The 119,686-nt window shown below is 40.1% G+C and overlaps 1 protein-coding gene across 10 annotated transcripts; it reads left to right on the top strand.

The window, feature by feature from the left end:
* The first annotated feature begins 6,351 nt into the window (after positions 1-6,351).
* Positions 6,352-118,789, top strand: TNRC6A (trinucleotide repeat containing adaptor 6A). 10 transcript variants are annotated; one of them, XM_036991984.2, is made up of 27 exons: positions 6,360-7,099; positions 7,480-7,527; positions 10,840-10,899; positions 33,053-33,140; positions 47,725-47,746; positions 61,943-62,020; positions 66,617-67,027; positions 76,038-78,617; positions 79,965-80,141; positions 81,045-81,220; positions 82,385-82,417; positions 83,970-84,050; positions 84,396-84,447; positions 95,410-95,552; positions 95,964-96,110; positions 96,275-96,412; positions 96,870-96,998; positions 97,422-97,499; positions 97,754-97,964; positions 100,363-100,494; positions 108,864-109,022; positions 109,675-109,815; positions 111,229-111,336; positions 112,494-112,715; positions 114,552-114,622; positions 115,365-115,504; positions 116,005-118,789. In XM_036991984.2, exons 4-27 carry the CDS (start codon positions 33,081-33,083, stop codon positions 116,378-116,380), a joined length of 5,865 nt encoding a protein of 1,954 aa, XP_036847879.2. In that variant the 5' UTR covers positions 6,360-7,099; positions 7,480-7,527; positions 10,840-10,899; positions 33,053-33,080; the 3' UTR covers positions 116,381-118,789. The 10 variants fall into 10 exon arrangements, 9 of the variants coding, with proteins under 9 accessions (XP_036847879.2, XP_036847877.2, XP_073071498.1 ...); XR_005054131.2 differs by lacking the exons at positions 10,840-10,899; positions 116,005-118,789 and adding an exon at positions 115,043-115,170 and having other exon boundaries at positions 6,352-7,099; positions 115,365-115,497; XM_036991982.2 differs by lacking the exon at positions 10,840-10,899 and having other exon boundaries at positions 6,380-7,099.
* Positions 118,790-119,686: the final 897 nt, after the last annotated feature.

The raw sequence follows: 119,686 nt of genomic DNA, 5'->3' as shown, positions 1-119,686 counted from the left end.
GTTTGTTAGGTGGACATAATAGGAGAGGTGTTCTGCTCAGAGGAAATAACATGTTCAAGTCATAGAGTCATTGAAAAACAATACCACTTGAACACAAAATAAGGATTTGAATATATTGGGCAGTTTAGGTGGTAAGAGTTCTTGAAGAGCCTTTTATGCTAGGCACAGGGTTTCAGATTGTATTCTATAGACCACAGAGAACCAAGCAAGAATTTTAAGCAGCTGCAAGAAAGACCTGACCAGATTTACTTGCTAGAAAAACATTTGGTAGCAATGTATATATTTGGGTAGAGGGGGTGAGAAAAGCATGGAAAAATGATTTGTTCATTGAATAAGTGTAAGTAAGGGCTTAATATATATGAGGCATTTCACTAGATGCTAAAGATATAGTGAAATAGAGTGAGAGCAAAGCAAACGTGGTCCTTGCTCTCCTGGAGTTTACAGAGAATTTGGAGAATCAAACATTAAACAAATAATGACAGAAATATTCCCTTACCAATGTGATGGTGCTATGAAGAGGTGAAGGACACCTTTAGAATATGTAATTGGGGACCTACTAGAATCAAGGTAGGTGGTGGTCAGAAAAGTCTTTCTTAAAGAAGTGACATGGTGGTTGAGAGCTGAAAGATGGGGATGAGCAGGCAGGGACAAGGAGCAGGATGAAAGAAGAGCCCTTACATAACCTGGAGCTTGTGAGCAAGGGGGAGTGACTGGAGATAACACTGACAGGACACTGAAGTCCATGTTAAAGGTAATTGGGCTTTGAATCAAAGCCCTGGAAAGCCTTCGAATTATTTTAAGCTGGGAAGTAAGATGATCAAGCTTTCATTTTAAGAAAAACCACTAAAGCTGCCATATGGAGAATGATTTCAAGAAGCGAGGGAACATATGCAATGCTGGTGAGGATGTGGAGGAACTAGAACTCTTTCTGGGATTGGAGATTAGCTGGGTGTCACCACTTCAGAAACCTGCCATAGCTTCTTATACAGCTAAATATATAAATACTCTGTGACTTAATAGTTCTATTCTGAGATAGGGATCTAAGAGAAAAAAGCGTATGTCTACTGTCCGTAAATAAGGACTTTACAAGAATGTTCATAGAAGCTTTATTCATCATAACCCCAAACTGTAAATAACCCAGATGTCAATCAGCAGGAGGATGGCCAACAAACTGCAGCACGTTCGTTGAATAGAACACTTCTCAGTCATAGAAGAATGAACTTCTGACACACGCAGCTATATGAGTGACTTGCACAGACCTTATGCTCAGCAAGAGAAGCCAGGCACAAAAGATGAAACGTACGGCTCTGTGTATATGAAGTTCCAGAGCAGACAGTGCTAATTTATAGTGATATAAATAAGAAAAGTGGCTTCCTGGTGTCAGGTGTATTTGTTGGGGGAACAGACAAGTGACTGAAAGGGGGTACAAGGGCATTTTCTGGGGCAAAGGATGTATTCTATTTACTGATTGTGGTAGTGGTGACATAGGTATATTTGTCAAAACTCAAGGAATTTTTCACTTCAAGTGTGTGCATTTTATTTTATGTGAACTATACCAAAACAACAAGTAAAAAAAGAGAGAGAGGAAGAAAACAGAGAATCTGTGGAGTCTCCAGGTTGTACTGGGGGTGGAAGTGGAGGAGTTGGGAGACAGATGACTTATTGATGCACTGGAGGAGGGGAAGGGAAGAGTCAGGAGGGACTCAGGTTTCTGGCTGGGGCAGCTCAGTGACAGGTGGTGTTATTACTGACCTGGTGTCATCTGTCCCTTTAGGTACACGTTTGTGTGTAGGGAGGGGGAGCAGAGAAGGAATAAGAAGGCTAAATTTTGACATGTCAGCCTGAGATGCCTGGGAGGCAACATCCGGTCCCATTATACTTCCTTGACCCTGTTTCCCTCTTACCTTGCTAGTTTCTTCACTGGAGTATCAGACTCCTCACCACCCATTTCTCCACTCTTCTCACTCCAAAGCGATAGTTCTCCACCGAGTAATGCCTCACCTCTGTTCCTGAGAGGGTTTGGGAAACCAATGAAGTGTTTTGGATTGTTCCAAAGAGGTGGGGAGTGTGCTACTGGCGATTCAGCAGATAGGCTGCCAGGCAGGATAGGAGATCCCCTCTCCCTGGACATTCACATAGGTGAAAGTCTTGTTTATAATGATCTGGGGACCTAGGTCCTTACTTTTGCAGTTTTAATATAGCCTAAAATTTACAGTAATGCAATTACCATGTAGATTAAAGGAGACTTCTTCTTTAGTTGTTCAGAACTTGACTGAGAGTTGTTCTCTCCTCCAGAAATGTTCCATCTCCAACATCATTGCGCTTCCTGGTGTGTGAGTAATGAATTCAACACTGCTACTGCCACTCTGCATTTGTAGTAGTGGTTCTACGCACAAGTGCCAGCATCTGTCTACTTAACTGAGGCTCCAGTGTAGACCTTTCCCAAGCATTTACTTAGTGAAAGGCATTTTATCTTATTACACTTACTTTTCTCTTATGTCTCCTTTGTATCAGAGATAAGTCATTATACAGGCATACATATATATATACACACATATATACATATGTACATATACATGTATATACATACGTATGTATATATAAATTATGTTTTAGGTAGATTATGTTATCTATGATTTTTACTATTTTGGGATAGTAAGGAGGGCATTACAAGATATTTATCATCAACAGGGGCTGCAGAGTGTAATACGGTTGAGAAAAACAGATCTACAATGTAGTAAGACCTGGGCTCAGAAATCAAATTGCTTCCTTTTACTGCTTTTATGTGACTTTGGGCAAGCTAATTATCTTCCCATGTAAAATGGGAATAACATTCCTATCTCATAGGCCTGTGTGAGGAAAACAATGAATAATTAGTTAATATTTATAGAGCACCTAGAGCAGTGCATGATTGGCACACATTAAGTACCAAATAAATTTTAATTAAATAAAATAAATATACCCTCCTCAGGAAATCTTATTTGTGTTAGTGACTTCAGTCTCCATTTATCCATTATTGTGGAAAATTTTCTGAATTTACAAATATTTTGAGTGACATTTACCTACAGGATATATATATATATATATATATATATATATATATATATATATATATATCTCCTGATGGTATTTATTAAGGCCTTGGGAGAAAAAATAATCATTTCCCTTCAAGTACATAATTTTCTAAGTATTAGGTTTGTCATTTGCTGCTCTTAGTAAGGTAAGGAAGAAAGCATTTACTTAGTGACTTATTGCTGCTCTTAGTAAGGTAAGGAAGAAAGGGTTGGAGAACATTTATGTTCTGGTAAGCTCAGAAGTCAAAGTAGCAAAGAACCCCAGCAAGAAAGACAAATGGAGAAAAGGTCTTATTTAAATTTAAATGCGTACAGTCTCTGTTTCTTACTATGTTCACTAAGAAGAAGCAGGACACTTCTGGAGAGAGTTACAGGTGCTGTCTGAGCCATCTCATTGAAAAATATAGTTGGAAAGGCATTTAATATTATATACAAATTCTCAAGCTGCAAACTTCAACCATGAGTCATGCAAAATACTCTCATACTCATTTGATCTAGGGAGGATGCTTGTTGTAGGAAATGGCATTTGCTTACTTAAAGGAGCAATGTTAATGAAGCCCATTACTCTAGACAGGTCCTTGTTCATGGTTTTGGTCTTAATTAATTATGCAAGTAAAATACATTTGGTAGCCTCAGTATAAAAGCCTAATGCAATAAAAAGCCTGTTTTCGTTCACAATGAGGACCCACAAATGTAAATCTGCAGCCTGAGACCTTTCCTCTGCTGTTCCTGGGTCCCAGGTTGGCTGCCCTTCAGCTTTCGGCTCTCAGGTGAAGCTTACCTTTTCTCTGAAATGTTCTTAACCACACAATCTATGCTGTTTCCTTTGTTAGACTTTCGGAGACATTAGACTTTGTTAGACTTTTCTGTAACAACATTCCTTTCCTTCTGTGTGCTTGTCATAGTTTGTAATCATACTTTATAGTTTGCTTTAAAAAACCCATCTACCCCATTAGACTTAGTACCCCAGAGTAGCTCCTCACGTGCCAGAGAACTAGGCCCTAACAGTACCTAGCACAGAGGAGGTGCTCAATAAATATTTGTTGTCTGAGTGAACAGCCATTTTGGCATTGTGGAGTGCACAGGTGAATATGGGTCAAAAATATGAATTTGGGAGTCATCTGCATTTAAATAGTATTTGAAAGTCAAGAGAATGAATGAGATCACCCACCCCAAGGAGAAAGTGGAGAGATAGTAAAAGGTCCAGGATGGAGTTTTAGGGCTCTCCATATTTATTTGGTATAGAGCAGGAGATGCTGCCAAAGGATACAGAAAAGGAATGGCTACAGAGGTAAAAAGAAATGCAATTCAGGAGAATATGCTGCCAAGACAGCCAAGAGTTTCTCTTAGGAAGGTGGGAGTGGTCAGTTGTGGCAAGTACAGCTGAGAAAGTAAACCCAAATCAGGACAGGAATGTTACCACAAAGTTTGGCAGCTTTTAGGTCATCTGTGACCTTGATAAGAGTGTAAGGGGAGGAGTAGGGATGTCAGGTTAGAGTGGGCTGAGAAAAGAGGTGAGCAACTGGAAGCAACTTGTACACACTTTCTCCAGAAGCTTTGCTGGGAAGGAGAGCAGGAAAATGAACTGGAGAGGAATGATGCACCAACAGAGATGTTTTTTGTTTTGTTTGTTTTATTTTTAGTAGAAGTTACTAGAATACGTTTGTTTGGTGATGGGAATATTCAACAGAAAGGGAGATGAATTACTTAATAGAGAGAAAGGATAAGAGAAGGAGATCCTTCAGTATGTTCCTGATAAGGAATCAGTGCTAATCTTACGTTGTCGTTCTTTGACCTACCCCTATGCACCAAGTAAAGTAAGAGAGAATTAAAAGGTAATTAGCCTGACTTCATAATGCAGCCCTGCAGGCATCATGTGGGACCTGTCAAATCACTCTGGAAAGATCTTCAAGAACTTCTATCTTCTCAGCTTCCCTGGGGCTGTGAACAAGGTCCAGGGTTTCTCAACCTTTGGCACTACTGGCATTTGGTTCCGACACGCTTGGTTTGTAGGTGGCTGTTCTATGCCTTGTTGTTGTTTGCCAGCAGCCGATTCTACCCACTAGATACCAGTAGTATCCAGTTATGATAACCCAACACTACACATTGTTCCATGTGTCCTGTGGGGAGGGGGGAAAAATTGCCCCAGTTGAGAACATTGAGTTATTCAAACCTCAGAAAGTCTAGTTAAAAAAAAAAAAATCATCTAATCTTAACAGCTGTGTCAGTGTTGATGAATATGACTATTTTCACTGCCTTATGCTGTTGTGGAAAGTTACTCATAAACCTGGCATGAAAGCATACGGTGCTATATATCCATGTTCATATTTTTATTTATATTTTATATATAATATTTAACATTTTAAGTAGAAAGAACCATACTAGAAAACCAAACCAAATGTATGTTTGGATGAATTGACCTTAGCAATGGTGGCAGGGAAAGGAAACTCACTAGCATTTATTTGGTGCCCTCTACATTTCATATTTCGTAAACCTGATTTTAAAAAATTTTGTGTAAGCACCGTATAAACATGAAATCAAAACAAGAAACCAAAACCAAAAAAAACAGATACATTAAGAGGAGAAAAGTAAAAACCGCATATCATCAGTTAACATTTTTGTACATATACTCTAGGACTTTCAGAGTATTCATTCATTTATTCATGAACTTATTACCCACCTCCCTCCGAGAGGATAGGAACTAGGCAGTTAAGGGAGGTCTTGTTTCTTTCTAATGGGAGAGATTTGGGCATGTTTTAAAGTCTGTGGGAGGACCCAGTTTAGAAAGAGGAAAATGGGACCAGTGAGGTGTCTGAAAAGAAATGGATTCAAAGCACAGAGGAATCATCTTCAGATTAGAGAAGAAAACAAAAGCCTTGTGAGAGGATGGAAAGAATACATACATACACACGAATCTATGCATGTATGTATATTGGCTGTAATACCAGTAAGTATATACTATCTTGTACCTACATATAGGTACATATTTTCACTTTATCTACATGTATGTATCTTACGGTTTCTTACCGTGTGAGCTACTTTGGAACCTGCTTTTCCACTTATTCTACCGTACCCATTTCCCCCATGCCATTACCCTACCTCCCCGTCACTTTTACACCATCCTAACGCATGCCAGTAGTTTTTAAAGCCATCTCGCAATGTTGGACTTTTAGCCGTTACAGTTTTTCACCATCATCAATGCCAGGACTTAATATCTTTAAGGTGAAATATTTGTAGATACCCAAGATTCTTTCCTGAACAGAAATTGTGCAGGCGAAATTGCTGAGTCAAATGGTCTGCAAAATTAGGTGGATAAAAATCGCTTTTAAACCTGGCAGCTCACCTCAGGTATGCATTCTTTACCAGAGAACGAAACAGAAAAGCAGAGCAATTAAGTAACTGACCCAAGGTAAAAAAATATTTAGAAGTGACGGATTTCAAAAGCTGCGCGGGCTGCTCTTGCCGCGGCCGGGGTAGAATTTGCAGTTTAGGATTTTTTTTTTTTTTTTTTTTGTGGGGCTTTTTTGGTGTGTTCTGGTGGGGGGAGGGCCGGGCGGCACGGAAGGAAACGTGTGTCGCAGCAGAGGAGAGGAACTCAAGAGATCAGAACCGGCCGAGGGTAGAAGGCAGCGCTTGGGGCTCGGTGAGGCGCCGGCCGCTCTGCTGGGCGCCTCGAAGGCTGTGACCTCCCAGGCGGGCCCCGCTGGGGACTGCGCGCCGCACCGGGACGGTTGCCAAGGGCCTGCCCCGTCTGCGGGTCCAGTTGCTAGGGCCTCCATCTTGAGGTCGCTGGCCGCGGCGCCCCCGGAAGGGGTTGCCGAGCAGGGCATTCGCTTCCGGTCCGGGGCCTGCGGTGGCGGCGGCGGCGGCGGCGGCGGCGGTAGCGGCGGCGGCGGCAGCGGGTCGGTGTAGAAAATGGCGCTGGTGCAGCGGCTCGGGCCTCTCCCCGCGGCGCTGCGGAGGGCTTGAGGCTCGCGAGCCTTACTCGCCGCACCCCACTCGCTCGTGCACTTTACACATATGAGGTGAGCGGGGCGGGGGGCGGGGGCCTCCCTCCGGGCGGGAGGAGCCTCGGGCGCTGCCGCAGGGCCCGAGACAGTGAGTGGTGGCGGCGGCGGCTCCGGGTGTCCCCGAGACCTCGGCCTCGGCGTGGGGGGCCGGGCGGGGCGCGGGCTGCGCTGCTGCGGGGGCCGGGCGGGGTCAGGCTGCGCCCTGGGGTCGGGCGGGGGGCTGCGGCTTGCCGCGCCGCCTGCTCGCAGTCCGGGCTGCAGCTCCGCAGGTTTGTGAGCACCCCGGGCTCCCACCCCTCCGCTCCCGCATCGGGCCCCGGTGCCAGTCTCTGCAGCAGCAGCTCCGTTTTCACGCGCATCTGTCTCTCTCTTTTTTTTTTTTTTTTCTGTTCCAGAGAATTGGAAGCTAAAGCTACCAAAGACGTAGAAAGGAATCTTAGCAGGTAAGATGGGCGATCTTTCTGTCTCTCGCCCATTAATCGTGTATTTCCACTCTTGGTTTGCCCTTTCTGGGTTTAGAAATTCCCCCGTGTCATTTTCTTTCGCACGCAGGCAATAGACGTTCGGGAATAGAGGCCGGAGGGAGTATTGACTGCAGGGATTGCGGGGAGCTGCGTAATTAACGCGTGTGTTGCTTTTTTTGGAAAAGAAAAAACAGCGAAAAGCAATTCTTGTAAACTTAGTTAAAGCATTCTCACCCTTCTAGAATTTAATTAGGGGACTTGTGCATTAATTACTATTGTCAATGGTTGCAGGCATTGTGTGACTCATGATTGAGGCGGCCCTTCCGGCGGGCTGTCAAACTGTTTTGGTTTCCCCGTTATTACTTTGTAACTCAAATTGTCTCTATAAAAAGATACTGTGTTCACATCCCCCCCCCCACCCCGCTCCCCCCCACCCCCGGACCAATACATTGTAGTCTGGAAGATTCCCTTGGACTGGAAATAGATTTGCCCTTGAACTTTACCAAACATAAAATCCGATTTGTTTTCTTTTGAAGTTACATTTATGTCCAAGTTAGGTGTTTTTAATCTTTTTATCAGCTGCTAAAATTATTAAAATGTGTTGCCAATAAGGGTTACATTCCTGTTAGGGCCTGAGTGCGCACTGGTAACTTGAATCATTATGACAAAGGGAGTTTTTTTGTTTTTGAAGAGATGCCTTTATGGAAATATTTAACTTTATTGAGGTGTAATCGCTTAAGCATCAGACATTACACTGTATTTAACTCTTCTGCACATTTTCTCTCTCAGTCTTGTCCTTTTTTGCCGATTTCTTTTGCATCATATTAGGACACCCAGAAACTTCTAGATGAACAGAATCAGTGAGCAGTTTTCTTTCACTTGGACAGAAATAAAATTTATCTCAGGTCTTAACATAGTTTGTCCTTGGTGATTGTAAGTTTTAGGTTTATGTTGAGGTTATTAACACTATACAATTGAGATCATCTGAATATTTTTCACCTTATAGACTCATTCCAAATTGCGGGTCTTCTGAGTTTTTTAGATATTAGTCCGTTAAGGCAATCATTTAAGAATCTGCTCAGTTGCTGGAAGATGGGCATGGTTGGTTTACCAAATAAGAGATTATCTGTTATTCAGAATAATTATGGGATAATTTAAGGGAAATTAAGCCTGACATCACTGACTAAATAACTGTTCCTTAGCTGTTTAAATGTTTTGTTGACTGACGCTATGAAAGAAATGTTAAGATATGAAACCATTAAAAGAACAGGTTGAGTTAGTTTTTAGGGTGTAATTTCAGCAGCAGAAAGGAGCTTGAAGTTTGGGTCTCTCCAATTTTTGCTTTGTCAGGTAGCTGTATTAGTATAATTTCTGTGGAGATTTTCTGTGACTTGATTAAAAATTGTCTTTACCACGGGTATAATTTGCATTGGTATTGCAGTTGGGTAAAACTTGGGAGTCTCTCTCAGCTATGTATCAGAGTTTGAATGCTGGTTTGCCACTTACAATATGACCTTGACTCAACATATCACTTAGCTTCTCTGATCTACAAAACGAGAGGGACCAGCCACTTGCTAAGGTCTTTCAGCCCTGTGGGCTATATTAAAGGGGTTCAGTGTTGTCCCTAGCCACAGAGAGCATGTACAATCTAGTAGGAAGACTGTAGTAAGTACATAGCTAATACAAGGTAAATGATGATGCTATCTCATTCACATGCTTGAGCATCTTCAGTTGGTTAGAAGGGACAAAAAGAAAAAACAGGTATCGAGGTTAAAAGGCAGTGTGTACTAAGTAAGGACTGTGAAGGGGAAGAATTACTAAAGGTTCAAAGTATTCTGAGGTGGGAGAGGTGAGATTAGGTGGGCAAGTGCTGCCTTTCCGTTCCACCTCTAGGTCTGTTTGCCTTTTCCCAAATAAGGAGAGTGTATCTGTCTTCAACCATTGGTGCTCTCCCAGGAAGTCAAGGAATTATTTTATATCCATCAAGTAAACATTTCTTGGGCATCTTCCTTATCCCAAATGCAAGGCTAAGCACTAAGGAGGAGGAGAATGGAAGTAGCTAGACTTAGCAAATGTCACTGTGTCTCTGGCACACTTTCCTGAAGACTACATGGGCTCCCACCTGAGCTCTGGGGCACTCTTTGAGGTAGGAACTGTTACTATCGCTGTTTTACAGATGACGACTTCAGGACACACATAAGTGACTTTCAGGAGGTTACACCCTGGTAAATTGGAGGAGCTGTCAGAGTTCCAATTCTATCATCTCTTACTAGAGGCATGTTTCTTCACCCATGAAAAATTTGAAAATACCTTTGGGGAGGCAGAACTGACAGATTCCTGCAGTACTTGTAGTTGAGAGTTTTTCAGCCTGGGCACTGTTGACGTTTTGGGCTGGGTAATTTTTTGTTGTGGTATGTGTCCTGTGCAGTATGGGATGTTCAGCAGCAGCTGCCAGTAGAGCTCCCTACCCAGTGTGACAATCAGAAATGTCTTCAGACATTGCTAAATGTCCCCTGGGGGCAAACTCACCCCCCCAGGTGAGAACCATTGTGTTAGAACTTGATATTTCCTGGAGATAGTCAAACATTTAGATTCTTTTATGATAAATCTTTACGTGTTAAATTAATTTCAACATTTTTTAATACTGTGGAAGTCTAATTCCTATTTAATGTGGACTTCTGGTTTGGACTCTACTCTCTGAACGTCAAGTCATGTTGTCATTTTCCTTTTCCTCTGCTAAGGTGCAAATCCTCAAGACAGTGGGCCAGGTAGCCAAAACTGGACCAAGAGTTAAATTTAGTTTACCACCTTAGGTGAACTATCTTTCTTATTTCACTGTTGACCCTTAAAATTGTCAATGTCAGTATCTTGTGCATTCAGAAGAGGGAACTAGCATGTTTCGTTGAGGGTGACTACCATTGGAATTTAAAAAATGGCATTGGTTTTGAAAGGCCGAGTGAAAGGCAGTGTAAGGACAATGGTAAAAATCAAGGCACAAAATGCAGAGAGTACAGGGAATTCTGAAATAACAGTCAGTAGTTCAGTTAGATTGGCGTGTTAGGATGGGGGCAGATGGAGAGGTTTGCAAATGTCACTTTTCACATACATCTTTAGATGGCAGGGAGCTATCACTGTCTTTGATAGATAATGATAACTAGTGTCTTGGCGAAAGGTGATAAAAACCTGAATTAGAGTGGTCGAAAAAAAAAAGTGAGAGGATGAGGTACTAAGGAAGTGGATTTTAGGGTTAGTTGTGAGAGGAATCTGAATACACAGGGGTCTCTGTCTTAGGTGAATCTTCACCTGGAGAGAATAGAAGTCAGGACAGAAACAGGAGTTTGGGAACAGAAGGTAAGTTACCTTTTCCAGTTGTAAAAAAAACCTCTTCTAACTTAACTGGTCTAATTAAAAAATACATTTTGGAGGCCAAAGCCATAGAATCAGTGAGTATTTAGAGCTCTGGACCATGACATCAGATAGAGGCCAGCCAGATTCTGATCCTTTCATTTTACAAATGAGAAAACTTTGGTGGAGACAGATCCAGTAACTTAGTCAAGAAACTTGTCTCTAACAAGTTTCAGAGCTGGGATTCAAAAGGGCCTTTTGACTCAACTGTAGGGTTCTTTCAACCATGCAGCATTTTATTTTGCACAGAAGAAAAAATGTAATTTTGACTTTTCTTCTTTCTGAAAATATAAGAATTATTCCATGTATTTTGTTCCCATTCTAGTAATGAATTTATTGTGATGTAGGGTGTATTGTCCAAAGTAGCTGTTACATGCTGCTCATAGGCTGATTTTTTTTTTTCTAAGCCTACTGTTAAATGCCATCCTACACGAAGAGTTGTAAGATGCTGTAATATATAATGTAGCATCTAAACTGGGACCTTTCTATCTGAGACACTTTTGCCTCGGACAAATGCTAAATAAAAGACTAGGGACAGCAGGAGTAAACCAGGCCATTAGGTCTCCATAGAAAAGGTGGGCCCTGCTTTTGTAATTCCTCAACCTTTATCTCGGGGGGGGGGTTGGGGGGGAGTCATCTTCTGATTTGGTTAAGCTTTTCTGTTGCTTTCCTATGAAATGGTTTATAGGCCAGCAGTTCATGTTGGTAGGTCTCTTTCTAGCTGAATTTGGCAGCTGTGTGGTAAATCAGTGATAAAATAAATGATCACAAAATGTAAGATTGATTTAAAAATGTAACAACCCTCTCTGGAAAATTTAAATATAAATCATTAAAAGTCTGAGTACCATTCTGTAACCTCTTGAGAATTTTGGCATCTGAAGTCAGTCTGCAAGTATAAATTAAAGTCCTTTACCATTAGTTCTGTTTTATGGCAACCACAGAAGTATTTCTCACTATTAGAAAGACTAAAATAGGTATGTGCTGTATGTGTCTGCTCAGACTGATTTATGACAAGTCTCATTCAAAATCAAGAAAGTGTCCTCCCTTTTAAATTTTTTAAATTACTCTGTCAGCAAAGTAGCAAGAGTAATGTATTGAGCACCTGGATCTCTGTCTAGGTTCACTGAATATTAATTTTTTTTTGCCATATTTGTTTTATCATGCTACATAAAATAAATAAAACAATACTTAACTCACAAGAATGAGAGCACTGTATAAAACAATCAGATAATCGCACATAAGGAAGTTTAACTGGGCTACTATTTAGTCTATACCCAAATTTTCCCAGTTGTTGCAGTAACATCTTTTTAAATATGTTTGTTCTTTTCCCTTAATCCCTCTATCCATGGTTATATTTGGTTGTCTCGATTCCTTACATCAGGAGCAGTTCTTTACCCTTTCCTTCCCTTTTCATGACATTGTCATTTTGGCATAGTCCAGACCAGTTGTTTTTGCGGCTTTCAATTTGGATTTGTCTGAATGTTTCTGTCTAATCAGTTTCAGGGTGAACCTTGTGGGCAGAAATATCCTAAAGGTGATGTCTGTGTTCTCCACACAGCTCCTCAAGCTCCCTTCTCCTCCATTTTAAAGTTTACCCAGTACTTTCACCTTTACACTAACTCAGTGTTGAAATCTTGTGGATATGTCAATTAACTTAAATTGAGATACTATTTTAAATAGTTGAGATTACAGTAACTACAGGCCTTCATGTTTAAATGGATCAGTTGTGATGATTGCAACTTTTTTGAAGGTCATTCTGAAGGTGGCTCCCTTATTGTTGGACATGAAAGTTGTTTGTTTTCAGCTTTCACTGGTGATATGCTGATAGCCCTGGTCTGTGAGACGTAAGGCCTAGGCTTGTGATATGCATTCTGAATCCCATTGAAGGTAGAGTGGCATTGTGCCACCAAAATGGGTTCATATCCTGGATTGATACCCCAAATGGTATGAGGTAGTTGAAAAATTGTGTGCTTAGCATTTATAAGATTTCAAAAAGTCATAGCTCCCCAAACATTAAGAAACACTGTGTTATAGGAAGGATGTCAGAGGTACTGAGTAGTAACAATAAAAGGAAGATTTTGAGATTCACAAAACGGGAAAGTAATATTTGACTAAGGTGTAAAGTTCTTTAAAAAAAATACAGTTTAAATTTCCTATGAAGGTGCTCTTATTTTTAAAATGATTTGCATACTCTATGTGTGAGAGTTGGCTGTGAAGCAGAAATCCTAGCATTTCTACTCTTGTGTCTAGGGAAAAGCATTTTGAATTTTCAGCAGCAGTATGTTATGTGACAATGACTCAGCTGGCTTCCCATTTTAAATGGAATGTTCAAAACAGATTGAAACCTGGTGAAGGAATTTTATACTTTGAACCTTACAAGATATTTTCTGCAAACAGCAATTGATTGGATTTTGTATAATGACAAACAAGATTAAACCAAGTCACTTGTTTGGCTGTTCTTGCTAGTGGTTTTGAGTCAGCCCATACTTACTGAGCAGCTTGCTGCAGTGAGATAGAATATTTTCATGATTTTGACATCTGTGCTTTGTTGAGTATGGTCCCCTATTCCTATTATTCTGTTGAAGTATTTCTCTACAACACAAGGGCACAGTACTATTTGGGGCTTAAATATACACTTATTTTTTATTTTTTAAATTTTTTTAAATTTTTAAATTTTTTTATTTTGTTATCATTAATCTACAGTTACATGAAGAACATTGTGTTTACTAGGCTCCTCCCTTCACCAAGTCCCCCCACAAACCCCATTACAGTCACTGCCATCAGTGTAGTAAGATGTTGTAGAATCACTACTTGTGTTCTCTGTTGTACAGCCCTCCTCATGCCCCCCTCCTCACATTATACATGCTAATCATAATGCCTCCTTTCTTTTTCCCTGCCCTTATCCCTCCCTTCCCACCCATTCTCCTCAGTCCTTTTCCCTTTGGTAACTGTTAGTCCATTCTTGGGTTCTGTGATTCTGCTGCTGTTTTGTTCCTTCAGTTTTTCTTTGTTCTTATACTCCACATATGAGTGAAATCATTTGGTACTTGTCTTTCTCCGCCTGGCTTATTTCACTGAGCATAATGCCCTCTAGCTCCATCCATGTTGTTGCAAATGGTAGGATTTGTTTTCTTCTTATGGCTGAATAATATTCCGTTGCATCTTCTTTATCCGTTCATCTACTGATGGACACTTAGGTTGCTTCCATTTCTTGGCTATTGAAATATACACTGATTTTAAATGTATTTTTTAGGTATTGATGTTTGACCATAGGAAGGATGTCAGAGAAATATGTTTTACTTAATATACTACTTGTGAATCTCTGGGTAATGTGAGGCATATAAGTGAAAATCTTACCATGTAAAGATAGAAAGGGACAGAAAGTGTGCATTCTCTACACTGCTACGAGTTCTTCATTGTCAAGCCACAGTTCTGAGCTTGCCACTCATTATTTCTTAGAAACCTGTGCTGGAATTTAAGCCCATACTCTTGTCTGTGCTCAGCTTATCTATTTACCTTTATCCCTTCTGTTACTGCACTATCCTCAACTCCCCTCTGACCCCTTCAATTTCTCCGTCAATTTTAATAATAACCTTATTGAGAAAAAATTCACATACCATAAAATTCACCCTTTTAAGGTATGTGAATCACTGGTTTTTAGTCTAGAGTTGTGCAGTCATCACAACTACCTAATTTCAGAATATTTTTATCATCCCTCACCAAGAACCCAATACCTATAATAATCATTTCCCATTCAACCCTACTCCCATCCCTGGCTACCACTAGTCTACACTCTACTTTCATGGAGTTGCCTGTTGTGGACACTCCATTTTTGGCTCTGTATGTCTTGCTTGTTTCACCTTGCATGTTTTCAGGGTTCACCCATGCTATAGCACATATCAGCACAGTTGGCCCTTGAACATAATGGGTTTGAACTGTGTGGATCCACCCGTAGATTTTTTTCCAATAAGTATATTGGAAAAGTTTTGTAGATTTGCAGCAATTTGAAAAACATGTTTTTTTTTCTGTAACTTACTTTATTGTAAGAAAACAGTATGTAACACATACACAAAATATGTTTTAATTGGCTGTTTATGTTACTGGTAACACTTCCAGTGAACAGCTGTTAGGTAAAGTTTTTGGAAGTCAGAAGTTACACGCAGATTTTTGACTGTGTCGGGGGGATCAGTACCCCTAACCCCTCTCCCAATGCTGTCCAAGGGTCAACTGTACTTCATTTTTAATGTGGGTGAAAAATACTTCCATTCTATAGCCATACCACATTTTATTCATTAATCAGTTGATGAGCATTAGGGTTGTTTTCACTTTTGAGCTAATATGAGTAATAATGCCATGAACATTCATGTACAAGTTTCTGAGTGCACATACGTTTTCGTTTCTTTGGGTATTTACTTAGGAGTGGAATTGCTGGAGCATATGGTGATTCTGTGTAACTTTAAAAAAAAATTTTGGTATCATTAATCTACAATTACATAAAGAACATTATGTTTACTAGGCTCCCCCCTTCACCAAGTTCCCCCCACAAACCCCATTACAGTCACTGTCCATCAGCCTAGAGATACTATAGAATCACTACTGGTCTTCTCTGTGTTGCACAGCCCTCCCCGTGCCCCACCTCACATTATACATGCTAACCTTAATGCCCCCTTTCTTTTTCCCCACCCTTATCCCTCCCTTCCCACCCATCCTCCCCAGTCCCTTTCCCTTTGGTAACTGTTAGTCCATTCTTGGGTTCTGTGATTCTGCTGCTGTTTTGTTCCTTCAGTTTTTCTTTGTTCTTATACTCCACATATGAGTGAAATCATTTGGTACTTGTCTTTCTCCGCCTGGCTTATTTCACTGAGCATAATACCCTCTAGCTCTATCCATGTTGTTGCAAATGGTAGGATTTGTTTTCTTCTTATGGTTGAATAATATTCCATTATGTATATATACCACATCTTCTTTATCCATTCATCTACTGATGGACACTTAGGTTGCTTCCATTTCTTGGCTATTGTAAATAGTGCTGCGATAAACATAGTGGTGCATCTGTCTTTTTCATACTGGGCTGCTGCATTCTTAGGGTAAATTCCTAGATGTGGAATTCCTGGGTCTAATGATATTTCTGTTTTGAGATTTTTGAGGAACCTGCATATTGCTTTCCACAATGATTGAACTAATTTACATTCCCACCAGCAGTGTAGGAGGGTTCCCCTTTCTGCACAACCTCGCCAACATTTGTTGTTTGTCTTTTGGGTGGTGGCAATCCTTACTGATGTGAGGTGATATCTCATTGTGGTTTTAATTTGCATTTCTCTGATGACTAGTGATATGGAGCATCTTTTCATGTGCCTGTTGGCCATCTGAATTTCTTCTTTAGAGAACTGTCTTTTCAGCTCCTCTGCCCATTTTTTAATTGGATTATTTGCTTTTTGTTTGTTGAGGTGCGTGAGCTCTTTATATATTTTGGATGTCAACCCTTTATCAGTATGTCACTTACGAATATATTCTACCATACTGTAGTATGCCTTTTTGTTGTATTGATGGTGTGCTTTGCTGTACAGAAGCTTTTCAGCTTGATATAGTCCCACTTGCTCGTTTTTGCTTTTGTTTCCCTTGCCTGGGGAGGTATGTTCATGAAAAAGTCGCTCATGTTTATGTCCACGATATTTTTGCCTATGTTTTTTTCTAAGAGTTTTATGGTTTCATGACTTACATTCAGGTCTTCGATCCATTTCAAATTTACTTTTGTGTATAGGGTTAGACAGTGATCCAGTTTCATTCTCTTACATGTAGCTGTCCTCTGTGTAACTCTTTAGGAACTGCCAGACTATTTCCAAAGCAGCTCACTGCATTTTACATTTCCACCAGGAATGTATGAGGGTTCCAGTTTCTCCACATCCTTACCTGTTCTTCTTAACTGTTCTTTTTGATATTAGTCATCTTGGTGTGAAGTGGTATGTCATAGTGGTTTTGATCTGTTTTTCTGGCTAATGTTGAGTATCTTTAAATGTGCTTATTGGCTATTTGTGTATCTGATTTGAGGAAATGTCTATTCAAATCTGTGTCCATTTTTAAATTTGATTTTTTTTATTGTTGAGTTTTAAGGGTTCTTCATATATTCTAGAAAAGAGTATTAAAAATACTTTTTCTCATTCTGTGGGTTGCCTTTTTCATTTTCTTAATGTTGTCCCTTGAAGCCCAAAAGTTTTAAATTTTGGTATGTCCAGTTTACCTTCTTACCCATTTTTGAGTGTACATTTCAGTGATGTTAAGCACATTGACAGTGTTGTGCAACTATTACCACTACCCATCTCAACTCTTTATCTTGCATATTAAACAGTAACTCCCCATTCTCCCCTTCCCTCAGCCCCTGGAAACCACCATTCAGCTTTCCATGTCTATGAATTTGTTCTAGGTACATCATGTATATAGGTGGAATCATTTAGATTTGTCCTTTTGTGACTGGCTTATTTCAGTTAACATAATATCCTCAGTGTTCATTGTTGTTGTAGCACATCAGTCAGTTGATTTTTGTATGTTGAGCATGTATCCTACAGCTGTTCTGAACTTGTTTATTATTTCTAATTTGTGTGTGTGTGTGTGTGTGTGTGTGTGTGTGTGCATGTGTTGTGGTAGGAGGGATTCCTTAGGACTTTCTATATATAAAATCATGTTATCTTGTGAACAAAGTATAACTTCTTTTCTGATCTTGGTGCCTTTTATTTATTTATCTTGCCTGATTTTTCTGACTAGAACCTATAGTACAGTGCTGAATAGAAGTGACAAGAGTGGATGTTCTTTTCTTGATTCTAATCTTAGCAGAAAAGCATTCAACCTTAGCTATTATGGAAGATGAGCTGTGAGCTTTTTGTAGATGGCCTTTATCAGGTGAAGAAAGTTCTCTTCTACTCCTAGTTTGAGTGTTCCTGTCTTTCATGAAAGAGTTTTGAGTTTCTTTAAATGCTTTTCTGTGTCTATTGCATTGTTGTCTGTGTAGGTGTTGTCCTTCATTCTGTTAATACATTAGATCGATTGATTTTCATGGTAAGCCAACCTTGCATTCCTGGGGTGAATTCCTGCATGGGCCTTGTGATAAGTCCTCCTTTTTATATGTTGCTATATTTGATTTGTTAGTCTTCTGTTGAAGATTTTTGTGTCTGTGCTCATAGAGTTATGATCTGTAGTTTTCTCTTGTGATATCTCTGATTTGGACTGGTTTGGAATCTGGGGTCTCGAGCTGTTGGTTTGGCATTTAAGTCATTGTGCATTGTGCTGCAGTAATGGTTTTTATATAGTCAGTTCTATTTTCATTTTTTATTTAAAAAGTTTTCCCCCAGCTTTGTTAAGATTGACAAAATCAATTCCGTTTCTACACTTACTTCCCTATGCCCCACCCCCATGGTACTCTACAGCCCTTGGGTGTGGTGTGTGTGTGGGTGTGTCTTAAGATACTGAAATCCAGCTTTATAATTTAAGGTGTATAACTTGTTGATTTGATACACTTATATACTGCAATGTGATTACCACTGAAGTGTTGGGTAATACTTTTTCCATGCCACATACTCATTTTTTGTGGTGAGAACATTTAAAATATAGTCTCTTAGCAACTTTGAAATACATAATACAGTATTGTTGACTGTGCATTAGATTTCCAGAATTTATTCCTGTGCTAGTTGCAAGTTTATACCCTTTAACAACTCCCCAGTACCCCCAGTTCCCCAGTGCCTAATAAACACCATTCCACCATGTACTGTTTCTACAAGTTTTACTTTTTTGATTCCACATATAAATGATACCATATAGTATTTTTTTTCTGTCTGACTCGTTTCACTAAGCTTAATGCCCTCAAGGCCCATCCATGTTATCAAAAATGGCAGAATTTCCTTTCTATGGCCAAATAATATTCCATTGTATGCATATATATGTACCATATCTTCTTCATCCATTGACAGATGCTTAGGTTGTCTCCATATCTTGGCTATTGTGACTTAACACTGCAGTAAACGTGGGAGTGCAGATATCTTTTTCATATCCTGTGTTCATTTCCTTTGAATATATACCCAGAAGTGGGATTGCTGGGTCATTGGTAGTTGTATGTTTAATTTTTTGAGGACCTTCCCTACTGTTTCCATAGTAGGAGAACCAATTTATACTCTCACCAACAGTGCTCTAGGGTTCCCTTCTCTGCATGTCCTCTCACCACTTGGCTATCTCCTCTCTTTTTTTGATGATGGCTATTCTGAAAGGTGTGTCAATTCCCTTTTATACTGTCTGTCCTTCCTTCTTTGGTTGCAGCCTTTATACCCTAACCGTAGTCTAGCGCAGTGATTTTGTACCTTGTATCTTGTAGCTAACATTTAGTGTATGCTTACTTGGATCTGTTAAGCACTTCCTCTGTATTAGTTTACCTAATCTTCACTATTGTTTGAGGGAGTTACACAATTTTTTTTTTGAGAGGGCATCTCTCATATTTATTGATCAAATGGTTGTTAACAACAATAAAATTCTGTATAGGGGACTCAATGCTCAATGTACAATCATTAATCCACCCCAAGCCTAATTCTCGTCAGTCTCCAATCTTTTTAAGCATAACGAACAAGTTCTTACATGGTGAACAAGTTCTTACATTGTGTATAAGTTCTTACATGGTGAACAGTACAAGGGCATTCATCACAGAAACTTTCAGTTTTGATCACATATTATGAACTATAAACAATCAGGTCAAATATGAATATTCGTTTGATTTTTATACTTGATTTATATGTGAATCCCACATTTCTCCCTTATTATTATTATTATTATTATTATTATTATTATTATTATTATTATTAATAAAATGCTGAAGTGGTAGGTAGATGCAAGATAAAGGTAGAAAACATAGTTTAGTGCTGTAAGAGAGCAAATTTAGATGATCAGGTGTGTGCCTGTAGACTAAGTGTTAATCCAAGCTAGACAAGGGCAGTAAAACATCCACGGATGGAGAAGATTTCTCTCAAAACAGGGGGGGTGAGGTTCTAAGCCTCACCTGTGTTGATCCCCAATTTCTCACCTGATGGCCCCCTTGTGACTGTGCCTGTCTTAGGTTGTTCCTTCCTTGAGGAATCTTACCCGTCTCTGGCTAACCAGTCATCTTCCGGGGCCATACAGGGAAATGTAAAGTTGGTAAGTGAGAGAGAGGCAATATTGTTTGAAAAGGCTAGCTTTTTACTTCGTTGCAGATTTATGTCCTGTGGCTTTTATGCCCAGTATTTGTCTTGAGGTATCTTTACCACTTGGAAGAATTATGATACTAGGTAAATTCGATATGAGGCACGAATTCTATTTAAGGGTTGTAATTAGGAAGGAAGAAGAAAAGCTATAGGAGTAGCAGACGGAAGATAACATGAGCAGATTGATTATTTCTTTGACATATCTTCTTGTAGAGTAACTTAAGCATGTATAGGTTTTGAACTACTAATTAAATTGCGTACACACATTAACATAATAGGAATACAGTTACATAACCAAAGCAGACCTATAATTACCAGCCATCTCCAGTGAAACCAAGAAAACCAGTTAGGCACCCTAGGCATTTTTGAAAACTTATTTTTGATATGGTGGATATTGTCCAACTGATCTTGAACAGTCTGAGAGAAATCAGACAAATTAAAACAACCCATTCCTGGGGACTGTTCACATCCCATATGTTCTTTTAACAGTAGATAGTCTGTAGTCCTAAGATTTTGGAGCGCTACAACTTGCACTTCTCCTAATTCTTGGTTGAGTTCCAACAGTATAGATCCAGTCAACTTTGTTGTTTTACTGTATGTACAGGCCAGCTTAGATATCTCCTTCTTCATTCCAATGGCAAGTCCAGGAACCAGTGGGATGAATGCAGCTACAGCTGTAGCAGCACCTGGATCTTTGTTGAGGTTTTTTGATGATCATCTACTGGTATGACTCTTCCAGAGAGTGCTGATGTTGGAAGTTCTTCTTCATATCGTATCTTAGTTCATTTTCTGGGTAGCCAAATTAGGCTTTGATCCTCTGTATAAACACAAACACACCCTTTGCCTACACTTTTATATGCCCTTTATACCATTGTGTAGAACTCATTGGAGGTCACCACACAGGAACTGTTTTGTTTTTTTTAAGAGAAAGGAATATTATCAGAAAACTGTACCTCCGTACCTGATCATCTGACACCCTTTAAGTGATCAAAATTAAGGATATTTAAAGCATGCATTAATCATTGATTTACAGTTAATTTTTTCCTATCAGGGAGTAATCCCCCTTCTCTTTCTTTTTTTTTTTGTTATCTTTAATCTACACTTAAATGAAGAATATTATGTTTACTAGGCTCTCCCCTATACCAGGTCCCCCCTATAAACCACTTTACAGTCACTGTCCATCAGCATAGCAAAATGTTGTAGAATCACTACTTGTCTTCTCTGTGTTATACAGCCCTCCCCTTTCTCCCACCCCCATTATGCATGCTAATCTTAATACCCCCATTCTACTTCCCCCCTTATGCCTCCCCACCCACCCATCCTCCCCAGTCCCTTTCCCTTTGGTACCTGTTAGTTCATTCTTGGGTTCTGTGATTCCGCTGCTTTTTGTTCCTTCAGTTTTTCCTTTGTTCTTATACTCCACAGATGAGTGAAATCATTTGGTATTTCTCTTTCTCCGTTTGGCTTATTTCATTGAGCATAATACCCTCCAGGTCCATCCATGTTGCTGCGAATGGTAGGATTTGCCCTCTTCTTACGGCTGAGTAGTGTTCCATTGTGTATATGTACCACATCTTCTTTATCCATTCATCTACCGATGGACATTTTGGTTGCTTCCAATTCTTGGCTATTGTAAATAGTGCTGCGATAAACATAGGGGTGCATCTGTCTTTCTCAAACTTGATTGCTGCATTCTTAGGGTAAATTCCTAGGAGTGGAATTCCTGGGTCAAATGGTAAGTCTGTTTTGAGCATTTTGATGAACCTCCATACTGCTTTCCACAATGGTTGAACTAATTTACATTCCCACCAGCAGTGTAGGAGGGTTCCCCTTTCTCCACAGCCTCGCCAACATTTGTTGTGGTTTGTCTTGGATGGCAGCCATCCTTTACTGGTGTCAGGTGATACCTCATTGTAGTTTTAATTTGCATTTCTCTGATAATTAGCGATGTGGAGCATCTCTTCATGTGTCTGCTGGCCATCTGTATTTCCTTTTTGGAGAACTGTCTGTTCAGTTCCTCTGCCCATTTTTTAATTGGGTTATTTGTTTTTTGTTTGTTGAGGCATGTGAGCTCTTTATATATTTTGGACATCAAGCCTTTATTGAATCTGTCATTTACAAATATATTCTCCCATACTGTAGGGTTCCTTTTTGTTCTATTGATGGTGTCTTTTGCTGTACAGAACCTTTTCAGCTTGATATAGTCCCACTTGTTCATTTTTGCTGTTGCTTTCCTTGCCCGGGGAGATATGTTCAAGAAGAGGTCACTCGTGTCTATGTCTAAAAGGTTTTTGCCTATGTTTTTTTCCAAGAGTTTTATGGTTTCATGACTTTCATTCAGGTCTTTGATCCATTTTGAATTTACTTTTGTGTATGGGGTTAGACAATGGTCTAGTTTCATTCTCCTACATGTAGCTGTCCAGTTTTGCCAGAACTATCTGTTGAAGAGACTGTCATTTCACCATTGTATGTCTATGGCTCCTTTATCAAATATTAATGGACCATATATGTTTGGGTTAATGTCTGGAGTCTCTATTCTGTTCCGCTGGTCTGTGGCTCTGTTCTTGTGCCAGTACCAAATTGTTTTGATTACTGTGGCTTTGTAGTAGAGCTTGAAGTTGGGGAGTGAGATCCCCCTACTTTATTCTTCTTTCTCAGGATTGCTTTGGCTATTCGGGGTCTTTGGTGTTTCCATATGAATTTTTGAATTATTTGTTCCAGTTCATTGAAGAATGTTGCTGGTAATTTGATAGGGATTGCATCAAATCTGTATATTGCTTTGGGCAGGATGGCCATTTTGATGATATTAATTCTTCCTAGCCATGAGCATGGGATGAGTTTCCATTTGTTACTGTCCCCTTTAATTTCTCTTAAGAGTGATTTGTAGTTTTCAGGGTATAGGTCTTTCACTTCTTTGGTTAGGTTTATTCCTAGGTATTTTATTCTTTTTGATGCAATTGTGAATGGAATTGTTTTCCTGATTTCTCTTTCTATTGGTTCATTGTTAGTGTATAGGAAAGCTACAGATTTCTGTGTGTTAATTTTGTATCCTGCAACTTTGCTGTATTCTGATATCAGTTCTAGTAGTTTTGGAGTGGAGTCTTTAGGGTTTTTTATGTACAATATCATATCATCTGCAAATAGTGACAGTTTAACTTCTTCTTTACCAATCTGGATTCCTTGTATTTCTTTGTTTTGTCTGATTGCCATGGCTAGGACCTCCAGTACTATGTTAAATAACAGTGGGGAGAGTGGGCATCCATGTCTAGTTCCCGATCTCAGAGGAAAAGCTTTCAGCTTCTCGCTGTTCAGTGTAATGTTGGCTGTGGGTTTATCATAAATGGCCTTTATTATGTTGAGGTACTTGCCCTCTATTCCCATTTTGTTGAGAGTTTTTATCATGAATGGATGTTGAATTTTGTCAAATGCTTTTTCAGAATCTATGGAGATGATCATGTGGTTTTTTTCTTTCTTTTTGTTGATGTGGTGGATGATGTTGATGGATTTTCAAATGTTGTACCATCCTTGCATCCCTAGGATGAATCCCACTTGGTCATGGTGTATGATCCTTTTGATATACTGTTGAATTCTGTTTGCTAATATTTTATTGAGTATTTTTGCATCTACATTCATCAGGGATATTGGTCTGTAGTTTTCTTTTTTGGTGGGGTCTTTTCCTGGTTTTGGTATTAGGGTGATGTTGGTTTCATAGAATGAGTTTGGGAGTATTCCCTCCTCTTCTATTTTTTGGAAAGCTTTAAGGAGAATGGGTATTATGTCTTCTCTGTGTGTCTGATAAAATTCCGAGGTAAATCCATCTGGCCAGGGGGTTTTGTTCTTGGGTAGTTTTTTGATTGTCATTTCAATTTCTTTGCTCGTAATTGGTTTGTTTAACTTTTGTGTTTCTTCCTTGGTCAGTCTTGGGATGTTGTATTTTTCTAGGAAATTGTCCATTTCTTCTAGGTTTTCCAGCTTGTTGGCATATAGGTTTTTATAGTAGTCTTTAATAATAATTATTTGTATTTCTGTGGAGTCTGTCGTGATTTTTCCATTCTCACTTCTGATTCTCTTGATTTGTGTTGATACTCTTTTTCTCTTAATAAGTTTGGCTAGAGGCTTATCTATTTTGTTTATTTTCTCAGAGAACCATGGTGCTCTTGGTTTCATTGATTTTTGCTATTGTTTTATTCTTCTCAATTTTGTTTATTTCTTCTCTAATCTTTATTATGTCCCTCCTTCTGTTGACTTTAGGCCTCATTTGTTCTTCTTTTTCCAGTTTTGATAATTGTGATGTTAGACTATTCATTTGGGATTGTTCTTCCTTCTTCAAGTTTGCCTGGATCGCTATATACTTTCCTCTCTCTTAAGACTGCTTTTGCTGTGTCCCACAGAAGTTGGGGGTTTGTGTTGTTGTTGTCATTTGTTTCTATATATTCCTTGATCTCTATTTTGATTTGTTCATTGATCCATTGATTATTTAGAAGCATGTTGTTAAGCCTCCATGTGTTTGTGAGCCTTTTTGTTTTCTTTATAGAATTTATTTCTAGTTTTATACCTTTGTGGTTCGAAAAATTGATTGTTAGAATTTCAATATTTTGGAATTTACTGAGGCTCTTTTTGTGGCCTAGTATGTGGTCTATTCTGGAGAATGTTCCATGTGCACTTGAGAAGAATGTATATCCTGTTGCTTTTGGATGTAGAGTTCTATAGATGTCTATTAGGTCCATCTGTTCTAGTGTGTTGTTCAGTGCCTCCGTGTCCTTACTTATTTTCTGCCTGGTGGATCTATCCTTTGGGGTGAGTGGTGTGTTGAAGTCTCCTAAAATGAATGCATTGCAGTCTGTTTCCCCCTTTAGTTCTGTTAGTATTTGTTTCACATATGCTGGTGCTCCTATGTTGGGTACATATATATTGAGAATGGTTATATCCTTTTGTTGGACTGAGCCCTTTATCATTATGTAGTGGCCTTCTTTGTCTCTTGTTACTTTCTTTGTTTTAAAGTCTATTTTGTCTGATATTAGTACTGCAACCCCTGCTTTCTTCTTGCTGTTGTTTGCCTGAAATATGTTTTTCCATCCCTTGACTTTTAGTCTGTGCATGTCTTTGGGTTTGAGGTGAGTTTCTTGTAAGCAGCATATAGATGGGTCTTGCTTTTTTATCCATTCTATTACTCTGTGTCTTTTGATTTGTGCATTCAGTCCATTTACATTTAGGGTGACTATTGAGAGATATGTACTTATTGCCATTGCAGGCTTTAAATTCGTGGTTACCAAAGGTTCAAGGTTAGCTTCTTTAGGATCTTACTGCCTACTTAGCTCGCTTATTGAGCTGTTATATACACTGTCTGGAGATTCTTTTCTTCTCTCCCTTCTTATTCCTCCTCCTTCTTTCTTCATATGTTGGGTGTTTTGTTCTGTGCTCTTTTTAGGAGTGTTCCCATCTAGAGCAGTGCCTGTAAGATGCCCTGTAGAGGTGGTTTGTGGGAAGCAAATTCCCTCAGCTTTTGCTTGTCTGGGAATTGTTTAATACCTCCATCATATTTAAATGATAGTCATGCTGGATACAGTATCCTTGGTTCAAGGCCCTTCTGTTTCATTGTATTAAATATATCATGCCATTCTCTTCTGGCCTGTAGGGTTTCTGTTGAGAAGTCTGGTGATAGCCTGATGGGTTTTCCTTTATAGGTGACCTTTTTCTCTCTAGCTGCCTTTAAAACTCTTTCCTTTTCCTTGATCCTTGCCATTTTAATTATTATGTGTCTTGGTGTTGTCCTCCTTGAATCCTTTCTGTTGGGGGTTCTGTGTATTTCTGTGGTCTGTTCTATTATATCCTCCCCCAGTTTGGGGAAGTTTTCAGCAATCATTTCTTCAAAGACACTTTCTATCCCTTTTTCTCTCTCTTCTTCTGCTGGTACCCCTATAAGACGGATATTGTTCCTTTTGGATTGGTCACACAGTTCTCTTAGTACTGTTTCATTCCTGGAGATCCTTTTATCTCTCTCTGTTAGCTTCTATATGTTCCTGTTCTCTGGTTTCTATTCCTTCAATGGCCTCTTGCATCTTACCCATTCTGCTTATAAATCCTTCCAGGGTTTGTTTCACTTCTGTAATCTCCTTCCTGGCATCTGTGATCTCCCTCCAGACTTCATCCCATTGCTCTTGCATTTTTGTCTGCATCTCCGTCAGCATGTTCATGATTTTTATTTTGCATTCTTTTTCAGGAAGACTGGTTAGGTCTATCTCCTTCTCAGGTGTTGACTCTGTGATCTTTGTCTGCCTGTAGTTTTGCCTTTTCATGGTGATAGAGATAGTTTGCAGAGCTGGTACGAGTGACGGCTGGAAGAGCTTTCCTTCTTATTGGTTTGTGGCCTTCCTCTCCCCGTTCGTGAGGCGCTGGGTTCTTGCAGGTGTGGATGTGGTCTGGATGTTGTCCTGTGTCCTCTGGTCTCTATTTGAGGAAGAGTTGTCTTTGTTATATTTTCAGATATATGTGGTTTTGGGAGGAGATTTCCGCTGCTCTACTCACGCCGCCATCTTGACTCCACCCCTCGGGAGTTACAATATGAGACCTCATAAATGAGAAAATGGATGCTTCAGAGCAATTAAACAAGTTCCTTACCCTAGTAGGTAATGGAGTTGAGATTTAAGCCCACTTGTCTATGGCATCAGAGGCAGAGCTCTTAACTGTATGCTATACTGCCCAGGAAATGCTTGTTTAAATAGATTGGATTTAAACTGTCCCTTAAAGAAGTAGAGTTGGGTAGAATAAGAGTGAAAAAGGTGCACATTTGGTGGTGGTAATGAGGTGAGAATGGTAGTTAAAGAAAGAAGCAGGAATTGGCACTTAATTCCTGCTCAATTGGTGCTCAATGCTGGGGGTGTTAGCAGAACTGGTTTTTGTCTCCAGAGCAGTGATTAGTCTGATTGGAAGAGTGACGTTAACATCTGAAATAAATAGAAAATGAGCATTGTTCAATTAGAGGTCAAGGGTGAGGTTTGTATGAGTTGGAAAGAATCATGAAGGAACAAGTTATTAAGCCTCAAAAGAGGAGTAGAATTTTTAGGAGGGTAGTTCATAAACCAGATTTTGGGTCTGGCTTACCACTGCCCTGCACCATACAAGTCACTTACTTAGGTGTTCTAATCCTTGGTTTCTTTAACTGTGAAATGGGAATACCACCAGTTTCTGTTTCAAGGTTGTGGATTCAGAATGGATACTCTTAGAGCACTTTGTAAATCAGAGTGTTTCTTTTGTGGTGGGGTATCTTATATTTCTGATCTTACCAGCTCCTCAACTTGAGCAAATAATTTTAAGATATAGGGAATTTTGCAAGAATAGAGCAAAGAATTCCTGAATATTCTTCACGTATATGCCACAAATGTTAACATTTAACCTCATTTGTTGTATCACTCTTTTTACATATGTATTGTTTTTTCCTGAACCATGTGAGAATAACTTGGAAACATGATGTTCCTTTATTTTACCCCAGGAAACTTGAATATTTATTTCCTAAAATCAAAGACATTTTCTTAGTAAGTACAATATCATTTTAAAAGTTGATAAAGTAATACTGGTACAGTCTTAATAGTGAATCTACAGATCTTAAGCAAATTTTGCCAGTTCAATAATGCCTTTAGAGTATGAGTTAGCTGTTTGATTGATTGTCCCTCAGCCTGTATTTTTCTTTTGATTTCCTCTTGAGTAGATTCAGGCTATGCATTCTGGGCAGGAATGGCAGAGAACTAATGTGTTTCGCTTAGTGCATCATACCAGAAGGTGCATGATGTCCGTTTATCCCGTTGCTGGTGATGGTAACTTGTTTAAGGTGACACATATCAGGCTTTGCCTCTGTAAAGTTAGTATTTTTCCCTTTGTAATTAATAATTAGAGTTGATGGGTTTGAACTTCGTGGGTCCACTTATCATGGATTTTTTCAAAAAATATATTGAAAATATTTTTGGAGATTTGTGACAATTTGACAAAATTTTCTTTTCTATACCTCTGTTGTAAGAATACAGTACATAATACATGTAACAAAAAATGTGTTAATTGACAGTTTATGTTACCAGTAGGGCTTCTAGTCAATACAAGGCTATTATTAGTAGTTAAGTTTTTTGAGGGGGCCAAAAGTTATATGTGGTTTTTTGACTGTACAGGGGGTTGATGCCCCTAACCCCTTGTTGTTCAAGGGCCAACTGTATGTTGTTGGGAGAACTTTGAGGCTATGTAAGTATCTTTTTTCTCATCAGTATTCTTGTCTGAATCAATGGATTGCCAAATAGTGATTTTCTAAGTCCATTCTTTCTGTATTAGTTGACATTCTGTAAGATCTACCCCTTTACCCTATTCATTCATGTATGCATGCATGCATGCATACAGGCATTGTTTTACTATCACTAAGGACTCAGGGATCATCCATTTCATTTAATTGGTGGTTGGAATCCTTAACAAGTATTATTGTTCAGGTTATGGGGCCAGTGGAAGCTCCCTTCAAGCTCAGCTTCCTACTATTTGAAGAGAACCAGACTGTATCATCTGGATGCTCACTGCTCGCTCTTCATGCCCTACTTTCTCTTCATTCTTAACAGGAAGATATGCTGACTCCTAACTTCCACCTGTGCCTCCAAGCTTTCTGCCTGTGTTTCATGGTTCAAAATCAAATGCTATCTAGGAAAATGCAGTATTGCTGCTATCCTGTCTCTTGTCCTCTTTTCTCCCCATATTCCTGTCACATAATAGATATTTTAATTAGTTTGTGTGTTTCCAGACTTTCTTTATACAAATACAAGCACATGAGGATATATATAGTTCTCTCTCCACCTTCTAACATAAAAGATAGTATACTAAGCCTTAGTTTTCCCCCCAACCCCAAATAACTGCACAACTTCCAGATCCTTTCATCAGAACATGGAGGCCTTCTTTATTTGCTTTATAAATGCATAGTATTTCACTTTATGACTGTATCAGTTTTATTTAACTACATTAGTATTTGTGGATATTAAACTACCTGTGGCTGTAAACTAGCCCCTCTTGTGCTATTCCATCTATCATCACCTTCTCTGAATCTTTATTCTTTAACCCCCTTTCTACTTACAAATAAGTACTAGTCTTCCTTATTTTAAAAATAATTTAAAAGACTTCATTTTTATCCTGTTCTCTTCATATCACTGCCAGAATTTTTGAAAAACTGACCAAATCCTGATTTTACTCTTACCTATGTTTGCTGCATTTGGGTTTCCATCTCTACTATCTGATGATACTACAGTTTTGAAGGCTACTAGTGACTTCTTACCATTAGTGGTAGGTCAGCTTTGGTGATTAATTTAAGTGTAGGAGGACAAGAAGGAGAAGAAAAGAAGGGGGTGTATGGGTTGACTAACAGAAAAAGGAGAAACAGGAAGGGTGGGAGAAAAAAGAATAAAGAATAAGAGGAAAAGTAGGAGACCAATGTTTTTTGGCAGAAGATGTGAAATGTATTTTCATAACTAACTTGTACTGCTGGCTTCTGTGTGAAGATAAGCTGACTTATGGTAAGTTGCTGATTGATTGGCCTTTTGGGCCCTCTGGAAAGTTGGCCTCTATTTTCTCTATCATAAAGCAAGATAAAAACATCTAACCCTTTGTCCCCATGATTGTCATTTCTGACATCAGAGCCTTCAGCTTAAAATTTTTGCTTTCTAAAGTCTATAGTTGTCCTTAATGTATCTCTATTTTGTCATTCTTACTAATATTGTCAATTGTTCTCATTTCTTATTTTTATCTTGTATTTATTCTTTGCTTTTTATCCCCACTCCCATCATTGTGGTTCAGGACATGACAGATTTACTTGGATTACTGCAACAATCTTCTCACCCTACTTAGCAATTTAATTTCCAGAGTCTGGGGAACAGATATATTTTAAGTCAGAAGATCTGTTACTTAATTTATGTAAAGAAAAGGATTTATTCTCTGTGGTGTCTGAAGAGAATAGGTATCATGGTGTAGGTGAGAGGAAAGACCATAACTTTGAGAACCTACATTTGAATCCTGACTCCTTCCACCCTGTACTAGCTACATGATGTTGGACAGCTCACTAGCCCTTCTCAGCTTCTGTTTAGTCATCTATAAAAGGAAATACCTTTACCTATCATTTTTTTTTAAGTGACAGTTAAATGGGAAAATGTACATCAAGTACCCATCATAGTCACTAACATTTTAATCACTCAGAGGTTTGTTCTCTCATTTCTAGGTCTAGAACTTAAGAGATTTGAGTATCCACTGACCTTCAGGGGATGAATGATTGCTGACTGGAGTGTTGTCTTTGTGGAGTGTGTTTCAAATATGATGGACCACTAGGACCTGTCAGATCCATCAGCCCTTATTCCTTTTGATAGATATGGTAAATGATAAACTCAACATCTTAATGAATCTCTATTAGCATTTAAATCCTGAAAACAAGTGTTTGGAGCCAGGAGGCATATTTATATATTTTTTCCAGTTGGTTTTCTGAAGTAGATGTGAGAAAAATGTGGTTAGTTGAATGTGAGGACAGTGCTAAAGATCAGAACTTTTTTTCTTTATGCTTAACAGCTTTGGCTAATACTGTAATACTTCCCTGACAGCAAATGTGGTATGTCTTACATCTTTTAAGTACCAGAGAGACCATTTTAGGCCAGGAAAGCAGTGCTAACCTCATCAAAAAGTCTTCAAAATGAAGTTTGAGTAGGGAGAAGAAATTCCAGGAAAATAGTAAGGGATCCCTTGGGGTAAAATCATAGTGACAAAGAACAAGGTTAGAAAAGGATGTGTCTGTAGTTCACAGAATACAAAGAACAGATACTGAAGATTCCCGATGTTTTTGCATGTTCTGTGTAAGTGCCCGTTGCGTGTTGAGAAGAGTCAGAGGGGATGCAGTCTCTCTGGTGCCCCTGAGCGTCGGTGAGGCGGGTACATGACTGGACATCGGAGCGCTTACTAGAGGCACTGTTGTGAAGAAAGCACGCATTTAATCCTTATAAAATGATAAGTAGATGTATGCAGTAATTTATCCCCAATTCTAATGAAGAAACTGGGGCTAAAGAAGGTTAAATATTCAGAGCTAGTGCTCTTTCTTAAGGGTAGCATGACAATGATGTAACTTTATCACCTTTATTTACTTATTCTACTCTTCCTCTCGTAAGCTGTGGCTGTCTTGATCCTCAACTTGTCTGGCATCATGGTGTGAGCGAGCATCTGGCTTACTCTCTTTGCCTCCCTCACACAGAATGTGTGAAAGGCAGTGAGTCAAGGTTGCAGTTGGCAAAAATCTGTTTTGTTGTTCTATTAGCTACAGACAGTTGTACTCAGAACAAAATGATAATGAAATATGGCCACAGTATCATACTCTTCTTCTAACTGCTAAGTGATGTAAGCAGTCACATACTTATAACTTTACAAAATTGCCATCAGTCGTACATGTCATTTGTTCTGTTTTTCACTGTCTACCTGCATGTCCTCTCAGTTTCTTCTATTAGCAAAGCCAGTTGTGGCACACCTACAGCACTGGAAGTTTCTTATGTATTTGCCTTTCTCGTTTTATCTTCTCTATCCCCACTACTGTATGCATATCTGATGATGTTTGGTTGTCTGTTGATACTCTGAAGGAAGGTTTAGTTCTAGACTCCAGGGTCATTAATGTATGGTAGCTTGCTCTAACTATGTAGATTTCAAATTACCCAGTAGTCTCCTACCTGGAATAGGAGGGCTGATGGCTGAGCTCTGTATGTGCGAAGGGTGTTGATTGGCAGGCTTCATTTGAGGATGTGGTGGAGGGGGCAGTAGTTTCCAATAAGAAAGTCTTTGATCTGGGACACCAAACCCGTTGTAGGAGCCTTACCTGCTTACTGCCAAAAGTTAATTTCTTGAGAGTGTTTCTTTGGTTTTAGGCTGATTTCAAATGTAGCTGCTTCCTGTGGCCCTGTAAGCATAGGGATGAAAAGTGGTGGGAGGGTTGAGTGGCCATGGCCTTTCTGTTCCTTTGGCAGTTGTTTTACTCCCGGCCTGTTTCTGCTCTGCCAGATGTGATCTCTGAACCTCTCTAGAGCTCCACCAGGGATGACACATAAGATCCATTTAAGATTTCTCTTGTGTTTATTCTTGGGTTGTAGCTTCCTTTGCTCTTGTTTTTTCTTCAGCTCTGACTCGAATTATCACCTCACTTCTTGTCATTTCAGTAAGGTAGAGTGGAAAGGCAGAGGCAGACATTTGCCCAGTCTGTCATTTTGAAATCCTGAGCCAGAGGTTCTGTTGACCACTTTGGGTGTCTGGGATTTTAAGAATTAAAATAAACTTATACAATGAGTGCATTATTGACTGTTTCCCAAGCATTGATAGAACAGTTTGGAATATTTATAGAATGCAGAATTATTGTAATGCTGAAATACATCATCTATTTATGAATAATCTGTGTTATAAAAATACCTGTAAAACTTTTTAGAGCAAGGAACGAGAAAGGTAGCTCAGATACCTGGGCAGTAGAGGACTGTAGGAGGTTCCAGGCACTGCCCTTAGCTGCCAATTGATAATTGGCCCCAGAAGCAAGGTGACTCTGGCTCACGGGATATTGTTTACATTCTGTAATTGGAGGGAGTAGCTTGTTTCCCAGTGTAAAATTTGCTAATTTTATGTTGTCTTCCTTGACATGACATTAAGATAATTAAAGCTCTACTACTTGTGACTGACTTAAAGGAAAGTGCCATATAGTGGCTGTGTAGTTAGATTTAGGTTGCAAGTTGTGTTTTATTTCAATGAATGATAAAAGGATAATTTTTCATGTCTCCTAATAAGAGTGAAAATGAATCTGTATGCAACATTATTTTTATTTCTTAATACATTTTGGGAAAGTTAATTGCAACTGTGTGGTTCAGGGATTTAGTGCAAGAAGAAGAACAGTTGATGGAAGAAAAGAAAAAGAAAAAAGACGACAAGAAAAAGAAGGAAGCTGCTCAAAAGAAGGTAGTATTTGTATAAACTAATTTTATATTAAGCAGTTTAAACATAGATTTAAAAAGAAACTCTTAACCGATTTTTAAAAGCATTTCATTTAATGTTTTAACTTCAGTGGAGATTCATTTTAATATTAAATGTTTTTGAATGTGCATATATAGTTACTTGCCAAGTGGGTACAATTTAATGCATAGTTAATCATGTGTAGTTTTTCAAAGGTAAGTGCTTTATATAGGTCTTTATATTTCATTAGCTGTTCCTAGATTTTTCATAAGCATCATTTTGTGAGTGAGAAGAGTGTGGAATTTATAGCTGCATGGAGAGGGTTTGAAATTTGGCTTTCCCACATACCATGCAGAACAGTGTGGCCTTAAACTTTATTTAGCTCCTCTGGGCTTTAGTTTCCTCATGTTTTGTAAAATGTGATAATGTAATATATACACATAACAGGAAATAAAGTAATATAGTGGTAGAGTAATAGAGGGAATAGGAAATAAAGTGTCGATTTCCTTTTCACTTTTTATTTAGTACCTGGGCTGATTAAAAAAAATTTTCAGTTTACATTAGGATATTTGTAAGTAAGCCTAAGACATAATTTGCTGCAAAGGATCTCTGGCCAGTACATTGTCAGAAATAGTAACCAAAGCAATCCAAATTGTAGAAAAATAAAAAATTCTGTCCATAGTTATAAAAATTTTTATAATTTATAGTTTTTATAAAGGCTCATGGCAGATAACTCAGCTGGGTGCTGTCCTACTATATCAAGGTTTCAAGGACCTCAAAAATGTTATGAAAGAACCAGTGAAATTGCTCCTCCATTTCTGTATTCTAATGAAAAACTGTGACTTTAATTTTTAATGTATACCTGTTCTGTGCCAGGAACTGGATATTGACTGCAGCATCATACTTACCTCCACATTATTTAATATGAAAAAATGTAGGGAACTGTTGGAGCAGAGAGAGAAGTGCTAACAGTCTGAGATGGGGCAGAGGGACAGGGAGGTGTTCTTAGAATAGAAATGAGCCAAGTGAGTAGGGAAAAGCAGAATAGAAAAGGATTCCAAGCAGAGTAAATTCAGATGTGAGCACCCATAGTCTGCGTGTACAGGTTTGGTCAGCCAGGCCTTGGGAGTCAAGCAGGGAGGAATGTCAGGGTGAGCCTGGAGAACTTGGGGCAGCTGCCTGCCCTTCTCAGGGTTTTGGCCATTGGAGTTGGGGAAGATACCAGAGATGTTATAGTAGAGTGGCATGAAAGTTTGTATTTTAGAATGTTTTACCTTGGCAAATTGTGGGGTTGGGTTGGAAGGGCTAGAAACCAGAGCCTGAGATACAGGTGAAGGCACTATTAAAAGAACCCACAGAATTCATTGAAAGGATATGAAGGGAGAGTAACCAAGATTGACTCTCAAGATTTAGTGACTAAGTACATTTTGGGAGCAACTAACCAGGCTAGGGAATACAAAGAAAGGGAAAAAAATAGAATTCCTTTCTGGACATGCTGAGTTTTGGGTGTGAGCAGCAAGTACTGGGGAAGGGCAGAGTGCAGAGCACTGGGGAGGATGAAGAGTGATGGGGGGGGGGCGAGGCATCAGCCTTTTGGTTGTTCTCAAGAGTGACTGGAAGAGGTGCCTCTGTGATTGTCATAGGGTTTGGAATAGGTTTCTAGTATTTGTTTTCACATTGACTTAGCCTTAGGTTTCTGTCAGAGGCATGTTTGATGTATGTTGCTCAATTGTTGCTCAGGATTTGTTATGAAAAAGTTGTATCCTCTGTAAGTCTATAAGGTTGGGGAAAGGCTTACCAGACTTTTGTTTCATGGTGTGAAGGCTATTTGCTTAAAAAAGAAAGCTGCTAAGGAAGAGATGTGGGGAGAAAGATGCCTGGGTATACTTTATGTGGAATCAGTAGTATGGCAAGCATCCGAGTGTTGCATTAAAGCCCGCTGATCCCTGCTTTGGAGGAATTGAAGATTTAGCTGCTAAGTCAGGGCGTATGTGAAGTGGCTAGAGGAGAGGCCTAAGGAGTATGTAATGAAGTATGTTTATTTGGAATTTACCCTTTTTACTGTGGAAATTGTAAGAAAGGAAGATCAGTCACTGGAATGATTTCTTTAAATGTGTTTTTAAAATGGTCAACACAAGTATAAAATTTAAGTTGTTATGGTTTTTATTGTTAAAGTTCATCTTTATATTCTTTTATAACCATTTTCTAAATCACCAAGTCAGTGTCTTTAACACGTGAATAATGATTTTTGTGCCATTTGGCTTTTCACCAAATCTGAAGTGACAGCATTTCATATTCTTTCCCACTCATCCCTGCCTCACCCCACGGTTCCAGGCTCTCACCCACATCTCCTTGAACCCACATCATCAGAGGCTTAGTGGTAATGGGGCTTATCTTCCTTTGCCAGGTCGTTAACCTTGATAGGGTATTCCTGGGTGTCCCATAGACACAGTGATATTTAGTCATTGAACATAATATAAAGGAAAGAATAATAAACTCTAATAAACACTATGTTTAGTAGGCTAAACTGCCACTGTAAATAAGACTGCTTAAATTCCAAGTAACCAGCTTATATCTGAATTTGAATACAACTCATTGGTGAAGTGAGGACAGTTGGTATGTTTACAAGCTGTTACCAAATACCTTTTAAAAAACAAAAAACAAACTCCCAGATTTGCACTATTAAAGCCCATATGAAAGATTTTGAGTCAAGGGAGTTTTCAAGGCAATTTTCCTCAAGACTGTTGTTTTGTCTGGAGGTTGGAGGTAGGTGTATGCACGTATGTGACAGGCATCAATGTTAAGTCAGTTTATGCAGGTCCATTTATGTAAATGTTGGAACATAAACTCATTATGGTAAGAACAGTCTACCTGTTTTATGTAATCTATGTACACTTGGAAAAAACTATTTTTATTTCCTAAAAAGACTTCAGATACTATCTGTTCTAATCCATTCATTTTGTATATAAGGAGCCCAAGCATTAAAATGAATTAAGTGACTAATTGTGGTTTCATCAAGGTGACATAACTGAAGGGTCCCCACCAGTAAGATGGCAAACTTCCGGCTTCTCTTCAGGGTCCTCAGTTCCCGCCAGCACCACCTGAAGCCCAATCACCTCTCGCCCCCCTCCCAATCCCAGCACCTAGCCAACAGCCACCAGCCCCGTAGAAGTGACACCTCAATCAATTCATGCCCCTTCCTATATAACCCAGCACCTTTCCCTAATAAAGCGGAACTCTCCGGTGAATTGCTGCTATGTGTCGCTCCTTTCCTTTCATTGGTGCCGAAACCCGGGAGAAGGGGACACCCCAACTGGGCCCCGTCTTCCCCCCGACAACAGCAGCAGCTTGCCCTCGTCCTCTTTTTACGGCGCTGGCTCATCACACTCACCACTCCTCTCTGGCCTTTAGGTAAGTTTTCCCCCCGGAGTGGGCCACTCTTCCCCGAGCTATCACAGTGCCATTGACCGTGATCGTCCGGCAAGGCCCTGATGCTCGGGGATGAGGAGGGAACTCTCCCCGCCTCAGGCCTTCACGGCTGCGGCGGACCCTCAGACCCCTCCTCCAACAGCCATAAATCCCCGCCTCAAGCCTTTACGGCTGCAGCGGACCCTCAGGCCCCTCCTCCAACAGTCATAAACGCATTCACCGTCCCTTCCATCAGTGCTGAAACTTTTTAAGCAAAATTTTCCCGGGGTGGGCCACTCTTCTCCGAGCTATCGCAGTGCCATTGACCGTGATCGTCCGGCAAGGCCCTGACGCTCGGGGATGAGGAGGGAACTCTCCCCGCCTCAGGCCTTCATGGCTGTGGCAGACCCTCAGGCCCCTCCTCCGACAGCCATAAATCCCCGCCTCAGGCCTTCACAGCTGCGGCAGACTCTCAGGCGCCCCCCTCCAACAGCCATAAACGAGGTGACTCCTTTGCGGATGAGAACGCTCCCTTTCCCCGCCCCCTCCTCCTTCTGCTCTGTCCGCCGAAATCTGTTCTGTCTGCCGAAAACGCCTAGCGCTAGGTACCTCGTGACTCCGGCACTCTGCCTTCTTAGGGAAGTCTGGGTGACGATCCACACTTGCTAAGAAATTCCGACTCGTATACGAGTTTCCGCAGACCACCAAGGATCATCGGGGACGCCCTTTGTCTCCTTGCGGTCTGCTTCCAGTCTGAGGATCTCCGTTCGTCTTCCCCTGTTTGTCTCCTTCTCTGTCCTTTAGCCATGGGGGCCTCCTCATCCGTCCCTGAAAGTTCACCTCTTGAATGCCTGCTTAAGCATCTGGCTACCCTCTCCCTGACACCTAATATAAAACCAAAACTTCTCCGTAAATATTGCTCCCAAGATTGGCCGACATACCCCCTAGACAATAACAACCAATGGCCCGCAGGGGGAACTCTTGATTCTAACATCACTCACAATCTTTTTAACTACTGCCAGCGCCTGAAAAAATGGAAGGAGATTCCCTATATGGAAGCTTTCCGCCTCCTCCACCCCCCCTCTGCCCCCTCCCAAGTTCTCCTAGCCTACAAGCCGCCGCCCCCGCAGAAGCCTCCCGTTCACTCCCTTTCCCTTCTTCTCCTACAACAGCCCTTCTGGCTTCCTCCCCCACCATCTCCTCCCCCATCTCACCTCCTCCGCCTTCCTCCCCGCAGATTAAGCCTGAGCCTTTCAGCCCCCCTTTAACTAGGTCCTGGGAGCCTCCTCCGTCTTTGCCCTCATCACCTGTTTCTCCCCTGTTGGGGACCACCTTTGTCTTCTCACATGTTTGTAGAGAGAATGGGAAAGCACCTTCCCCCATGTCTGAACGCAGCATGGGAAAGCACAAGCTAAAGAACAACCGGTGCAGTCCTTGGAAGTTATCTGTCCACAAAAACATATCTTGTCCTCGAAGATGAGCCAAGACTCCTCACTCTGAAAATAGGGAGACCTTGAAGATGTGTAGAAACACCACCCCTTCTTCGAAATATGCCCTTCCCCCACTTGCCAATGTGGCAAGAATAGAGAACAAAGACATTCCATAAGCAATTAACTGGAGCCCTGCTGTAGCGTAGTTAGTAGAGCATGGGACTCTTAACCTCAGAGTCATGAGTTCAAGCCGAACTAAAGCAGCAGAGGCAAGCAGCTGAGCTGCAGGCTGGCAACACGTGGGTCTGATTCTATCTTTCTTTCTTTTCTTTGCCCCCCTTCCGCACTTCAGTTCAAGCCCAACTAAAGCAGCAGAGGCAAGCAGCTGGGCTGCAGGCTGGCAACACGTGGGTCTGATTCTATCTTTCTTTTCTTTGCCCCCCTTCCGCACTTCAGGACCTGCTTGAATAAGTGCAGCTAGACCACGTCACTCCCCCACAGACTGAGCCAGAACCCTTCAGTCCCCCTCAGACTTAGTCCCGAGAGCCTGCCAAAATTATCGCCCCCCTCCTGGAGGTAGCAAGATCCAAAGGCATTTAAGAGATTTAGCCCAACTAGAGAAATGCCTAGGTTCCTTTTCCACTGATCCCACGACATACATCAGGGAGTTTCAATGGACCCTCCAGTCTTACAGCCTCACGCATCATGACATTTTCATGCTCCTGGCCAATACTCTCCTCCCTGAAGAGCGTAGACGAGTTTGTGACTTCGCCCAAACGCACGCTACCGAAACCCACAGGACTGACCCCACCTATCCCCCTAGCCCCACTGCTGTCCCCGAACAAGACCCACACTGGAATTATAACACCGCCATAGGTCTCTGCTCTCGAGATATTTTTGCCTCCTGCTTAATAGCAGGTCTGAAAAAGGCAGCTCATAAAGTAGTCAATTTTCAAAAGCTCCAAGACATAATTCAAAAGAGTGATGAAACGCCCTCTGAGGTCTTAGACAGACTCACTCAAGCCCTGTTACAGTATACCAGCCTAGACCCAGAAACACCTGAAAGAAAACATGTCCTTATGACATACTTCCTAGCTCAAAGCTACCCTGACATTAAAGCTAAACTCAAAAAGTTAGAACAGGGTCCCGCTACCCCACAGACTGAGATCCTAACAGTGGCCTTTAAAGTCTTCCATAACCGGGAGGAGGAAAAAGAACGCTGTAAATAAAAGGCTGATCAGGCCAATTTCCAGATGTTGGCCCAGCTGATAAAACCACAACCTGGGCGCCCCTCTACAAACAAGCCCCCCCCCCCCCCCCGGAGCTTGTTTCAAGTGCAGAAAAGAGGGACATTGGTCAAGGGCATGCCCCTCCCCCAGATCTCCTACCACCCCATGCCCCAGATGCCACAAAAAGGGCCACTGGGGGTCTGATTGCCCAACCACCCGAAGGGGAGGTTGGACGAACAACCCCCATCCTAAGCCCGCCGTAGTGGGGCTGGCAGAAGAAGATTGACGGGGCCCGGGGGCTTCTCGCCCAACCATTTCCATCACCAAACAGGAGCCCAGGGTTACTCTAACAGTAGACGGTCACCCCAGCTCCTTCCTCCTAGATACAGGAGCCACCTTCTCAGTCTTGCGAGAATACTGGGGCCCTACCACGCCAGCCATTACTCCTATAGTCGGGGTAGGAGGTAAACAGATTTTCCCATTCAAACCCCCCCCCTTTTATGCACAATCCTAGACAATCCCGTACCTTTCTCCCACTCCTTCCTGGTTATGCCCCAGTGTCCCATCCCTTTACTAGGACGAGACATCCTTTCCCTCCTCCACGTTTCCATAACTATATCCACTCCCACAGCCCCCAGTACTCCCTTTCTGATGGCCCTCATAGCTGACGACCCCCCTCTACCCAATGAAAGCTCCGGTTCCGCCCTCATACACCCTGTAAATCTCAAAGTTTAGGACATTACAAGCCCCTCCTTAGCCCTATGTCCCCCTGCCTCTATCAAATTATGTGACCCCTCTCAGTATATCTGTCAGGCCCAATACCCCCTAACCACTTCAACCCTCATAGGCCTCCAACCCATCATTCAAGATCTCTTAAACAAAAATTACCTCAGACCCACTCACTCCCCATTTAATACCCCCATATTAGCTGTTAAAAAAACCAACAGATCTTTCCGCCTTGTCCAAGACCTTCACCTCATCAACATAGCCGTTGTCCCTATCCATCCCTTAGTTCCAAATCCATACAGCCTTTTATCGCAGATCCCTGCCTCGGCTTCCCATTTCTCAGTCCTAGATCTCAAGGACCCATTTTTCTATCCCTCTAGACCCCTGCTCCCAAGATTTTTTCATCTTCACCTGGACGGACCCATACACAAGACATTCTGAACAACTCACTTGGACAGTTTTGCCACAAAGCTTCCGAGATAGTCCCCATATTGTTAGACAGGTCCTAGCTCAGGACCTCAAACAGTTTCATCATGATCACTCCAAGTCCACCTTATTACAATACATAGACAATCTTCTACTCTGCAGTCTCTCGTGGGAACAGTCTCAACTTGACAATGCCTCCCTACTTAACCTTCTAGCTTCCAGAAGTTACCGAGTATCCCCCGTCAAAGCTCAAATCTCTTCCCCTCCTGTAACTTACCTCAGATTCCTTTTATCTCAACAAAGAAAGTCCATTACCTTAGACTGAAAATGGCTCCTCTCTGACCTGCCCATTCCCAAAACCAAGACAGAAATCCTTTCCTTTCTAGGCCTGGCTAGATATTTTAGAGCGTAGATCCCTAACTTCTCCCTGCACCCTGTTGGCAAGACCCCTATACGACCTCAGCAAGAGCCCCCCTAAAAAACCATTATCCTCCTCACCCCGACACTCCTTCATTAAGCTCCGTCAAGCCCTTGTGGAAGCTCCAGCTCCCCATCTCCCTGATTTGTTGAAACCCTTCTCATTATACATTCATGAGAGGTCCAGTCAAGCTCTAGGAGTCCTAAGCCAATATTATGGCCCATCCTTTGCCCCAGTAGCTTATCTCTCCAAGCAATTAGACCCCACAGTTCAGAGATGGGCCCCCTGCCTACGAGCATTAGCCACTAGACAGCTCTTGCAGAAAGAAGCTCATAAACTGACATTCAGGGCACCCCTTACCATTCTGTCCCCACATCACCTAAAAGAGCTCTTAACCTACAGAAGTTTACAGACTCTCCCTCCCTCCAGGCTCCTGACCTTACTGTCCTCTTTCCTCCAAAATCCCATTCACCCCCTTTGCCATCCATACCCGAATCATGACTTTTTCCTCCTTTACTGCGCTCTCGCTTTTTTTCCCCTCATTCCTATTGTCTTCCCCACCACCCCAGCCTCCTTTGTATGGCGATTCAAAGTCAGACAGACTTACACACAGCATCAAACAGAAGTTACTGCCCTCATTGCCACACCAGACTGCCCTCTGAAAAGCTGCTCTGAGCCTTTATACCTCCACTTTCCTCCCTCCACTGAAGTGTTCACTAGCAGCTACCCTTATTCTCCCTACCTCTGCTTCCTCTATGACCAAAAACAAGCCTATTGCAGGTGATGGCCAGACACCTACAGGAGATGTCCCTACTGGTCTTGTGCCATTCACTACATGGGTAACTTCCAGTACCCACAGTATTACTCCTCCAACCATTTCATGAAATATCCCAATGGCTCATTTTCCTTATTAATCCCAGATCCCTGGGACTCTCGATGAGCTGCCAGAGTCACAGCCTCAGTTTACTATGGGGGGGGTCCTCGACCCCCCACGGTACCCTTCATATCTCTCGAAAGTATGTTCCCTCTCATTCCCAGATCTCTTAAGTTGCATCAGATAGCAGACATTCCGAAAAAGTCATTATCCAAACTCTTGACGGCACCTCTTCATCTTCTTATCCCCGCCCCTCTTCCCATTTCTCCTACTCTTCATTACAGCTCATTCAGGACACCACCATCTTTCTCAACCACACCCTTAACACAGCCAATTGTTTCTTGTGTGCATCACTACAGCGCCCACTGCTGGCCGCCATGCCCCTTAATATTTCCAACTACTCCTTCCATGCAGAAAGACAACCCCTCTGCTCCCTGGCAGACATACCCCTATGGGAACCAGAATACGCAGATAATCTCACCATCCACCACTGTGTAGGCCCAACTCCACTCCCCTCCAGCGCACTTCAGTGCCTCTCTATCTACACCCCTACCTCCGGCTCTAAGACTTTTACGCAACCGGGACACTTCTTTTGGTGTAATGGCAGTCTTTTCAACTCAGTGCCTCTCAACTCCGATACACCCTGCATTCTCGTCACCCTAATCCCACAGTTTACACTTTACAGCATGGCAGAATTTCTTGAGCTCCAACCTCCCTTGCCCTCGCGCACAAAAAGAGCTGCTTTCCTTCCCATCATGGTCAGTAGCTCTTTGATCACCCCAGCCATTGGGGCAGGGTTTTCAGGAGGAGCCTTGGGTCACTCTCTATAGGCAGTTAGAGATCTCAACACCAAACTTGAAGGAGCCCTGACATCCACTGCCGATTCCCTAGCCTCTCTCCAAAGACAGGTCACTTCGCTAGCTAAAGTCACCCTTCAAAACCGGCGGGCCCTAGATCTGCTTACAGCCGAGGAGGGCGGCACCTGCATCTTCCTCCGGGAAGAGTGCTGCTATTACATCAACGACTCCGGCATTGTAGTAACTGACATCACCAAACTCACCGACCTTGCCTCCAGTCTCCACTCTGCTTCCAATTCCAACCCATTCTCTTCAATACTAACAAACCCCCTCCTCACCTGGCTCTGGCCCATTGCAGGCCCCATAATAATCATTCTTCTCGCCTGTCTCTTCTTACCCTGTATAATAAAGTTCATCAAATCCCAAGTCGGAAAAATCCCTAATCAAGCTTTCAACCAGCTTTTACTCAGGAGCTACCAGCTTCTGGCCACAGAAGATCCCCCACCCTCACGTGACCTCCTCACCACACGCTGAGATGGACCCCTCTCTCCACTGGAAACTGTTCCTGGAAACAATGGCCGCAGACGCCTGGCTCCTGACACCCATATCCTCTTAGCACCATTGGAATCAACAGGTCCTCAACCTATGGTTACAGGGAACCTTCATTGATTTCCAAACCTGAAGAACTCCACATCTACTCATGCTTACTGTGGGGAGTCCTATCAACCCTTTCCTCCCAATCCTCAAGCCCTCACTCCCTTCTCTGCCCCTGTTCAGCAGGAAGCAGCCAGAGAGAAAGCAATGTCCACAACCCCATAGAGGAGAAAGGGGGGGAATGAAGGGTCCCCACCAGTAAGATGGCAAACTTCCGGCTTCTCTTTGGGGTCCTCAGTTCCCGCCAGTGCCACCTGAAGCCCAATCACCTCTCGCCCCCCTCCCAATCCCAGCACCTAGCCAACAGCCACCAGCCCCGTAGAAGTGACACCTCAATCAATTCATGCCCCTTCCTATATAACCCAGCACCTTTCCCTAATAAAGCGGAACTCTGGTGAATTGCTGCTATGTGTCGCTCCTTTCCTTTCAATAACTAGGAATAGAATTAAAAGCAGCTAATTCTCCCAGCTGGTACTTTTCCAAAACTCAGTGTCCTGGCTTTATCATTTATACTTTTGCTTTACTTTTCACAATCTAAAGGTGAACTTTAAATCAGGATATGATATGATAATTTTTATAAGGCAGTTAATCTTTATGCCAGAAACAAATTTAACAGTTCCTAATAACCACTGTAGTCTTTTAAAGAAATGTAAATTCAGACCATAAGTTATTTTTCTATTTTAAATCAAAAAACAGATAACACAACTCCTTATATAAACCATAAGACACCAAGAATATTTTGACTATGAGTTTTTCTTATTTGTTTTTTAAATAAAAACATAGATATTTAAATGCCTCTTTAAAAGAAATTTTACAGGAAAATTATGTGATTTTTATTGTATTTCAGCCCAAATACATCTCAGGTTAATAGCAGAGATCAGTGACTGGGTGGCTTTGTTTCTAATTTTTTTTTTGAAAAGCCTTCTGTTTCACATTTAAGCATCATGGCTATTTACTTACCTTCTGATTCTAATGCTTGGAAAACAATATAGCATGAGAATGTAGTTTCTGTACTTTAAAAAAGGGCAACAGTAGTCACAATAGGTTGCTACTGTGGATTTATTTCCAGGTTCTGTTTTTTTTTTGAAGAAATTTCTAGAGTAGTGAGGAGGAAAAAGGAGGCTGAGAAATAGGTTAATTATAGAGAGGTAATTTAGTGTAACCTTTACTTTAAATATGTAATTGTAGTTCCTAGAAAGCATATAATGGTTGAGGGCTGGAGGGAAGCAGCAATACAATTGGAATCATTTGGTGTTGAGAATGTCTTCCCAAGAATTTTTGTCACTGTGTTAAGAGCTGATGGGTTTTTTATAGACTTTGTGGATTTAAAAGCACTGTGATCTAGTTTAAATGAGACGTAGGTTGCAGAAAACTTCCAACTTCATTCCCCTCTTTGGAAATTTCAGTATTGCTGTGTCTCTTAAAGACCATTTTGTTGTGAGACTAGGGATCATACTCAGCAGCATAGTAGCAAATTTTCTCATGACCTAGGTGGTCCATAACCAGGCCTGGCACATTGCACTCCTCTAGGGCTGTTGGGTGTTCTCTTTACAGGCCTGCCCCTTATTTGAGCTTACTATTCTCTTTTCTTGTTCTTTACTTTTTTTTATTTAACTCATTTTTTTCAGCAGACCTATGTTCTAGACTGGGCGCTGCTTCCTAAGAAATCAACAGAAAAGCTCTTGATCACTAATTATCTCATTTAAAATAGGTGAATTGAACTATTAATTCTTTATTTCTAATGGTAGTTAACATTACATATTGTTAAAAGACACTGTAGGTCCTTAGGAAAAAGAGAAAAAAGCAAGATTTAGGAAAAAGAGAAAAAAGCAAGATTTAGGAACTGGGAGTGAGTTTGTCCGCTCATCTCCAAACATAAGGGAAAGGACTGAGCCAAAGCGTGGGACAGGTGGGGCTAATGGCAGCCACAAGCTCTTCTTTATGCTAGGCACGGCCCTAAGATTCCCTCCCTCCCTGGCCAAGCTCTTTATATGAGTTAAACCCTTTCAACCTCACAACATTTCTGAGGTAGGTGTTTTGTTTCTGTCTTAGAGATAAAGAAACTGAGCTTTAGAGAAGTTAACCAGTTTTGACCAACGTCACACGCAGTTTTAAGTAGTGGAGCCAAGATTCAAAGCCAGGCAGTCTGGCTTTAGACTCTGAGTTGTAACAACTCAAGTGTGCTTTGGGATCCAGGAGTTGGGACAAGTTGTGCAGAGCCTAACAGAAACAAAGCATGTTGCAAGCTGTGTATCTGCCACTTGTTTCATCCTTTCATTAGCAAATTGAGGCAGTTGTGTTAATTGGTTGTGGAATCCCAGCTCTGGTTTATTTATTTAAAGAAAAAAATATTCAAAATGGAAACCATTTTGCTCCTAGGTTTACCAGAATCCTTTAATTTTGTTATGCAAGAGGGTCTACAATGATACTTCATGTTTGAATAGTGTTGTAAAGAAAAGATTTTTTATATTTTACTTGTGCCCCGTAATGACCCTGAAAAATAAGCAATACCATTCCTCCAACGCCATTTCAGGAATTAGGAAACTGAGACCCAGAGGGTTTAAATGACAAGGCCATTTAAAAGTAAGAAACAGTTGAAGTTAATATATTTTATGTAACCCAGTATATCAAAAATAGTACTTTTTTAACATGTAATCGGTAAAAATATAATTAGTGGAGTTTTTACCTTCTTTTTAAAAATACTACATAATAAAAATCTGGTATTTTATACATACCATTTTGGACTGGCTTTATTTCAGTGGTCAGTAGTCAGTAATACATGGATAGTGGCTACCATTTTGAACAGTGCAGATAAATTCTCTTAAAACCACTTGGAAAAATCTTTTTGATAGTCTGAGTAACATACTAAGTCCCTGGAAGATGGAATTCCGTCGGTGCCATTTCCTCCTTAGCAGTTTAGGAGCTCTTGGGTTCTAGTACCTAGGTTCCTTCATTCTGCCAGAGCTTTGCTGGGCAGACTCCTTTGGGCATCTCCTTGGTGCCATTCTGTGTAGATGACAAAATATCCAATGAGGTTGACTTGTTCTGAAGCATCATGGCGTTGTTTTTCCAAAGGAGTGCAAAGTAGATGACCTTTAGTTGTAAGGCCTAGAAGAGCAACACTGTGTATCTTGGAATTTAGTACTGTGGTCATGGTTTCTATGTATTGTGACTTACCTTAGGAAGTAAACTGTGCAAGAGACCATAAGAGTTGGAAAAAAGAAAGATTTTCAGCATCAAAATAATTTTTGTGCTAATGTTTGTCTTCAGAAAATTATGTACTTAATTGTTTGACATGAGATTTCTACTTCAGATTATTAATATGCTGAGTTCTAGTAAAACTGTTTTCTACTTTCAGAGTTTAAAAACAATCTCTCCCAAAATAAATTAAGTGTTCAGGCTAGTTGAGTGGTCTTCTGCCATTGTCCTTCCATCAATTTCTTTTAAAATTTTTATACATATTAGTAAAAGATGGGCCTCCATTATTCAGCGTATCACTAGTTCTCTAAAACTCAGTAAAGCACTTCAGTGTCTAGACTCACTCTGGCTCTCCAGAGAGATTCATGTTTGGCATGGCTTCAGAATTAGGGTGATTGCCATATGGTTCTATAAAGATATTTTTGGCAACAGTAATTTGATATGATTAAGCAAAATGAATTATCTTGCCCCATGGCAGTTAAGAAAAATTTTATCTTCATTTAGGAACAATTCCTGGTTATTCAGTTACTAATTATTCAGTCTTTCCTCATCTCCCTGTCTATCCTTGTATCTTTTATTTTTAGGACTCCCATACAGTTGGTGTTAGTCAAAAAGTTGATTTCTGCTTTTGGCCTCTGTCTATAGTCACTTCTCTCTATCTGAGGTCTTGCAGGTTAAGTGAGGCACCTGGAGGCATCCCTTCGCTTCTCGAGACACCTCTGTCCCTGTGGTGTCAGAGACAGTAGCAGTAAGGGCAGGTGTGGGAAAGCAGGGCTCCTCCTGTCAGCTTAGCTTCTGAACACAGTGCTTTTAATGAGTTGTCAGATGTGTCAAAAGTGACAAATAATTTTGAAATTTTTTCACACTCAAAAATAGTTAAAAGTTAACTATGAGTTTAACTGTAATACCAGCCTAACCTCCAGGAGTTAAATTTATTATTAATTAGGCCAGAATGGTTATATGCAACATTTCTTTCAGAAAACTTACCTTTTCTCATTTGAAGCAAGAAGTTTTGAAGCCATTTAAACAAGCAAAATTCATTAGATCCATTAAATGTAAAGGTGACAGTTACATAAAAATCACTTTAAAAGTAAATGATGACAGAAAAAAAAAAGTAAATGATGAGGAAAGTGCAGTTCATTTTTAAAATTAATTACATATTGTCCAACACTAATGTCTTCTGCTTTTTGTTTAATGAAACATTCCAAAATTTATTAAACATTGTATAGGGACAATGGGGCACATCTGTGGGAAAAGCATGCTTTCTTTGCATATCTTTTCCTGTGCAGCTCATCTAAATGACAGGTTCCTTATTTAATAGAAGTGTATTTGTCTTATATAATAGTAATTATACAAGCATTTTATCATAACAATCCATTTCTTTCAGTTTCATATTTACATTGTTTTTTGTTTGTTTGTTTTTATTTTAGGCCACTGAACAAAAAATCAAAGGTACGTTGTTTAAAGCTATTTTTATTGTTTTTTTCATTAAAGCAAGGTTGTTGATATGCTTTTTATTCACCTCTAGGATGGGAGAGAGAGAGCATGAAAGGAACAGAGGGGTGGGGACAGACTTCTTCAGTGACATCACCTTGGAGTCATCTTTTGGGGTTTATGGTTTATTGTAGTACATATTACCGCTTTTAAAACACACTACCTCAACAGCTACCTTACAACTGTCTCCTAGGAGAACGCTATTTCCTAACATGCTCCCTTGATTTCAGTCTTTGAGCATATGTACGTTTCCTTCCCTCCTCCATTTAAAGTCTTCTTGTCTGGCATTATCTCTAGGACTCTCACCCTGTCTCTTACTTTATTTTTTGTTCTTTGTATACTGTTGTCCCCCACTTCTTCATGTAGGCAGGCAGCAATGCCCACTCTATATTGTCACTGAGAATAGATTGCTAACATTACTGTCATTGTGCCAGGTCGAATAGCCCCCGGCACATTTCAAGCAAAAGACAACTGGGTGGTAAGGAAAGAGGAACCTAATCCCTCCCAGATCCTGAGTCAGGAATTCCTAGCCCTCTCAGGGGTTGACTATCTGGTAATGGAAGGTACAGGGCTCTCAGATGCTGAACTTGTTAGGCTTAAAGTGTTGGCATTTTTACTTTTAGCTGTATCAGAACTGATACCTGCATATGGTTGCTATATGCAGTCAGTACTTACTCTATTTTAATTTGAGGTCAACATTGGTCACAGTAACATTTACTAGGTGCAGTTGCGTAGGGCTGAACAAGAGCAGTCTTAGCTTCTAGTTTACTTGAGAAATAGTGGTAATAGAAGCACATAACTAAACACAGCATAGTAAAATATGATTTAGTAAGGTAAAAGTGCCTAGGTTGTCCTGGAGCACAGAGAAGTGATAATTAGCTTATTTAACACAGGGGGTTAAGGAAGATCTTGTGATTATGAACCTTAAAAGGTAAAACAGCCAAAAAAAGTGAAATGTCAGAAGGAGCAGCATGATTGAAGGCAGAGACCAGAAATAATGTGATTTTGTTTGCAGTTGTGATATTCCTAAAGTATTAAGTACCCAGTGATAAAAGTGGGCAGGATTGAAGGGTTTTTGTTTTTGTTTGAAGAGACAGTGGTCAGAGGGAAGAGAAGGCATAGAGAGGGTAATTAGGATTTGAACTGAGGTCTTTGCAGTAGGGGGTAGGGAGTGGGTGACAGATGTGTGAGGTGTAATAGGATTGACAACTGGTGAGATCAGAAGAGGACATGAAGGTGATACTGTGGCTTTGAACCTGGGTATCTAGGAAAGTTATAGGGATGTAGAATGATGTAGAGAGGAACATTGCCAAATTAATTTAGTAGGAGCATGACCAAATTAATTTCCTTAAAACTCCACCTTTTTTCACACCACTCCCTGTATAGGAATGTTAAGTTGTCCCTTGCTGTTCTGCTTCAAGACCAAACTACTCAGGTTGGCTTTAAAGACCCTCTTTAATTTGAGCTTCATCTTCTAATGGATCGCTCCAATTACCATTATCCCTTCCTTCCTGATTTCTTAGGATGTTATTATGTATCTTAAATTTGGGGCAATTCATTATATTCTTAGATTTTTTGAATGGCCCCATGGGTATTTGTTTCTCCAAGATGATCTTTGAATATCTACTGTTTATATCCTTTTCAAATATAAATCATCCATTTATATCCATACATAAAATATGAATATATTTGTTGAATCATTATCATTTTATGTTTTCCTCAGTTCTGAGGATGTTAGGCTGAATATATGAAAGTAACTTCAAAATGCATTACGATGTTTTGCCAGCTGTTTTGCTCACTTCATCCTTTCTTTGATGGCAGCTCCCTCATAATTGGTCACGCTCATGTATTTGTCTTTGTGCTGTGTGTAATATCTGTGTGGTGGTCATGGTTTTGGGTTTGTCGTGATTAGCGATTACAGACTGAGGGCTTGTGGGACGTGCTTGGTCCACACTATTGTTGTTTACTAAACTTTTTTGGAATAACTTACGATTTATAGAAATGTTGAAAAGATATTATAGGGAGTTCCCATATACAACCCATCCAGTTTCCCCATTATTAACATCTTACATGTCTGTGGTTCATTTCTCAAAACTAAGAAACTGACATTGGTACTAACAGAACTCCATGCTTTATTTAGATTTTACCATTTCCTCATTAACATTTCTGTTCTAGGATACAGTGCTAGATACGCAGTGCATTTAGTGGTCATGTCTCCCCAGTGTCCTAGTTTTCTGTGGTCTCCATGTCATATTTTTATTATCACCCTTTAAGTTTTTAATTGATTGCCAACATTTAAAAATAAGGAGGATCTACCTAGTCCAGAACTGTAGTTTCTTTTGCAGTTTATACTGTCCACATCATTTTTGTCTTTCTCTGTTACAGAGTCTGTATCACATGTGGCTGCTGAGTACTTGAAATGTGTCCAACATGACTGAGGAACTGAATTTTTAATTTTTTTGGACTGCGTGACTCTAAAGCCTTCTTAATTATTGAGAGACAAGATTTAGTGCTCAGACTGAGCACAGCTAGTTACACTGCAGCACCCCCTATGAATTCTGCCTTAATGAGCTATTTCGTTCTACGGCTTCTGCTGTTTCTGGTTAAATAACACCCACTGAAGTTGCTGCCACTAAGTGGTAAAACAGCTCATATAAAATTTGGATTTTTGTAAAGTATCATAAAGTAAATTTTTGACCAGCCTTTTGTATGTAAAGACAATTAAGATGTTTATTTTTTGATGCAGTGGATTCATGATTGATCTAATAAAAATGTGTACCAGTATAATGAGTGGCATAACGAAATTCTAGGAAGTTTTTATTCTTATTTTGTGACTTGAACTTTGAAAAACTGTAAGGAGCAGGAATATCTGAATATGTAAATATTTGAAATGACTTTTAAAAATACGTATACTTTGCATATCACCTTGAAACAAACAGCAAGGAGTAAAGTGCTGAAAAATTTATAGGAATAGGTAGATAAAGTTTAAGATGTCCTGTGGCCTGTATAATGTGGAGGCAAAGAAGGTGTTAATCTTCCCTCTTCAGAATGTCCTTGGGCACTTGGTTAAGAATACAAGTTGTTTTAAAAAATAGCTTTTTAGCTCTGACACTGGTTTTTTGGAAGCACACTTGCTGATTTTACAGTCCTTGCAAAAGAAAAAGCACTGTCAGTTTTTTTTTAATTAAAGTATCATTGATATATTTTCATATGTTGGCTTCAAGCCTACAACACAGTGGGTTCAACAGTTACCCCCGTTATTGAATCCTCACCCCCTCTAGTGTGGTCACTGTCAACATAGTAAGATGTTACAGAATCATTAACTGATTCTCTGAAGCACTGTTAATTTTTACAGCTAATTTCTTTTTTTTTATCTGCCTACCTACCCGCGTACCCTGCCAGTGCTTTCTTTCGGTGATTTCATAAGTAAGCTATATTCCAGAGAATAATAAACCCTAGAGCTCCAAAAGATGAGGGGTTGCTGGGATGGTAACAGGAACAGAGAAAAATGAATTAAAGTTTTTTTTTCCTGATGTCACATCAGTCCAAAAAAATTAAAAATTATTACTGCTGTTCTTTTTTCTGGATTAGCTAAAAACTCATAAAAATAGTGAATCAACATTTTTTAAATTGAAGTATCATTGATACACAGTCTTACATTGGTTTCAAATATATGACACAGTGGTTCAACAGTTACCCATATTATTAAGTTCTCACCCCCACTAGTGTGGTTACTATCTGTCAGCATAGAAAGATGTTATAGAATCATTGGCTATATTTTCCATGCTGTACTGCCATTCCTGTGACCAACTTATGATTGACAATTTTTGTACCCCTTTATTCCCCTCACCCTCCCCTCCACCTCCTTCCCCATGGTAACCACTAGTTCTTCTCAGTGTCTGTGAGTCTACTGCTGTTCATTCTGTTTTGCTTTGGTCAATCAACATTTAAAACATTTTTGTACCTGCCACAATTAGAAGCCATTATTCTTACTAAATTCTTACCTATTTGTTTTCTTTATTTTTTTTAATCAAACACAATTTCATTGCTTAAATCCATTGATCTAGGGAGTGATCAAAATATTTGAGAGCTTTAAGTCAGCTGCAAGTCATTACATTGGAGACATCATGATAGCTAACTGAGCAATTTGTGCCATGCATTGTGCTTTATGTATACTTCATGTAAACAAGGAAAATAAATATGTAATCACTAGTACAAATGGTCACCAGTGATTCAGAACATGTAGTAGGAAAAGGTCCTAAAAGCTTCGTGTGCTAAGAGTAATCCTTTAGCTGTTGAATTTTGGGAAATGTGTGAGACCACGGGAGGGGTTAGGGCAGCAGGCTGGCAACTCTGAGACTTCATACAGTAGGATGTTTTAGAACTAATGTGGGAGTAGGGCTTCAACAGTGTGTACTAGCACAGTGTAAGCCTGCATTTTTGTAGATGAAATCAAGGTAGTAACAGTTGTAACATGCCTTTTGGTCACAGCTGATGGGTGTCTGAGCCAGGGTCTGACCAGCAGCTCTGCTGGACTCTGGGCTGCCTTTTCTTGGAAACACCCTGTAGTTATGTGGAAGACAAAACAGGAATGCTACACTTCTGCCTATGCTTTTTTTTTTTTTTTGAGAGGGCATCTCTCCTGCCTATGCTTTTAATAATATTCAGTGAATGAACTAAAACAACAAATCTTTAAAAAAATTCAGGAAGATAATGTAACAGATTTTATAGTATTTCCCTCTTGGTTGAACACAAAGAAATAAATTTAAAATTCTATCACCAGTATAACTGTTTGACTCAGGAAGACATTAACAACTTAGTGATGTGTCGGGTGGTTGACTTTTCAGGAATCATAAGAGAAAGCTCTTAAATTATTTATTGCATCTTTGAGTGTTGAATTGAAAAAAAATAGGGGTTTTGAGGACCAAGCAAGAAGCTGATTCTAAAAGCCTTCTCCATGCTTTTCAGACCTCTGTGCAATGAAAACTGATCCTTTTAATAGAGCAAAACCTGACTGCCAATTAAGTTTGAAATGTCTTGCTCCAACTCTTTCAAGGAATGTAAAGAGACTTTTACCAAAAAAAATACATAGCTTCCATTTCATGCATTCTTCAGGAGGACGGAGGAAACACCTTCTGAAGGGCTTGGGTGATAGTAAAGTCCCTTTCTACTGTGCTTGTTGAACAAGAAATTGAAAAGGTCAAAGGGCACAGTTTAACTTTTGTAATACAACTGAGATGACTGACTCAGTTTGAATCTAAGAAAGGAAAATGTCCCTTGCCATTAATAAATAAAGGAGTTCTTTACTTTCTCTTTTAATCATCACTGCCAGGGTCAGCCATGTTTCACAATCGCATGAGGTCGTTTTGGGAACAACAATAAATGAAAAATAATTGGGTAGTAATCCACTAAGCCAAACTTAAGATCCAATCCATATATAAAGTACCTTTGTTTTCTTCATTTAACATTCATGAACTATTTATTCTGTGCTGACCCTGTTTCATGTACTGTTGGTGATCACCCCAAGTCCTTCTCTCCACTGTGCTTTGTTCCCATTCTCATCTTTGTTTTAGTGTAGTAAAGGTAAATATATTTACCTGTGATCTCAGCTTACCACTTCATTTTTTCCATACAAAGTTTCTCAGTCCCCAAGCTTCCTATGATAATGATAGTGGATCGACAAAGGATTGCTGTACTGCATAGATGTTCATAGGAGAGAGCAGAGGACCAAATCGATCATGACTTGAAATGTATTGCCTAACCTTGTTCACATAATGGTTCCCGTAGAAAACTGTATTCATGGGGCTGTTAGGGTAAACAGAAGAGGCCACTTAGAGCCAAAAATGCCAATCCTAGAGAGTCTGGTTACCCAGGCTCTGGGGTGCTCCATCAGCACCTACAATCTGTTTCTGCCACACAGGTTGGGAAGTTCTGCTGTTGAAATTGGGGCTCAGTTCGGTGTTTTTCTCCACATTGTATAATGGAAATGTGACTTTTGTCTTACAGCCAGGTGTTAAGTAATACTGTGCAGACCAGTTCTGATTCCAAATGTGCCATGATAGTACTTTTGCTTTATGAGAGATTTCGAAGGCAAAGAGTTGTGTGCTATCTCTTCAAAGGAAAAGCAGAGGTTCTCACTGGCCAAGAATTTACTAATGGTGAATATGTTTCTTCTTGTGAAGATGTCTTTGAGCTACGTAACAAATAAGATTTGTAGCTCTGCATTCACAAGGGCGGGGAGAAATGGGCTACTTAGGATATAGTCAGTAAAACTGTTATTTTTAGGCATATCAAAGTCACCATTTTTCCATTTCTCCTATTGAGAAAGAAAGTAAGTTTATACAGATTTATACATGTAAACCTAAATTTATGTACTCAGTGAGGTAATGGAAAATTCCTAAGACTCCTCTTTGCTTTAGGTAAGAACCATTTTATTTCTAGCAAATGTAGGTGTGTTTGCTTAGAAATACTAAATTATTAAAATAAGTAGAAATAAAAGATTTTTTTTTAACTTAGGTATCTGTAATGAGACTGGAGCAAAACAAAGAAGACAGAAAATAGATACGAGAAGCAGAGATTAGTGCAGTTAGCAAGGTAAACTTGTTAAAAACTAGGTTTGTAGACTGACCCGTTGTTGTTGGCAGCTTGTGGGAGCATCCTGAGGTTGTGCCCTGAGCCCTGACTTTCTGCCTTAGCAACAGTTAGGTCTTCATTTTCAAAGAAAACAAATCAAGAGTCTTCTGGTTTAAATTTTGGAGTAAGAATAAGGATAGATTAGCAAGTGTAGTGTTACCTGTTAAAACCAGGTAAGAGAAAGCTCCAGACTGGGGAAAAAAAAGTCTATATCATAATTGGCACTTTTATATTCTTTCAGTTCTGATAAGAGAAGCAGCTGTGCCTCAGAATGCATATGAGCGAGGGTGCCCTTTCAGTGCTGTAGCCATAGTGAAAGTGCCTGAAAAAAACAGGACTTAAAAGCAACATTTGGCCAGAAGCAAAAAGCATTGAGTCATCTACTAAAGATAATCCTGGAATTTTAACCTAAACACAATTTAGTGTTTGAAAGTCCAGGCTTCTGGTCAGATGGACTTGGATTTTAATACTGCCTTTGTAGTTCTTATTTCTGTGACCTTGGGCAAATTCCTTAACCTCTAAACCTCACTTTGACTCTGTTAAAAGGAGGTAATCCAGGCTACTTAATGTTGTGGGAATGAAATGATGTAATATAGAATTTAAGCCACAGGATCTGGAGGTACTAAATGCTTAGTATAGTTCTTATTATAGATACTGGTTATAAATTTTTGATTTTCAGCTTTCAGAGTGACTAAGCCATAGTTATTCTCTTTTTGGAGAGTTTGCTTTTGCTTTTGTAAGTAAGTTGAAACTTTATACTAGGAGGAAATTGTTTTGGGGGTCAGATTTAGTTTTAAATTTTAGCTCTGCCATTTACTAGATATTTGGTCATGGCAGCCTTCTTCTAAGCTTTGGTCGTCTCATCTGTAAAATGCAAGTAATATTTCAAATTTACAGAATCATGATGAGGATTAAGAGATACAAGATATATTGCCTGACATCCAGCTGATGATACTTGATAAATTTTAATTTCCATCACTGTGGTTGTGCAGTATCCTAGCCACCTTTCAGCCCCTTTAAACAACAAACTAGCAGTTTCCCCAGTCATTTCAGAATTCCTCTTCACTTAGACGATGATTTGCTCTTTCCTCTCGTTAAAGTAGAACCCAGCCCAGCATGGGTGAATCACAGTGTGTTGTCTCGGCTGTAGTGCAAGGAATAGCTTGCAACATGAGCATGTGATGTATCATCTGTAAGTTTGGCAGGTCAAAAGTGGCATTTTATTGCTTTGGTTTATATTTAAAATGGAATCAGATGCTCAGTAACTTGTACTATTTCCCTCTTAAGAATTTCCCATTTTTGTTTGTTGCCCATTTATCTCTTGTGCCTAAGTGTTTGTTATCAACTTACACGAGCTCTCTGTATAATAAGCTCGTTAGCATTCCATCTGATGTGTTTGATGCAGATATTTCCAACATTGTGGACTATATCATATGTTTGAGGATGAGATACCAGGCAGAAATATCTAAACTTTGCCAATACCAGATCCCATAGGGAGTGCATATGCAGAAGGTGAAGATGTAAGTTCAGAAGAAGGAATGGATTAACTAATGTTCTTATGCTCTTAGTTTGAACTCCAGTCCTGAACTCCAGTCCTAAACTCTAGTGACTGTTGAATGCTTCCCTATGTTCGGTTTAACAGCCTTAAACCAGAACAGTACCTCTTTTCCTTCCATTAGGGAAAATTGAGGTAGGCAGTGGGAAGGAAGAGAATAGATTACTTGAAGTTGTTCCAAAGAACAAATGTTTTCCAGTTTGCCTTTTAATTTGGAATACACATACACGCACATACACACCTTGAAAAAGTATACTGCATAATTTTATTTGGTCAAACTTAACAATTTTTTACTTTTGATTCCTTTACTCACCTTTATTGAGGGAACCTGCATTTTTCCGGATTTAGAAAAATTTTTGCCTGTGTTTTCTGAAAGCTTTTAAATACTTCAACATTTTAGAGTATTGTTGGATTTATCTGAACTTAATTTTTTCTAATTTAAAAAAATCAGCTAACCATACTGTAATTTCTTAAATAATTTGTATCTTTAGTGACTTACAACAATTCTTTAATTGTATAACTTTTGTGACCCTCCTTAAATTTTTTAAAAGCACTGCAGTGTGTTGGGTACTTTTTGGTTCTTGTTACTAACTTCCGGTTGAATTGTTAGGTATTGTCTCTTTTTTGAGTCACAAATGGAAGTCAAAAGCTTGTTCGTTGTTCCTACAGTATCTATGAGAACAGTTTTCCAAATTTACTCAGACATGAGAACCACATGCAATATTTGTTTTAAAACATAAAATTATAATTTAGTACATTTGTGAGGCTAAAGAATCTGTTTTTAACAAGTGCTCCATAGCAGTTCTAATTACATAAGTTTGGGGATAATTTCTAGAATTTTAAGTTTTTATGAAAGGGATACTTAAGGGCAATCTTTTTTTCTTATAAAGCACGTACTACCTGAAAAGTGTATTTTGCATCATTCCACTTGTAAGTCCAGGGAGAGGAAATCCCAGGGCAAAATGCCTCTAAAAATTGAATTAGTCAAAGGGAGAAATAAAGTTTAAAACTGGTTTATTGCTTTCAAACTGCAGCCTGGGTCCTTCTCGCTTTCCTGCTCCAGCAGAAGCAAAACCAGCCCTCCCCCTCACCTCTCAGGTAAAGAGAAGTCCTCCATTGCTCAGGTAATTACCCATTGATATGAAGATGAACTTCTCTCCACTCTTGAGGAATGATGCAAATGCACTAAAGCCATACTTCTTTCCACCTCTGACACCTATTGATATGCAGATGTGCTAAAGCCAAGCGATATATTTTGGAAATACTACAATTTTACCTGCAGCACTTTACAAAATCTCACATAGTTGGACAAGATTTGATGGACAGATTAACCAAAGATCTTGGAACATCATATTGTGAATATTATGTGCGTATCTTCCAGCTCTTAAAAATCTATACTTTAGAACAGATATACCTTGCTCAGATTCCTTGCTGAAGAGCAAAATTTGTTATTAGGGTGGTTTCATCCTGACTTTCATTAATGATGCTCAGGGAAATACCTTACTTGTTGATTTAAACTTAGAGGATTTTATCAGAGACAAGTCAGCTTTGTTTCTCTGTTGGTAATTTAAGATGGGAGGTGTTTGGGTAGAAAATAGAGTTCCTACTTCTGCATTGAGTAGGAAAATAGAGTTTAAGGGAGCAGAATGAGGTGCTTACTCAAGAAGACCCAGAGACTTCCCTAAAACTTCTTTATTTTCTAGGGTCTGTGAATGAATTAAAACTAACTGAATTCAGTGTAATATTTGTTTTAAATTTGATTGCTAATTTTAAACTATCAAAAACTGAATTTTGTTTATGATATCTTGCTGTTCGATATTTTTCCTTAGGAATTTTTTTAACAATAATATTTGCTTGTACCTGTATAAAATGGAAATATGGTTTGTTATATTTTGTATTAGTTTTTAAGTCTTATATTTCAAGTTTATAAAACAGCCATATCCTGTTAAACCGATTTGCTAAGGATTAGCAGAAGGATTGGCAAGCATTTAGGTATTTCCCAGATTGGTTGGTGGCACTTGAAACTGCAGTCATTATCCACAACAAAAATTCTAGCACTGCATCTATGTGTATCAGCTTAAAAGCCATACTTCCTGCTCTGTGCCCTTTAGGGCCCTTCAGTATTCTAGAACAGACTGAAGTTAGTATAGGAGGGGGGATGTATATTATACAGGGGAAGTATACTATAAATCATTCTGTATGCTTATTAATGAGGAGGATTTTTGTAGCAGTACAATGTTTGGTCATGTTATAAATAAATTGAATTTATAAGTTCATTTTAATTGAATAGAACTGCTCTTTGCATCTGCAGCTGGGTTCTTTCCCTTCCTGACCCCCACCTTCTAAAATACAAGAATATAAGGAGATGGAATTCAAGTTATTGGGCCTCAAATACAGTGGAAGTTGGCAGGCAGTATTTCCAGGGCAGTGGAGTGGCACTATGTCTTCCCTTTGAAAGCTGCAGTGTGGGAAAGCACAACTTTCTTTGGATTTCCTTGGTGTAAAGAAATTTCTCATCTGCTTTATGGTTTTCATAGATCTGTGCCTTTTGAAAGTCTGTGTCCCAATATGGTAATGCTGCTGCTATTCATCAGGAAAGCTGGAAGAATTGATTTCACCGGATCTGTTTACTTCTGATCACGAGGCAAATTCTTTAAGTGCAAAACATATTAGAAACAATAACAGTAGAGAAGAAAGATAAATACTATGTCATGTTATTTGAAGGATAGTTAAAATTTAATACACTAGTTTGTTACCTGTTAAACCTTTATTCCAAAAGTTATTTTATTTTGTGTCTCTGAGGAGCATAAAATAATCCCTGTAATGAAAATTTTAAAGAATATTTATCTATAGATGACACTTATATTTTATAAATATCATTTGAACAATTATAAGGATTTTTTAAGCATTGAGCATTTGGCATTTAACCTGATTATTTGGCAGCTAGAAATTTTGCCTTTGAATTTTTGAAAACCCTAGCTTGTTAGTACACTGCTTCAGTACACTTTAATCTTGTTGTTTAGGCATAATCTCATTTGAGAATGTAGGAAATTTTTTCTTAATAAAAATAAAATATAAATCACTTAGAATCCTATATTGCTCTTTGGTGTGAGAATAACATTTTCTGAGGAGCTTTCCTTTGTACATGCCATCTTGTCCTCAGAGAGCTTAAGTTGATGGTTTTGTTTTGCCTGTATAGTGGTACATATTGAGATTAGAAATACTAATTTTAGGTGAATTTATAAGTTGCCAAAAAAAGTCTTAAAAAGCAGTCTGCATTCTGCAGTTGCTTATTCAGTATTTAAAACTGGCAATTTTAACTACTTCATCCTTTCAAGAATTTAAATGCAAATCTGTATGTGGTTTTATTTTCTGGAGGTCAATTTAGTACTTTATTATGTTAAAGTGAAATCATGTCTTTAAATGGCATTTGTGTATATTATCCCTATTATTTGTCTCAGTATTTTCAGATTTACATTGCAGCCAATATGTAAACTATTATGTAAAGCTAAATTGTATAGATTTAAGAAGGATAAGAATAAAGGAGGGGCTTGAGATTAAGGATGGTAATTGGTATTTGGGGAATTTGGTAGTAATCCATGGTGGTTGATGGTTGGTTCATATTTAAACTGTTGTTTCTATTAAATTTGTAGCTAGCCAAAAGGAAGTTCCTTTATTATTTTCTGAAATAAATTTATTAAAATAGCATTTAGAAAATATTATTTTAAAGATCTAAGTAAGTAAATATTTAAAATAATGAGTAAGTAAAATAACATTTATCTTTATAATTTTAAAACTCGGTATTTTTAGAACATTGGATATTAAATTACCTGTTATCTCTCCTTGGTTTTTTACTTGAATGTAAGACAATTACTGTGCTTTTTTTTTTCCCAGTTCATAGGCTTTTTAAGAACACTTTTTTTAGGTATATAGAATGATAGGGTGTTTTTACATAAGAAATACCAGAAAATGCATGAAATAGCAAGTAAATTTAATTGCAATATTGGTTCATTTCATTCTTTCACAGATTGGGAAGAAGTCTTGATTTGGAGGACAATTTAGGAATATGTTGGTTTAAATTCTTTGAATAAATGATTTTTCCTTTTTAAAAATTAAAAAAACTTGTTTATTTCTGGGCCAACTCAGATTTTGCCCATTTCCTTTAAACTCTGCAAAAGACCAGTTAGGCCACAGTATGGCAAAAAAATGTAAAAATAAAAAAGTGTAGTGGATTTGTGTATTTTATATTAGATGAATGAAATTCTTAATATTTTTCTGATATCGTGGACAATATGTTATAACTGATAGGGTGTCTTTCCACATTAGCAGTCACATTGTCTGAACTCATCTTGTTCTCTGGACACTGGCTCTGGTTTTTATTTTAGAGTAGAGATTTGTAACCACTGAGTTATTCTCTTCAGCAGCATACAAACCAGCTGCCATCGTTGTATTTACTCTTTCTACTTCTCTTGATCATATTTTGTTCCTCTTCTTTTCTGACTGGTTCTTGATGATTCTGCCATGTAGATGTCGGTGTTCCACAAAGTTTCCTCCTCAGTATCATTCTGCATTGTTCTTCAGGTTCAGTCATCTCACATATGCTGACAGTTACTAAATTGTTCATTCAGGCAAGTAGTTCTTGACCATGTTCTGTGCTTGTGTTGGGAATGCCATTGATAAAGGGGAGAACTAAGAAGCCAGCACTTACAGAGTACGTGCGAAGTAAAGGATGAATAAGAGTTTTATGGGAGTAGAGGAGGGGAAGTTGCTAATCATAAAATGCTTCTAAGATTAGCTGAGGTGGGGGGCAGCAATTTGTTGTTGCCTAGGAAAAATGGAAATATTTGCAAGAAAATATCAAGGTATTTTAGGCAAAAGGAATAGCATGACAAAGCAGGATACCTTTTGGAGAATGGCAAATATTTGGTGTGGAAGAGGAGATGTATGTGGACATAGAATATAAATCTGGAAAAGGGTAGGTAGAGGCCATGTGAAGGACTTTAGATTAATTCTGAAAACATTTTAGCAATAGATAATTTGGGGCAGAGAGATGATAAATTTGGGGAGAAAATGAGAGGGGCATGGGGGACAGGGTCAAGACTTAAGCCCAGGAAACAAATTAGGAGGTTTTTTTAAGAGTAAATTAATGAGAGGCTCAATCACTGCAGGATGCATTTGAATTATATCCAGGAGATAATCTGTTGGACCTGTTGACTGACTAGATCTACATACAGGGAGAATTTGAGGAAGAGATCTCTGCTTGAGTAATCAAATTGATAATGAGGCCATTTGCTAAAATAAATGAGTCCTCCTGTCCTGCCTCTGATGGTTACAACTTGTTTACTTCTTTTCTGTCTGCTGCTTAAACTTACTCTTTAGGTCTTGCCATCGCTTTTCATTCTGCAACTCTCATGACTTCTTTTTCACCTGTCTGCTGAATCCTAAATCCATATTTTCAGGCCACAAACTTTTACTGAACTCTAGAACCATCTATTCACTTGCATTCTACACATATCTGATAGTAGTGGTTTTCAGAGTTTATTTAAGGACTCCTGAGAGGTTGCCTGAGGCTGAGTAACACACTGGATGCAGATGTGAGAATCAGTCTATCTGCCTTCTGTTAAACCAGGTATTAAAGATTTGCAAAAATGTAAAACAATGCATGTGCTAAACTAACTTTTTTTTTGTTTTGGAAAATTATTTTTCAAAACATATTTAAGTATGTAAAGGGTTTATTTTTTAATGAATTAAATATTTTTTAAATTTCTAATATGGTAAATACAGGTGTAACCAACATAAACAAAAGATCCTTGGTGTTCTCAATAATTTTTAAAAGTGTAAAGGGGTCTAAGGCCAAAATGGAGAATTGCTAATAGTAACAACAAGCCCAACATCAAAAAATAAACTCAGCCTCTCTCATATTCTTACCAAACTTGATTTTTGTCTCCTATTTTATGTCTTGTCAGTGCTACCATTGCCTGCTGAGGTTCCAGACCAGAAACCTAGGGTTCATCCTTATTGCTCCTCTTTTTCTCACCTAGATGGTAATGGTAATCCCTAATATTTACTGAGTACTAATCATGTTCCAGGGGTTAGTCTTAGTTCTTTATATCTATTGTCTTGTTAAAGCCTCACTACCACCCTACATGGTGTAGGTATTAATACTTATCATGCTATTTTACTGATGAAGAAACAAAGTAGTTAAGTACCTTGCCCATGGCCATACAGCTGGTAGGTAAGTTGCAGAGCCAAAATTTGAATCCAGCCAGTCTTTTGAACCTGTACTATTTTTTGTTCTGGAACAGTTTATTGGAGATTGATACTATGTTTCTTGAGGTTTTATATACGCACTCCCTATAAAGTCATCTGGACCTGATGCATAAAACCTTCTCTTACTCTAGAGGATCTTCTCCTTTATAGCTCATTCTGGTAAATTATATCTTAGAGATGAAAAACTAGAGTCTACAGGCCAAATTTGGCCCACTGTGTGTCTTTGTATATAAAGTTTCATTGGAACACAGTCATATCCATTCATTTAATGTATTGCCTGTGACTTTTTTTTTTGTGCTACAATGACAGAGTAGGTGGAACAAAGACTGTGGCCTGCAAAACCTAAAGTGTTTATCTCTGATGCTTTACAGATAAGATTTGCCAAGCCATATTCTAGAACATTGTTTATTTTAGCTGTGTTTTCTGTTTTATTGGTTTAGATTGTAGATAGTGTTTTCTTGTCTTTCTAGAATCTGTATTTGAAGTTAATGTCTTTTTTTTAAATTCCCAGTGCTATTTATATTTCTTTTTCCCCATTGTTTGGGATTTCTTAAATTTTGTCTGATTTATTTATCCCATCTTATGCTGTGTTCTATAACAATTTAAGTAGCATTGACTTGGTGATAAATGTTTCTTTAAAGTATGTTAATAAAAAAAGAATATATGGTAGGATTGATCAGTGAAACTTTCTGATCCTACTAGGTGATTTCATAAATTTCTCCATTTTGTCTATGCTAAATAATCTATTTTTCCTGTTTTCAACTTATTTATAGAGTTGAGCCTAAAGAGATATCTTAATTTTAGAAAATCATCTCTTTTTCTATTTTCATATTTTAAGAGCTAGGTTAACTGATTTTTTTCATTGAACTATGCCTTGGGTTTATTGTTTCACTTGTAAATTCATCGATTTCTACCTCTAATTCCTTTCTTCTTTCTTTAATTCATTTTACACTTGAGTTGGATACATTATATTCATTCCTGTTTATTGAAAATAAAGGCTGTGAATTTTTCTTTGAGCACTGGTTTAGATATATCTTAAAGTATGTATATTATTTTCACTATTTTCTTGATAACCCTGCAGTAGTTTTGGTATTTATTTCTTCAACACAAAATTTATTTAAGGCAGCTTCATTTGCTAGTTTTTTTGTTCCTACTGTGATTGCATTGTAATTCAGAAATACCTATATTATTTCTGTTTACACTTCATTGATGTTTTCTTTAGGGCTGGATGGTGTGCTTGTGTGTGTTTACTTTTTATTACTGTTTCAAGGATAGTTGTCAAAAAAGGTATTTTATTAAACTTTTCAAGGTATATGGTTTTTATATTTTTTCTGTTTTTCTTCATCTGGAATACATGTTTTGATACTAACTCTTTGTATAAAGGTTCTTACCTGTTTATATCTTTTAGTTTCATTTATCAATATGAAATACCTTTTTTACTGCCTGTTGAATTTTTAAAATCTGATATTAATACTGCTTTCATTTAAATTTTGTTAATCTTATTTGGCAGTATATGTGTCTCTCTGTTTTTCCCCCAGTTTTCCTGTACTGTTTTTTTGTTGCAGGGGTGATTTTTACAAAAATACATTCCTTATGTTTTTCTTAACAGACTTAAGAGCTTTTATTAAGTTAAAGAGCTTCCATTAACAAGTGAATTTAACCCAGTCACATTTATTATGATAACCTATTTTGGGGCTTATGCTTGGTATCTTATTTTGTATTTCATATTAAGCACAATGTTGAAATAATTATTTCTATTGCATTTTTTGTATCTGTTGAGCAAATCAGGTTTTATTATTTTCATTTTTTGCCTTCCAGTGGTTTGGATACTTCCTGACATAATTAGCCTAAATTTTAACTACATGTACATGATAGCCAAAATTATTCAATATTTATATCTTATCCAGCAACCCCATCCTTGCCATCAGCCCATACACTGTTTGCTTCTATACTTTCCATTTTTACCTTTGAAATTTTATTTCACATTACTTGGTTTTATAATCAAATAGTTACTGTCCTAATGTTTTTACTGGTTTTAGTGAGTTTTCTGGCCCCGGAAGTGAGCAAGTACCTAGCTTAGCCTTATTTTGCCTGTGGTACTTTACCAGTAAGAAGTGTAACAGTTCTTTGAATTTGAGGTAGGGGTGGGGTTGCTGGGTGATAGATGTAGATATTGTTTCTGAATTCCCCATCACTTTTTGATGTAGTGTTAGGGTTCCTGTACATGTCTTCATGTTGGTCATCACAGTGTTCGCATGTAGGTTGTCTTCTAATTCCTTGAATGTATTAAAGGGTATTTTCCTTCTGCTGTTTCACATAGATAACATCTTGTTTGGGTATTAAATTATCCAGTCTTCCCCTTTTAGTAGTTAAGTAGCAGACAGCTGCCCTGTATTTCAGCAGTGGGCAACTGTACCACTTTAAGGTTACATGCAATTGCCAGATATGCTGAGCCCAGCACTAAGCATGTAGAAGCTGAGTTAGCATCTTATGTTCCTTTAAATGTCTTAGTTACATACACTTTATTGTCTCCTTTGATTTCGAAGGTACTAGCATATTCTAGTACCTTTAGAATATTCTAGTGCCTTATTTTCCTCATGACAAAGGAACATATCTAGGAGCATTAAATTGTCTGGGAGACAAAGCTTTCAGACATAAAGTAATTAGGCCTAGAATGTATTTGGCCCAAATTATTAATAAGAGGCTTTTCATTTGCCTTCAAGAAGAATGGAAAGGATTCCAAGCAACAGCTATTTATGTTTTCAGTATGATTCCTCTTGAATTAAAGTTTGTTTGTATTACTTCAGAAAAATCAGCCACATTAAAAAAAAGAGAGAGGCCAAACCACGTATTAAAAAGTATTAATAATATAGACTAAATCCACCAGTTGTTCAGAGAAAGAAGACAACAGTGAGGCTAGACTTAAGTCTGGGAGATCCTAGACCTGAGAGTGTGTGAGAGGAAGTTGAATGACTATTGGAAACAGCACCAGTAACCAATACTATCATGGTGTCATACATTGTAGGCATTTGATAAGTATTTCTTTAATTTGGGCCAGAGTAATAGCTTCTGTTTACTGAGTGTTTACATTATGGTAGCTATGGGGGCTAGATGAAGACTGTACTGTATGATAAGGAAAAAGATACAGAGATAACCCAGCTAGTGAGTGGTGGGCCTTTTAAATTTCAGGCCTAGGGCTTTTAACCCTTGAACAGAGTTTTCTCTCAGTGTCCTCACTGGTCCCATGGAGACACAGTGGCATGTCTGAGGGTGCATCAAAATCTCCCAGAAACATTAAACTGTTACAGAAGTACAGGGTGGTATTGTGCTAGTCATTAAAAAATAGCTCACTGTTTATATAGTCTTGTGTTTGGTGTTCTGTAAGCATTAACATGTAACCTTAGCATTACAAGGTGTAGGTGTCACCCCATTTTGCTGAAGAGATCACAGGCCCAGTCAGGTTTACACAGATGGCTCGAAGACATAAAGCTTAGTAAAGGCAGAGCTGTGGTTGAAACCTGGATCCATCTGGCACCAAAAGGTCATATGCATTGCTGCTTCCTGGTAGTTTTAGAAGTCGGGTATATTTTCACTAACTTAAGGCATTGCCATCAATTTATTTGCTTGCTTACTCTCATTTAGGAGTCCCAAAACTGACTGTAGTTTTTGATTGTTCATACAACAGACAAATGGCTGTTTCTCAGATTTGCTTAAGATTGGGTATCCAAGTTATTTCTCCAATTTTGATTAGCTCATAGATTTAATTTTATTGTGTTTGTATTTACTTCCCTATTCTGAGTTTGTCTAATTTGATTCAGACCTTACATTTTAACCACAAAAAAACTTCCTTATAAGCCTTCTTGTAAGGAAACTGGCAGGTGGTTCTCTATCCTTGATGTGTTGTCTTTCAAAGATGAAAAATAGGGACCAAACACATTAAAAATGAGGCAGATGAAGAGCAGTTACCAGGGAGTTGAAGATTCTTTTGGATCACCAAAACTTGATTTGCCATGTTTGTTCTTGTCTTTATTGTCATTGTGAGTTCTGTATTTGTATAATCAGTGCTTGTTCCCTGATCGCAGAATAATATGGGAGAGACACAGTGAACATGAATTGTCATCTAGGCCAGGAATACCTGACAATGGTCTCCATGCCCCTTAAGGGATAGGTAATTAGTGAAGTAAAATTTGACTTTGGGCAGTGATCTCTCCTAAGAAAACTTGAGCCTGTGAATGAGGATATTCTCTACACACGGAAAGCTAATGTTCCTTTAGGATTGCTTTCTTAGCACCTTTTTACTTAGATGGCTTGCTATGGAGGTACACTTTACTGGCTAATCTTTTCCACCCCTTTTCTTTTGTTGGGATTAGTGCCAGAACAGATAAAGCCCAGTGTAAGCCAGCCTCAGCCTGCCAACTCTAATAACGGCACTTCCACAGCAACCAGCACTAATAATAATGCCAAGCGAGCCACAGCCAACAATCAGCAGCAGCCGCAGCAGCCGCAGCCGCAGCCGCAGCCGCAGCCACAGCAGCAGCCACAGCAGCAGCCACCGCAGCCACAGCCACCACAGGCCTTGCCTCGGTATCCTCGTGAAGTTCCACCACGATTTCGCCACCAGGAACACAAACAGCTTCTAAAGAGGGGTCAGCATTTTCCCGTCATAGCAGCAAACCTGGGATCTGCTGTTAAAGTGTTAAGCAGCCAGTCAGAAAGCAGTGCTTTAACAAATCAACAGCCACAAATTAACGGAGAGGTGCAGAACAGCAAAAATGAGTCAGGTGAGAGAAGGCATTTCTTACAAGACTCCAATTGTCATCATTAGCAGTGTAGCAAGTTCATAAACTCATGGCTTTTGGTATGTATTTGCAAAATAAGAATTCTGTATAGGGAATTATAAGTGGGGAATCTTAAAGTGTTTCCTGTATGGTTAACTGCCCCTCCTACTTCTAAAGTGATTCTACCCATTTTAATAAGCAGCTTATAGCTAAAAATCATAAGACTAGCTAAAATTGAGTATCCTCTGCCCCAAGTTATGTGCCAAGCAGTTGTACGTGTTACTGCACTTAATCTTCAGCACCCCCTGAGATGTAAGTTATTCTTACTTTCACCTTGCCACAATCACCCAGTTACTATGTGCCATAAAAAGACTGCCACACATGAAAATTGTATTCTGACAGCACATACATTCAGTTACTGCGTCAGAATGGCTTTTCTACTTCAGTAATGATGGTGAGGCAGAAAAATCAATCTAGTATGTGGTCATAATTTTCTCAAAACTCAGTTTGTTTCAACATGTTTTGAATAGGCTCTGATGGTTGGTTTGCCCATTCATTTATTGAACTATTTTTGAAGCTTTTTTTTTTTTACCAAAAGTTAGAGAATTGAGGAGAATCAAGGTTCCCATACATGAAAACTGGCACAGCATCCTGGTTATGAACAAAAAGTCTCCAGAGCCAAGTTGACCTGGTGTTTAAGTCTAACTTATCTCTGTACCAGCATGTGTGACCTTCGGCAGGTTACTTAATTGCTCCATGTGTCTGAATCCCATTTGAGCAGCCTTTCCTAAGTGTCCCAGTTAGAGTTATTCTCTTTCTTCCTCTGTGCTTTCTTATATATATTAGGAACTACTGTGCATTATATTATGGTATTTCACACAAATATTAAGTAGCAGAGACTGGACTCCCATCGATCTGATTCCAGAGCTATGCTTGTAACATGCATGCTGTGCTTTGGCAACATACTGAGTAGATAAAGAGGAAGAGAACACGTGATTCTTTTCTAGCATAGGTAATTAGAGAAGCTTATTATTATTAGAGAGGATATAAACTTTAATTATCTTCCTGCATTAATATTTACTCTCTACTCTGCCCCTTTAGCTATTTATTACCTGTGCAAGCTTGGTCAAATCACTTAAAACACACCTGACCCACTTTCCCAGTCTGTAAAGTGTGGTCAGTAGTACCCAAACTGTAAGGTTGCTTTGAGGATTAAATCACGTAATGTGTTAAAGCAACTAGCTTAGTAGGGGCTTGCACTTTTTGGGAAGAAGAGTCTGGTTTTAGAAATATTAAATGCCAAGCAATTAATAATTTATCTTGAAGTTCATCTGGGGCGTCAGATTAGAAGCAGATATATTGAGTTATCAGCATAATAAAAAAGGTTTAAACTTTAGGAGAAGTTTTTTAATACAGCAAATAAGCTTGAGTAGCTACTACTGTAAGCTAAGTGATAGTATGTGTTAACAAAATAAACAGGGAAGTGGGGTAATAAATTTAGAAAGTGGTATGTTAAATATGCTTTTTCAGTTTGGTAAATGAAAAAGCAAAGCTGTTTTTGAAATGGAAACAACAGGAGTGTAACAATGTTGTTTCTCAAAAATGGGTATGGGTCAAAAAATCCAAGTGTTAGAGGTGTACATTCAGATGAGAAGGCCAAAGATCCGGACATAGGAAGATGCCTTCAAAAAAAGGCTGAGAAGGCAAAATGTCCTGCCTGATTCTGAAAGGACTGTGGGGTGGACTGTGTTAAGGTCAGGGTCCAGAGAATACAGCAATCTGAGGTCTGGAATTAAATCCCCAATCAGAATGCAGCTGGTGAAAGTAAAGCGTTCTGCAGAAGACCACAGATTGGTGCTTCTGTCTTTTTTAAAATCTTGTGAATCCCTACTTACCAGCATATGTCACATATTTACATTAAATTATCTTTATAGGTATTACTAAGAATCATGATAGAAACTTTAGCCACGTGATAGGCCATTGGGTGTCTGTAAATCAGGGAAGACAAGACCAGTCTGTCTGGCTCCTGAAGGGTTAAGAAGAAGAAGAAGAAGAAGAAAAGTGGTATAATAATTAACCCTTATGGAGTTCTTACTATGACCCACACACTGTATTAACCCATTTAATCCTCATTTTACAGATTAGATAGTATCACCTTTATTTTATAAATTTGAAATTAGCCTAGGGATCAATAAGAGTATGTGCTTGTATAAACAGCATGAGCAACAGCCTAGAAACATGAAAACTCTAGGTTGTGAACTACATGTATTTTGTAATCATAGGAACATAATCCTATTTTCATTTTTGTCTGTTTGTGTTTGGCTTATTTGTTTCTCCTGAACAAAAGTAGATTTGGCATTTTAATTAATACACATAGTACAGTCATAGAAATTTGCTTGAAGTTTTCCTGGTAAAAATGAAGAACACTGGCTGTGCCTCCTTGTCCTCATACAAGGCATTTCTCATTGGTGCAGTGTAATCGGAGTGGGGATAGTACCTAGATGAGTTTAGGTGCTTTTAATCAGGTCACAAACTAAATGCCTTCACAAACTAGCAGGTAAGTTAAGTAAAAGATGAAAAGGAATGATGAGACCTGTGGTAAATATTTTGATTTTGTACCCAGCCTAAATACATTTACATTCTCATTTGAAGTTTTTAGAACCCTGTACTGATCAAACCAGACAACTGCAGGCTGAGCTGCCAGTTTGTGACTGTTACCTCAGACACTCAGTGATGGTCTCAGTCAATCAACATTTTAAGACCTTTCTTTTGCAGTTGATTCCTTAGAGTCCTAAGGTCCCAAGCCCTGCTATTGTCCAAATACACCTTCTATTTATTTGAATGAAGGGGTGGCCTATAGACCATGTTAATAAAAGATTAGCGGGGGATTAGTATGTTTAACAGGGCTGGCAGCAATATTATTCTTACTGGCCAGTTTTCAACCCAAATTTTATCATCTGACTGACAAGATACATGCAGGAAAGTTAAATAGAGCAGCAAACACCCATCTTCCCTCCACCCAAATCCAACAGTTAATATTTTCCCATATATATATATAGTGTAATCAGAGAAGGGGTACATTGTAGCTTTCTACTGTGTTAGTAGTATATTTAAGGGGGAGGAGTATGTGGGTGTTTTTTCTGTTATTGTTTATCTCTTTTCCTACATTTGAACTTGTTTAAAAAAGAAGCTCAAAGGCATTTGAGCTATAATGATGAATGACTAAGAATTGGGGCTGTTTAATGAGTAAATGGTAACATTAAAGTTTCCAGAGTTAAAGATTAAAGCACTGTTGATCCTATCTGTGCTCTTGACTGTCTTTTCAGTGTGGTATACATCCTTGCCATCCTGTAACTTCCACTTCCTGCTCTCAATTTGTACCTTTCCTTTGGTGTATAAACATTCAGGTCTCTGTCATCCTTTTAAAAAATTCCTTTAAACCCTATTCTGTTGAGGCTGTTAAAGAATTTCTCTCAGTTCCTAAAGCAATAGTCTGTATTTGCTCTTCATTACTTCACATAACTCAGTTCTCCGTAATCTGGTTCACTTGACTCAGATAGCCCTTACTAAGGTCACTGGTCTTCTGAACGTTATATTCAGACTTTTTTATTTTTAATTGTGTTAAAGAACAGACTTACCCATTTTTATCTCTATTAATAGATGTCTACACTTTTTATTGCTGATCACTTCCTCCTCCTTAAAGCTTTTTCATTCTTTCATTTTTCTTTGACCAGTTTTCAGATTTTTTTACCTCCTGTGGCTTTGTTTCAAATCTCTCCCCACTTTAGGTTCATGTCCTCTAGATGTCATCAGCTGATGCTGGCCCCTCAAACTCAGCATGTTCAAAATTGAATTCACTGTGGCACCACATACCTGTTTCTCCTTCTGGGTTCCATTGCTCAAAAGATTGGCGCCCTCTATTCTTCATCCAGTCATCCATCAAGAAGTCTTAACATGCTGACTCTCCCTCTTCTTGTCTCACAGGAAACTGGTTTACCCTGCTGGTTTTAACTCCAAGATCTCTCTCAGCTTTCTGCCGTGTGCTGCCCCCACTGTTGACCTGGTGGACGCACTGACCATCTGGGCAGAGCAGCAGCCTTCCTGGCTGTCTTCATAGCTGTCTCCTCATGACCCTCGCTCCATTTTTCAGTCGAAACAGTTCACGATCCATGCGTTACATGTGGCTGTGTTACATTGTGTATTCTTTATCTAGAGCACGTTGACCTGCAGCCTGTTTCGGCCAAGTCATTTTGAAGATGGTCACACCCACTCATCTACCTGTCTGTGACTTCTTCCAAGCTAAAGGGGCAGAGTAGCTGGCCAAAGAGACCATCTGGTGAAAAAACGTGAAATACTTGCTTAATTAGGCCTTTATAGAAAAAGTTTGCCAACCTCTGGACTAGAGGCTGGAATAGGTGAAAGAAACATTTTGAACTTTCTCACTTAAGTGCTATTTAAAATTGTGCATCTAAGGTTTGCTCATATTCCCAACTATACCATTTCCTACTTTTGTTACTACTTAAGTAAATAAAACTTAAGTACTATTTATTTCTGAAGGTCTTTTCCTTTTGGTGAGATTAAAAGTCTTTAAAGCAGAAAGCACATATTATTTTGTTTGTTACAGGCAATATGTTTAATAAGAAAAATACATAAATTTTCTTGGCCCTAAATTCTTCCTGAATAAATTGTGCCATTTCTTTATAAATCACTTCAATTACCACCAGTCTGTATGCACTGCCCCCATATATCCTTTCTGACCTTTTGAATAGATCTTGTGTAATTGTGCAGTATTCTTTTTGAGGCATGGTTACTGCAGCTGCCCCCAGCTTCTAAGGTAATTTTGCATGAGAGTAGGATGCTGATGATATTTTGAATTTCGTATGCTGTCAGTAAAGTACAGTCTTCCAAATCTCAGTACTCTAGTGCAGTGTTTATACCTCACATTCAGTAAAACTCAGCTACTGCCCCCTTTCCTCACACCAGCACAGCATTTTACAATATTACTGTTTCTATTTCTTGGAAAAGCTTAATGATCATCTTCTTAATGATGTTCCTGTATGTTTATCCTCCAGATCATTTGTAATGGTGGATTTTGACTTCCTTTTCTGTAAGGGAAATACATTATTTGACTTCTTCCAATTCTGAAATAGTTTCTTTCTCCGTGAAACAGTTTAGTTGTGATTGCTAAGGAGTCCTGTTCCTTTTTATACCTTTAGTTAAGCAAGTATCTGTCTCCCCACCCCACCCACCCTCGACTCTTAGACTTCTAAGTTACATTTTTGTAACCAAAAGGTCCTTATGCTCCGCCCTTGATAAATGCAGTTTTCAAAATAGCCTTTTAATTTAGGGTTTTTTTTTTTGAAAGTATAGAGTAGATTAAAAACAGAATTTTAACTAATAATTACTGATGGCGTCTCTCCTTATTTTCCTAAATACATAGGAGTATATAGCAAAAGACAAATTTAGACCACTGCTACCTCCCAAGCCAGGTCACAACCATATTCTGAATTTTTTACTATTATTAAAAGTGATAGAATGGGTTTGCAAAATGTATTCTGTTTGCTGGTTATTTACTTTTCCTTCTTCCTTCCTTTGATGTATTCTGACATAAAAGTTCACTTTTTTTTTTGTAAGTAGTCAAATCTGTCATATTTTCTATGTTTCTTTATTTGCTTTTATGTACAAAAAATACTCATTCATGAATAACTTCATGATTTCATCTTTTAACACTTTAATCATGTGGAATTATTTTTGATAAATTTGAAAACTTTGTTTTGATAAATTATTTTGAAAAAAACTAAAAATACAAGTACTGAGTATTCCTTCTCTCCTACTGATTTAAAATGCTGACCTTTGACATGTTCTTGGGTCTGTCTCTGGATTACTTTCCTGTTCAATAGCAGTGCTTTTGTACGCTGGCAGTGTAATGCTGTTTGTTGCATGATGGAGCAATTACCCCTACCCCCCACTGTGACTCTTCTTTCTAAGATTTCTTTTGTATTATTCTCTCTTTTGTTTTACATGAATTTTTAAGTCACTTTAATCAAGCTACAGACTCTTGTTAGCAATTTCTTAATAACTGAATTAAACTTAGAACATTGCTACATCTTCCTATTCAGAAACAAGTTTCTATACTTACTCAAGTTGCTTTCTGTGGTCTGCAGTACAATCTAATATGTGACTAAGTATTTTTCTTAGCTTTATTCCAAGTTTCATTATAGTTCTTGTGAGCATCTTTTTTTCCATCATATTTTCTCATTGATAATTCCTGGCTTAAAGGAAAACAGTTGCTTTCTACATGTTAACCTTTTTTGTTTTCTACCATGTTTACCTTGTTTTTAGGTCATATTTCATCAGTTAGTACTTCCAGCAGAAGATTGAGTACTAGAGCTGATGACAAACATTCCTATCTTTTCTGTTTTTATGGGAATGCTCTGATGTTTCATTGTTAAATTCCAGGTCCACTCCTTTATTTTCACCTTAGGTAGGTTTATGTAATATTACTAATCTTATTTTCTTCCTGCTATATGGAAGTGACAAGACACACACACACACACACACACACAGGAAAAAGCAAATAATGGCAGCAGAAATTACTTTTGCTACAGTGTGTAAGAAAAGGATAGTAATAGGTGGATTGTTTAGATTTGGAGAAAAATGAGTGGTTTTGGGACTTGGTGATGTTTTGAATTTGCTGGGCACAGGAAGGAATTAGCATAAATCTTAGGTTTTAGGAAACTTGCTGAGATGAGGAAAACTAGTAAATAATCAGGATTATTTTCTTCCTTTGGGAGGAGGTGCCTGTGGGGTATAATCCAGGGGTTAGCATTCTGTTTGAGATATCTAAGCAGAGGTGTGAAATAAGCAAGTTGTGATACGATTTTTCATTTTGTTCTTTGTGAAGAAGACATGGCGAAATGAAAAATGTGCTTTAGAGACAGGACTGAAAAATAACACAATCATTAATATGCTTAGTGATAAAAATGACCCTCATTTATTAAGCACCTAATCTGGATCAGATATGGTTCAAAACACTTTTAATTGTTAGTCATTTAATTCTCAAATGTGAGGTGAATACTGTTACTGCTGTCACTTTATAGATGGGGAAACTAAGGCACAGAAAGATTGAGGATCTTGCCTGTGGCCACACAGCTAATAAATGGGAGAGCAGCTTTTTAACCCAAGCAGTCTAGCTTCAGAGTTGTGCTGTTAACCACTATGCCAATCTGCCCTTCGTGGAGCACTTATTTGAAGCCGGCACTGAGCTGAGTACATATGACAGTTTGGTTAACTAGACAACCAGGTAAAGAAGTACTGTTGTGTGTCCCCATTTGGTAGATTTGGTCATAAACTACTACCACGAGTCCAGACTTGAATCAGGTGTCTCCAGAGATACAGCAGTGTTCTTAGACACCTTACTTTATACCTAATGAGCAATCTTGAGTTTCTCACTTGATTTTCTACAAATGAACCTCTGAGCCTCAGTTTCCTTATCTACAAAGTGAAGGTAACACCTGTGCTCTAGTGTCAAAGCATTCAGGGACAGAAGGGCATGTAAAGTGCTTGATAGTGCAGGTGACTCTACTGCTGTGTAAGTGCTACTGTATTGATTGGTTTTTACCCAGAGAGACTGCCTGTCTTTTTTGGTATCCTTTATTTCATGAGAAAAATCGTCCTCTTGACCACTGAAAGATGACAAGCTTTATTTGGCAGCCTGGAAAGATGATTGTTAAGCAGGGATTGGAAATCAGAATCATTTATGGAACTTTAAAAATACTTCTGTTTGGTGAATTACATGTCTTTGGTCTCTCTTTAGTCCTTTTGCCTGCTGTGCTTTCTAGCTCATCACCCTTTGCTGCTTAATAGTGCTTTGATAGGAAATGATACAAAGTGAATCTGATTTTCCATATTAGCAATACTATAACAATGAGGTACATTTATTTTCTAGGCCTGTAACCCCTGGCAGTTGGTTCATTAACTCTGGGACATGACTTGAGTGTGTGTATTATTTAAAAGTACTGCATATGATTCTGATTACTGCTCTAGCACAGCATTACAGTATAAGCACCCCCCTAAAGACAGTCTAAATGCAGGCATCGTACATTAATATCTCAGGAATTTATAACTACCAGACCCTTAGACTGAATGAGAGTGATGAGTCTGGGGAAGTATCAGAAGCACTAGAACTGCCTGCCCTTCTTCACCAAAACAATTAGATGATAATTTATCGCAGTAAACCTAAAATCAGAGGATGTATGACTGCTCATTAATGATCTTCTGTGTCAGCAGTTGGTTTTTTAATTATTATAATTCTGTGATCTTTATATCAATTAATCATTTCTCTGTTTCCTTCTAATTAACGTGGCTGTGAAGGTAAATTAAGAAATTTTTATGAAACTAAAAGTATTCTTGTGTGCAGTGTTTCAGGTTGAATATGAATACTAATTAAATGAAAACATAATAGATAAGGCTTTGTAATTCTTATAAACTTGTTATAATAACCAAAACAGTTGTGAGAAAAGCCATTCTAAGAAAGGGAAGATGGTAAAGGATCTTTTTCTAATATACTTCATCAAGTTTTCCCTGTTTACTTGTCCTTACCCAGCTGCATCCCAGCTGCTGCTTTCCCATGCCTGGCCTCTAAACCTGGGTTGTTCCATTATCCTAATACATTTATACCACCTAGTCATTCCTGACTCCAGAATTCTTTTACTTACTGATAACGGTTTGTTCATTCAGCAAATATTTATTGAGGGGCTCTTACGTTCCTGGAGTACTACTGCTCTGGGCTCATAGGATAAAAATCAATGAGCAAAGCTCTACATTCCCTGCCTATGTGGAATTAGTTACTGGATATGGAAAGTTGGTGGCTGGGGTATAACCAATAATGCCCTTGTAACCATATTGCCAAGTATTATATCTTCTTAATTTTCAGGAGCTACTTACACTTAATATATTATAAGTGTATATTTTCAGACACTTCATAATTTTTTGTACTTCTCCTTTGTTCTAGACATAAACCACAATACTTCAGGATCCCATTATGAAAATTTGCAGCAGAGACCTGTGTCATCTCCAAATGACTCTAGCACAAACTGTAAGAATGCTGTTATAAGTGACTCCCCTGAAAAAGAAGCATGGCACTCAGTCCCTGGCAGTGATCCAGAGTTGGCTTCAGAATGCATGGATGCTGATTCTGCCTCCAGTTCTGAATCAGAGAGGAACATCACTATCATGGCTTCAGGGAGCACAGGAGGTGAAAAAGATGGTCTTCGGAATACTGGACTTGGTTCCCAAAATAAGTTTGTGGTTGGTAGCAGCAGCAATAATGTGGGCCATGGAAGTAGTCCTGGGCCATGGGGGTTTTCCCATGGAGCCGTAATAAGCACATGTCAGGTCTCTATGGATGCTCCTGAGAGCAAATCAGAAAGTAGCAACAATAGAGTGAATGCTTGGGGCACTGTGAGTTCTTCATCAAATGGAGGGTTAAATCCAAGCACTTTGAATTCAGCTAGCAACCATGGTGCCTGGCCAGTATTAGAGAACAACGGACTTGCCCTAAAAGGGCCTGTAGGAAGCAGTAGTTCTGGCATCACGAATCAGTGCAGTACCATAGGCCAGATGCCTAACAATCAGAGTATTAACTCTAAAGTGGGTGGCTCTTCTACCCATGGTACCTGGGGAAGCCTTCAGGAAACTTGTGAATCTGAAGTAAGTGGTACACAGAAGGTTTCATTCAGTGGTCAACCTCAAAATATTACCACTGAAATGACTGGACCAAATAACACTACTAACTTTATGACCTCTAGTTTACCAAACTCTGGTTCAGTACAGAATAATGAACTGCCTAGTAATACAGGGGCCTGGCGTGTGAGCACAATGAATCATCCTCAGATACAGGCTCCGTCGGTTATGAATGGCACTTCCCTTTCTCACTTGAGCAATGGAGAATCAAAAAGTGGAGGCTCTTATGGTACTACATGGGGTGTCTATGGTTCTAATTACTCTGGAGACAAATGTTCAAGTCCTAATGGCCAAGCTAATGGTGACACTGTGAATGCAACTCTAATGCAGCCTGGCATCAATGGGCCTACAGGCACTAACCTTCAAGTTAACACAAATAAAGGAGGAAATGTGTGGGAATCTGGGGCAGCAAATACCCAGAGTGCATCATGGGGAAGTGTAAATGGTGCAGATTCTGGAGGAAGTCGAAGAGGATGGGGAACTCCTGCACAAAACACTGGCACTAATATACCCAGCGTGGAGTGGAACAAACTGCCTAGCAATCAGCATTCCAATGACAGTGCAAATGGCAATGGTAAGAAGTTTACAAATGGATGGAAATCTACTGAGGAAGAGGATCAGGGTTCTGCCTCATCTCAGACAAATGAGCAGAACAGTGTGTGGGCCAAAATAGGAGGTACAGTGGAGAGTGAAGGTAGTACAGAAAGCACTGGACGCCTCGAGGAAAAAGCAACTGGGGAAAATCAGAGTAGAGATAGAAGAAAAATCGATCAGCACATATTACTCCAAAGCATTGTCAACAGAACTGACTTAGATCCACGTGTCCTATCCAACTCTGGTTGGGGACAGACTCCTATTAAGCAGAATACTGCCTGGGATACTGAAACATCACCTAGAGGGGAAAGAAAGACTGACAATGGGACAGAGGCCTGGGGAAGCTCTGCAACACAGACTTGTAACTCAGGGGCATGTGTAGATAAGACTAGCCCTAACAGTAATGATACCTCATCTGTTTCAGGGTGGGGAGAGCCCAAACCTGCTCTGAGGTGGGGAGATTCCAAAGGCTCAAACTGCCAGGGGGAATGGGAAGATGATTCTGCTGCTACAGGAATGGTCAAGAGCAATCAGTGGGGGAATTGCAAAGAAGATAAGGCCGTGTGGAATGATTCGCAAAAGAGCAAACAGGGATGGGGTGATGGACAGAAGTCAAACCAAGGGTGGCCCGTTTCTGCCAGTGATAACTGGGGAGAAACTTCAAGGAGTAACCATTGGGGTGAGGCTAATAAGAAATCTAGCTCAGGAGGGAGTGACAGTGACAGGTCCATTTCTGGTTGGAATGAACTTGGTAAAACGAGTTCTTTTACTTGGGGAAATAACATAAATCCAAATAATTCATCAGGATGGGATGAGTCCTCTAAACCTAATCCTTCCCAGGGGTGGGGAGACCCTGCAAAGTCAAATCAGTCTCTAGGGTGGGGAGATTCATCAAAGCCAGTCAGTTCTCCAGACTGGAACAAGCACCAGGACATTGTCGGGTCTTGGGGAATCCCACCAGCTACAAGCAAACCTCCTGGGACAGGCTGGCTGGGAGGACCTATACCAGCCCCAGCAAAAGAAGAAGAGCCCACGGGCTGGGAAGAACCATCCCCAGAATCCATACGTCGCAAAATGGAGATTGATGACGGAACTTCAGCTTGGGGAGATCCCAGCAAATACAACTACAAAAATGTGAACATGTGGAACAAAAACATCCCAAATGGCAGCAGCCGTTCAGACCAGCAAGCACAGGTACATCAGTTGCTACCATCTGCAAGTGCCGTGTCAAACAGAGAGGCCAGCAGTGGCTCCGGTAAGTTCTTACTTCAGGGCCTCTGATGGGATTACCAAATACTTCACAGTATTATAAACCTTGTTTCAGTTCACTGCTGCTGTAAGATGTAGGTAACAAAGTATTTGGATATGCTCACAAAGGCCTTGTCACTCCAGTCCAGGAGAAGCTTATAAGGAGACGTGTTCACCATCAGGGAGCAGAGCCCTGCCTCTGACACTACTGGCTGAGAAGTTCACATACTCCATCCTCTATAAGGAATGTCACGACAGGCAGACTTGGGAAAGTGGGGTCAAGTGGGAATGCTCTACACTCTTTTCAGTTCTTCTGAGTCAAGCTGTTAGTTTTTGGATCTATTACTTGACTTCAGTATCACCAGAAATAAAACAGGTCTTAGATACAATACTCTGCAAATACTAGGTATTATATTTGGCCTACAAGGGATTTATTTAAGTAGGAAAGAAATCCAAGTCTGTTAGATACAGTAAGTATGTGTGTGCACGTAAGAGCATTTGCTGTTGCGTTTCTAGTATAGTCCCACTTCCCTCTTAAAACAGGAATTGAATCCTGTCTCTGCAGATTATCTTGACAATGACATTACACCAAGTGTTACTGGAATGCATTGTCATTGGAGGGTTAATTGAGCAATAATCCCATTGGACATAGAGATAGAAAGGTTTTCATGAACTAAGCTTTCAGCACCTGGGTGTTTTTGTTTTTGTTTTTTTCCTGAGTATAGTTTATTGTATTGATTTAGGTTGAATTCTTAGAAAACACAGGTATGTATTTAAGGCGAAGGCTATTTTGATTCTTTTAAATAATATGTTGTTTGCTTTGCTTTGAGGAACCTAATACTTCAAAATTTTTAAGAAGCACTATTAAGCACATATAAATATAGAATACCTATTACCAGTTTTGTCATTAATTATTTTTTCCAGAAGAGTGATGTTGAAAGGTTGCACTTACAGTAAAAATTTTTTATACATTATTATCCATCTTGATCACCTGCTTTAATTAACTAGGTTTGGCTCAGAATGACTTGACTTTTCCAAGAGTTAAATTCATCTTGATAGGAGGATGACTCACCATAATTAAGGTCATTCAGAAGAATCTGCTCTACCCCTAGAGGGCAATTATGAAAGAAGAAGTGAAAGAAAAATTCACACCATATAGTTAAACTATAAAATGGGAAATGATTTGTCTTCTTACTTAAAACAGATGCCATCTCTTTTGCCCATCACAGGATCATTATTCAGTACATTTATGTGAAGGTCTTCATGTTTTGTTCCCTAAGTATTCCTACTGCCCTTTATTCCATTGTGCCTCCCTACCTTGTGCTGATGACTTCTTTTCCCACACTTTCTAAAGGCTGGGGTGAGCCCTGGGGGGAACCTTCTACTCCAGCCACAACCGTGGATAATGGTACTTCAGCATGGGGTAAGCCCATAGACAGTGGTCCCAGCTGGGGGGAACCCATTGCTGCGGCATCCAGCACATCCACCTGGGGCTCCAGCTCTGTTGGTCCACAAGCGCTAGGCAAATCTGGTAAGTTATTGATCATTCCTGGTAGCTGTTCAGTAGTAGTGGTGGTCTCTCATTGGCTATAATCAAGTAATTGGATAGTGTTTACAAGGTAGATAATGTATCCATCTATCATCATACTTGATGGTTTCGCTACTTGGCTCTTTGAATTTGTAACGTGGTTTGCTCTTCATCTTTCTGAATTTTCCTATCTTAGTTCTTCTATAACTGTGTAACTGTTAAGGATTTGCATATTGTTTAGATTTCCAAATCTAAATTATGTTTTAGTAAATTAGATTATCCAGAATAGGCAAGCAATTTTCAGGCTATCAAACATGAGAGACTGAATATAATAGTCATGGGGACATGTACCCACACTGTCTGGGTGAGGTTCCAGATAATTCCCTGAGATTCATACAGAATATGAGCAAAAGCTCAGGAAGGACCCACAAAATTCTGATGAGCATTGTCACTATCCCATAGGTTGGATATGGGATACCTAGCAGGAACTCCAAAGGCTGAATGTAGAGATACTTTCTGCTTATTACTTGTCATACTTTTTGGCCATTCTCCTTGAAAATATGTATCAAAATTAATTCTTTTAAATTTCATCCACACTTCTCCCTATGTGTCACCATGAGGATTGTTAGGAAGTGTGAACAAGAATACCACCATTGGTTAGGAACCCTTTATTTGTAAAAGCATGGGTGATGTTTTATTGAAGTTTTTAATAAAGATAAATTCTTATTTAATGGAACTTTTAACTCAGTATTTGACATACATTCTTGAATTGAAAATTGGGGATGGTTAATAAAAGTGGGTTTTCTAGGTTCTCCCCCTACCTTATCCCTTCAATGATTGCTCATCCTCCAGAAAGAATGGTTTGATTAAGATATGTTTCTCTTTGTATCACAAATCCACAATTAGGGCCAAAATCTATGCAAGATGGCTGGTGTGGTGATGATATGCCATTGCCTGGAAATCGCCCCACTGGCTGGGAAGAGGAAGAGGATGTAGAGATTGGAATGTGGAATAGTAATTCGTCTCAAGAGCTTAACTCATCTTTAAATTGGCCTCCATATACAAAGAAAATATCATCGAAGGTAAACATTTCAAGGGCAAAGCCCTTGAAACTTGAAATTCCCAAGGTAGTTCACCCTCAGAAAATTAACATTCTACCTGCCCATTTATGGCAATCAGTATAGTCCAGGCAGTCCCCAACTTAGGTATAGCCTCTTGAATGGGCAGCCACCTAGAAAAACATAAGACCACAGGAACTTCCTTTCTCCCCACTGCTACAGCTTGGGGTTTCCCTCCTCCTCCCCCTCTGCCAGTGCTGCCTGGGACAACCCGCCCCCCACCCCCCCAGGGTGGTACCTGCACTGGTGAGGATGCAGAGAAGGGCAAATCTCCATGTTGACCCTTTCCATCCCACTTTCCAGTTCATCTCCCATTCCACCTCCTCGCCTGGAGTTCCCAGCCTTCCCTTTACCTAGAGTCACCGTCCTCCTTATCTTTGACCCTCCCCTATTGAAAAGGTCCCTTGACAAGAATCCCTAGGAATGAGCCAGATTTGGCTTTGCTCTTTTGTTTGTGGACAGATGTTATTCCCAAACCTGACTGCACATAAGAATCATGCTGCATTTGTTAAAAGACTTCCTGTTCCCCAGGCTTGCTCTAGTTTTGGAAATAGGACTGAGTTTCTTATCCTGAAAAGTCTCCCCAAGTATTGCTGATGAAGAGCCAGGTTTGAGACCAACTGATTAGAGCACTAGTTCTGAAGAGGTGGTTCTGAATGCTGGTCTCATTTACCCTGGGGACTATTTGCAAAATAGGTGCCCAGTCCCCCAGTTAATTCTTACACATCTTCCTCACCTAATTTGAGAATAATTTCTTTTTGTTGGCACCTTAGAGTCAACTATGCAGTAGCTTGTCTAGCTCCCTTTGAATCCTGGGATTCTAGTCTAGGACCTGCCATTTTTCATTTTTTAAATTTTTTCATTTGGCTGAATTTGCTTATTGCCTCACTATATACCTTATGAAGCTTATAGCTTTCCCATATTTTACATAAATCATTTAATCCTCATTACCTTCTGAGATATAGAATACTGATGAGGAATTTGAATCTGGAAAAAGTGTGGTGACTTGCCCAAGTTTGTATAACTAATAAGTAACAGAGTAAGTACCTAAGTTTAGGTCTTCCAATTCCAAACCCTGTGTTCTTCCCACTGGACCATGCTGTTTTGTGACTTTGTCTTTCCTTACAGGGTCTGAGTGGCAAAAAAAGGAGAAGGGAAAGGGTGTGTAGCCTTTTTACTCTTTCTCCTTTGTTTCTATAGTAAAAAATCTTTTAGAAAGCAACTGCAAACATTTATTTAGCCTCTGCTGTGTGCCAGGTACTGTGCTTGGTGCCAGGGGTTCAAAAACATGAGAATATGAGCTATACCTTCAAGGAGCTCAGAGTCTAGCATGGGGCATTAGGAGAGCACTGAGGAGTGTCAGCTTGAATTTGGAAGATTCCTGGGGTGGGACGTGTTAAGGAATAGTAGCCTGGCATGCTAAAATGTAGAATTTCTGGAAAGAGGTAACAGGTGCTCTGGCTCTGTAGTTAGATAAAGGGCACGTTGTAAAGTGTTTTCAGTACCATGCTAAATAATTTGAACTTTGTTCTGTATAAAATATGGAGCCATGAAATTGAATAAAAGTTAACATCAGTTTTTGTTTTTTTTTAAATAAATTCCTTTTAAAGAGAGCTAACCAATGATAGTATAAAAGATATATTGGAGCAGAGGAGAAGCGAGAGTTAAGGATCTCAGGAAACTTCTTCACAGTCATTCAGCTTAGAAAGGAGGGCCTGAATTGGGAAGCAGAAATGGATATATAGTGGAAGGGGCTGATTTGAGAAACATTTCAGAATAGAATGGACAGAAGAGCTTGGAAGTCAGTTAGGCATGGGGATGGAGGTGAAAGAGGAAAAGGAATGAAAGGTGACCAGAAGTCTCAGGGTTAGCTGCTTGCTTCAGGATGGGGGAAATTATGAAGCTGTGTTCTCTTTCAGTCAGAAGGAACAGGCAGTAGCAATGGGAAAGGGAAATTGAGGAAGAGGCTGAGAATGGTCCTGTGATCCTCACATGAAAGGGAAACCTTGTCTCTGTGGCTTCCAGACTCCTATATACCAGATTGCTGACCATGGGCCGTTCATTCTCTCAATTCAAGTCTCAAAGTAATTTCTGGACTGCTCATACCCCACCCAGCCACAGAAGGCCAACACCTAATAGGAGAAATCCTAGCTCCAGCTGCTGCTGGGGATATTGTATTCTTGCCAACCCAAATTGAAATTTTAAAATACTTCTCCATATGGAAATGTGTTTTTTTGTTACAGTGTACCATAGCATAATTAAATTATGGGTTAAATTGGTTTCTTTTGACTAACCTGAGAACCTAATGATTATTTTTACTTTGATTTGGTGTGAGAATTCAACAAGTCCAAATTACAGTTGATCTTGGAATACATACTTGTAAACAGGAAGCTATCTGATGTCTTCATTATTCAAAGGACCATTTTTCTTTTTGTGGGTCACTGAGGCCATTTGCTTCTGTTTTTTCCTTCTGACTGCTTGCCTTTAGAGATTTCTCTGTACATTACAGCTATACCAGAGGACTGGAGCAAAGGAAGTTGAAAATCAAATAAGTTGATTTTTAATTGCTAATGACTGATAAAGAGTTGGTTGGAGGAGAACTTATTGGCTAAAAATGAGAGTTGGGAATTGTCTTTAAGTGTTACTGATCCATCACTATGCTCAGATAAATAGAGATAGCCATGGCATCTTTCTGCTCTTGTATTTTACAAAGGGAATGATGAAAGGTGGAAACAAACAAGAAGAAGCATGGATAAATCCATTTGTAAAGCAGTTTTCAAATATCAGTTTTTCGGTAAGTGTTTCCTTAGCTGCTCCTGCCCCTTTTAATGGGGTCCATAAATTTACCCTCCTTTCATTTTTTGTTTTCTTAACAAGTTATTCTTTATCTTTGAGTCCATATGAGTATGCTTGAGGTTAGAGTAAAATAGACTATGAAGCCTTTCTTATTTTTATGGTTTCAGCTAAAAACACTGGTCAGTATAATCTTTTCTAAGTGTATATGTGTATGTGTGAAAAATGAACTTTCATGATCCCCTGGGATTTCACAAATAATGAAATAAAGTAAAATTCTTCCTTTTTAAATTTATTTTCATTGATAAGTTAAAGCCTGCTAACATGCTGCTTTTTCATAATTCAGAGAGACTCACCAGAAGAAAATGTACAGAGCAATAAGATGGACCTTTCTGGAGGTAAGAAAAAATTAACAGTTCAAGTTCATATTCATCATTAATGGACAAACATACTTGTGGCATGATCTTACTGAGAGAGTGCTGACCGAGACCAGGAGAGGGGAGACCCGAGTTCCTGCTGCAGGTACTCCTGGGCTCTGTAGCATATGTTAGGATGCAGTGATGCTGTGCGCTGAGGGGCCTGTAAAGTGCAAATCCAAGGTGGCAGCCCCTGATTACTTCAAATCTAGTCTTATCAAGAGTGAGCTAGCTATCTAGGTTGGGTGATAGAGTCTTCTTAATTTAGGGAGCTGTGTACAAAGGTTCAGATATATGGCAGAAACATCTTAAACCATACTGGAAAAATGTCAAATAGCATGTAGTGGGAGAAGCAGTTTAAGGTGTTTGTGATGGTAGGAGTGTTTAATGGTAAAAGCCTCACCGAGGTGAAGATGTTAGGAAACTAGTAGGTGCTAAGTCACAGGGAGTTTGGGGGTCTGAACTTCATTCTAAAAGTATGCAGTTAAAGAATTTTAAACATTAGAATGACATTTGTTTTATGTTGTAGGTTAATGTTCTGGAAAAATACATTGGATTTTATTTTAGAAAAATAATCATGGCTATAAATTGAAAATACCTAAGCCAGAAAAAATTGGCAACAGAGGACAGACACTGCCCATAGCAAAACCAGTTAGAGATTTGTTGCAGTAGTCACTGAGAACTCTCACAGAGCTCTAAATTAAGACTGTAGGTAGGAAGAATCTAATTCAATGAAGATAACAGGAGTTAGAGTCAACAAAAGTCAACAACTGATTTGATCCAATTTATTACGGAGGGTGAGGGAGTGGGTGTGATAAAAAAAATGGTTCTGATAAGTGAGAGGAACCAAGATGGCAGCATGAGTAGGGCAGCGAAAATCTCCTCCCAAAACCATATGTATTTTTGAAAATACAACAAATACAACTATTCCTAAAAGAGAGACCAGGAGAATACAGTACAACAGCCAGGCTACATCTACATTTGCGAGAACTCAGCGCCTCACAAAGGGGGTAAGATAAAAGCCGTGGCCTGCAGAACTCAAGCACCCTCACCCCAGCTCCTGCTGGGAGGAGAGAAGTCAGCGCACGGAGGGAGACAGAGCCCAGGACTGCTAAATACCCAGCCCTAGTCATCTGCACTGGGAGTGCAGACACAGTGTGTGGTGTGCTGGATATTAGGGAAACGTAACAGTAAAACCTGTGACTGGTCCCCACAGCCAGCTCCCCTGGCACAAAAGAAAAGAGTGATTTTTGAAAGTCTTAAAGGGACAGGGGCCTCACAGCTGGATGAAAGCGTCCCAGCACACTCAGCTCAGCAGCTGGGAATCCCAGGGAACTGCAGGTGCCCTAACCCTCTGTGAGGCAGGGCAGCTCTGAGGCCCCTCACAGTGATAAGCAGCCTCTCTTCCATTCCCCCTCCGGCGCAGCCCCGCCATAGCAAGGGAGCAGCCTGAGAGCAGTCGCACCCACAGCAACAGCCCAGAGATTCCTCCGCAGCCGCCTGGGCCAGACTCAGAGGCCCCATCACCACGCAGCTGCCCAGCACAAGCCGCTAGGTGTCGCCAGTCTCACAGGAGAGGAAGGTGACCAGCAAGCGGGAAGGGACTTTGTTCTCCCAGCTGACACATGTGCCAACTGCCCACGATTACCTCTATTGCCATGAAAAGGCAGAAGAATTTGATCTAGACAAGAATAACCCAGACAACCCCTGAGAAGGAGCCTGGGAAGATAAATTTAACCAGTCTTCCTGAAAAAGAATTTAAAATAAAGGTCATAGCCATGCTGATGGAGCTTCAGAGAAAAATGCAAGAGCTAACGGCTAAAGTTGGGATGGAGAATACAGAAATAAAACTATCTCTGGAAGGACTTAAGAGCAGACTGAATGACGTGCAAGAGACCATTAATGGAATAGAAATCAGAGAACAGGAACACAGAGAAGCTGAGGCAGAGAAAGATAAAAGGATCTCTAAGAATGAAAGAATATTAAGAGAACTGTGTGACCAATCCAAACAGAATGATATCCACTTTATAGGGGTACCAGAAGAAGAAGAGAGAGAAAAAGGGATAGAAAGTGTATTTGAAGAAATAATTGCTGAAAACTTTCCCAAACTGGAGGAGTAAATAGTCTCTCAGACCACAGAAGCCCACTGAACTCCCAACAGAAGACACCCAAGGAGGAAAACACCAAGACACATAATAATTAAAATGGCAAAGATCAAAGACAAGGACAGAGCATTAAAGGCAGCCAGAGAGAAAAAAGGTCACTTACAAAGGAAAACCCATCAGGCTATCATCAGACTTCTCAACAGAAACCTTACAGGCCACAAGAGAATGGCATGATATATTTAATGCAATGAAACAGAAGGGCATTGAACCAAGGATACTGTATCCAGCATGATTATCATTTAAATATGAAGGAGGGATTAAACAATTCCCAGACAAGCGAAAGGGAATTTGCCTCCAACAAACCACCTCTACAGGGTATTTTAGAGGAACTGCTCTAGATGGGAGCACTCCTAAGGCTAAATAGATGTCATCAGAGAAAATAAAATCACAGCAAAGAAAGCAGAACAACCAAATACTAACTAAAGGCAAAAAATAAAATCAACTACTCCCAAAAGCAGTCAAAGGAAACACAAAACGGTGCAGAATAAAACACCTAAAATATAAAGAATGGAGGAGGAAGAATAAGAAGGGAGAGACATAAAGAATCATCAGACTGTGTTTATAATAGCTCAATAAGCGAGTTAAGTTAGACAGTTAGATAGTAAAGAAGCTAACCTTGAACCTTTGGTAACCACAAATCTAAAGCTTGCAATGGCAATAAGTACATATCTTTCAATAATCACCCTAAATGTAAATGGACTGAATGCACCAATCAAAAGACACAGAATAATAGAATGGATAAAAAAGCAAGACCCATTTATATGTTGCTTATAAGAGATGCACCTCAAACCCAAAGACATACACAGACTAAAAGTCAAGGGAGGGACAAAGATATTTCATGCAAACAACTGAGAAAAAAGCAGGTGTTGCAGTACTAGTATCAGACAAAGTAGACTTCAAAACAAAGAAAGTAACAAGAAATAAAGAAGGACATTACATAATGATAAAGGGGTCAGTCCAACAAGAGAATATAACCATTATAAGTATATATGCACCCAATACAGGAGCACCAACATATGTGAAACAAATACTAACAGAATTAAAGGACAAGCGAAAGTAAAGGGAATTTGCCTCCGACAAACCACCTCTACAGGGAATTTTAGAGGGACTGCTCTAAATGGAAGCACTCCTTTAAAGGAGGAAATAGAATGCAATGCATTCATTTTAGGAGACTTCAACACACCACTCACTCGAAAGGACAGATCCACCAGACAGAAAATAAGTAAGGACACAGAGGCACTAAACAACACACTAGAACAGATGGACCTAATATAATAGACATCTACAGAACTCTACACCCAAAAGCAGCAGGATACACATTCTTCTCAAGTGCACATGGAACATATTCCAGAATAGACCACACAAAGAGCCTCAGTAAATTCAAAAAGATTGAAATTCTACCAGCCAACTTCTCGGACCACAAAGGTATAAAACTAGAAATAAATTGTACAAAGAAGTGACCAAATTAAAACAGATCAAACAATATATGGAGACAAATGACTACAACAGCACAAAGCCCCAACTTCTGTGGGACGTAGCAAAAGCAGTTCTAAGAGGAAAATGTATAGCATTCCAGGCCTATTTAAAGAAGGAGGAACAATCCCAAATGAATAGTCTAAAGTCCCAATTATTGAAATTGGAAAAAGAAGGACAAATGAGGCCTAAAGTCAGCAGAAGGAGGGACATAATAAAGATCAGAGAAGAAATAAATAAAATTGAGAAGAATAAAACAATAGAAAAAAAATCAATGAAACCAAGAGCTGGTTCTTTGAGGAAATAAACAAAATAGATAAGTCCCTAGCCAGACTGATTAAGAGAAAAATAGAATCAACACAGATCAACAGAATCAGAAACAAGAAAGGAAAAATCACGATGGACCCCACAGAAATACAAAGAATTATTAGAGAATACTGTGAAAATCTATATGCTAACAAGCTGGAAAACCTAGAAGAAATGGACAACTTCCTAGAAAAATACAATCTTCCAAGACTGACCAAGGAAGAAACAGACAATCTAAACAGACTAATTATCAGCAACGAAATTGAAGCGATAATCAAAAAACTACCCAAGAGCAAAACTCCTGGATTTACCACAGAATTTTATCAGACATACAGAGAAGACATAATACCCATTCTCCTCTAAATTTTCCAAAAAATAGAAGAGGAGGGAATACTTCCAAACTCATTCTATGAAGCCGGCATCACCCTAATACCAAAATCAGACAAAGACCCCACCAAAAAAGAAAATTACAGACCAATATCCCTGATGAACATACATGCAAAAATACTCAATGAAATATTAGCAAACCGAATTCAAAAATACATCAAGAGGATCATACACCATGACCCTGCATCTCAGGGATGCAAAGATGGTACAACATCCGAAAATCCATCAACATCATCACATAAACAAAAAGGACAAAAATCACATGATCATCTCCATAGACACTGAAAAAGCATTCGACAGAGTTCAACATCCATTCATGATAAAAATTCTCAATAAAATGGGTATAGAGGGCAAGTACCTCAACATAATAAAGGCCATATATGATAAACCCACAGCCAACATCATACTGAACAGCGAGAAGCTGAAAGCTTTTCCTCCAAGATTGGGGACCAGACAGGGATAACCACTCTCCCCACTGTTATTAACATAGTACTGGAGGTCCTAGCCATGGCAATTAGACAAAACAAAGAAATACAAGGCATCCAGATTGGTAAAGAAGAAGTCAAACTGTCACTATTTGCAGATGACACGATATTATACATAAAAAAACCCTAGACTCCAGTCCAGAACTACTGGAACTAATACCAGAATTCAGCAAAGTTGTAGGATACAAAATTAATACACAGAAATCTGAGGCTTTCCTATACACTAACAATGAAATAATAGAAGGAGAAACCAGGAAAACAATTCCATTCACAATTGCATCAAAAAGAATAAAATATGTAGGAATAAACCTAACCAAAGAAGTGAAAGACCTATACCCTGAAAACTACAAGACATTCTTAAGAGAAATTAAAGAGGACACTAACAAATGGAAACTCATCCCATGCTCTTGACTAGGAAGAATTAATATTGTCAAAATGGCCATCCTGCCCAATGCAGTCTACAGATTCAATGCAATCCCTATCAAATTACCAACAGCATTCTTTGAAGAACTGGAACAAATAGTTCAAAAATTTACATGGAACCACCAAAGACCTCAAACAGCCAATGCAGTCCTGAGAAGGAAGAATAAAGTTGGGGGTATCTCGCTCACCAACTTCAAGCTCTACTACAAAGCCACAGTAATCAAGACAGTTTGGTACTGGCACAAGAACAGACCCACAGAACAGTGGAACAGAATAGAAACTCCAACATTAACCCAAACATATATGGTCAATATACCATAAAGGAGCCATAGACATACAATGGGGAAATGACAGCCTCTTCAACAGTTGGTGTTGGCAAAGCTGGGCAGCTAGATGTAAGACAGTTTGAAACTGGATTACTGTCTAACTCCATACACAAAAGTAAATTCAAAATGGATCAAAGACCTGAATGTGAGTCATGAAACCATAAAACTCTTAGAAGAAAACATAGGCAAAAATATCTTGGACATAAACATGAGTGACTTCTTCATGAACATATCTCCCCGGGCAACGGAAACAAACGCAAAAATGAACAAGTGGGACTATATCAAGCTGAAAAGCTTCTGTACAGCAAAGCACACCATCAATACAACAAAAAGGTATCCTACAGTATGGGAGAATATATTCATAAATGACAGATCCGATAAAGGGTTGACATCCAAAATATATAAAGAGCTCACCCACCTCAACAAATTAAAAGCAAATAATCCAATTAAAAAATGGGCAGAGGAGCTGAACAGACAGTTCTCCAAAGTAGAAATTCAGATGGCCAGTGGACACATAAAGATGCTCCACATTGCTAATCATCAGAGAAATGCAAATTAAAACCACAATGAGATAACACCTCACACCAATAAGGGTCACCACCATCCAAAAGACAAACAACAATAAATGTTGGTGAGGTTGTGGAGAAAGGGAAACCCTCCTACACTGCTGGTGAGAATGTAAATTAGTTCAACCATTGTGGAAAGCATTATGGAGGTTCCTCAAAAAACTCAAAATAGAAATACCATGTGACCCAGGAATTCCACATCTAGGAATTTATCCTAAGAATACAGCAGCCCAGTTTGAAAAAGACAGATGCACCCCTATGTTTATCGCAGCACTATTTACATTAGCCAAGAAATGGAAGCAACCTAAGTGTCCATCAGTAGATGAATGGATAAAGATGTGGTACATATACAGAATGGAATATTATTCAGCCCTAAGAAGAGAACAAATCCTACCATTTGCAACAACATGGATGGAGCTAGAGGGTATTATGCTCAGTGAAATAAGCCAGGTGGAGAGAGACAAGTACCAAATGATTTCACTCATAAGTGGCGCATAAGAACAAAGAAAAACTGAAGGAACAAAACAGCAGCAGAATCACAGAACCCAAGAATGGACTAACAGTTACCAAAGGGAAAGGGACTGGGGAGGATGGGTGGGAAGGGAAGGATAAAGGGTCAGGGGGAACAGAAAGGGGGCATTAAGATTAGCATGTATAATGTGGTGTGGGAGGCACGGGGTGGGCTGTGCAACACAGAGAAGACAAGTAGTGATTCTACAGCATCTTACTACTCTGATGGACAGTGACTGTAATGGGATTTGTGGGGGGGACTTGGTGTAGGGGGAAGTCTAGTAAACATAATGTTCCTCATGTAATTGTAGATTAATGATACCAGAAAAAAGAAAAATGATTCCCAGCTTTCTTGCCTGGACAGTTAATTACGTGGTAGTATTACTGTATTAGTCTTTAGTCCAGGGAGGAGAGAGAAGGTACATGGTAATTTGAACATGGACAGTTTACTCTGGTAATTCTTTACATTTATATTAACAAGGTATTAGCTGGTAACCAATAAAGAGATCATGGATAGCAGATAGAAGTCATTAATGTTAGGACTGAGATAGCGAGGAAAAACCCCCTTCTCACATCCCATCTGACTGCAGGGCTGAGATCCATACTGTTGGATGTGACCTTGGCTCACTGCATGGCAGAGGTCACTGGTGCCACGCTCAGAAAGGCAGGAAATCTACCTTGTAGGGGAGGCAGCTCACTCGAAACACTCTGCTGGGGGAGCTGCTAACCAGGGGCAAGGGGAGCCCTGCTGCCAGGGAGCACACCAGAACCAGGGACCACAGCCTTTCTGCATGGAGTGTCTCCCCTGCAGCCTCTGCTGACAGCTTCAGGGTTAGCTGGCAAAGGGAAAACTTGTAAGAGGCCCAGAACCATTTTTTTCACAGAGCCCTCAAAGGTGAATTTGGAGCCAAGGGCTGTAAGTCAGGGGTGGCACGGTGCACCTGCCCTTGACTACTCAGCTTTCCTGGGCACCCTCTACACGTTTCAGTCCCACTGCGACGGTACAGGGGCTCTTGCTGTTTCACAAGACACAGCTTCCTATCTAAAAAGTGGAGACATTTGCCATCTCAACAAAATGAGACACATAGTCCCAAGATTCATTGTATTTGTCACTAGCTATGATTTGATCCCTCAAATTCAGTGACTGGGTATTACCTAAATTGTATTACCTTTCAGCAGCATGTGAATAAAATAAAAATGGGGAAGAGAAAGAAGGAAGTGATTGATCTATACAAATAACTACATACATGTAACAATTACTACTGTCCTCGTTTCTCATTTTGGTCACAAGCTGTCATTGGTGTCTGTAGCTTCCTGCTCTCTCTGCCCATTCCATACTTGCCCCACTCACAGCTTCTCTGTGAAGTACCTTAGCTTCTCTGGGTTCTTCTGCTGGTGGGTGATCCAAACCTTCATCCACAAACTATCTGGGCCCTCAACTGTCCCGCCTTTTTTGGTTGCTGTAGTTTTTCATTAGCCTTTACTACTGGGCATGGAATTTCTAAGAAGCACCTGCAGAGAATCCCTTGCTTCCAGGGAACTCAGTGCTTTCAGTTTGTATTGGGAAACTGATTTTCCCTTGGTAATTAGAGTTAGTCACTCCAGTCGGATGAGGCCCCCTTTTGCCTGCTGGATGAGTGGCAGAATGTGCAAGTGCAGTGTTCATCTTCCAGGCCACTGTGTCTTCTGGTGGAAGCGTTCTCATGAGGACTAAAATCACTAAATTTGCAGTTGCCGGAACAGGAAGCAAGGATTCTCTAAGTGCCTTATTAGGTGTGGTAGTATGAGAAGCCACTCCCACTTTTACCTTTTGATTCCTAGGCCTATTTTAGTAATGTGGGAGGTACTGTATCCTGCCTTTTAAGACAGAAGCCCATACTTGTAGGACATTTCCTCCCAGCCTGCCTTGCAACTGAGTGTTCACTAAGTGATCTGTCAATTTGGCTAGCTACTTTTGGGTCATGCTGTACGTGGCAACACCAGTTAATCCCATAGGCATGAGACCATTACTATACTTCATTTGCTATGAAATGAGTTCCTTACTCAGACACAGTGCTGTGAACAGTGTGCCATGACAGTAGATAAGGCGTTTTGTGAGACCATGCGTGCCAGAAGCTTTACAGGCAGGAAAAACAAATCCATATCTAGAGTATGTGTCTGTTCCCATGAGAACAAGGCTCTGCCCCCTCCATGGCCCACTGAAGGTGCTGTGAAGCTGTGCTGGTCGAACTTGCTGGAAATCTGCCCTCTAGGGTGCTGGGAAAAGCTGTTCATGAGACACTGTGCTACAAAGCTGGAGGTATATGGGAATGCTGGGAGCTGGCCACTGAGTGTTGCTGACCACCTTGCACTGCTGGACTAGGGTGCGGGAGAAGCCACCTACATTACACTACCACATCCGACCAAGTGAGCATATTGGACCAGGAAGCAAACCTTCCTCCTGTAGGAGCTCTCCAGCACCCACTGCTGACAGCCTCAGTGCCAGCTGGCTGAGGAAAAAATGTAAAGAGCCCAGATATATTTTCAAAGAGCAGTCAAAAGGGGTGAATTTGGAGCTAAGAGACAGTAAATCAGTAACTGGCCATTATTTGAGATAAATAAAATAGGAGTAACAGATTTGATATACAAGACATTGAATTTAAAGTTCTTATGAAAACCATGTGGTGATGTCCAGTAAGCAGAAAGTCTGGATGTGGAGCTCAGAAGAGGTAGGGCTGGAGATAATAAGTGTAAGTAATTAGACATCCATGGTTGTAAAGCCTCAAAAATAGATTGACGAGAGATGTGGTTGTCAGGGAATAGATTTGACAGTGGGGGTTGGAATGAGTCACGCGTGATCTTCCTAGAGGATTGGGCAGGCTGAGAGGAGACTGCTGTATTTGGTCAGCTGGCTTCCAAAGGGATGCAGAAGTGTTGGAGGGATGGTTTGTGAAGAAGATGCAGCATACTGCTCTTTTAAAAGATAATATTTGGGTAGGCAAAAATAATGTGCGTTATCAAAAAAGAACAGCTTGGAAAGGAAAGAGACTTAGAAAGAAGTAGAGTTGTCTGGGTGTAGTTACAGGATTAGATGTGGAGGCTGGGGAGGAGAGTTCAGTGTGGCTCGCTTGGGTGTATCAGTAAGCGAGAAGAGGTTGTTGCAAAGGATTATTGACATTCAAGGGAGAACTCATAGAAGTGCTGAAAGGTGAGTTCGGATATCTGACCCATAACTGGAACAGTACTTCTGGCAACCGACAGCATTTTAAAATTGTAACTATTTTAAGAATACTTTTCTTTTGTTGAAAGTTTTTCCTCCCCACTTGCCTGGAATGAGGGTAGTAAGGGTGAGGGGTGAGTATTATGAGGTGGCAGTGGCAACAGACATCTCAGAGAGGGACAGCAGTGACACAGAAGTGATGGGTAAGATTTCAGGACTGAGAAAATGTGGAGAATGAGGAACAGGGAGGTGGGAAAAAAGGGTTTTTTCAAGTTGAAAACCAAGGTTTCAAGGCTGTATAACTGGGAGAAAAAAGATGCCACTTTTAAGACCAATGAAGGAAGAGGTGGTGGAAATTACCACGTGCTTGGTTTCACCTATTACAAGTGACATTGGTATGTCCCAGTATTGAAGAAACACAAAGTGGGTTCCGCTGTAAAGAGAGGAGGCCAAAGCAGAATGGTCTTTTGGTCAGGATGTGGAGCAGAGAGCAGTGCTCACTTTTAAATGGTTTGTTGAAGTAGGATGGTAGCTTGGGAGCTGAGTATTCAAGCAAAGATGTTGCAGGATGGAGGGTTTCCATGAGAGGAAGTCCTGTTTATCGGAGAGAAGTCAGAATGAGGGGAGTAGTGGATAGAACAAGACCTCAGAGAGTAGGATAGATGAAAAACTGGTCTCGTTTCCCCATCTGTTAAATGGGGGTGATAGTAACAGAATTACAAACATTAAATCAGAACACCTTTAGAACAGTACCTAGCACATAGTAAGCATCTGTTACATGGTGGTTTGTTATATTGCTGTTTTTGTTATTTATTAATGGATATTGTGTTTTTATTATAAAATTAAGCAAATCAAAGATGACCAAAGGTGTCTTAACCTTCCATTTACTAGTCTGTTTTTGAGTTAATTGGTTCAATAAAATAACTATCTGCTAAACCCAATTTTACTTGTGAGGAATGCAAGTGCATTTTTTACACACCTTTGTCAAGGCAGAAGTCACTTCAGTCTGGGAAATGAGCATTTTGCTTTCTACTATAAATTTATCTGAAACCAACTATGTTAATTTTCTTCCTACTTGATAACGTAGTCTCCTGCATTTATTAGGAATGTTACAAGATAAACGAGTGGAGATAGATAAACATAGCCTAAATATTGGTGATTACAATCGAACGGTCGGGAAAGGCCCTGGTTCTCGGCCTCAGATTTCCAAAGAGTCTTCCATGGAGCGCAGTCCTTATTTTGATAAGGTAAGTTGTTTGTTTGTTTGTTTGTTTGTTTGTTTGTTTGTTTGTTTGTTTTAGTCCTGTGGCTAATAAACCACTTAACAGCATAATTTTCTCATTAGTATTTTAGAACATTTAATATAAAGTGTTATAATCCAGTACCAAATCCTGTTACTGGATTTGTAGTTCACTGTCCTTTTTATGTCTCAGTTTAGCATAAGGATTTCATTTATATATTTTCTTCTTAATTCCATAAAATATATTTGGTTCTTTTTATATACTCTAGCATTAACACTAATCTGATCTCTTCTGTTTTCTACCTGTTTCCTGTTGATGCTGGAATGTCATGTGACTTCTCTTCTGTTCCTGCAATGATTTCTCCCTTCCACTTGTTTGCTTGGCTGGTGTTGCACGTCTTTTTGTCTGTCCGATCAGGATGGCATTGTAGCAGATGAATCCCAAAACATGCAGTTTATGTCCAGTCAAAGCATGAAGCTTCCCCCTTCAAATAGTGCACTACCTAACCAGGCCCTTGGCTCCATAGCAGGGCTGGGTATGCAAAACTTGAATTCTGTTAGACAGGTAAGTCCACATATGTATTTTAGGCTCTCTGTTGAATGATTTGTATAAGTAATAATATCTCTCTTATGTGTCGTTATTGTGTAGAAGTCAGTATTACAGGATGATAGTGGGATGTTTGTCCCTAAGGAATCGCACTGTTGCTGTGTTGTGGTTTGTTTCTGTAGAATGGCAATCCCAGTATGTTTGGTGTTGGAAACACAGCAGCACAACCCCGGGGCATGCAGCAGCCTCCAGCACAACCTCTTAGTTCATCTCAGCCTAATCTCCGTGCTCAAGTGCCTCCTCCATTACTCTCCCCTCAGGTAAACAAAGACCCACTGTACTGTCTTCTGTTTACCTGGAAGAGAGCCTTGGATAATGTTTTATTTAAGTGAGATGACTTGTTGATCCTAATATTTATTGGCATTTTTGAGATGCAAGCTAATTCTGAATTAGTTCTTAATATAAAAGGATGTAGGTAGGGTGAAGAAAATGAGGCAATGATAATTTAAATCTAAAATTTACCATTGTCTATAAAATGTCTTGAGCAGAGGACAATAGCAAAGTAAATTGACTGGTTTAAGATTCATCTCTGTCATCTTTTGCTTAACCCATGAAAGGCCATAGGGAACAGTAAATTAGTAAAGCAAAGAAAGACAATTAGAAAAACCGTCCAATGATAGTCATATTTAATTGCTTATTGATAATTTACAATATGCAGTACATTTAGTTTGTTTAGTTGTTTTATCACCATTATTAACTCACCATTGTGATCCTAAGGTTCCAGTTTCATTGCTGAAGTATGCACCAAACAACGGTGGCCTGAACCCGCTCTTTGGCCCTCAACAGGTAGCCATGCTGAACCAGCTATCCCAACTAAACCAGCTTTCTCAGATCTCCCAATTACAGGTGAGTAGAATAACAGACTTATTCAATAAACTATTCAGTGTCTACTATGTGCTAAACACTAGACTCTGGGAAGCATTGCAGTAAACGAAACAGTCTTAGTTACGGCCCTCGGGAGCTTAGTCTAGCAGTGCACAGATAGTGAACTCGAAGGGTAGAATTCTTTGTGAGCAAGTCTAGCCAAGTATGGGGTAGCATGGTCAGAAAAAATTTCCCTGATGAAGTGGAAATTTATACTGGACAAAAGACTGAATTCAGCAGAATGGCCAGAGAGTCCAAGGAAAAGATTGTGCTTGAAGAGGCAGGACATGGCTGGCACTGACTAGAGGAAGCCCTGCCTTTGGAGTCCATCTGGCACAGTCACTCTGAAGCATACTACTCTTGGATGGCATGATACCACTGACCTTTTTTCAACCTTCCCTGCAGCGATTGTTAGCGCAGCAGCAAAGGGCGCAGAGTCAGAGAAGCGTGCCTTCTGGGAACCGACAGCAACAAGACCAGCAGGTAGACCAGACCCTTCCCCTTGCCGCACAGAAACTCAGCTTGAACGCTGCTTGTGCAACAAGAGGCGGGGTGCTTTTATTTAAAATGCAGTGAAATACGGTGTTTATGCAGGCATCTTTTGCCCAGGAGTCATATTAACTGGTATATGGGGACTGTTCACCTTCCTGTGGAGAAATATGAATTCAAAAGGGAGGAGGAATATGTGGGTATCTGTAAAGAGTTCTCCACAATTTTTCCCATTTTGTTGTTTTCAGGGTCGACCGCTTAGTGTGCAGCAGCAAATGATGCAACAGTCTCGTCAACTTGATCCAAACCTGTTGGTAAAGCAACAGACACCGCCATCTCAGCAGCAGTCAATCCATCAGCCAGCCATGAAATCTTTCCTTGAAAATGTCATGCCCCACACTACACCTGAGCTGCAGAAAGGGCCATCACCAATAAATGCTTTCAGCAACTTCCCTATAGGTGGGTTTCCCTGTGGCCAGAGCATTCAGCAGATGCACAGAGATCGCAGGCTTACGGGTTTCTCTTACCTCCTAGTGCAAATCCCTTGTGGAAGCCACACGTTCTTGAACTGTTCTCTCTCCGAGAGTTGCCATACCTCTTCTAGGGTTAGCCTGTCTTCATGCAGGGGGCGCCTCTCTCCATTCAAGAAAATGACAATATTTGAAAAATTCCACACTTATTTTCAGTGGGTTAGAATAAAGAGAATATTGCTTCTTAATACCCTGGTATCTGGTAAGATGTGCAGGGGAGGGGAGGACTGAAATTACTGTTAGGAACAGCACACCAGAGACATTTTGAGCAGTGCTGCTTTTGGGGAAACAGCTGGGAACAGCCACCTCTGTAGTTGACAGAACCTGAAATTTTAGTTACTGTCTAAATACTTAAGAAGGGTTACTCATCTCAGGTAGAAAAATGGGGTGAGAGAGGGTTGTTTTTATTACATTTGTGATAGCTTTTCCCCATCCCTATATCATTGTGTCTCTAAGCTTTTATTCCCACTGGAAATTTCAAACTTGTATGTTTTCTCTTTCCTTAGGTCCCCTTTTGCTTGTGCCTTGGATTATATTTTGGCCCTGATTGCTCACACCCTATTCATTAGCTTTTTCCTTCTCTCTCCCCTTAAATGGTTTCTTGTAAACCAGCATTGTTGGTTGCTAGCCCAACTGTGTTGAAGACGTTAACTAGCATGTTCTGGGCTGTGGGCAGAGGTTGGGGCCTGCTATTGCCCCTGGCACTTGATTCGCTCTCCCTAGTGTTGCCATGGCCTCTCAACTAGGACACAGATTACACTTTGAGTCCTTGAGATGCTTCTTAGCAATCTCTTTACATGCCCAGAAGCAGTTCCCTTGGAAGTTGCCACTATGATTGAATACCATTGAAGCCATTAGGTGGTGCCTAGGTGACGCCACAGTACAGGGTTTAAAGCCTGCCCAGGTACAGTGAGAGGTTTGGGCCTCACCAGTGAAGGGAAATAACTCTCAGTGTTGGAGTACATACTGGACAGATTGGGCCAGTGAGGAGATGAGTTTCTAAATAGGGGATTTCCTATTCTGGCCATCTTTACAGCAAGAGGTAATTTTTCCTGGGTAAGAAAGTCTGCTTTACCCATGGAGACACCAGTGTGGTTGTCTAAATTGGCAAACCACAGCTTGTTGGCCAAATTTGGCCAGCTGCCTGATTTTGTAAATGAAATTATTTTGGAACACAGCTATGCTCTTGTTAAATGTATTTCCTGTGGCTGCTTTGTGCTACAACAGTTCATAGAGACACTGAGACCCAAAGTGTGGGACATATTGTGGCCCACAGAGCCAGAGATATTTACTACCTGAACCTTTACAGAAAAAATTTGCCAGCTTTTGGCTCTAATTGATGAATCCAGAGAGCAGCAAATTTAATTGCTCTCCACAAGAATAGGGGTGATATTAGAGAATTCATATTATTAAAGTCTTTAAGTTTTACTAACCTGAGACCACATGGACTCTTATCAGACCTTAGTATCTAAACCATTTGTTTCAAAACTTTGGAATAAGAACCACCTGGTAGAGTGGTAAGCAAAGATTCTGGTTCCCACTGAAAAGCCTTCATTTTTAACACTCATCTCAAAATAATTCTGATATTGATGGTCCCTGGATCACAATATCTAAGTCTGATTTTTATCATCAGCAAAGTTCAAGTAAATTTCAGTTCAAGTAAATTTCATCTTGAGATATGGGATAATTATTAGGTATAATGAGGTATAATTAGAGATAGGACATTTTTACCTTTAAATGACAATATTCCTTTGGCTGGTCAGCCAGTTGAAAATAATTGTTTAAAAGCAAAAGATAGCAACTGAAAGTGATCATATATAATTCTTCATGCATGGCAGTCTTGGGAAATAGCTGAAGATGTATTTTAGAAATAAACTTTTTAATATTTGGCTTCCTTAAGTGTTTCTCTTATTTTTGCTGAGGAATTTTGAAATAATCAAAATTATGTAAGGACATCATTTTTCTACAGTTAATGCAATTATAGTTTTAACAGTTTTGTGGTTTGAAAACTTGGTAATGAATATTAGAGTAACTATTTAGGATTTGTATGTGTCACCGTCTCTGATAACCTGGCTGTGGCTCTTTTCTCCCGACATTGCTTCTGCATGACTGTGGCCAGGAACCCAGAGTGTCTGTCCCGTGCACCTTGTCTTTGTAATCACCTGGCCCTGTCACATTTGCAGGATAAGACTCATTAAGGGATATTAGTCAGGATTGAAAATGTTAGATTAGTTACATATGTTTTTCTAGAAAATGGAAGTCATGGAACCAGAAGGAAAATGTACTGTATTTTATAAAGTGGTTTTTTCCTAATTATTTATTTTTAGGCTTGAACTCAAACTTGAATGTAAATATGGATATGAACAGTATTAAAGAGCCACAGTCAAGACTAAGGAAGTGGACTACAGTGGACAGCATTTCTGTGAATACATCTTTGGATCAGAACTCCAGCAAACATGGTATAAAATATTTGCTTACATTCTGCCTTTAAAGACAAAAACAAAAACCTGTAGTAGAATACTAAATTTAGGCCTTTATTTTATTTTAAATATATATTTTCAAAGTCAAGTTCTCTTAGAACCTTTCCTCATTATTAAACAGTGCTTTATTGGTTATTAAAACAAAATTGACCATTGTGCTATTGCACAGAATAGCAATGAGATTAATACATTTATTACTTTTTAAATTATTCCTCCTTTGTTGGTCACTTAGGTTTTTGCAGTTGGTTTTATTTTTCCAATGTTCCACTTAATTTACTCAATTAAATGTAGGATATTAAAAACTACCATAATTTGATTTATCAGTTTCTTGTGTACTGACACATTTCTTCGCATATTTTGTTTTGCTATGTGTAAATCATACAGATTCAATATTGTCTCCTCACCAGTTAATTTTTTTTAAAACAGAATTTTCATCTTATATATCTATTCATCTAGCAGATATTAATGGAATATTTTCTCTCCAAGGACTGTGCTAGGCCACCTGGAGTACATAGATATATATGTACATACATGCAGGCAATTAAGTATATGTAAGCAGCAAGTTAAAAATACTTTCCCTGAAGGAGCTCATTATTTGGTAGCAAAAATGAATAAACAGCTTTAGTACACTGTGACAGTACTACAAAAATACGTACCAAAAGTATAATAGTACACATAATGATGTGAAATTCATTAGAGGATTGAGTCAGAAATAACAAACTATGGGTGTGGCAGGTTTGGAAAGGCTTTATAGAGAGACTCATCTGAATGGAGTCTTCCAAGTTTACCAAATAACAGCTAGAAAATAAGTAACAGAAAAAGTATAGCATATGAAAAGTTCAGAGACAGAACAGCCTGGTGAATTCTGTTGTGGGCATGTCTAGAGGTGAAGGAGCAAATGACAGAGGGAGGAAGGTGAAGCTGGAGTCATAGGTGGGCGGCAAATCATGGGAAACTTTTATGCTATAAATCCTTTTAAACATTACAATAATGGATATCTAGCAGAATGTAAGACTTAAAGTAGTCTAAGTGTGAGAAGGAAGGCAGTAGACAGGAGTGCACTGAAGAGAGTGGTAAGGACAGTGGGCTTGGTAACTAACCTCATTCTGTAAAAATATGCTTACATATCATGTACCTCCTTCAGGCTGACCTTTAAGACTCGCCTCGAGTCATTTCCAAGAAACCTTTTCCAGGCTTTCTGCTCCCATAGCACCTCTTTATATATCTCTGTGTTGTGTGAGTACTGTCTAGGCCTGTCTCCATCACAGGACATAAACCGAAGGAGAATGCCTATGTTTTCCTTCCTTGGTACCCCAGCCAGCACATGGCAGCACACAGTGAGATTGGCTAGGTGAAAGGATGAATGCCTGGCGGCGCCGTTAATGGTAGAGCACATGTAAGAGTCCCAGCAGGATGGCGGACACATAATGAATTCTTAGACTTGTCGAGTGTGGTGTTTTGGGGATCACTCAGTGTCGAAAAGCCCAGTAAGAAATGAAAGGCCTGGCAGTCAGAATAAACTGGGCTAGAGTAAGACTTAATATTTCTCAGAACTGAGATCATGGACATGGATGAGGTTGCCCAGAGGGAGGGCTCAAAGAGAAAAGAACAAGGATGGAATATTGGAGCCACTAGTAGTAAGGAAACCTGGAAAAGAATGGCTGGAGAGATAGAACATGGAGACCTAGAAAAATGTTTGTACCATGTGGTTTTCTGTTGTCTCAGGTTAAAATGAATTTTTCTGTGTCTGTTTTGTATATCTGAACTTCAGTTTCTTTGTGAAAATAAAATATTCCCTTCCTTTCATTGCATCTGTAGGTGTAATATATGTGTTCATGTATTATTCAGTGCCCAGTATACTTAGGGCATGCTGGTATGTAGTATGCAGTATAAACATGGGGCATCATCAGGCAGCATAGGTTTTGAAGTCAAATGCAAATGGGATTAAATCCCCAGGTCTTAAACTCTTTCAGCCACAGTGTTTGCATCTGTAAAAAGGAAGCGATACCTCATAGAATTGTTGGGAGAATTGAATGAGAGAATGACTATTAAGGTCTCATCTCGTTGCCTGGCACCTGACATGCAGGCAGTTGGGTGTCGTCTTATATGAAGCTAGCTGTTTTCATCAGTTCGTTTTTATTCACTTAAATTAATAAGGTAATTTTGTATTTTCGTTTTTTAATTTTAATTTTGTATTTTATCTTCTATTTACTGCCCCGCCCCTAGAGTTCTCATTTTATTTACTTGAGCAGGCAGTGTTACTAATCTTAACCAACCCAAGGCCAGTAGTCTTCCTTTCATTGATATTATTTGTTGTCCCCAGGTTTTTATTTTGTCCTCTTAAAAATCAAAGTTTGATAGGATTTCTTCTGTTCGGTTGCTTATATTATTTCTTCATTGTTGTATTTTTTTCCTTCTTTGTAAAAATAACTTCAAAAATACACCTCGACCTGGTTGTGGTTTTGGTCTTCATCTCTAGAAAGAAAGACAGGTTCATTTTATATATATATGTATATGTATATATATGAGAGTCCTCTAAATTTCAAGTCTTAAAATCTTGGCTTTTTTTCTATTTATAGAAAGCTCTTTTTCTTATCGTAATAACTCTCCAGTTGTTAATACTGTCATTTTCTCCCAGCACTACTACTTTTTAAAAGTGGCTTTTTTTCTTCTCTTAGTATCTCTTCTGCCCTCCCTCCCTCCCTCCTGGTGGAGACTTAGAATCTTCTTCTCAAGCATATTCTTTCTATTTGTTTGATTTTTTTTCCCCTTTATATTAAAAAAAAATAGAGAAATGTTAATCAACTCATTCCTGTCATTAATATTTTGGTATGGTTTGTTCTTTTTTTCCTTACAAATAAAATTGGCATCTGACTGTGTGTATTCAAGAGAGATCCCAAAACTGCTAGTCCGTAGGCTATGCTTTATTAGACCCTAGCTGTAAATTGACATCAGTTTCAGTACTCAGGAAATTTCGTGTAAAAATTCATATTGCTGGCATCTCTTTGGAAATGTGTGAGAGGATCTGGTAGCACTGAGCTCCACAGCAGTATCCGCCCAGACCTGAGTAGCTGCTGCCACCCGTGTGCTTGCTGGCCCACAGCTGCTCCCCTTTCCTCCTCTACCCAGTAGTAGTGTCATTTGCCATTTATCTTTGCATTTACTTAGGAGGGTTGTTTTGTTTTTTCTTCCCATTCTCCTCATACCCATGTCCTCCCATTGGTGGGGAGGGATTTTTTCCTATAGCCAGCCTGCTTTACTTGTTTATAAAACCCGATTGGCCTCAATGGCATTTGTGTTTACCTATTGTAGAAAATAGGGTCTCCTGTTTCATAATGTAGAGAATAGTAGTGAGATATTTAAGGGGGAGCAATCTGATAGCAGTATTCAGGCTCACATCAGAGACAGGCTGAGCCTGGGAAGGGAGGCCTGTGGGAAAGGCCTCAGTTTGCAACACAATTTTAAGTGGGTCCTATTTTTGTCTGCATTTAGTGAAACAGAGAATGTTAGGCAGAGAAGAAAGGGCAAATCGTCTCCTCTGTGACAAGTTCACTGGTTTACCAGAAAAACTCAGAGAACTCAGAATCTGTAATGCTCATGATTATGGTTTATTACATCAAAATAATGCAGATTAAAATCAGCAAAGGCAAAAGGCACATAGGGCAGAGTCCAGGAGAAGTTTCCTATTGTTCTCTCCCAGTAGAGTCTCGTGGACTTATTCTCCCAGCAATAATGTGTGAAAACATGTACAGAGTATTTCCAACCGGAGAAGCTCACCCAAGCCTTGGTGTCCAGAGTTTTTATCAGGGATCAGTTATACAGGCACCAGTGTGACTGATCTTAGCTATTCAGTCTCCAGCCCCCTGCAGACCCTTCAGTGGTCAAGTACAATATGACCCAGGCCCCATGCAAATAAAAACAGGCATCCAGCATAAATCAGATTGTTACCATAAACTACCAGGCATGGCCGAAGCCCACAGTATGCAGAGGTACTCTTGTCTGGCAGTATATTCTCTGGACTTACAGGAGCCCAAGAGCTGATCAAGAGCCAGTACTGAAGCTCTCCGCAGTGTGCATCCTGAGCCTGCTGCACTAACCCTTTACCCCATGTCCTGAGAAAACCAGATTCATTAAGCGAGGGAGAGTGGAGTGGAGGCAAGGACATTTGACCAGAAAGTTGTGCATCCAGGAAGGGTTGGCCTGGGATTCTGTTATATTTGTCCTAAGGTGCTGTGGCTTCAAAGCAGTTTACAAAATCCTCTCCCCTTCCTCGTACCTAGAGAGCTCTACAATGTTGTGGGGAGGGGACAGATATACAGAAGGATATTTATTTTAGTCTTGGGGTTGAGGGCGGCTGGGAAAGGCTTCCAGGAAGTCTGTGATCTTTTCAACTGAAATGTGAAAGATAAGTAGAAATTAGCTGAGCAGAGGTGAAGGGAGGGTGGCTGGGGGATAGACTTATAAGAGCCTTTTAAACTGTTGAAGCTTGTGAATGTTACCCCCTCTGTGAGGGAGAACTGGAGGATTTTTAAGTTGAGAAGTAACATGACTCAATTTGCATTTTTGAAAGATTTCAGTTAGAGCATTTGGGAAACTTCTCTGCCTAATTCAGAGGTAGAGGTTAGCCAAACAAGAGGTGACAGCAGCCTGACCCAGTATTGTCATTATATTCAAGAGGTATGTGATCATTTCACAGTATATACAAATATCAAATTATGTTGTACACTTAAAACTAATGTTATATGCCAGTCATATCTCAATTTGAAAAAATTTTTAAAAGAAATGGAGACTTAAATGTACAAGTTAAAAAGATACCCACTAAAATAAAAATATAAGCCTTCCACATTTTCAGAAAAAATAAAAACAAATGACACATTTTCAGAGTTTTTAAAGAACCTATAAAGAAATAGAAGGCATAATATAAAATAAAAATATGAGTAAACTTAAACCAAATATATGTCAGTTTGATAAATATAAACGGGCCACATTAATTATTAAAATCAGATTGACTCATACAGCAGCAAAATCTGACTCAATGCTTTGTATGAGAGAGGCACAACAAAATAATTTTGAAATCTTTGCAATCACACACACACACAGCTATGTAGGAAGCGGAATTGAGAGACTTTGTCTTCTAATCTATAAAAAATCAAATCTGTGTCTCCCCAGTTAGTATTAAAAGGACTTTTTTGTATGTGGCATTCATTCTTTTCCTTTCAGTTGGATTTTTTCTTGAAACTTTGACTACACTTGGCTTAAAGCTCGGTTTGCTAGTTTATACACATTGGACTGATGGTTATCAGAAACTAAAGGTGAAATTACCATGTAATAGAAGGAACATTGGACCATAAATCAAATAGACTTGGCTTCTACATTGAATTTGCACTCATTGGTATATTACATTTGGAATTTTTCTTGAGAGTGGGAATGCCACTGTCTTAGCAGTGGCAAAGTGGTAACAGAACTGTGGCCCCTGGATTTGAAACCTAGCTTTGCTACTAACTAGCTCTGCTACTCATCAGGGTAAGTTACTTTGTCAATAGCTCTCTGAACTCCAGGTCCCTCATCTGCTAGGTGGGAATATTAATAGTACCTCTTACAATGTTTTGAGGATGTATAAGGCAGTATCTCTAGAGCACTTAGGCACCAGAACAGAGTTAAGCACATACTGGTCATTAAGTCTCAGCCCCCATTACTGTTACTGTCTTCACTGTTACCTCATGAGATGCCCTACCTCCAAGACAAGGCCATTTCTCCAGGGTAAAGCCAGCTCTGTTTGCCTAGAACTTTTGCATAAATTTACATTTCATTTTTCTGGTATTTTCCCATGCGATGATTAATTGAATATAACTGGAACCTAGTTGCCTCTTATGTCAAGTCCATTTTCCTTTTTAATAAAATGTAGTCTTAATAAATCGAAATTGTTTCTTACTAAAAGAAGGGAATATAGTTTTATCACTTCAGGTTCTTGGGTAAGAATTAGTCACTTGAAATTTGGCAGCTCTGCTTGCTTACTGTAGTACTTGAAACTACTGCTTTATTAAATCCACTTCACTCCCATACGGTTTCAGTTCAGTTTACAAAAAAAGATATCAAATTCATTCAGATAAGAAGTGATTAGATGGGAAAGCCAGAGACAGGCAGGAATGAAATTGATGTGGTGCAGTCAGGGTTAGGCTTGTGCCTGCCGATGGTGGTGGCACGAGGTCCTGTCGAGGTCCTGTCAACATCCAACTTGGCCATCTCTGAGCTGTTGACATAGGAGCTTGGGTGTTGTGACCTGCCTGCAGGCGGACCTTGATAGAATGAGCAAGGCTGAAACGAAGTCCAGGACTCTGCTGTGTTTGACCAGAAGCTCGTAGCTAAAGAGCAGCCTTGAATCCATGAACCAGGGCTTTTCCTTCATCGGTTTCAAACTTAACTTGATGGACTGGGTGCTTCCTTGGTTTTGTATTCCTAACCCCCTTGTCCCCCTGTTTTGATGCCTCCTCCTCTCAAGTTATTGAAGTCAAAAACCTGAGACATTCTCTTCTAAGTTTTGTAATATAATTATGCGTATAATACAATTCTTCCATTTAAAGGGTATAATTCAGTGACTTTTGGTATATCCTCAGAGTTGTGTATCCATCACCACAGTCAGTTTTTTGACATTTTCCTTGCCCCAGAAGAACCCCTGAGGCATCACTCCTCCCACTTCCATTTTCCCATGTCTCCCAGCCATAAGTAAAAACGAGTCTTTCTGTTTTCTCTACATTTGTTTCTTGTAAATGGAAGCACGTGCTGTCAGGTCCATTATGACTAGCATTTTTGGTTTAGTATAATGTTTCCAAGGTTCATCCACAGTGTAACATGCGTAAGAACTTCATTCCTTTTATACTTGGATGGTACCACATTTTGTCTGTTCACAGTTGATTGATATGTGGATCTAAGAGGGAGTCTTGATTTCTTCCTTTCTCCAACCTCCACATCCAGCCCATCTGAATAGTACCCATTCTGCTTCCAGATACAGTTCATTCATCCTTTGTGTCTCACTGGCTTAATAGCCTCCTCCTAATGGTTTTCACACTTCCACTTCTGCAGCAAAAGTCATCTCACAACAAAGCAGACTGTACTACTCTTCTTCTGAAAACCCTTCAATGTACAGAACTCTTTGCTGTGTCCTACAAAACCCTGCAAATTCTGCGCATTCAGGGAAGAAGCAGGGCATAGGCTGGTTTGAAGAGGTAGCACCCCGGGGCGGCTAGAGCAGGCACACCCCACCTCATGACCTTTGAATTGCAAACATTTAAAACCAAACATATTTAGTCACCCCTGCCCTTCAAGGTGAAGGTCCCACTCCATGTTGTTCACTCTCCCACTTGCTGTTTTTCAGACAAAATGGTCTTTCAGTTCCTCAAATGTGCCTAGCTGTTTCTCTCCTAGGGTCTCTGTGCAGGCTGTACCCACTGCATAGAATCTCTTCCCTGAATCCTTTACATGCCAGCCCTGCCCTGGCGAGGCCACATAAGCTCCTTCCATTCTCTGTTCATGTAGTTGGCTTTTTGTTAAGACTGCATTGTTCCTGAGGGCAAGATCTCCATTTATCTTTCCTTTCTATGTCCAGCACTTAGCCTAGTGGCCGGCACTGTTCATGAGTGAATGGCAAGAGAATGATGTGTTTTGCTGCTTTAGTCCTTGTATGATGTGTTCGAAGATGGGTATGGAGAATAAATCACAAGAAAGCAAATGATCTTTTCTAAGTGAGAGCAGATTGTGTTTTTATGGGATTTCATTAATTCTGGTAATGAATGTCTTTACCAATACTGTATAGTCACAAAGGGGTGAAATACAGAGTAGAAATACAAATATCCTGATAGAAAAGAATATTCATTTGTTTTTGTACATACTGTGGGGATAGCAATCTCCTGGATTATCAGGTACACCTGTTTGCCACTTCACCGCAGTTCTTTCTTTACTACAATTATTTTTTCTTCCTTCCAGTGCTCCCAAAACATGAATCTCCACAATGAGGTCACTGTACTTGTCCTCAGTTTAGGCCAAAATACAGGTCTTTTATTGGTTTGGAAATAGTTTTATTCTCACATTCTGGTCACTTATTGATGGTTATGGTACTTATGTCCTTCTTGGAATAAAATCCACTGTGGTAATTTTCAGATCTCAATATATAAGAGTTAAAAGCATTTGAAGTCTGGATGAGATCACAGAGCTTTCTTTTCTCCTTGTATCTTCACATAATCTACATAATGCAGCCTGGAAGCTATGGCTATGGTAGAATGTTTTCTTACTTTACTTAAGGAACTGCAAGAAATTCAGTATATTTTGCTCACATTTCACTTTTCTCTTTCCAGGTGCTATTTCAAGTGGTTTCAGGCTGGAAGAGTCTCCATTTGTTCCCTATGACTTTATGAATAGCAGTACTTCACCAGCCAGTCCTCCAGGTTCAATAGGAGATGGCTGGCCACGTGCCAAATCGCCTAACGGCTCTAGCAGTGTTAATTGGCCACCAGGTAAAATGCTAATAGCTTCTCTCTGGAGAGTTTGTTTGCATCAAGATTTATTTCATTACCTCTAGATGTAGTTGTGATTTAGCCCAGTTCTCCATAATTGGACCGCACTGTGCTAAGAATAAGAAGGAATGCAGAAAGGAGGAACAAAAAGTTGAGCATTGAGTGCTGTGCAGGCGAGTGTGTCTGGCTTGTTACCAGCAGCTTTACTCTCCCTGCGAGCAGGGGAAGTGGAATTAGCCCCCCTGACCGGCATAGGGAGGAACAGTATGCAAGCCTTCATTTGTCATTCCTCTTTAGCTGTGTCAGGGGGCTAACTTGACAGTGTTTCAGGTATACTGAGGAATTACCACAAACATACCTGTGGTCTGCTTTGTCCTATCTGAGTTGCTGTGGCTTTGGGATTTGTAATGCAGCACTTTAAAGTGTTACTGTTTAAAAATACATAGACCCAGTGAAATGATTTCAGTGACAGAAACTTGCAAGTTGTTTATAAATGACAGCTTATAGTATTACTGATTCAGCCTCTGAGGGTGCTATTAATTAGAAAATATTTGAGAATTTTATAGGCTTCAGAGGTAAAAGTTTCAGATATTTAATAATGGATTTTTAAATGATGATTAAGCCTGAACTAATTTAAAATTTTCATTCTCAGAATTTCGCCCTGGTGAACCATGGAAAGGTTATCCAAACATTGACCCTGAAACTGACCCTTACGTCACTCCTGGCAGTGTCATAAACAATCTTTCAATTAATACTGTGCGGGAAGTTGACCACCTCAGGGACAGGAACAGTGGTATGTAGGCGGGCACGAATCAATTTCTGAATGATGCTGGACAACACAGTTTCAGAATGTCTCAAAGTAGATTAAGCACACCCCAGCACCTGGCTCCCCAGGGAATGATGAGGATTTATTATCACTTGATAGGGTAAACATGCATATTAACTTAATAAATTAACACAGGTGACCAACAAGCATTCACTTTCCAATAATTGTAATTACTACTACTTCATAACAGGTTTCAGTATTGTGGTTATTAAGAAATGGGTGTTTCATAAAAGCTGTTATATTATTTGTTTATGTACTCTAGATATTAAAGGACTTCGATCTGGAGAAGCAATTTGGCTTTGCTCTCAGAAAGTAAAAGTAAGACCAGTTAGGGGCCCCTGTAGCCCAGGTACGCTTCCTGTGGGCCATCAGGCACAGTCGCCGCCCGCCCTCCCACATGGTCATTCCATCCCGGGTGTTTACAGGCGTTCCGTCGTGCACAAGGAGAAAGGGGGAGGAAGTGAAGGAAAATAGTTTCTTTGTTTTGTAACATTTATCTTCCCATCTATCCCTTTAAACAGTTTGTAATAAAATGTAAAATAGTCCACATTTTACATTAAATATATTATTTGTTAACAGGTGTTTGCCGTATCACAATGGTAAGAAAAGAATCCTCATCATTCTAGCACGGCTGGATTTAACAGACAACTATGTAGAAGTAGTTAAAGCCACTACTTTCACAAGAGCAAAGTGGGGACAGGGCCAAACATAAAACTTTACAGCTGGGTGGTTAATTAAGGAATCTGGTGACTTGCAGAAACAAGGGCTGTTGCTTGCTGATCGTAGATTCTGAAAGGCAAGAGAGGAATTTAGATGTGATATTAAATAAACCATTGAAGGTTTTGAGTGGAAGAATCAACATTCAAGGTGGGGTAATCTGAGAGTGGTGAGCAGAATGGATGGGAGTGGGAGACCAGCTGGGAGGTGTCGGATCGATCCCGGTAAGGCCAGTCCGGAGCTAAACCAGAGTAGTGGTCAAGTGGGGTTTAAAGGAACAGGGAAAGACTTGGCTTGCAGCCCGAGTATGGGGCACGGTGGGGAAGGATGAGGCCTGGCTGGCTGCTGGCGGCAGTGCCAGGGTCAGGAAGTCACTGGAGGTTAGGGACGGTAAGAATTCGTCCTCCTTTTGTAGCCAGTACTGGGACATCGCGCGGGGGTGGTTGCAGGGTGCTCTCACAGGCCACTAGGAGAAAACAGGGAAGGAAGACTCCCAAGTCACAGGGGGTGGCAGGCTGGCTCTGGACACCACCACCAGGTTGCCGAGTACACCTGTCCCTTTTCTCGGGGCTGATGGTTGCCGCTCCCTGGGTTCTTTTGCTTATTCTCAGAGGCCGTGTCCCTTGCCCCTGGGGTGGCTAATTGGGCTCTTCCTCCATGTAGGGTCATCCTCATCCTTGAACACCACGCTGCCTTCAACTAGTGCCTGGTCATCCATTCGTGCCTCCAACTACAGCGTCCCCCTCAGCAGTACAGCACAAAGCACTGCAGGTGGGCCTTGTCCTGGGCTGCCGAGGCCCTGCAGAGTGGGGGCAAGTCAAACCGGGGCTTCGGCTGTTGTTTCTAATCTCTCCTTATCTCTCCTTTCTCTACAGTCTTCTTTTTGGGGAGGTAGGGGAATATATTTTGTGAGCCAGGGGAAACACTTTTAACACCATTTGTCCCTTTTAAAAGTTTGCCGTATCTAGCAGTCATACTAAAAGAATCAGCTTTCACTGAACAGCTCTCCCTCCCTCCTCTGAGAGCGGTCAGCTGTGTGATGAAATTATTTTAATTGAAAGCAGTTCTCAGTCTCTTTGTGAAGGAGTTCTGTAATTTCCAGACCTTTGCAAAGTGGTATTTTTCTAAAATAAAATAAACCTCAACTTGAAATTGCTAGAAAAAAGGTGACATGCTTGGGAGTCACGGCACTGCCCTGTTGCTATCAAGGTTCAAACCCACTCACTCCGAGTGAGCACTTGGCTGTCACAGGCCAGTGATTAACTGTGTTGTGAACAGTCTTCTGACCACACTTCTCAGTCATGCTGACTTAAATAAAGGACTTGCACTTTATAAGTCAAGCAGAAAAATAGAGGACAGAGACAGATGTTTAAAATTTTCCATCCCCTAAGGCCCCTCATGTTTTTTAGCATGATTTTGAAATAGGTGACTGGGTCCCTGGCCCCTGGCCCCTGCATACCCCATTGCTGTGAGGCGGTGTGGGTCAGGAAATGAGTTTGCTTGCTTCCTTTTTTTCTTCTCTTTTCTTCCCTTTAAAGCCGGACAGGCCTCCGTTTGAGTCCTGGCTGTGCCCTGGACCCATAGGCAAGTTGTTAAGCCTCCCCGACCTCCGAGGATGTGTCGGGATTAGAGGTGGCGTACACACCCCAGCACCCCGCAGCCCAGCCCTCGGCACAGGGCACCCTGGGAGTAACTTCTGTGATGCCTCCTGAGTGGGGGCTGCTTTTGAAGTTGAGGGCGCAGTTGCCTTTCAGCTTTTTGTTCTTCTCCCTGGGCATTTCAGTTTGATTTTGGTTTTTCAGTAGAGTTTCTTTTTGTTTGTTTGTTTGTCTTTAGTGGGAGAATGGGTGTTACCACTATTTTAAATTTTCTCTTTTATGAAAGCATTATCTCTCCCCTCCCTGACTTTGTCTCCTCCCTCTGAGTAGCCAGAAATAGTGATTCCAAATTGACATGGTCTCCTGGTTCAGTTACAAACACCTCTCTGGCTCATGAGCTGTGGAAGGTCCCTTTGCCACCTAAAAACATCACTGCTCCGTCCCGCCCACCTCCGGGACTGACTGGTCAGAAGCCACCCTTGTCTACGTGGGATAACTCTCCCCTGCGTGTAGGTGGAGGATGGGGAAATTCTGACGCCAGGTATACCCCAGGTAAGATGAAGTGCAGAAGGTAGTTTCGTGTGGTTGATGGACTGAACACTAACCTGTACCAACAGACTAGTTCAACAGAGACCTCAGTAGTAAATTAGTGCGCTACCTCCTCCCAGTGAAGTAGGATTAGAATTTAAATGAAATAATTCCTAGTGCATTGCTCTCTCCTGCAGTTCCCATGTTTTTGTGAGTCCTAAATTTTAGTTTAAATTTTGCCCAGTTTACTTAAGAACATTTATTTACCCAAAGACACAGACAGTCATTGGTAAAGTTGTTGTAATGGAGAATCTCCTTTGCTTCAGAAGTTCCTCGAAAGCTCATCTTAAAATTAATAGTAATTTGCTGTTCATGGCAGGCTTGCAGATCAACAGCAGGTCACACAAGAGCAGAAGCTGTTTGATGAGGTGGGGATGGTGATAGCAGTACATCTGGGCCCTGCAGGATGGGTCCAGTTTGGGTGGAAGCTCAGCCTATGCTTAGGGTAATCATAAAACCTCCTGTTTAAACAGGGCCATTTGAGAGTGAAAGGGAAGCTGTTAATTAGCCATACAGGGCCAAGGGCATAAACCAGATTGGCCCAGGAAAACTGGGACAAAGGGTATTGCTAGAAAGAACGAGCACAGGATTTGTGCTGACATCATGTCCCCACCTGCCTCCTGCCAAATACGTGCACCACAAATGTAACTGTAAGCTGTCTTCCAGTTCTACCAGTAAACATGGTCTTATTCTTCCTTCTTACCTGCCCCAGAACTCTACTGAACTTTTCTCATCTCCAGGCTGAAAATGATAGTAAAACCTCATTAATAATTTCTTATCTTTAGGCAGGTGATTGGCCAAAATAAAACTTGGCAGTGCTTCCTTTGGGGGGAAGTTTTAATTACATGAAAAGAACCCTTGAGTCTGTTCCAAGTTACTAGATGCAAATTAATATAACTGGTATTGTATATAAGTGGGTCTTTCAGGCCACTGAGTGCCAACTGAGTGACTGGTAGTACACAGTGAGGGGCGATAGTGAACGTGGTTGAGGAGCCCCCACGCTAAGGCGGGTTGGAAGAGTTGAGTGGCGTCAGGAAGCCTGAGAGTAAGCCAGGCAAAGCAAAGGGAACAGCATATGCCAAGGCTCAGACCTGGGACAGCACAAGGGTTCCCCGTTAGAGTCATTAGAGATTTGGGGGGTGCGGGGCAGTGTTCTGGGAGAAATGAGTAGACCTGAGCTGTGTCATGGAACCAGCTTCCTAAGCCACACTGAAGTGTCTGTGAGCATAGCGGGGTGACTTGGTCATGTTCTAAAGCTCTGCTGCTGGGGGAGAATGCACACCATGGGGCTGAGCAGGAAGGCCAGGTGGGGCGCTCCTGTGGCAACACAGACAAAAATGAGAAATGTCTGGGTGATGGCAAGCTCTTAAATCTGTAAGCTTCATACCCTGTGAGATGCTTGCAGAGCCATCAGACAGTGCCTGAGATAAAGGGCACTGTTTTGAGAGAGTTGTAGCTTTATAAATGAAAAGCTCCCAAAAGCTATATAAATGAAACCATATGCTTTTCCTGGCTCACTAGCCTGCGTGTGATGAGCTGGGAGCCATCTGAGCCACTCTTCCCAGAGGCAAAGCCACCTGCCCCAGGAATTAATGCCTGGTGAGGGTCAGAGTGAGCTGGCATCTGGGACTTGCAGAAAGCACCCCACATGGAAGTGCAGGCAGATCAGAAGGAAGAAGAGGGCATCAAGAACTCAGGATCCTCCTAAGTTCCTGTGATTTGGCCAGGATGTGTTTGTCCCAGAGAGTCGTCTGGCCACAATCCTGGAAAACTGACCTGCCCTTTTTCTTCCTTGTTTAGGTTCCAGCTGGGGTGAGAGCAGCTCAGGGAGAATAACAAATTGGCTTGTTTTGAAAAACCTCACGCCTCAGGTAAGGGTGCCAGGTGTCCTGGTTTATGTGGTTATGCCAGGGAGCATGGGAGCGAAGGTTTCCAGCCTCGTTTAATTTTGAAATGGCTGCCAAGCCCACTGAGTAGCATTAAGTGGATGTCAGGCCAGGCAGAGGAGATAGCAGATGCCTCAGACAGGCTGTGGTCGGACCCAGGCATTTCCACACTGTAAGTGTGCATGGGAGATGACCAAAAACAAGTGCCTAGATCTCACCCCAAAAGACTGGTTTAGTAGATCTGGGCTGGGATGGGCCATCTGCTGTTTTACAAGGGCACTCAGATGAATCTGGTGCGGTGAGAGGCCTGGGGCTGCCCTGTTAGATGAGACTGTTTTCTTAGTCCCTGGACCACCCCCTCCTTTGGAGGCTGGATGTTAAGAGCCCACCCCCCTCCTCCCCCAGGGAGCAGTGCCTTGATGAATCCTGTCCTCAGGGCAGGGAAGAGCGAAGACATGAAGCCACAGCAGGGGCAATGGCTAACTAAGGAATTGGGGATCTGGGGAATGTCCAGGAGTCTAGATGCCACAGAGGTATGGCTCTGGGACCAGTGGAAGAGGGAGGGGGGCACTGGACCCCATCACAGCAGTGAGCCCCAGTGCAGAGTGACACCAGGAGTGAAGAACCCTGGGCAAGAGAGAGAGGAGCAGAGTCCCGGCCTGGGACGACCTCCCCCAGGGGCCTGGTGACACACCTCTCATGGGCGGCTCCCCACTCTGTTTCCTAGATCGATGGCTCAACTCTGAGGACCCTGTGCATGCAGCATGGCCCACTGATAACATTCCACCTGAACCTCCCACATGGAAATGCTTTGGTCCGTTACAGTTCAAAAGAAGAGGTGGTGAAGGCACAGAAGTCTCTGCACATGTAAGTTGGGTGTTGGGTGTGTGGTGCCTGAAAAGCGCCTGCCAATGGGAAGTTTGATGCTCCCCCTGTGCGTGGAGGCACAGCCAGTGGCACTGTGCACCATCTCTGGGCCAGCGCACGGGGTCCCGCAGGGGGTACTTCTTCACAGTGGGGCAGCCTCACTGTACCTTGGGTTCCAAGGTTGGTAGTAATAAAGGAAGGTCCCTTAATTGCCAATAGGAGACAAAAAGCTGTGATGTTGTGCCACAGTGACACTCACGGGGGAGGTTCACTTGGGGCAGCGTGTCTGGACCCTGGAGAGCCCTGGGAGCCGTGTCGTCATCCCCCCTTCCAAGCAGGGCGTGCTGGGTACCGTGGGTGTGTGTCCTTCTGGCCATGGGTCTCTTGCCTGGTCCCGTGCGTTCCTCCGCCGGTCAGAGACCTAATCCCACCCACACTTCAGAAGCAGTCCCAGCCATCAGATAGCTGCATCTTCACGGGCCTGCTTGTGTCTCCTCCAGGTGTGTGCTGGGGAACACTACTATTCTTGCTGAGTTTGCCAGTGAAGAGGAGATCAGTCGTTTCTTTGCACAAAGCCAGTCTCTGACCCCTTCTCCTGGCTGGCAGTCTCTTGGGTCCAGCCAGAGCCGGCTGGGCTCCCTCGACTGTTCCCACTCGTTCTCCAGCCGGACCGATCTCAATCACTGGAATGGTGCTGGGCTGTCGGGAACTAACTGTGGAGACCTTCACGGCACTTCACTCTGGGGGACCCCACATTATTCCACAAGCCTGTGGGGTCCCCCAAGCAGCAGCGACCCCCGGGGAATTAGCAGCCCATCCCCCATTAATGCTTTTCTTTCTGTTGACCACCTGGGTGGGGGTGGAGAGTCCATGTGACATGTAGACGTAGACTCACAAACTGTGACCTCAAGATGCGAAAGAAAGGAGCACTAAGTTGGGCTCACCGCCTGCAGCCAGGGGCCACCTGTGGGAACAGCTGTTCTCTGCACATTTTCCACTTTGTTTTCCCTGAAACATATCAGTTTGAATACTTGAATCATGCAGGCCAATATTATAATGTGAAAAGGTATCTATTTACACTCCCAAATAGCGCCATACATGCTGAACCGTATAGAATGAGCTCACTTGTGTATATTCATCATGTTTAGCCTTTGGGTTCTTTTTTTCGTCCTCTGTTCTCCTCTCTCCTCCCCCCTTTTTTCTTTCTCTTTCTTTCCTTTTTTTTTTGCAAGACCATTTTTTTGGGCTGATAATGTATGAGCTTTTAACTTTGCACTGAATGCTGTTCCCTCCGCCCCATCGGCCGCATGGGGGGAGCTGTTCCAGTGTAAATGTTTACTCAAGGATGTTCTGAAGAGGTGTGCGCTCTCTACTATGCCTTGATGTTTGCCTACCTTATTGTGGTATTGTGGAGTTTAAAAGATCAAGTTATGATGCTGACTTAGGACTATAAATGAAAAGTATTGCACCAGTTTTTTCATGTTATAAAACTAAAGAATTTCGCTCTGCAGTTTGAAAAACTGTGGCCACAGCTGTGACTTGCAGCCCACCTGCCACCCAGGCCGGGCCCTGCACTTTGAATAGGCTTTCCATTTTGTTTTGAAGGTTCCCACGTTGAACCTTCTTGTTTACAGATTTTTTTGTTTGTTTTTTGAGAAAAAAAAATGTTTACTCTTCCATCATTTAAAAAAAAAACTTAAAAGACAAAAAAAATGGAGGATGATTTAAAAGATGCTTTCTATCTCTGGGAAAAAGGAGCAGCATTTGGCCATGTTCTTTTGTTTTTCTATTCCTGTCCTAAATCAAAGAGCATGGTTCTCAGGAAAACCAGTTCCCCAGTAAAAAAACTCCTTGTAGTTTCTTATAGGAAAAAAAGAAAAACCCCAACTTTTAGCACTGATACTACTACGTATTTGCTCTGTTAAAGAATTTTCTCTGCCAAAAAAAAAAGAAAAAACAGAAAAACGCTTAAAGCTGGAATATGACATTCTGCTTTCAGATGCTGTCTTTTTATTAGTGAGTGATAATGGTTTGCTAATAATAGGTAATAATTTTTTGTAATCCCATCAAGTGGCTCTATATGTTTCTGCTCTCTTGTGACTGTGTTAATGTTTAACTGTTGTACCTTAAAGCCGAAATCAGTAACTATGCATACTGTAACCAAGGTATTGGGCTTACAGAATTGTTCGTTGTATAAAGAAAATTTTAAATGTTGTTGCAAACTAACGAGTTACACCATTTTTAAAATTTCTTTCTCTCCTCCCCCCCTTTTTTTGCCCACAAATGGTATTATAATGCTTGCTTAGTCAAAGAAGAGAGACTAAACAAGGGTAAAAATTTTAACAGTACAGAATTTGCCATCATTTCATTGCCTTGATTCTAACTGTTTGTGTCCTAAGATGCAAAAGAAGTCAGTGGCTTTTAACTGTTTACAAATAGAATGTGATTGTAAAATGTACAGTTTGGTTGTGTTTGAATTATGAAATTTTCTTCAGATATAATAAACCATGAGTTTTTGGCTGCTCACCATAATTGTCTCTTTTTTGTGAATTTATTTGTACACTTTTTTATAATGAAAGTTTCACAGTTGCTATGTATGAGGGTTCTCACAGAGCAACTGAACAAAAATGTAAGCAAATATTTGAACATTTTATCTGAACTTATTCACAATTTCACCCTGAAATAATGTGAGGACAATGGGAAACTGTAGCTTGCTCCTTCCTACCCTCTTTGGGCATCTTTGGGATCTTGTTGCTCAAAATTCTTCTGTGACTTCATCTTCCCCACCATTTGTGCCCATCTCAAGCCTCAGCAAGAGACCATTTGGAACATGAAGCTTAATGACTTGACAGTGTTCTAGTGTTAAACTCTCATACCTCTGTTACAAAATGAGAAACGCCACAACTTGGACTGGCCTTTTCTGCCCCCTTCACAGCCCTCACTCCTCACTGCAGGAGCTCAGGGGCAAAACCTGTGTATGTATTTCAGTGTGTGACTTCACCTTCTGCTCCACCTTGCCGGGTGTAAGCTGACGTTGGACACCTTACTATAAGCAAATGTTGTTCAGTGCATTCGATGTATATTGACCTCTCCATACTGGTTTTTCCAAAAACCAAAGGTAGCTTTGAAAAACCATGTCTGGAAATGTTTGGAACGTTAAGCTGATTGACCTTATGGGGCTTTGAGTAGTGTATAATTGACTTCATATCTGCGTTATTTGTATTGTTAAAGTGTTTGGGAGTTTTTTGCGCTTGTTATGTGGAAATAAAGTGTTTGATTTAAAACATTTAAAAGTGTTACTGATTTTTGCCCAGCCCTTAAAAAATACAGCTTTATTTCCTACCCAGCCGTGTTATCCCTGACCTCCCTTAACAGAGCCCTTTCAAGTGCCCATGCCTTAGTTTAGGCCATTAGTCCCAACGGTGATGTTCCCCTGGCTTAGTGGCCTTGAGTCACTGACAGCCTGCGAGAGTCAGTCTAAACGTTTTAATGTGTCTAGTCACATGTTTCCAAACCCAGCTCACAAGAGCCACATGGCCCCTGCCTGCTGGGATGCCTTCTGGGTCTGGACATACCAAGGTCTGCATTGCTGCCCGACTCTGCTCTCCACCCGCGGGCCTGCCCAACAACCTAGTTTGCCCCATACTCCTTCCTGTCAAGAATAGGCACCTCCTCCCTTTGCTGCTTGCTGCAAAAATGGGACCCCTGTCCAATCGCCGTCACGAGGCACCGCACCCACCACCGCTGGCGAGTATATGTGCTCGTATTTGTAGTCCACATGGTCAGCCACATGGTAGTTGCTGATAAACACCCCCAGGAGCAGCAACCGCTGTCTGTTGACTGTTAAATTGCGAATGAACCTGGGGAGGTAGAGGTGAAGCTATTGACAGGTAAGGTCCACCCAGGTTACACAGCATGAAGACTGGTTGGGTAAAGAGGGATATGTCCAGATCTAGAACAAATTGAACCTGGCACCAAGCGACTCGGCTCGGTGGGTAGGTGAGAGGTCATTTCCATGCATTAGGACTTAACTGGTTTTCCCTCTTCTCCAAAGTTTAGGCGATCTTTTCCTACCCATCCTTAGATTTCAAGTGTCAGCAGCAGGGTCACTGAACGAGTCAGAATCAACACCCAAATGAACCTTGAGAGCCCCTTAAAAAGGCCAGCCCTTTGCAGGAGGGA

Source organism: Manis javanica, chromosome 10 (genome assembly GCF_040802235.1).
Source record: "Manis javanica isolate MJ-LG chromosome 10, MJ_LKY, whole genome shotgun sequence".
NCBI classification, from domain to species: domain Eukaryota; kingdom Metazoa; phylum Chordata; class Mammalia; order Pholidota; family Manidae; genus Manis; species Manis javanica.
This window is presented reverse-complemented; position numbering and strand designations above follow the sequence as displayed.

Coding starts and splice junctions, on each gene's coding strand:
- TNRC6A (XM_036991982.2), top strand. Junction 33,141..47,724: donor AGGAAGCTGCTCAAAAGAAG/GTAGTATTTGTA, acceptor TTTTTATTTTAG/GCCACTGAACAAAAAATCAA. Junction 95,553..95,963: donor GCAGTCCTTATTTTGATAAG/GTAAGTTGTTTG, acceptor CTGTCCGATCAG/GATGGCATTGTAGCAGATGA.